Below are 144,179 nucleotides of genomic sequence, written 5' to 3' on the forward strand. Positions count from 1 at the left end.
GGAATCACTATTTCAGGTGACATAAAGGATAAATATAGTATTAATGGCGCTATACTGGAAACTACTGAGAAGGAAAGGGATCTAGGAGTCACTATCTCAGGTGACATAAAGGATAAATATAGTATTAATGGCGATATACTGGAAACTACTGAGGAGGAAAGGGATCTAGGAATCACTATTTCAGGTGACAAAGGATAAATATAGTATTAATGGCACTATACTGGAAACTACTGAGGAGGAAAGGGATCTAGGAGTCACTATTTCAGGTGACATAAAGGATAAATATATTATTAATGGCACTATACTGGAAACTACTGAGGAGGAAAGGGATCTAGGAGTCACTATTTCAGGTGACATAAAGGATAAATATAGTATTAATGGCGCTATACTGGAAACTACTGAGGAGGAAAGGGATCTAGGAGTCATTATTTCAGGTGACATAAAGGATAAATATAGTATTAATGGCACTATACTGGAAACTACTGAGGAGGAAAGGGATCTAGGAGTCACTATCAGGTGACATAAAGGATAAATATAGTATTAATGGCACAATACTGGGAACTACTGTGGAGGAAAGGGATATAGGAGTCACTATTTCAGGTGACATAAAGGATAAATATAGTATTAATGGCGCTATAATGGAAACTACTGAGGAGGAAAGGGATCTAGGAGTCACTATCTCAGGTGACATAAAGGATAAATATAGTATTAATGGCACAATACTGGAAACTACTGAGGAGGAAAGGGATCTAGGAGTCACTATTTCAGGTGACATAAAGGATAAATATAGTATTAATGGCACAATACTGGAAACTACTGAGGAGGAAAGGGATCTAGGAGTCACTATCAGGTGACAAAGGATAAATATAGTATTAATGGCGCTATAATGGAAACTACTGAGGAGGAAAGGGATCTAGGAGTCACTATTTCAGGTGACAAAGGATAAATATAGTATTAATGGCAGTAGACTGAAAACTACTGAGGAGGAAAGGGATCTAGGAGTCACTATTTCAGATGACATAAAGGATAAATATAGTATTAATGGCGCTATACTGGAAACTACTGAGGAGGAAAGGGATCTAGGAGTCACTATCAGGTGACATAAAGGATAAATATAGTATTAATGGCACTATATTGGAAACTACTGAGGAGGAAAGGGATCTAGGAGTCACTATTTCAGGTGACATAAAGGCAGGTAAGCAATGTAACACAGCAATGAGGAAGGCTAGTCAGATGCTTGGTGCATAGGGAGAGGAATCAGTAGCAGAAAGAAGTAATAATGCTACTGTATAGTACCGTCATCGAAGAAAAAGAGAGACTGACGCGTTTCGTTTTAGCTTCCACTTTATACCCAGAGTGATTTAAGCAATCACATTATGAAACAATGTATTGTATAACTGTAACATCCGGAACAATAACTGTAAGCCCTTCACACAACCACTGTTCATCGGTCATCCTGGAATTCCCTGCGAAATGGAAAGCTTATGGCTTCGGATATGGCATCCAGATATCTAAAAACACAATGAGTCCTGTATTCCTCAATACACGGACCAGACAGAATCCTGCTTTTATATATACAATATTATACACACTTTAATACCTAGTGTCCTACTTTCCCAATCAAAGTATGAATCAACTTATGGAAGGAGAAAGGCCCTCCCAGGATTTAGCTCCGAGCCTCCCTGGCTACAGCAGACGTACCCCCCCATGTTCCAAGCAGCAGGCGATTGCTGACCCCAAACGCTAACCACAGCCATTCTATACATGTGAGTAATGCCTTCTCACAGGCTGAGCAGAAGTCACGTACTATGGTGTCACCATACACAGCGCTGCCTCCGCTTCTCCTGGTACACCTCGCTTACCCAGAGGATTTCCCAGCAATCCACACGTGCTGGATGTGTATACTGGCTGAAGGACAACGCTGGGCCTGTGGCTTTACTCTGGCTCGGTAACAGTAATATATATATGTATGAATCCACCATTTGTGGTATACACTGGATTCAGACTCCACAGCAGTGACCTGCACGCACCATAGGGTACTCACATTCCCAGCTCTGTACAGTCACAGGCCACCTCAACCACCACCGTTACTCTACAGAAGACCTAGAGGGCTCTATAACTGCAATCAGGGGATGGTTTTTCTCTGCTCAAAGGCTTACAAGTCGCGTCCCTTTAATCTGCAGGTAAATGGACAGAGAAAGGCATTCTGGGGAATTCATATAGGAAGGTTATTCCATATTGTGCAGTCACTTGAATGGACAGACTGGGGCTCCACACACAGGAACCTCCAGGGTTTAGTCTATGCAGAAAACTAATGAAGATGTAAAACCACTTCTGAAATGAGAGGCACACAACGACTCCGCTTAGTCCTCTTCTTTCTGCTGCCGTACTTTATGTTTCTTCTTCTTCTAGCTCACCTCTTCTTCCTGAAGAAAGAATGAGAACATGAGCTTCAGAGAGCCACCTAGCATTAGCATTTCAGGATACAAACAAAGTCCATCCATTACACAATGGAGCCCTAGGGAGCCTTATGGCCAGCGAGTGGCGCCCTAGTCATCGTTTGACTCGCCTCATCTCCGCTTCTGTCCAGTGATGGCTCATTGTCCTCCAGATCATCGTCCTCCTCCGTTACCATCGCCTCTAGTCTCTTCTTTCGTTTCTTCTTCTTCTGTTCTTTCTTCTCCAGTTTCCGATTTATCTCCACCGTCCCCTCTGAGGCCTGATGGACAAATAATAGGATACTAAGACATTTCATACAAAAAGATTATTCCGTATTGCGCCGTCACTTAGACAGATAGAAGCTCCTGACCCTGGAGACTCCGCGGTTCAGTCTGTAGAGAAACTTTTAATACAAATAAAAACCCACCAGTTAGGAAATGAACAGAAAGATGCATAACGCAACCTCAACTCCGACCACAAAAGGCGACGATCGGCGAGACTGATTTATCTAGCAGCCAACATGCGGCCGTGCAAGGTCCCAGTAAGCAGAAAGGAGAATGTATGTAGTGCCAAGTCCAGTCCGAGTGTATTCAGCAACTATAGAGTTATAGAATCGACCAGTACATTAAAAATAAAATGCAACACATCATAATACAAAGTACACTCCCGGGAGTGGAAAAGACATCACTCAGCAATATAGAGATCATTTCCTGTCGGGAGGGAATTTAATGCCGACATAGACTGAAGTGGCTATGAATTCATACTCTACATTTCTTATTGTTCCGTTACCGTTGATTCTTTAGGGGCGGATTTCTTCATTTTCCTTTTGGATGTAGTCTGTTCTTCCTCTATCCCGTTCTCCGTGATGTTGCCCTCAGACTTCCGTTTTCTCTTCCTCTTGCTTGGCTTTTCCTCCTATGGAAAGAAGAATAATGTGAGTTCCAGAGCGCCACCTGGCATTCACATTCCACTGTAAAAGATAACAGAAATTTAGTTTTGATACTCACTGTTAAATCTGTTTCTCCAACTCAATTTGGGGAACACTACCAACCATGGGATGTAGGGGGGCGCTGTGAGGAGCTGGTGCTTCAATCTACTTGTTTGTAGCTAATCCCTCCCCTCTATGTCCCACATCAGGCCCTACGGAGCCAATCGGAATCCAGTTTCAGCTTATGAAAGCACATAGGAGAGCCTAAATATATAAATACTCAAATCAGAGCCACCACTCAAACCTTAGTGAGGAACAAAGAGTGCACAGCAAAGGGCAGTGTCCCCCCAAATGGAATAAGAAATGGATTTAACGGGGAGTACCAAAAATCCTCTTTTCTCTGTCCTCCCACCTGGGGACCTCTTTAGTGGGCATCATACAAGATGACGAAGGCTGTCAATTTACCTCAAAAAAGCAAATCTATCTCCACGGACCTTCATAGCACTGTAGGATTGGATCTGTCCTGAAGAGGACTGTCCTGAAGGAACGGCTGGGCTTGTCAGTTTAATGGCAAGCACTGGATGAAGGACTTCTTCACGAGACCAAAGTTCCTGCAGAGGAAGATTCAATATCACCACTACCCAACCCTCTAGCGACAATGGTCCAGGTCCCCATAGACAGGTTCTGGCCCTGGCTGAGGTGGTGTCTATTCCGCCATGATGGAAAACAATGCCAGGTCACTGGAGACAGAAGGAAGCTGGCTTGTTAGACGAGGATCCACTCACAACCTGCAGGCCAGGAGCTGCATCTGAAAGTCCTTGAATATAAGCACACAATGGTACCGCCTCAAAAGCAAGATACCATCCGACCTAGCAAAAGCGTGCACTACAAATATGACACTCCAGTACCGCAGGATGGTTAAATTCTTGTCTTCCCCTAGATAAACCCACAATAATCTGGTGTGGAAGAGAAAATCTCCGCAATGGGATCAAGTGAAATTTGAGGTAAAATATTACTCCGCTGTGTGTGTCTATCAGTTGCAACCGATTTAGCCGATTAGCAGGTCAAAACAAGTACAGAATAACTTCCACCAATTTTGATCGCAAAAGCAAAATTACTACCATCTTTTTCAAAAAGATCCATTGAGCTGTCACAAGACAGAACAGAAGAGCCTGGAACTGGAAAGGAGCACTGCCCACACCAAATCTGAGTAGGTAGTGAGGCATTCCTAAATTGGGACATTCAAGTATGCGTCCTAGATGTCCATGGATGTGAGAAATTCATCTCACTTCATGGCGTTGATCACTGAAAGGGTAAGTGTATGCTCATTCAGGAATTTGAGGTTCAGAATCGAATGGAATGAAAAATTGGAGTAAAGGCAGAAGCCTTTCTGGTCATTTGGGACCAGGCCCATGACTCCTGAGCACGGTAATGATTGAATGGCCCTTATCAATGCCATGTCCCTTACTTCGTCCTTCAGAAAGGTGTGAAAAGCATCAGTGAGGTATAGAATACAGTCTCTCTCTCTCTCTCTCTCTCTCTGATATCTCTCACCCACTGATCTGAGATAGAACCTGCCTACAAATTCCAAAATCGTAGCTGAGGGATCCCCACTAAAGACCGTTCTGGGTGTAAATGAACTCCGCCATGCTAACTGCTTGCTGGCAGGCTTCTGACAGGGGTGCCTGCCCCATGAAGACTTCTTACCACCACAGGAATAACCTTGAAAGGACGTTCCTCTTAAGCATACAGATGAGGTAGGACACATCTGTACTTTCCAGCCGAGGAGAATGCAAAGATTAATTCTAGCCTCACCTCAAAAATGTCAGAGCCAGCAATGGGCAACGCTTCCAAGGCCTTCATAAATTTGGCGTCCACCTCCCAGTATTTAAGTCACAACAGAAATCCATTTCAGGCCAAGGGCTGCATTCATATTGGCATCCCTTGCATAGGGCAGAACATCCATGGTATGGTCCATCAGAGGAAGTAGATCCAATCAAGGACTGGTCTGCTACCCCAAAACACTAAAACTGCTCTGACCATTTCTCAGTGGCCTTGTTAGCTCAAGCAGACGCTAAGATTGTCTGAAGAGAAGCCGCAAATGGACCACCACCTCACATTTCAAGTCCGAGCCATCCTTTAAAGAATGCTGAATCAGGAATAGGAATGGTGATAGCAATGGCAAGCCTGGCAATGGGAGCATCCACCCATGGGAACATTTTCTATTGCCTCAAGTCTTTGGGCACAAAATGGTACACCAAAGCAAAGTGATGTGGCACCTGATCATGCCTATCAGGCTTCAGCCATGCCCCAAATAATTAGTGGAGAAATATATGGCAAGTGGACCATCTGCTTCTTAGTTTCCGTAAGCAAAGACACAGATGGAGCTGCAGGCTGTGACACTGGGACCAGAGAGTGGGTTGGTTGGAAAAAGGGAGGGAGATGGCAGAGATGTTGGGTGGAGGGGGTCTGCTGTGGGCCTGGCAAAGTGGAGGAATAATCTTTGTTGACTCCCTTCAGCTGGTAGCTCAGCCCTGTTTACCAGGTCTCCGATGAAGTGTACCCGTTAGCCAAGACAGGCAGCTACAGCCATCTTGGATAGGGACTATCCCAATCCCAAGAAGTGCAAACTGCCACAGCGGCCACCTGGATACATAAGGCCCAGAGGCAATTTAGCATGGTATCTGGAACATGTGGAGACTCCTCAGCAGCCTTTGGATCTGGAACGTTTTTCAAACATACTGGAAAAAATAAGATTTTAAACCTACCGGTAAATCTTTTTCTCCTAGTCCGTAGAGGATGCTGGGGACTCCGTAAGGACCATGGGGTATAGAGGGGCTCCGCAGGAGACATGGGCACTATAAAGAACTTTAGAATGGGTGTGCACTGGCTCCTCCCTCTATGCCCCTCCTCCAGACCTCAGTTAGAAAACTGTGCCCAGAGGAGATGGACAGTATGAGGAAAGGATTTTGTTAATCTAAGGGCAAGATTCATACCAGCCCATACCATATAACATGGAATATATGAACCAGTTAACAGTATGAACAAAAAACAGTATCAAAGACCGATTCCAACTGCAACATAACCCTTGTGAAAGCAACAACTATTTACAAGTCTTGCAGATTTAGTCCGCACTGGGACGGGCGCCCAGCATCCTCTACGGACTAGGAGAAAAAGATTTACCGGTAGGTTTAAAATCTTATTTTCTCTTACGTCCTAGAGGATGCTGGGGATTCCGTAAGGACCATGGGGTTTATACCAAAGCTCCAAACCGGGCGGGAGAGTGCGGATGACTCTGCAGCACCGACTGAGCAAACGCGAGGTCCTCCTCAGCCAGGGTATCAAACTTGTAGAATTTTGCAAAAGTGTTTGAACACGACCAAGTTGCTGCCCGGCAAAGCTGTAATGCCGAGACGCCTCGGGCAGCCGCCCAAGAAGAGCCCACCTTCCTAGTGGAATGGGCCTTTACTGAATTTGGTAACGGCAATCCAGCCGTAGAATGAGCCTGCTGAATCGTGTTACAGATCCAGCGAGCAATAGTCTGCTTAGAAGCAGGAGCGCCAACCTTGTTGGCTGCATACAGGACAAACAGAGCCTCTGTTTTCCTAACCCTAGCCGTCCTGGCTACATAAATCTTTAAGGCCCTGACTACATCCAGGGACTTGGAGTCCTCCCTGTCCCCCGTAGCCACAGGCACCACAATAGGTTGGTTCATACGAAATGAAGAAACCACCTTAGGCAAAAATTGAGGACTCGTCCTCAACTCAGCTCTATCCACATGGAAAATCAAATAGGGGCTCTTGTGGGACAAGGCCGCCAATTCGGACACCCGCCTTGCAGATGCCAAGGCCAATAACATGACCACCTTCCACGTGAGAAATTTTAATTCAACTGTTTGAAGAGGTTCAAACCAGTGAGACTTCAGGAATTTTAAGACCACGTTAAGGTCCCACGGTGCCACTGGGGGCACAAAGGGTGGCTGGATGTGCAGCACTCCCTTCACAAACATCTGAACTTCTGGGAGAGAAGCCAATTCCCTCTTAAAGAAGATAGATAGGGCCGAAATCTGAACCTTAATGGAGCCTAACTTCAGGCCCATATCCACTTCTGTCTGTAGAAAGTGGAGAAACCGGCGCAGATGGAAATCTTAGGTAGGAGCATTCTTGGCTTCACACCAAGATACATACTTCCTCCAGATACGGTGATAATGCTTTGCCGTCACCTCCTTCCTATCCTTGAGGAGAGTGTAGGGATGACTTCCTCCGGAATACCTTTCTCAGCTAGGATCCGGTGTTCAACCGCCATGCCGTCAAACGTAACCATGGTAAGTCTTGAAACACACATGGCCCCTGCTGTAACAGGTCCTCCCTGAGAGGAAGAGGCCACGGATCTTCTGTGAGCATTTCCTGAAGATCTGAGTACCAGGCTCTTCGAGGCCAATCAGGGACAATGAGTATTGCCTGCACTCACTTTTGTCTTATGAGTCTCAATATTTTTGAGATGAGAGGAAGAAGAGGAAACACATAGACCGACCAAAACACCCATGGTGTCACTAGGGCGTCTACTGCTACTGCCTGAGGGTCCCGTGACCTGGCACAATACCTCCGAAGCTTCTTGTTGAGTCGTGACGCCATCATGTCTATTTGAGGAAGTCCCCAATGACTTGTTATCTCTGCAAAAACTTCTTGATGAAGTCCCCACTCTCCTGGATGGAGATCGTGTCGGCTGAGGAAGTCTGCTTCCCAGTTGTCCACTCCCGGAATGAAGACTGCTGTCAGAGCGCTTACATGATTTTCCGCCCAGCGAAGAATCCTGGTGGCTTCCGCCATCGCCACTCTGCTCCTTGTTCCGCCTTGGCGGTTTACATGAGCCACGGTTGTGACGTTGTCTGATTGAATCAGAACCGGGAGGCCCCGAAGAAGATCCTCCGCTTGTTGTAGGCCGTTGTATATGGCCCTCAATTCCAGTATGTTGATGTGTAGGCAAGCCTCCTGGCTTGACCATATTCCTTGAAAATGTCTTCCTTGTGTGACTGCTCCCCATCCTCGGAGGCTCGCGTCCGTGGTCACCAGAACCCAGTCTTGAATGCCGAACCTGCGACCCTCTAGAAAGTGAGCACTCTGCAGCCACCACAGGAGAGACACCCTGGCCCTGGGGGACAGGGTTATTTTCTGATGTATTTGTAGATGAGACCCGGACCACTTGTCCAGAAGGTCCCACTGAAAAGTCCTCGCATGAAACCTGCTGAAGGGGATGGCCTCGTAGGCTGCCACCATTTTTCCCAGAACTCGAGTGCATTGATGAACAGACACTCTTTTTGGTTTTAGCAGGTCTCTGACCATGTTTTGGAGATCCTGGGCTTTTTCCAATGGGAGAAAGACCCGCTTTTGTTCCGTGTCCAGAATCGTGCCTAGGAACGATAGCCGAGTCGTTGGAACCAATTGTGACTTTGGCAGATTGAGAATCCAACCGTGCTGTTGCAGCACTCTCCAGCAATTTGTCTCTCGATCTCGCCTTTATCAGGAGATCAGCCAAGTATGGGAATGATTGTGACTCCCTGCCTGCGCAGGAGCACCATCATCTCTGCCATTACCTTGGTGAAAATCCTCGGGGCCGTGGAAAGCCCAAACGGCAACGTCTGAAACCGGTAATGACAGTCCTGTACAGCGAATCTCAGGTATTCCTGATGAGGAGGGTATATGGGGACATGAAGGTATGCATTCTTTATGTCTAGTGACACCATAAATTCCCCCCTTTCCATGCTGGATATGACCGCTCGGAGTGATTCCATCTTGAATTTGAACTTTTTCAAGTACAGGTTTAGGGATTTCAGATTTAAAATGGGTCTGACCGAACCTTCCGGCTTCGGAACCACAAATAGGGTTGAATAATACCCTTTTCCCTGTTGAACCAGGGGAACCTTGACCACCACTTGCTGTTGACACAGCTTTTGAATTGCAGCTAACACTACCTCCCTTTCCGGTGGCGAAGCTGGCAAGGCCGACTTGAAAAATCGGCGGGGGGGGGCACCTCTTCGAATTCCAGCTTGTAGCCCTGGGAAACAATTTCGATTGCCCAAGGATCCACTTCTGAAAGAACCCAGATTCGGCTGAAAAGTCGAAGACGTGCCCCCACCGGTGCGGACTCCCTTAGGAGAGCCCCAGCGTCATGCGGTGGATTTTGTAGAAGCCGGGGAGAACTTTTGCTCCTGGGAGCTAGCCAACGCAGGTGTTTTTTTTCCTTTACCCTCACCTCTGGCAAGGAAAGAGGAGCCCCGACCTCTTCTGGCCTTATGCGACCGAAAGGACTGCATCTGATATTGTGGAGTTTTCTTTTGCTTGTAGGGAACAAAAGGTAAAAAGGTAGATTTACCCGCGGTAGCTGTGGCAACCAGGTCCGCAAGCCCCTCCCCAAACAACACTTCACCCTTGTAAGGTAAAACCTCCATATGTTTCTTGGTGTCTGCGTCACCCGTCCACTGGCGGGTCCATAGAGCTCGTCTCGCAGAAATAGCCATGGCATTGGCTCTGGAACCCAGCAGCCCAACGTTTCTTTGAGCGTCCCTCATAAATAAGACTGCGTCTTTAATGTGGGCTAATGTTAATAAAATGGTATACCTATCTAGGGTATCAAGGCCCTCTGACAAGGTATCCGTCCATGCTGCAACTGCGCTACATACCCATGCCGACGCAATTGCCGGTCTGAGCAAAACACCTGTATGCGCATAAATAGACTTTAAAGTAGTTTCCTGTCTGCGATCAGCAGGATCCTTTATGGCTGCCGTATCCGGAGACGGTAGCGCCACCTACTTGGACAGACGCGTCAAAGCCTTGTCCACCCTGGGAGAGGATTCCCAACGCACCCTGTCCTGAGCAGGGAAAGGATACGCCATAAGAATCCTTTTGGGAATCTGCAGTTTTTTGTCTGGAGTTTCCCAAGCTTTCTCACATACCTCGTTCAGCTCATGAGATGGGGGAAATGTTTCCTCAGGTTTCTTCTCCTTATACATGCGCACCCTCGTGTCAGGGACAGAGGGTTCATCTGTGATATGCAAAACATCTTTCACTGCAATAATCATACACTGAATACCTTTAGCCACCCTTGGGTGCAATCTTGCATCATCATAATCGACACTGGAATCAGAATCCGTGTCGGTATCAGTGTCAGCTATTTGGAATAGGGGACGTTTTTGAGACCCAGACGGGCCCTGTGACCTAGACCAATCCGTGGATTGACTCCCAGCTTTTTCCCTGGACTCTGCCAGGTCCAGTCTCTTATGTAATGAGGCCACACTTGCATTTAACATATGCCACATGTCCATCCATTCATGACACACCACTCATTCGCTCCACCTCCTCCTTGGACGAGCCTTCCGCCTCAGACATGCCGACACGCACGTACCGACACCCCCACACACAGGGATATATCTATAAGGGGACAATTCCCCAACAAGGCCCTTTGGAGAGACAGAGAGAGAGTATGCCAGCACACACCCAGCACCTAGTAAATACTGGAAAATCACCCAGATAGCGCTTTTTATTCACAAACAATGTGTAAAACACTCACTGCACCTAGAAAATGCCCCCCCCCCCCTCTTTTTCAGCCCTCTGTCACTGTGTTCAGCAGGAGAGAGTCCGGGGAGCCAGCTTCTCTGCAGCGTTCTGTGGAGAAAATGGCGGTTAGTGCTGAGGGATCAAGCTCCGCCCCCTCCAGTGGCGGGCTTCGGTCCCACTTCAATATGTAAAAAATGGCGGGGGATCTTTACATTTACTGTCTCCGCAGCCTAATGTATCCAGAAAAGCCATGCCCGAGGTTTATTGCTGCCCAGGGCGCCCCCCCTGTGCCCTGCACCCATCAGTGCCTGTTCCGTGTGTGTTTTGTGTGGGAGCAATGGCGCGCAGCGTTACCACTGCGCGCTTACCTCAGTGAAGATCTTCTGCCGCCTTGAAGTCTTCTTTTCTTCTTATACTCACCCGTCTTCTATCTTCTGGCTCTGCGAGGAGGACGGCGGCGCGGCTCTGGGACGAACTGCGGGGTGAGACCAGCGTTCCGACTCCTTCTGGAGCTAATGGTGTCCAGTAGCCTAAGAAGCAGAGCCTATCAGTTAAGTAGCTCTGCTTCTCTCTCCTCAGTCCCACGATGCAGGGAGCCTGTTGCCATCAGTGCTCCCTGAAAATAAAAAACCTAACAAAATTCTTTATTTAGAGAAACTCTGGAGAGCTCCTCTGTAATGCACCCAGTCTCCTCTGGGCACAGGATCTAACTGAGGTCTGGAGGAGGGGCATAGAGGGAGGAGCCAGTGCACACCCATACTAAAAGTTCTTTATAGTGCCCATGTCTCCTGCGGAGCCCGTCTATACCCCATGGTCCTTACGGAGTCCCCAGCATCCTCTAGGACGTAAGAGAAAAAGAAAGAAAGCAAAAAAGAGGCCAAAACAGAAATGCAAAACAGTCAGGACAATGAGAGCGAAACGTCAGATTAACTGCCCTTTACCCTGTGAGATTACACCGGTGACAACTGCAGAGACCGTAACACGGAGAGACACCCACTCAGTCAGACCTAGAAGAGCCGGGTTCCCAGCACAGCTAATGGTATGACAGTGCTCAGCAAATACAGGGGGTTACAAGGAAATGAGTTCAGGTGGGCTGTCCATACCGCTTTTCCCACCAAGAAGGCGAAAAAGAGCGCCAGCCACCCTTCCTCATGGACAATTCCTCCCCATCAGACACAGCAGTGAGAGGAGAAAAGCTTCGCCCAGCACTATGCTTTTGTGGGGTGTCTGACTAAAAGGCGGGTTTTTCACAATGTATGGTGGCCCTTCAACATCCCGGCACCCACAGATCAGACTGCCCAGTGTATCACCGAGACTGGGTACACTGTACTTTCTGCCGTGGCTCCTGGTGCACAATCCCCAGCATTTGCGAGTTGCATCGCGCCCAATATCAGTCACCCTGGTGCACCCAGTTCCCGGAATAGCAGACACCAGGCATCCGTACACCGGGACACGAAGATCGTCCAAGAACTCTCCAAGTAATGTGTATGGCAAAACAGGAATACTACAACAAAGCTGTATGTAAATGTGGACATAAAAGAACCTGGATTCCGACTGGTACCATAGGATGTAGAGTGAGGGCTTAGCCACATGTAAGTGTGATGTGTGAGCTGCCCACATCGCCCCTTACACCCCATGATTGGCAGAGTCCCCCAGATAGGACAGATTGACAAAGTCCATTCATCACACTATGGACCTCTACTGAGCTTCTTCTCACACATTCAACCAGAGAGTGGTGGCCTGGTCAGCGTCTGACTCACCTCATCTCTGTCAGGTGACGGCTCATTGTCTTCCGCCTCAATGTCCTCCTCCGTTACCATCACCTGTAATCTCTTCTCCTCTTCTTTCTCCTCCCAGTCTTTTGTCTCTGGTTCCCTCATTATCTCCACCGTCACCTCGGAGGCCTAATGGACAGAGAATAGGATTCTGGGACATTTCATACAAAAAGGTTATTCCGTATTGCGCAATGGACAGATTGAAGCTACTGACCATGGAGCCTGCGGTTTAGCCTGTACCAAATCTATTTAAGCTCTAAGACACGTATGAAATAAACTGAGAAGCGCACAACGTCGCCACTGTCCTCAGTTGTGATCAGCCTAAGTATGGAGGCTGTCCTCGCTGTCCTGCTATTGTACTTTGCATTTTTTTTTATTTTTCCTGGGTTCTGTTATCGTAGAGTCTTCAGGGGCAGATTTCTTCTTCTTTCTCCTTTTGGGTGGAGTCTGTTCCACCTCTTCCTCTAACCCGATCTCCAAGACGTCGCCCTCAGACTTCCATTTCTTCTTCTTCTTGCTTGGCTCTTCCTCCTGAGAAAAGAGCGCCCCCTGGCATTTGCATTTCATTGTAAAAGATAATGGATGAACAGTCTATTCATCACATCATGGACCCCTGGAAGCCTCTTCACACACATTCGGCCAGTGAGTGGCACCATGGTCCGCATCTTACTCACCTCTTCTCTGCTTCTGTCTGGTGATGGCTCATTGTCCTCCGGCTCATTGTCCTCCTCTGTTACCATCGCTTCCAATCTCTTCTTCTCTCGTTTCTTCTTCTTCTGTTCCTTCTTCTTCAGCTTTTGCTCTATCTCCACCGTCACCTCTGAGCCCTGATGGACAGAGAAAAGGATTGTGGGACAATTTATATAAACGATTATTCCATTTTGCGCCTCCACTTGGATGCACTCGGAGTGTGATGAGCTGAGTACATTTCTGTTACCATTGCCTCCATTCTCTTCTGCTCTTGTTTTTTCTCCATCTGTTCCTTCTTCTTCAGCTTTTGTTTCATCTTCGCCGTCATCCCTGAGACCTGATGGACAGAGAGAAGGATTCCAGGCCGATTCATTTAAAATATTATTCAATTTTGCGCATTCATTTGGATGCACTCAGAGAAGGACGATGAGCTGAGTGAATTTCTGTTACCATCGCCTTCATACTCTTATTCTTTCGGTTTATCCTCCGCGATTCTCTCTTCCTCATTTTCTTCATTATCATTGCCGTCACATCTGATGCCTGAAACAGAAGTAAATATATGTCTTTTCCTGGTAGTTTCCCACATGTCCGGCCCAGCACTCTGCACACTTACTGACCTCCGGCTGCGCATCCTTCATCACATCTTGCTCTTTGCGCAGAGCCTTCCCGGTCTTAAAGAATACTAGTTTCTCCTCCACCTGCTCCCGCATCTTGTCCCCATACACGCTGGTTGGGTTTTCTGAATAAAAGAGAACACATTAGTCAATAATTCCATCCATGAACCTTTCAGGAAGAAGTTATTAGCCAAGATCTGAGCCTGCAAACTAGACTACATACACCAGGAATACCCCACTGAATATGGCCTCAATCATATAGACTTCAGAATCAGAGTCCATTGTTCATCTTGAAGAAGACCTAAGTCCACATCTATCTACTCCTAAGAGAGACAAGGGCATTAGGGATGCAGTTAAAATGCCGCCAGATGGGATCCAGGCGGCCAAAATACAGACAGCTAATCCCAACTGACGGCAGAAGCCCGGTGTCTAAATACAGACAGCCGGAATCCCGGTCGTTGTTTCAGTGGGACACGCTCGTGTCCTGCCGTTGGGTGGGGGGGAGGGGGGTTAGGTTTAGGCACTAGTAGGGGGTTAGGGTTAGGATGAAGGTACGGGAAGGGTAGGGTTAGGTATCGGGGAGGGAGGGTTAGGTTTAGGCACCCACAAGTGAGGGTTAGGATAGGGGGCAGGGGAGGGTTAGGGTACTTTTGGAGGGCCTGTCGGGATTCTGATGATCGGGATGCCGCTGTCGGTATTCTGACCGCTGGCATCCCGTCCAGCGGGAAATCATACTGAACCAGGGCATTCAGCAAATTTCAAGAAGATCAACATAAAGACAGGAAATAGTTTTTCTAAGTGTGGACTTAGGATGGGAGGGGGGTACTAAAATAGGTTCACTTCCAAACTGGACATGCTCAGCAATACGGAGTTGGAGGTGGGATCAGTATGATTTACCGGCAGCCGGGATGCCAGTCGTAAGTATGCCAGCAGCGGGATGAGCGCAGAGTCCCGTCCATCAGAATCCGGACAGCCCCTCCAATAATTGATGCGTCCTGAGACTGAGTGGAAGCTTTTGTCAATACATTGTTTAAACGTGCTGTACTGAGCATCATATTATGTACACAAATCGAACGTGTTCGAACCAGACCAAGTAGCTGCACGGCACAACTGTAAGGCCAAACCGCCCTGGGCAGCCACCCAGAAAGAACCCACCGACCTTGTGGAGTGGGCCTGAATAGAACTCGGCAGCGGCAAAGCTGCCGAAGTATAGGCTTGTTGAATGGTCAACATGAGCCAACGAGCAATGGACTGCTTAGAAGCAAAACATCCAATTTTGGCAGCGCCATAAAGGACAAAAAGCGAGTCGGACTTCCTGTGATGAGCGGTCCTCTTGACGTAAATCTTCAAAGCTCTCACCACGTCCAAGGACTTTGGAGCAACAGACATGTCAGACAGTTACGGAACCACTATTGGTTGATTAATGTGAAAAGCCGATACCACTTTAGGCAAAAACTGCGCCCTATCCCCGTGAAAAATCAAATACTGGCTTTTACAGGATAAGGCCCCCAATTCTCATACACGTCTTGCAGAGGCTAAAGCCAGTAACATGACAGTCTTCCAAGTCAGATACTTCAAATCCACCCTTTGTAAGGGTTCAAACCAGTCCGACTGGAGAAAATTCAAGACCACATTGAGATCCCACGGAGTCGTGCGAGGGACAAAGGGTGGTTGAATACAGAGAACACCTTTCAGGTACGTCTGTACTTCCGGAAGAACCGGCAGCTGTTTCTGGAAGAAGATGGAGAGAGACGAAATGTGAACGTTGATGGAACCTAACCGTAGGCCCATATCGACGCCTGCTTGTAGGAAGAGCAGAAAACGGCCAAGTTGAAACTCCACAGGAGAATATCTTCTACCCTGGCACCAAGAAACATATTTTTTCCAGATACGGTGGTAATGTTTTGACGTGACCACTTTTCAGGCCTGGACCATAGTTGAAATAACCTTGGAGAAAAGACCCTTTCTGGCTAGAATCTCCCTCTCAACCTCCAAGCCATCAAACGTAGCCGTAGTAAGTCTGGATAGACAAACTGCCCTTGTTGAAGAAGGTCCTTGAGCTGCATACCAGGCCCGTCAAGGCCAATCTGGGGCAATTAGAATTGCTTGAACGCTTTCCCTTTTGAGTCTTTTTAGAACTCTTGGAATTAGAGGGATTGGAGGAAACAGGTACACAAACTGGTAAGTCCATGGTGACGTCAGAGCGTCCACAGCTGCCGCCTTAGGATCCCTCATTCTGGAACAATAATGATGGAGCTTCTTGTTGAGACGAGAAGCCATCAAGTCTATTTGCGGACAGCGGTGAACCAGCTGTTGAAACACCTGAGGGTGAAGGCCCCATTCCCCCTGATGGAGGTCGTGCCTGCTGAGGAAGTCTGCTTCCCAGTTGTCCACTCCAGGAATGAATATGGCTGAGATAGCCCTTGTGTTGGCTTCCGCCCAGAGGAGTTTCCTTGATACCTCTCGCATCGCGGCCCTGCTTCTTGTTCCTCTCTGTCAGTTTTTGTATACCACCGCCATGGTGTTGTCTGACTTCACTTTTATGACCTGATTTTCGGAGAAGATAGGAGGCCTGCAGAAGATCATTGTAAATTGCCCTGAGTTCCAGGACGTTGATTGGAAGGGAAGATTCCAGACTCGACCATCATGCCCGAAACTGAGCTCCCTGGGTCACAGCCCCCCCAACCCCAGAGGCTGGAATCCGTTGTCAGCAGAACCCAAGATTGGGTATCGAAGCTCCGACCCTCCACAAGAGACCTGGAGCCACCGTAACAGGAAGATCAGTGCCTTTGGTGACAGGGTTATACGCTGGTGCATCTGCAGATGAGACCCTGACCACTTGTCCAGGAAATCCAGCTGGAATGGGCGGGCATGGAATCTGATGTACTGGATAGCCTCATGAGGCCACCATCTTGCCCAGTAGATGGATGCAAAGATGAGTCAAGACCTCGCGAGGTCTGAGCACCGAGCAGACCATAGCCTGGATTGTCAAGGTCTAGTCCATGGGTACGAATACCTTCTGAGCCACCGTGTCCAGTATAATCCCCAGGAACTGAATACTCTGAAGGTTCCAGGTGAGACTTTTGGAAATTTAGGATCCACCCATGTTCTGTAAGAAAGGGAGTATCCAAGTCGATGCTGTGTAGCAGACTCTCCCTGGACACCGCTTTTATCAGGAGATCCTCCAAGTAGGGGACTATGTTGATTCCTATCATGCGCAATTGCAGCATCATCTCCGCCATGACCTTTGTGAACACCCTTGGAGCTGTGGAGAGACCAAAGGGTAAGGCCTGAAACTGGTAGTGATGGTCCAGTATGGCAAACCGGAGGTAAGCCTGATGAGGCCATATATTGGGACATGTAGATATGCATTCCTGATATCTAGGGATACCAGAAATTCCCCCTCCTCCAGACCGGAGATCACAGTCCCTAGGGATTCCATCTTGAATTTGAACACACAAAGATACGGGTTCAGAGACCTGAGGTTCAAGATTGGCCGTACCGCGCTGTACGGCTTTGGAACTACAAAGAGACTTGGTAAAATCCCTTGTTGTGCAGTGGAAGGGGTACTGGAACAATAACTCCTGTTAAAAGCAGTTTTTGAATGGCTTCTTGCAAGGTAACTCTTGCTACAGGTGAAGCTGGTAAGCCTGACTTGAAATATCTGAGAGGATGTAGTTCTTGAAATTCCAGCCGGTATCCTTGGGATATGAGATCCCTCACCCAAGGATCCCGGCAGGAACTTGCCCACACATGGGCGAAGTGTTGAAGGTGAGCACCTACCTGAAAGTCACCTCTCTGAGGGGCCAACCGTCACGCGGAGGGCTTTAGTAGATGTGCATCCGGAGGCCTGGTCCAGAGATCCAGCAGCCTTTACGGGACTTACAGTACCTCGATTCCCTCTAGCAGCATTTGGGGGACCTCTGGCTCTGCCTCTGAATCTGGCCACACAAAAGCACTGCAGAGAGGGCCCAGGATAGGGACGTCTAGCAGGAGGTGCAGCAGATGGCAGATATGTAGATTTACCCGCCGTTGCCCGAGAAATCCACTTGTTCAGTTCTTCCCCGAACAAGGCTTCTCCTGTAAAAGGAAGATTCTCCACACCTTTCTTGGAATCAGCATCCGCTGACTACTGTCACAGTCACAGAGTCCTGCGAGCCGAGACCACCATGGCCGTGGTACGGCCATTGATGAGATATAATTCTTTAATGGCCTCACTCATAAAATTTGCAGCATCCTGGATATGATGCAGTAGTGTAATTATCTCCTCCTGAGGTAGGGAGTCAAACCCTCCTATTATATTATCAGACCATTTTACCGTGGCCCTAGAAATCCAGACGCAAGCTATAGTGGGCCTATGAGCTACGCCCACCGCTGTATAAACTGATTTGAGTGTAGATTCAATTTTTGCGGTCAGCTGGGTGTTTGAGAGAGATAGCCCCAGGTACGGCCAGCACAATTTTGCGTGACAGCCTGGACATTGAAGTATCCACTGGCGGGGGATTTTCCCACACTTTCCTATCCTCAGGTGGAAATGGAAAGGAATTTAGTAACCGTTTAGGAGTTTTACATTTCTTGTCAGGATTGAGCCACGCCTCTTTAGAGAGGGAGTTTAATTATTTTGATATAGGAAGGGTGGCAGAGGATTTGGATTCACATCAAAATACAATTCCTCTTCTGTTCTGTCTCCTTATCCTGCTTTCACTGGCCCAGTCTTCCATATCTAGCATGACATTTTCATAGTAGATCGGGGTACATGTGGGAGTGTGCTTTTATGTGAGACCAGCAGGGGGGGCTGAGAAGCCAGTCTGTGGCCAGCCTCATTTTTAAAGAAAGAAATCATCCACAGATCATTTGAATCTGTCTTTTTTGTCTGACAGTAGCCAATCAGAATTATATTGGTTAGAAGTCCCTTAAAAGAGTCCAACCATTGTGACTCCTGAGTACCACTTCCTATGTGAGGGAAGGGAGCACTGAATACACAGCAAAGGTCCCCCCGGTGAAGGGGAAACTTTGTGTTGCATGTGGGACACAGCCATTTTGTCAGACATTCTGATACAGCAGAACCCACACACACACAGTATAAGTGAAAGAACACAGTTCAGTGAAAGAACACACTATATAAGTGATAAAACCGCTTTTAGAGTTAGTGCCAGTCTGGGATCCCCAGCGGGCACCGCAGCTGGCAGCCAGGTAACCGCCGCGCGCTTATGCCGCCACTCAGTAATAGGATATGCGGCATGCCTATATTCTGTGTGTGACTGTGGCTGTATCTGCATATGGAATGCTACGTTACAGTGTCGCTAAAAGGATATGCGGCCTGCCTATATTCTCTGCGACTGGGGCTGTATCTGCATACAGAATGCTGTGTTACAGTGTCGGTAATCGGATATGTGACATGCCTATATTCTGTGTGTGACTGTGGCTGTATCTGCATACAGAATGCTACGTTACAGTGTCAGTAATAGGATATGCAGCATGCCTATATTCTGTGTGTGACTGCAGCTGTATCTGTATACAGAATGCTACGTTACAGTGTCAGTAATAGGATATGTGACATGTCTATATTCTGTGTGTGACTGTGGCTGTATCTGCATACAGAATGCTACGTTACAGTGTCAGTAATAGGATATGTGGCATGTCTATATTCTGTGTGTGACTGCGGCTGTATCTGCATACAGAATGCTACGTTACAGTGTCAGTAATAGGATATGCAGCATGCCTATATTCTGTATGTGACTGCGGCTGTATCTGCATACAGAATGCTATGTTACAGTGTCAGTAATAGGATATGCGGCATGCCTATATTCTGTATGTGACTGCGGCTGTATCTGCATATGGAATGCTATGTTACAGTGTCAGTAATAGGATATGTGGCATGCCTGTATTCTGTGTGTGACTGCGGCTGTATCTGCATACAGAATGCTATGTTACAGTGTCAGTAATAGGATATGCAGCATGTCTATATTCTGTGTGTGACTGTGGTTGTATCTGCATACAGAATGCTACGTTACAGTGTCAGTAATAGGATATGCGGCATGTCTATATTCTGTGTGTGACTGTGGCTGTATCTGCATATGGAATGTTATGTTACAGTGTCAGTAATAGGATATGCAGCATGTCTATATTCTGTGTGTGACTGCGGCTGTATCTGCATATGGAATGTTATGTTACAGTGTCAGTAATAGGATATGCTGCATGCCTATATTCTGTGTGTGACTGCGGCTGTATCTGCATACAGAATGCTATGTTACAGTGTCAGTAATAGGATATGCTGCATGCCTATATTCTGTGTGTGACTGCGGCTGTATCTGCATACAGAATGCTACGTTACAGTGTCAGTAATAGGATATGCAGCATGTCTATATTCTGTGTGTGACTGTGGCTGTATCTGCATATGGAATGTTATGTTACAGTGTCAGTAATAGGATATGCGGCATGTCTATATTCTGTGTGTGACTGCGGCTGTATCTGCATATGGAATGTAACGTTACAGTGTCAGTAATAGGATATGTGGCATGCCTATATTCTGTGTGTGACTGCAGCTGTATCTGTATACAGAATGCTACGTTACAGTGTCAGTAATAGGATATGTGACATGCCTATATTCTGTGTGTGACTGCGGCTGTATCTGCATACAGAATGCTATGTTACAGTGTCAGTAATAGGATATGCAGCATGTCTATATTCTGTGTGTGACTGTGGCTGTATCTGCATACAGAATGCTATGTTACAGTGTCGGTAATAGGATATGCGGCATGCCTATATTCTGTGTGTGTGACTGCGGCTGTGTCTGCATATGGAATGCTACGTTACAGTGTCAGTAATAGGATATGTGACATGCCTATATTCTGTGTGTGACTGCAGCTGTATGTGCATATGGAATGCTACGTTACAGTGTCAGTAATAGGATATGTGGCATGTTTATATTCTGTGTGTGACTGCGGCTGTGTCTGCATATGGAATGCTATGTTACAGTGTCAGTAATAGGATATGCAGCATGTCTATATTCTGTGTGTGACTGTGGCTGTATCTGCATACAGAATGCTATGTTACAGTGTCGGTAATAGGATATGCGGCATGCCTATATTCTGTGTGTGTGACTGCGGCTGTGTCTGCATATGGAATGCTACGTTACAGTGTCAGTAATAGGATATGTGACATGCCTATATTCTGTGTGTGACTGTGGCTGTATCTGCATACAGAATGCTATGTTACAGTGTCAGTAATAGGATATGTGACATGTCTATATTCTGTGTGTGACTGCGGCTGTATCTGCATACAGAATGCTATGTTACAGTGTCAGTAATAGGATATGTGGCATGCCTATATTCTGTGTGTGACTGTGGCTGTATCTGCATACAGAATGCTACGTTACAGTGTCAGTAATAGGATATGTGTCATGTCTATATTCTGTGTGTGACTGCGGCTGTATCTGCATATGGAATGCTATGTTACAGTGTCAGTAATAGGATATGTGTCATGCCTATATTTTGTGTGTGACTGTGGCTGTATCTGTATATGGAATGCTATGTTACAGTGTCAGTAATAGGATATGTGGCATGTCTATATTCTGTGTGTGACTGTGGCTGTATCTGCATACAGAATGCTACGTTACAGTGTCAGTAATAGGATATGCGGCATGCCTATATTCTGTGTGTGACTGTGGCTGTATCTGCATACAGAATGCTATGTTACAGTGTCAGTAATAGGATATGTGGCATGCCTATATTCTGTGTGTGACTGTGGCTGTATCTGCATACAGAATGCTATGTTACAGTGTCAGTAATAGGATATGTGACATGCCTATATTCTGTGTGTGACTGTGGCTGTATCTGCATACAGAATGCTACGTTACAGTGTCAGTAATAGGATATGCGGCATGTCTATATTCTGTGTGTGACTGTGGCTGTTTCTGCATATGGAATGCTACGTTACAGTGTCAGTAATAGGATATGCGGCATGCCTATATTCTGTGTGTGACTGTGGCTGTATCTGCATACAGAATGCTATGTTACAGTGTCAGTAATAGGATATGTGGCATGCCTATATTCTGTGTGTGACTGTGGCTGTATCTGCATACAGAATGCTATGTTACAGTGTCAGTAATAGGATATGTGACATGCCTATATTCTGTGTGTGACTGTGGCTGTATCTGCATACAGAATGCTACGTTACAGTGTCAGTAATAGGATATGCGGCATGTCTATATTCTGTGTGTGACTGCGGCTGTATCTGCATACAGAATGCTATGTTACAGTGTCAGTAATAGGATATGCGGCATGCCTATATTCTGTGTGTGACTGCGGCTGTATCTGCATACAGAATGCTACGTTACAGTGTCAGTAATAGGATATGCGGCATGCCTATATTCTGTGTGTGACTGTGGCTGTATCTGCATACAGAATGCTATGTTACAGTGTCAGTAATAGGATATGTGGCATGTCTATATTCTGTGTGTGACTGTATCTGCATATGGAATGCTGTGTTACAGTGTCAGTAATAGGATATGTGGCATGCCTATATTCTGTGTGTGACTGTATCTGCATACGGAATGCTACGTTACAGTGTCAGTAATAGGATATGTGACATGCCTATACTTTGTGTGTGACTGGGGCTGTATCTGCATACAGAATGCTATGTTACAGTGTCAGTAATAGGATATGTGACATGTCTATATTCTGTGTGTGACTGCGGCTGTATCTGCATACAGAATGCTATGTTACAGTGTCAGTAATAGGATATGTGACATGCCTATATTCTGTGTGTGACTGCGGCTGTATCTGCATATGGAATGCTACGTTACAGTGTCGGTAATAGGATATGCGGCATGCCTATACTTTGTGTGTGACTGGGGCTGTATCTGCATACAGAATGCTATGTTACAGTGTCAGTAATAGGATATGTGACATGTCTATATTCTGTGTGTGACTGCGGCTGTATCTGCATACAGAATGCTACGTTACAGTGTCAGTAATAGGATATGTGACATGCCTATACTTTGTGTGTGACTGGGGCTGTATCTGCATATGGAATGCTACGTTACAGTGTCGGTAATCGGATATGTGACATGCCTATATTCTGTGTGTGACTGTGGTTGTATCTGCATACAGAATGCTACGTTACAGTGTCAGTAATAGGATATGAGGCATGCCTATACTTTGTGTGTGACTGGGGCTGTATCTGCATACAGAATGCTACGTTACAGTGTCGGTAATCGGATATGTGACATGCCTATATTCTGTGTGTGACTCGGGCTGTATCTGCATACAGAATGCTGTGTTACAGTGTCGGTAATCGGATATGTGACATGCCTATATTCTGTGTGTGACTGTGGCTGTGTGTGTATTTCTGGCTGTTCAATAAACAAATTATAAAAAAAAAAAAAAAGGTATAGGGAGTCCCTAACCAGCGCTGACTGTGTCCCTTAATAGGTGACACAGTCTGTATACAGCCCCCCCCTTCTACAGCCCCCTTGGTACCGTACAGATAGCTGGAGATTGCTCTGGAGGGACCTGGATCCACTTGGCAGTGAGAGCAGGCAGGAAATGGCGCTGAACGCGGCTGGGTCCGCTCTGAGAAGCTCCGCCCCTTCAATGGCGCCGGCTTCCCGCTCTGTAGAGAGATTATACTGGCCCGGAGGAACAGTGGCTGACCAGGATCCGCAGACCCCATCAGGAGATGACCAGTGTGGGGTCTGGAGCAGGCCCAGGACGCTCCCCCCAGCGCCATACCAAGGTACACTGAGCCGCCCAGGAGCACGGTCAAGGCCGCGCTTCCTCCCTAATAGCCGCCCTCTTCAAAATGTCCCCCCGCTTGCAAGGGATGATAGTGACTAACTCGCCATGTTCAGCATCTGGGGAAGGGGGGGTGGCGGGTGGCTGCTGGGGCGAGCGTTCCCCTGTGGCGGGGCGCGATCGGACCCCCCGGGAGCTAACGTCCAGTCAGCGGGAGCAGTGGCTCAGGACCCCGCGTCCCACGCTGCAGGGAGGCTGTCGCCAACAGCCTCCCTGTAAAACAAAAAATCCTGAAAGAAAGAAATAAAACTCTTTTACCAAGAGACTCTGTAGAGCTCCCCTAGCTGTGACCGGCTCCTCCGGGCACATTTTCTAAACTGAGTCTGATAGGAGGGGCATAGAGGGAGGAGCCAGCCCACACTATTAAACTCTTAAAGTGCCAATGGCTCCTGGTGGACCCATCCATACCCCATGGTACTAATATGGACCCCAGCATCCTCTAGGACGTAAGAGAAAAGACACCTGATGCTACCACAGTTGCACAGGACTTGTCCGCTCACTCACGCTGGCATCTCCCACTGTTCCTCTCTGCAGTGTCGGGCGTCCACAAGAAAACAGGTGAGGGGCTGCAGGCTTATTTTTAGTTTCCCCAGTGGTTGCTAATCTCTGCAGCTGCAGGGTGGGGGTGCCGCCGGACTGCCCAATCAGCAGTGATCAGGAAGCAGGGGATCCGGTAGGTCTCTTTGATAGCGGCAGCTGCTGGAAGATTCTCTTCCTGCAGCTGCAGTGTGGGCATTTCTCACTGGTGGCATCATATGTACCCATCTGATGTGACCGTGCCAGGCACGTGGTTTAGCAGTTTAGTAGACCTGCTTGTGGGTGGGGTGTGTGGTCGCAGTATAAATGGCGGCTTGTACTGTTCAGTAAACAGATCACGTGTTCCGGCCCTGTATCGGTGTAGTGCTTGATTCGCTCACTCACAGATGGGAGAGACTTACAGACTGTTTCCTGCTGAAATGTGTATCGTACGGGATATTTGCCCCCATCACAAAACTCACAGGGCGCCAGACACTCACTGCACTCTCTACCCCAGGGCTCTCACCAGAGAAGAAGTCCATCCGGGCAGCGAGCATGCACTGCGTGGCCAGGAAGCGGGAGAGACGGATCTTGTCCTTTGCAGGCGCCCGCTCAATGACAGGAGAGTGGAAGATGAGTCCATTTTTCCAGCGCTTTCCTCTGACCCTCTTTTCCCTGTAAAGCAATTACTGAGACTTATGACATCAGGCACTGACCTACCGGATAATTCACTACGGGCTACAGAGACGCTGCGGGGCAACAGAGAGGATGCGGGGCAACAGAGAGGATGCGGGGCTACAGAGAGGATGTGGGGCAACAGAGAGGATGTGGGGCTACAGAGAGGATGTGGGGCTACAGAGAGGATGCGGGGCAACAGAGAGGATGTGGGGCTACAGAGATGCTGCGGGGCTACAGAGACGATGCAGGGCTACAGAGAGGATGCAGGGCTACAGAGACGATGCGGGGCTACAGAGACGCTGCGGGGCAACAGACGCTGCAGGGCTACAGAGACGCTGCGGGGCAATAGAGACGCTGCGGGTCTATAGAGAGGATGCAGGGCTACAGAGAGGATGCGGGGCTACAGAGATGATGCGGGGCTACAGAGACGATGCGGGGCTACAGAGACGCTGCGGGGCAATAGAGACGCTGCGGGTCTATAGAGAGGATGCGGGGCTACAGAGAGGATGTGGGGCTACAGAGAGGATGTGGGGCTACAGAGAGAATGCGGGGCTACAGAGAGGATGTGGAGCTACAGAGAGGATGCGGGGCTACAGAGAGGATGTGGGGCTACAGAGAGGATGTGGGGCTACAGAGAGGATGTGGGGCTACAGAGACGATGCAGGGCTACAGAGAGGATGCGGGGCTACAGAGATGCTGCGGGGCTACAGAGACGATGCGGGGCTACAGAGACGATGCGGGGCTACAGAGACAATGCGGGGCTACAGAGACGCTGCGGGGCTACAGAGACGATGCGGGGCTACAGAGACGATGCGGGGCTACAGAGACGCTGCGGGGCACAGAGACGCTGCGGGGCAACAGAGACGCTGCGGGGCAACAGAGACGCTGCGGGGCAACAGAGACGCTGCGGGGCAACAGAGACGCTGCGGGGCAATAGAGACGCTGCGGGTCTATAGAGAGGATGTGGGGCTACAGAGACGCTGCGGGGCTACAGAGACGCTGCGGGGCTACAGAGACGCTGCGGGGCTACAGAGACGCTGCGGGGCTACAGAGAGGATGCGGGGCTACAGAGACGCTGCGGGGCTACAGAGACGCTGCGGGGCTACAGAGACGAGGCGGGGCTACAGAGACGCTGCGGGGCTACAGAGACGCTGCGGGGCTACAGAGACGCTGCGGGGCTACAGAGACGATGCGGGGCTACAGAGACGCTGCGGGGCTACAGAGAGGATGCGGGGCTACAGAGAGGATGCGGGGCTACAGAGAGGATGCGGGGCTACAGAGACGATGCGGGGCTACAGAGACGCTGCGGGGCTACAGAGAGGAGGCGGGGCTACAGAGACGCTGCGGGGCTACAGAGACGCTGCGGGGCTACAGAGACGCTGCGGGGAAACAGAGACGATGCGGATCACCACCCCCATCCCACTCCACTGAGGGCTGCGGTAATTACCCAGAGTAAAACTGACCATACAGCAATAGCCTGAACTGACCCCTCCCCCTCTTTGAACCGGTCCCGCCCCCTGACGTGCCTATTACTGACCTACCCCCCCAACTATCCTATTACTGACCTACCCCCCACAACTATCCTATTACTGACCTACCCCCCCAACTATCCTATTACTGACCTACCCCAACCCCCAACTATCCTATTACTGACCTACCCCCCAATTATCCTATTGCTGACCTACCCCAACCCCCAACTATCCTATTACTGACCTACCCCCCCAACTATCCTATTACTGACCTACCCCCCCAACTATCCTATTACTGACCTACGCCCCCCCAACTATCCTATTACTGACCTACCCCCCAACTATCCTATTACTAACCTACACCCACCCCCCACTTTCCTATTACTGACTTACCCCCCACCACCCCAAATATCCTATTACTGACCTACCCCCCCAATTATCCTATTACTGACCTACCCCAACCCCCAACTATCCTATTACTGACCTACCCCCCCCAATTATCCTATTGCTGACCTACCCCAACCCCCAACTATCCTATTACTGACCTACCCCCCCAATTATCCTATTGCTGACCTACCCCAACCCCCAACTATCCTTTTACTGACCTACCCCAACCCCCAACTATCCTATTACTGACCTACCCCCCCAACTATCCTATTACTGACCTACCCCCCCAATTATCCTATTGCTGACCTACCCCAACCCCCAACTATCCTTTTACTGACCTACCCCAACCCCCAACTATCCTATTACTGACCTACCCCCCCAATTATCCTATTGCTGACCTACCCCCCCAATTATCCTATTGCTGACCTACCCCAACCCCCAACTATCCTTTTACTGACCTACCCCAACCCCCAACTATCCTATTACTGACCTACCCCCCCAATTATCCTATTGCTGACCTACCCCAACCCCCAACTATCCTATTACTGACCTACCCCCCCAACTATCCTTTTACTGACCTACCCCAACCCCCAACTATCCTATTACTGACCTACCCCCCCAATTATCCTATTGCTGACCTACCCCAACCCCCAACTATCCTATTACTGACCTACCCCCCCAATTATCCTATTGCTGACCTACTCCAACACCCAACTATCCTATTGCTGACCTACCCCAACCCCCAACTATCCTATTACTGACCTACCCCCTAACTATCCTATTACTGACCTACTCCCCAACTATCCTATTACTGACCTACCCCCCAACTATCCTATTACTGACCTACCCCAACCCCCAACTATCCTATTACTGACCAACCCCCTAACTATCCTATTACTGACCTACTCCCCAACTATCCTATTACTGACCTACCCCCAATTCTCCTATTGCTGACCTACCCCAACCCCCAACTATCCTATTACTGACCAGCCCCAACCCCCAACTATCCTATTTACTGACCTACCCAACTATCCTATAACTGACCTACCCCCCAACTATCCTATTACCTACCCCTCTACTATCCTATTACTGACCTACTCCCCAACAATACTATTACTGACCCCCCCAACTATCCTATTACTGACCTACCCCCAACTATCCTATTACTGACCTACCCCAACTATACTATTACTGACTTACCCCCAACTATCCTATTACTGACCCACCCCTCTACTATCCTATGACTGACCTACACCCAACAATACTATTACTGACTACCCCAGCTATACTATTACTGACCTACCCCCAACTATCCTATTACTGACCCACCCCCAACTATCCTATTACTGACCTACCTCCCAACTATCCTATTACTGACCTACCCCAACCCCCAACTATCCTATTACTGACCTACCCCCCAATTATCCTATTGCTGACCTACGCCAACCCCCAACTACCCTATTACTGACCTACCCCCACCCCCAACTATCTTATTACTGACCTACCCCTCTACTATCCTATTACTGACCTACCCCCCCCAACAATACTATTACTGACCCCCCCAACTATCCTATTACTGACCTACTCCCACCCCCAACTATCCTATTACTGACCTACCCCAACCCCCAAATATCATATTACTGACCTACATCAACCCCCAACTATTCTATTACTGACCTACCCCAACCCCCAACTATCCTATTACTGACATACCCCCCAACTATCCTATTACTGACCTACCCAACTATCTTAATACTGACCTACCCCATTACTATCCTATTACTGACCTATGCCCCCCCCAACTATCCTAATACTGACCTACCCCCACAACTATCCTATTACTGACCTACCCCCCCAACTATCTAATTATTGACCTACCCCCACAACTATCCTATTACTGACCTACCCCCCACAACTATCCTATTACTGACCTACCCCCCCAACTATCCTATTACTGACCTACCCCCCCAACTATCCTATTACTGACCTACACCCACCCCCGACTATCCTATTACTGACTTACCCCCCCACCCCAACTATCCTATTACTGAACTACCCTTCCAATTATCCTATTGCTGACCTACCCCAACCCCCAACTATCCTATTACTGACTTACCCCAACCCCCAACTATCCTATTACTGACCGACCCCCCAACTATCCTATTACTGACCTACCCAACTATCCTATCACTGACCTACCCCCCAACTATCCTATTACTGACCTACCCCTCTACTATCCTATTACTGACCTACCCCCCAACAATACTATTACTGACCCCCCCAAGTATCCTATTACTGACCTACCCCCACCCCCAACTATCCTATTACTGACCTACCTCCCAACAATCCTATTACTGACCTACCCCAACCCCCAACTATCCTATTACTGACCTACCCCCCCCCCAATTATCCTATTGCTGACCTACTCCAACACCCAACTATCCTATTACTGACCTACCCCAACCCCCAACTATCCTATTGCTGACCAACCCCAACCCCCAACTATCCTATTACTGACCTACCCCAACCCCCAAGTATCCTATTACTGACTTACCCCAACCCCCAACTATCCTATTACTGACCTACCCCCCAACTATCCTATTACTGACCTACCCCTCAACTATGTTATTACTGACCTACACCCCCAACTATCCTATTACTGACCTACCCCAACCCCCAACCATCCTATTACTGACCTACCCCCCAATTATCCTATTACTGACCAACCCCAACCCCCAACTATCCTATTACTGACCTACCCCAACCCCCAACTATCCTATTACTGACCTACCCCAACCCCCAAATATCCTATTACTGACCTACCCCCCAACTATCCTATTACTGACCTACCCCCCAACTATCTTATTACTGACCTACACCCCCAATTGTCCTATTACTGACCTACCCCCCAACAATACTATTACTGACCCCCCCAACTATCCTATTACTGACCTACCCCCACCCCCAACTATCCTATTACTGACCTACCCCCACCCCCAACTATCTTATTACTGACCTACACCTCTACTATCCTATTACTGACCTACCCCCCCAACAATACTATTACTGACCCCCCCAACTATCCTATTACTGACCTACCCCCACCCCCAACTATCCTATTACTGACCTACCCCAACAACCAAATATCCTATTACTGACCTACATCAACCCCCAACTATTCTATTACTGACCTACCCCAACCCCCAACTATCCTATTACTGACATACCCCCCAACTATCCTATTACTGACCTACCCAACTATCTTATTACTGACCTACCCCTTTACTATCCTATTACTGACCTACGCCCCCCCCCCCCAACTATCCTAATACTGACCTACCCACACAACTATCCTATTACTGACCTACCACCCAACTATCTAATTATTGACCTACCCCCACAACTATCCTATTGCTGACCTACCCCCACAACTATCCTATTACTGGCCTACCCCCCCCCCAACTATCCTGATACTGACATGCCCCCCCCCCAACTATCCTATTACTGACCTACACCCACCCCCCACTATCCTATTACTGACTTACCCCCCCACCCCAACTATCCTATTACTGAACTACCCCCCCAAATATCCTATTGCTGACCTACCCCAAACCCCAACTATCCTATTACTGACTTACCCCAACCCCCAACTATCCTATTACTGACCTACCCCCCAACTATCCTATGACTGACCTACCCAACTATCCTATTACTGACCTACCCCTCTACTATCCTATTACTAATCTACCCGCCAACAATACTATTACTGACCCCCCCCCCCCCAAGTATCCTACTACTGACCTACCCCCACCCCCAACTATCCTATTACTGACCTACCTCCCAACTATCCTATTACTGACCTACCCCAACCCACAACTATCCTATTACTGACCCCCCCCCCCCAATTATCCTATTGCTGACCTACCCCAACCCCCAACTATCCTATTACTGACCAACCCCAACCCCCAAGTATCCTATTACTGACCTACCCCCCAACTATCTTATTACTGACCTACACACCCAACTATCCTATTACTGACCTACCCCCAACAATACTATTACTGACCCCCCCAACTATTCTATTACTGACCTACCCCCACCCCCAACTATCCTATTACTGACCTACCCCCACCCCCAACTATCCTATTACTGACCAACCCCTCTACTATCCTATTACTGACCTACCCCCCAACAATACTATTACTGACCCCCCCAACAATCCTATTACTGACCTACCCCCACCCCCACCTATCCTATTACTGACCTACCCCCCAACTATGGTATTACTGACCTACCCCAACCCCCAACTATCCTATTACTGACCTACCTCCCAACTATCCTATTACTGACCTACCCCAACCCACAACTATCCTATTACTGCCCCCCCCCCCCCAATTATCCTATTGCTGACCTACCCCAACCCCCAACTATCCTATTACTGACCAACCCCAACCCCCAAGTATCCTATTACTGACCTACCCCCCAACTATCTTATTACTGACCTACACACCCAACTATCCTATTACTGACCTACCCCCAACAATACTATTACTGACCCCCCCCAACTATTCTATTACTGACCTACCCCCACCCCCAACTATCCTATTACTGACCTACCCCCACCCCCAACTATCCTATTACTGACCAACCCCTCTACTATCCTATTACTGACCTACCCCCCAACAATACTATTACTGACCCCCCCAACAATCCTATTACTGACCTACCCCCACCTATCCTATTACTGACCTACCCCCCATCTATCCTATTACTGACCTACCCCAACCCCCAACTATCCTATTACTGACCTACCCCAACCCCCAACTATTCTATTACTGACCTACCCCAACACTCAAAAATCCTATTACTGACCTACCCCTCTACTATCCTATTACTGACCTACCCCCCAAAAATACTATTACTGACCACCCCAACTATCCTATTACTGACCTACCCCCACTCCCAACTATCCTATTACTAACCTACCCCCCAACTATCCTATTACTGACCTACCCCAACACTCAACTATCCTATTACTGACCTACCCCCAACTATCCTACTACTGACCTACCCCCACCCCCAACTATCCTATTACTGACCTAGCCCCTCACCCCAACTATCCTATTACTGACCTACCCCCACCCCCCACTATCCTATTACTGACCTATCCCCCCCAACTATCCTATTACTGACCTACCCCCCCAACTATACTATTACTGAACCTACACCCACCCCCACTATCCTATTACTGACTTACCCCCACCCACCCCAACTATCCTATAACTGACCTACCCTCCTAATTATCCTATTGCTGACCTACCCCAACCCCCAACTATCCTATTACTGACCTCGCCCCCCCCAATAATCCTATTGCTGACCTACCTAAACCCCCAACTATCCTATTACTGACCTACCCCCCACAACTATCCTATTACTGACCTACCCCCCCAACTATCTTATTACTGACCTACACCCACCCCCACTATCCTATTACTGACTTACCCCCCCCCACCCCAACTATCCTATTACTGACCTCCCCCCCCCAATTATCCTATTGCTGACCTACCCCAACCCCCAACTATCCTATTACTGACTTACCCCAACCCCCAGCTATCCTATTACTGACCTACCCCCCATCTATCCTATTACTGACCTACCCAACTATCCTATTACTGACCTACCCCCCAACTATCCTATTACTGACCTACCCCCCAACAATACTATTACTGACCCCCCCAAGTATCCTATTACTGACCTACCCCCACCCCCAACTATCCTATTACTAACCTACCCCAACCCCCAACTATCCTATTACTGACCTACCCCCCCCCCCCAATAATCCTATTGCTGACCTACCCCAACACCCAACTATCCTATTACTGACCAACCACAACCCCCAACTATCCTATTACTGACCTACCCCAACCCCCATCTATCCTATTACTGACCTACCCCCCAACTATCCTATTACTGACCTAGCCCCCAACTATCTTATTACTGACCTACACCCCCAACTATCCTATTACTGAACTACCCCCAACAATACTATTACTGACCCCCCCAAGTATCCTATTACTGACCTACCCCCACCCCCAACTATCCTATTACTGACCTACCTCCCAACTAACCTATTACTGACCTACCCCAACCCACAACTATCCTATTACTGACCCCCCCCCCCAATTATCCTATTGCTGACCTACCCCAACCCCCAACTATCCTATTACTGACCAACCCCAAACCCCAAGTATCCTATTACTGACCTACCCCCCAACTATCTTATTACTGACCTACACCCCCAACCATCCTATTACTGACCTACCCCCCAACAATACAATTACTGACCCCCCCAACTATTCTATTACTGACCCACCCCCAACTATCCTATTACTGACCTACCCCCACCCCCAACTATCCTATTACTGACCAACCCCTCTACTATCCTATTACTGGCCTACCCCCCAACAATACTATTACTGACCCCCCCAACAATCCTATTACTGACCTACCCCCACCCCCAACTATCCTATTACTGACCTACCCCCCAACTATCCTATTACTGACCTACCCCAACCCCCAACTATCCTATTACTGACCTACCCCAACCCCCAACTATTCTATTACTGACCTACCCCAACACTCAACTATCCTATTACTGACCGACCCCCCAACTATCCTATTACTGACCTACCCAACTATCTTATTACTGACCTACCCCTCTACTATCCTATTACTGACCTACCCCCCAACAATACTATTACTGACTGCCCCAACTATCCTATTACTGACCTACCCCCACTCCCAACTATCCTATTACTGACCTACCCCCAACTATCCTATTACTGACCTACCCCAACACTCAACTATCCTATTACTGACCTACCCCCAACTATCCTACTACTGACCTACCCCCACCCCCAACTATCCTATTACTGACCTAACCCCTCACCCCAACTATCCTATTACTGACCTACCCCCACCCCCCACTATCCTATTACTGACCTACCCCCCCCAACTATCCTATTACTGACCTACCCCCCCAACTATCCTATTACTGAACCTACACCCACCCCCACTATCCTATTACTGACTTACCCCCACCCACCCCAACTATCCTATAACTGACCTACCCTCCCAATTATCCAATTGCTGACCTACCCCAACCCCCAACTATCCTATTACTGACCTCGCCCCCCCCAATAATCCTATTGCTGACCTACCTAAACCCCCAACTATCCTATAACTGACCTACCCCCAACAACTATCCTATTACTGACCTACCCCCCCAACTATCTTATTACTGACCTACACCCACCCCCCACTATCCTATTACTGACTTACCCCCCCCCACCCCAACTATCCTATTACTGACCTACCCCCCCAATTATCCTATTGCTGACCTACCCCAACCCCCAACTATCCTATTACTGACTTACCCCAACCCCCAACTATCCTATTACTGACCTACCCCCCATCTATTTTATTACTGACCTACCCAACTATCCTATTACTGACCTACCCCCCAACTATCCTATTACTGACCTACCCCCCAACAATACTATTACTGACCCCCCCAAGTATCCTATTACTGACCTACCCCCACCCCCAACTATCCTATTACTGACCTACCTCCCAACTATCCTACTACTGACCTACCCCAACCCCCAACTATCCTATTACTGACCTACCCCTCCCCCCCAATTATTCTATTGCTGACCTACCCCAACACCCAACTATCCTATTACTGACCAACCCCAACCCCCAACTATCCTATTACTGACCTACCCCAACCCCCATCTATCCTATTACTGACCTACCCCCCAACTATCCTATTACTGACCTAGCCCCCAACTATCTTATTACTGACCTACACCCCCAACTATCCTATTACTAAACTACCCCCAACAATACTATTACTGACCCCCCCCAACTATCCTATTACTGACCTACCCCCACCCCCAACTGTCCTATTACTGACCTACCCCCAACTATCCTATTACTGACCTACCCCTCTACTATCCTATTACTGACCTACCCCCCCAACAATACTATTACTGACCTGACCCCTCACCCCAACTATCCTATTACTGACCTACCCCAACCCCCAACTATCATATTACTGACCTAGCCCCCTCCCCCCAATTATCCTATTACTGACCTACCCCAACCCCCAACTATCCTATTACTGACCTAGCCCCCTCCCCCCAATTATCTTATTACTGACCTACCCCCACCCCCAACTATCCTATTACTGACCTACCCCCCAACTATCCTATTACTGACCTACCCCAACTATCCTATTACTGACCTACCCCAACCCCCAACTATTCTATTACTGACCTACCCCAACTATCCTATTACTGACCTACCCCTCAGCTATCCTATTACTGACCTACCCAACTATCTTATTACTGACCTACCCCTCTACTATCCTATTACTGACCTACCCCCCCAATACTATTACTGACCCCCCCAACTATCCTATTACTGACCTACCCCCACTCCCAACTATCCTATTACTGACCTACCCCACCCCCAACAATCCTATTACTGACCTACCCCCCCCCAACTATCCTATTACTGACCTACCCCCCAACTATCCTACTACTGACCCACCCCCACCCCCAACTATCCTATTACTGACCTAGCCCCTCACCCCAACTATCCTATTACTTACCTACCCCAACCCCCAACTATCCTATTACTGACCTACACCCCCCCAACTATCCTATTACTGACCTACCCCCCAACTATCCTACTACTGACCTACCTCCACCCCCAACTATCCTATTACTGACCTCGCCCCCCCCCCAATAATCCTATTGCTGACCTACCCAAACCCCCAACTATCCTATTACTGACCTACGCCAACCCCCAACTATCCTATTACTGACCTACCCCCCAATTATCCTATTGCTGACCTACCCCAACCCCCAACTATCCTATTACTGACCTACCCCAACCCTCAACTATCCTATTACTGACCTACCCCCCCCCAACTATCCTATTACTGACCTACCCCCCAACTATCCTACTACTGACCTACCCCCACCCCCAACTATCCTATTACTGACCTAGCCCCTCACCCCAACTATCCTATTACTGACCTACCCCAACCCCCAACTATCCTATTACTGACCTACACCCCCAACTATCCTATTACTGACCTACCCCAACCCCCCACTATCCTATTACTGACCTACCCCCCCACCCCAACTATCCCATTACTGACCTACCCCCCAACTATCCTATTACTGACCTACCCCCACCCCCAACTATCCTATTACTGACCTCGCCCCCCCCCCCCCAATAATCCTATTGCTGACCTACCCAAACCCCCAACTATCCTATTACTGACCTACCCCAACCCCCAACTATCCTATTACTGACCTACCCCCCAATTATCCTATTGCTGACCTACCCCAACCCCCAACTATCCTATTACTGACCTACCCCAAACCCCAACTGTCCTATTACTGACCTACCCCAACCCCCAACTATCCTATTACTAACCTACCCCCAACTATCCTATTACTGACCTACCCCCACCCCCAACTATCCTATTACTGACCTCGCCCCCCCAATTATCCTATTGCTGACCTACACCAGCCCCCAACTATCCTATTACTGACCTACCCCAACCCCCAACTATCCTATTACTGACCTACACCTCCAACTATCCTATTACTAACCTACACCACCAACTATCCTATTACTGGCCTACCCCCACCCCCCACTATCCTATTACTGACATACCCCCCCACCCCAACTATTCTATTACTGACCTACCCCCCCAACTATCCTATTACTGACCTACCACAACCCCCAACTATCCTATTACTGACCTACCCCAACCCCCAACTATCCTATTACTGACCTCCCCCAACTATCCTATTACTGACCTACCCCCAACTATCCTATTACTGACCTACCCCCCAACTATCTTATTACTGATCTACACCCCCAACTATCCTATTACTGACCTACCCCAACCCCCAACTATCCTATTACTGACCTACCCCCCCAACCCCCAACTATCCTATTACTGACCTACTCCAACCCCCAACTATCCTATTACTGACCTACCCCAACCCCCAAATATCCTATTACTGACCTACCCCCCAACTATCCTATTACTGACCTACCCCCCAACTATCTTATTACTGACCTACACCCCCAACTGTCCTATTACTGACTTACCTCCCAACAATACTATTACTGACCCCCCCAACTATCCTATTACTGACCTACCCCCACCCCCAACTATCCTTTCTCTATCGTCCTAAGTGGATGCTGGGGTTCCTGAAAGGACCATGGGGAATAGCGGCTCCGCAGGAGACAGGGCACAAAAAAGTAAAGCTTTACTAGGTCAGGTGGTGTGCACTGGCTCCTCCCCCTATGACCCTCCTCCAGACTCCAGTTAGATTTTGTGCCCGAACGAGAAGGGTGCAATCTAGGTGGCTCTCCTAAAGAGCTGCTTAGAGAAAGTTTAGTTTAGGTTTTTTTCTTTACAGTGAGTCCTGCTGGCAACAGGATCACTGCAACGTGGGACTTAGGGGGAAAGTAGTAAACTCACCTGCATGCAGAGTGGATTTGCTGCTTGGCTACTGGACACCATTAGCTCCAGAGGGATCGAACACAGGCCCAGCCGTGGAGTCCGGTCCCGGAGCCGCGCCGCCGACCCCCTTGCAGATGCTGAAGCGTGAAGAGGTCCGGAAACCGGCGGCTGAAGACTCCTCAGTCTTCATAAGGTAGCGCACAGCACTGCAGCTGTGCGCCATTTTCCTCTCAGCACACTTCACTGGGCAGTCACTGAGGGTGCAGAGCGCTGGGGGGGGGCGCTCTGAGAGGCAAATATAAACCTTATACAAGGCTAAAAATACCTCACATATAGCCCATAGGGGCTATATGGAGATATTTAACCCCTGCCTGACTGGAAAAATAGCGGGAGAAGAACCCGCCGAAAAAGGGGCGGGGCCTATCTCCTCAGCACACGGCGCCATTTTCTGTCACAGCTCCGCTGGTCAGAACGGCTTCCAGGTCTCTCCCCTGCACTGCACTACAGAAACAGGGTAAAACAGAGAGGGGGGGCACATTAATGGCTATATATATATATATTAAAGCAGCTATAAGGGAGCACTTAATATAAGGATATCCCTTGTATATATAGCGCTTTGTGGTGTGTGCTGGCAGACTCTCCCTCTGTCTCCCCAAAAGGGCTAGTGGGTCCTGTCTTCATTAGAGCATTCCCTGTGAGTTTGCGGTGTGTGTCGGTACGTGGTGTCGACATGTATGAGGACGATATTGGTGTGGAGGCGGAGCAATTGCCAAATATGCAGATGTCACCCCCCAGGGGGTCGACACCAGAATGGATGCCTTTATTTGTGGAATTACGTGATGGTTTATCTTCCCTTAAACAGTCAGTTGAGGACATGAGGCGGCCGGACAATCAATTAATGCCTGTCCAGGCGCCTCAAACACCGTCAGGGGCTGTAAAACGCCCTTTGCCTCAGTCGGTCGACACAGACCCAGACACGGGCACTGATTCCAGTGACGACGGTAGAAATTCAAACGTATTTTCCAGTAGGGCCACACGTTATATGATTTTGGCAATGAAGGAGACGTTACATTTAGCTGATACTACAGATACCGTAAAACAGGGTATTATGTATGGTGTGAAAAAACTACAAACAGTTTTTCCTGAATCAGAAGAATTAAATGACGTGTGTGATGAAGCGTGGGTTGCTCCTGATAAAAAGTTGATAATTTCAAAAAAGTTATTGGCATTATACCCTTTCCCGCCAGAGGTTAGGGCGCGCTGGGAAACACCCCCTAAGGTGGACAAGGCGCTCACACGCTTATCCAAACAAGTGGCGTTACCCTCTCCTGAGACGGCCGCACTTAAGGATCCATCAGATAGAAAGATGGAAGTTATTCAAAAGAATATATACACACATGCAGGTGTTATACTACGACCAGCTATAGCAACTGCCTGGATGTGCAGTGCTGGAGTAGTTTGGTCAGAATCCCTGATTGAAAATATTGATACCCTAGATAGGGACAATGTTTTACTGTCGTTAGAACAAATAAAGGATGCATTTATCTATATGCGTGATGCACAGAGGGATATTTGCACACTGGCATCTCGGGTGAGTGCTATGTCCATTTCAGCCAGAAGAGCCTTATGGACACGACAGTGGACAGGCGATGCGGATTCAAAACGTCACATGGAGGTTTTGCCGTATAAAGGGGAGGAGTTATTTGGAGTTGGTCTATCAGACTTGGTGGCCACGGCTACTGCCGGGAAATCCACTTTTTTACCTCAAGTCACTCCCCAACAGAGAAAGGCACCGACCTTTCAACCGCAGCCTTTTCGCTCCTACAAAAATAAGAGAGCAAAGGGCTTGTCGTACCTGCCACGAGGCAGAGGAAGAGGGAAGAGACACCAACAGGCAGCTCCTTCCCAGGAACAGAAGCCCTCCCCGGCTCCTGCAAAAACCTCAGCATGACGCTGGGGCCTCTCAAGCGGACTCGGGGACAGTGGGGGGCCGTCTCAAAAATTACAGCGCGCAGTGGGCTCACTCGCAGGTAGACCCCTGGATCCTGCAGATAATATCTCAGGGGTACAGGTTGGAATTAGAGACGGATCCTCCTCATCGTTTCCTGAAGTCTGCCTTACCAACCGTCTCTTCCGAAAGGGAGAGGGTGTTGGAAGCCATTCACAAGCTGTACGCTCAGCAGGTGATAGTCAAAGTACCCCTATTACAACAAGGAAAGGGGTATTATTCCACTCTATTTGTGGTACCGAAGCCGGATGGCTCGGTAAGGCCTATTCTAAATCTGAAGTCCTTGAACCTCTACATAAAAAAGTTCAAGTTCAAGATGGAGTCACTCAGAGCAGTGATAGCGAACCTGGAAGAAGGGGACTTTATGGTATCCTTGGACATCAAGGATGCGTATCTACACGTTCCGATTTACCCCGCACACCAGGGGTACCTCAGGTTCATTGTTCAAAACTGTCACTATCAGTTTCAGACGCTGCCGTTCGGATTGTCCACGGCGCCTCGGGTCTTTACCAAGGTAATGGCCGAGATGATGATTCTTCTTCGAAGAAAAGGCGTATTAGTTATCCCATACTTGGACGATCTCCTAATAAGGGCAAGGTCCAGAGAACAGCTGGAGACAGCTTTAGCACTATCTCAAGAGGTGCTAAGACAACACGGGTGGATTCTGAATATTCCAAAATCCCATTTAATCCCGACAACTCGTCTGCTGTTCCTAGGAATGATTCTGGACACGGTTCAGAAAAAGGTTTTCCTTCCAGAGGAAAAAGCCAAGGAGTTATCCGATCTGGTCAGGAACCTCCTAAAACCAGGAAAAGTGTCAGTACATCAATGCACAAGAGTCCTGGGAAAAATGGTGGCTTCTTACGAAGCAATTCCATTCGGCAGATTCCATGCAAGAATATTCCAAAGGGATCTGTTGGACAAATGGTCAGGGTCGCATCTGCAGATGCACCTGCGAATAACCCTGTCACCAAAGACAAGGGTGTCACTTCTGTGGTGGTTGCAGAAGGCTCACCTATTAGAAGGCCGCAGATTCGGCATTCAGGATTGGATCCTGGTGACCACGGACGCCAGCCTGAGAGGCTGGGGAGCAGTCACACAAGGAAGAAACTTCCAGGGAGTATGGACGAGTCTGGAAAAGTCTCTTCACATAAACATTCTGGAACTAAGAGCAATCTACAATGCTCTAAGCCAGCCGGAACTTCTCCTGCAAGGAAAGCCGGTGTTGATTCAGTCGGACAACATCACGGCGGTCGCCCATGTAAACAGGCAGGGCGGCACAAGAAGCAGGAGTGCAATGGCAGAAGCTGCCAAGATTCTTCGCTGGGCGGAGAATCACGTGATAGCACTGTCAGCAGTGTTCATCCCGGGCGTGGACAACTGGGAAGCAGACTTCCTCAGCAGACACGATCTTCATCCGGGAGAGTGGGGTCTACATCCAGAAGTCTTCAACATGTTAATAGACCGTTGGGAAAGACCAATTGTAGACATGATGGCGTCTCGCCTCAACAAGAAACTGGACAAATATTGCGCCAGGTCAAGAGATCCACAGGCAATAGCTGTGGACGCACTGGTAACTCCTTGGGTGTACCAGTCAGTGTATGTGTTTCCTCCTCTGCCGCTCATACCAAAGGTATTGAAGATCATACGGCAAAGAAGAGTAAGAACAATACTAGTGGTTCCGGATTGGCCGAGAAGGACTTGGTATCCGGAACTTCAAGAGATGCTCACGGACGAACCGTGGCCTCTACCTCTGAGAAGGGACCTGCTACAGCAGGGTCCCTGTCTTTTTCAAGACTTACCGCGGCTGCGTTTGACGGCATGGCGGTTGAACGCCAGATCCTAAAAGGGAAAGGCATTCCAGAAGAAGTCATTCCTACCTTGATTAAGGCACGGAAGGAAGTCACCGTGAAACATTATCACCGCATTTGGCGAAAATATGTAGCGTGGTGCGAGGATCGGAAGGTTCCGACGGAGGAATTCCAACTGGGTCGTTTCCTACATTTCCTGCAATCAGGATTATCTATGGGTCTCAAATTGGGATCCATTAAGGTTCAAATTTCGGCCCTGTCAATATTCTTCCAAAAAGAATTGGCCTCTGTCCCTGAGGTCCAGACTTTTGTCAAGGGAGTACTGCATATACAGCCTCCTGTGGTGCCTCCGGTGGCACCGTGGGATCTAAATGTAGTTTTAGATTTCCTCAAATCCCATTGGTTTGAACCATTGAAAAAGGTGGATTTGAAATATCTCACATTGAAAGTGACTATGTTACTAGCCCTGGCCTCTGCCAGGAGAGTATCTGAATTGGCGGCTTTATCTTATAAAAGTCCTTATCTAATCTTCCATTCGGATAGGGCAGAACTGCGGACTCGTCCGCATTTTCTCCCTAAAGTGGTATCAGCATTTCATCTGAACCAACCTATTGTGGTGCCTGCGGCCACTAGCGACTTGGAGGACTCCAAGTTGTTGGACGTTGTCAGAGCCTTAAAAATATACATTGCAAGGACGGCTGGAGTCAGAAAATCTGACTCGCTGTTTATATTGTATGCACCCAACAAGTTGGGCGCACCTGCTTCTAAGCAGTCGATTGCTCGTTGGATTTGTAACACAATTCAACTTGCACATTCTGTGGCAGGCCTGCCACAGCCTAAAACTGTAAAAGCCCACTCCACAAGGAAGGTGGGCTCATCTTGGGCGGCTGCCCGAGGGGTCTCGGCATTACAACTCTGCCGAGCAGCTACGTGGTCGGGGGAGAACACGTTTGTAAAATTTTACAAATTTGATACCCTGGCAAAGGAGGACCTGGAGTTCTCTCATTCGGTGCTGCAGAGTCATCCGCACTCTCCCGCCCGTTTGGGAGCTTTGGTATAATCCCCATGGTCCTTTCAGGAACCCCAGCATCCACTTAGGACGATAGAGAAAATAAGAATTTACTTACCGATAATTCTATTTCTCGGAGTCCGTAGTGGATGCTGGGCGCCCATCCCAAGTGCGGATTATCTGCAATACTTGTACATAGTTATTGTTAACTAATTCGGGTTATTGTTAAGGAGCCATCTTTAAGAGGCCCTTTCTGTTGTCATACTGTTAACTGGGTTTAGATCACAAGTTGTACGGTGTGATTGGTGTGGCTGGTATGAGTCTTACCCGGGATTCAAAATGCCTCCCTTATTGTGTATGCTCGTCCGGGCACAGTACCTAACTGGAGTCTGGAGGAGGGTCATAGGGGGAGGAGCCAGTGCACACCACCTGACCTAGTAAAGCTTTACTTTTTTGTGCCCTGTCTCCTGCGGAGCCGCTATTCCCCATGGTCCTTTCAGGAACCCCAGCATCCACTACGGACTCCGAGAAATAGAATTATCGGTAAGTAAATTCTTATTATTACTGACCTACCCCCACCCCCAACTATCTTATTACTGACCTACCCCTCTACTATCCTATTACTGACCTACCTCCCAAACAATACTATTACTGACCCCCCAACTATCCTATTACTGACCTACCCCTCTACTATCCTATTACTGACCCCCCCAACTATCATATTACTGACCTACACCCACCCCCAACTATCCTATTAGTGACCTACCCCCCAACTATCCTATTACTGACCTACCCCCACCCCCAACTATCCTATTACTGACCTCGCCCCCCCAACTATCCTATTACTGACGTACCCAACTATCTTATTACTGACCTACCCCTCTACTATCCTATTACTGACCTACCCCCCAACAATCCTATTACTGACCCCCCCCCAACTATCCTATTACTAACCTACACCCACCCCCAAATATTCTATTAGTGACCTACCCCCCAACTATCCCATTACTGACCTACCCCCACCCCCAACTATCCTATTACTGACCGACCCCCCCCAACTATCCTATTACTGACTTACCCCCCAACTATCCTATTACTGACCTACCCCCACCCCCAACTATCCTATTACTGACCTACCCCCTCACCCCAGCTATCCTATTACTGACCTACCCCCTCACCCCAACTATCCTATTACTGACCTACCCCCCAACTATCCTATTACTGACCTACTCCCACCCCCAACTATCCTATTACTGACCTGACCCCTCACCCCAACTATCCTATTACTGACCTACCCCAACCCCCAACTATCCTATTACTGACCTAGCCCCCTCCCCCCAATTATCCTATTACTGACCTACCCCAACCCCCAACTATCCTATTACTGACCTAGCCCCCTCCCCCCAATTATCCTATTACTGACCTACCCCAACCCCCAACTATCCTATTACTGACCTAGCCCCCTCTCCCCAATTATCCTATTACTGACCTACCCCAACCCCCAACTATCCTATTACTGACCTAGCCCCCTCCCCCCAATTATCCTATTACTGACCTACCCCAACTATCCTATTACTGACCTACCCCCCCAACAATCCTAATATTGACCTGATCCCTTCCTTATTGTATATACCTCTCTTCACCAGTCAATCACTAACTGAGCATTCCCCATAGCACTGACCCCCAATCCCTCACACTACGGCTACAGCAGGACATCCCCCATAGCACTGACCACCAATACCTCACTCACTACGGCTACAGCAGGACATTCCCCATAGCACTGACCCCCAATCCCTCACACTACGGCTACAGCAGGACATCCCCCATAGCACTGACCACCAATACCTCACTCACTACGGCTACAGCAGGACATTCCCCATAGCACTGACCCCCAATCCCTCACACACTACGGCTACAGCAGGACATTCCCCATAGCACTGACCCCCAATCCCTCACACACTACGGCTACAGCAGAACATCCCCCATAGCACTGAGCCCCAAACCCTCACACACTACGGCTATAGCAGGACATCCCCCATAGCACTGACCCCCAATCCCTCACACACTACGGCTACAGCAGGACATTCTCCATAACACTGACCCCCAATCCCTCACACACTACGGCTACAGCAGGATATTCCCAATAGCACTGACCCCCAATCCCTCACACACTACGGCTACAGCAGGACATTCCCCATAGCACTGACCCCCAATCCCTCACACACTACGGCTACAGCAGGACATTCCCCATAGCACTGACCCCCAATCCCGCACACACTACGGCTACAGCAGGACATCCCCCATAGCACTGACCCCCAATCCCTCACACACTACGGCTACAGCAGGACATCCCCCATAGCACTGAGCCCCAAACCCTCACACACTACGGCTACAGCAGGACATCCCCCATAGCACTGACCCCCAATCCCTCACACACTACGGCTACAGCAGGACATTCCCAATAGCACTGACCCCCAATCCCTCACACACTACGGCTACAGCAGGACATTCCCCATAGCACTGACCCCCAATCCCTCACACACTACGGCTACAGCAGGACATCCCCCCATAGTACTGACCCCCAATCCCTCACACACTACGGCTACAGCAGGACATTCCTAATAGCACTGACCCCCAATCCCTCACACACTACGGCTACAGCAGGACATCCCCACATAGTACTGACCCCCAATCCCTCACACACTACGGCTACAGCAGGACATTCCTAATAGCACTGACCCCCAATCCCTCACCCACTATGGCTACAGCAGGACATCCCCCATAGCACTGACCCCCAATCCCTCACACACTACGGCTACAGCAGGACATTCCCCATAGCACTGACCCCCAATCCCTAACACACTACGGCTACAGCAGGACATCCCCCATAGCACTGACCCCCAATCCCTCACACACTATGGCTACAGAAGGACATCCCCCATAGCACTGACCCCCAATCTCTCACACACTACGGCTACAGCAAGACATCCCCCACAGACAGCACTGACCCCCAATCCCTCACACACTACGGCTACAGCAGGACATCCCCCATAGCACTGACCCCCAATCCCTCACTCACTACGGCTACAGCAGGACATTCCCCATAGCACTGACCCCCAATCCCTCACACACTACGGCTACAGCAGGACATCCCCCATAGCACTGACCCCCAATCCCTCACACACTACGGCTACAGCAGGACATCCCCCATAGCACTGACCCCCAATCCCTCACCCACTATGGCTACAGCAGGACATCCCCCATAGCACTGACCCCCAATCCCTCACACACTACGGCTACAGCAGGACATTCCCCATAGCACTGACCCCCAATCCCTAACACACTACGGCTACAGCAGGACATCCCCCATAGCACTGACCCCCAATCCCTCACACACTACGGCTACAGCAGGACATCCCCCATAGCACTGACCCCCAATCTCTCACACACTACGGCTACAGCAAGACATCCCCCACAGACAGCACTGACCCCCAATCCCTCACACACTACGGCTACAGCAGGACATCCACCATAGCACTGACCCCCAATCCCTCACACTACGGCTACAGCAGGACATACCCCAGACAGCACTGACCCCCAATACCTCACACACTACGGCTACAGCAGGACATCCCCCATAGCACTGACCCCCAATTCCTCACACACTACGGCTACAGCAGGACATTCCCCATAGCAATGACCCCCAATCTCTCACACACTACGGCTACAGCAGGACATCCCCCATAGCACTGACCCCCAATCCCTCACACACTATGGCTACAGCAGGACATCCCCCATAGCACTGACCCCCAATCTTCACACACTACGGCTACGGCAGGACATCCCCCACAGACAACACTGACCCCCAATCCCTCACACACTACGGCTACAGCAGGACATCCCCCATAGCAATGACCCCCAATCTCTCACACACTACGGCTACAGCAGGACATCCCCCATAGCACTGACCCCCAATCCCTCACACACTACGGCTACAGCAGGACATTCCCAATAGCACTGACCCCCAATCCCTCACACACTACGGCTACAGCAGGACATTCCCCATAGCACTGACCCCCAATCCCTCACACACTACGGCTACAGCAGGACATCCCCCCATAGTACTGACCCCCAATCCCTCACACACTACGGCTACAGCAGGACATTCCTAATAGCACTGACCCCCAATCCCTCACACACTACGGCTACAGCAGGACATCCCCCCATAGTACTGACCCCCAATCCCTCACACACTACGGCTACAGCAGGACATTCCTAATAGCACTGACCCCCAATCCCTCACCCACTATGGCTACAGCAGGACATCCCCCATAGCACTGACCCCCAATCCCTCACACACTACGGCTACAGCAGGACATTCCCCATAGCACTGACCCCCAATCCCTAACACACTACGGCTACAGCAGGACATCCCCCATAGCACTGACCCCCAATCCCTCACACACTATGGCTACAGAAGGACATCCCCCATAGCACTGACCCCCAATCTCTCACACACTACGGCTACAGCAAGACATCCCCCACAGACAGCACTGACCCCCAATCCCTCACACACTACGGCTACAGCAGGACATCCCCCATAGCACTGACCCCCAATCCCTCACTCACTACGGCTACAGCAGGACATTCCCCATAGCACTGACCCCCAATCCCTCACACACTACGGCTACAGCAGGACATCCCCCATAGCACTGACCCCCAATCCCTCACACACTACGGCTACAGCAGGACATCCCCCATAGCACTGACCCCCAATCCCTCACCCACTATGGCTACAGCAGGACATCCCCCATAGCACTGACCCCCAATCCCTCACACACTACGGCTACAGCAGGACATTCCCCATAGCACTGACCCCCAATCCCTAACACACTACGGCTACAGCAGGACATCCCCCATAGCACTGACCCCCAATCCCTCACACACTACGGCTACAGCAGGACATCCCCCATAGCACTGACCCCCAATCTCTCACACACTACGGCTACAGCAAGACATCCCCCACAGACAGCACTGACCCCCAATCCCTCACACACTACGGCTACAGCAGGACATCCACCATAGCACTGACCCCCAATCCCTCACACTACGGCTACAGCAGGACATACCCCAGACAGCACTGACCCCCAATACCTCACACACTACGGCTACAGCAGGACATCCCCCATAGCACTGACCCCCAATTCCTCACACACTACGGCTACAGCAGGACATTCCCCATAGCAATGACCCCCAATCTCTCACACACTACGGCTACAGCAGGACATCCCCCATAGCACTGACCCCCAATCCCTCACACACTATGGCTACAGCAGGACATCCCCCATAGCACTGACCCCCAATCTTCACACACTACGGCTACGGCAGGACATCCCCCACAGACAGCACTGACCCCCAATCCCTCACACACTACGGCTACAGCAGGACATCCCCCATAGCAATGACCCCCAATCTCTCACACACTACGGCTACAGTAGGACATCCCCCATAGCACTGACCCCCAATTCCTCACACACTACACAATAAAGATAGTAGCGCTTAATGGTCACAAATGCAAAGGTGTGTCACAGTTAAATCACAATTTATTATAGGATAAAATGTAAAAGAGCAATGCACATTGGTGGTTGATACCACTTAAAAACACTTAAATGAAAGAGGCTGTATAACTCCCAAAGGTGTAATGTCCTATTGGAAAAATTTGCAAAAACGGACCTCTTCCTATGAAAGTCCCCTTGGTTAGTAGGATATGTGTCCTATTCGTGGATAGAATAGTTACCACCAACGTATCTCGAGGCAATTAGGCGAAACTGCGTCCGCAAGATGCTGTTCCTCGGCAGGTGGTGAGTGATGTTTTACCACGATGAAATAGGAATGTTCTTATATCCAAATGGAAATATTCAACGGGGGCTTGGTCCAGGTCCAAAGGTTCCAGAAGGTGTGGGAGTATATATCAGTCAAGCAGGTCTCAGTGAGACCTGCTTGACTGATATATACTCCCACACCTGCCGAGGAACAGCATCTTGCGGACGCAGTTTCGCCTAATTGCCTCGAGATACGTTGGTGGTAACTATTCTATCCACGAATAGGACACATATCCTACTAACCAAGGGGACTTTCATAGGAACAGGTCCGTTTTTGCAAATTTTTCCAATAGGACATTACACCTTTGGGAGTTATACAGCCTCTTTCATTTAAGTGTTTTTAAGTGGTATCAACCACCAATGTGCATTGCTCTTTTACATTTTATCCTATAATAAATTGTGATTTAACTGTGACACACCTTTGCATTTGTGACCATTAAGCGCTACTATCTTTATTGTTTATTGTTTATACCACTAGGGGTCTGACCAACCCCTATATATATACAGCTGCTGTGGTGAACCTCGCATCAAGCGCCTAGGAGTATAAATACCTCACGGTATTTCTTTTCTTTTATAATCCTCACACACTACGGCTACAGCAGGACATCCCCCATAGCACTGACCCCCAATCTTCACACACTACGGCTACGGCAGGACATCCCCCACAGACAGCACTGACCCCCAATCCCTCACACACTACGGCTACAGCAGGACATCCCCCATAGCAATGACCCCCAATCTCTCACACACTACGGCTACAGCAGGACATCCCCCATAGCACTGACCCCCAATTCCTCACACACTACGGCTACAGCAGGACATCCCCCATAGCACTGACCCCCAATCCCTCACACACTACGGCTACTGCAGGACATCCCCCATAGCACTGACCCCCAATCCCTCACACACTACAGCTACAGCAGGACATTCCCCATAACACTGACACCCAATCCCTCACACACTACGGCTACAGCAGGACATCCCCCATAACACTGACCCCCAATCCCTCACACACTACAGCTACAGCAGGACACTCCCCATAGCACTGACCCCCAATCCCTCACACACTACGGCTACAGCAGGACACTCCCCATAGCACTGACCCCCAATTCCTCACACACTATGGCTACAGCAGGACATCCCCCATAGTACTGACCCCCAATCCCTCACACACTACAGCTACAGCAGGACATCCCCCATAGCACTGACCCCCAATCCCTCACACACTACGGCTACAGCAAGACATTTCCCATAGCACTGACCCCCAATCCCTCACACACTACGGCTACAGCAGGACATTGTGAAATCTGACCTGAATTGAGTGTAGGTAGTTAGTTAAGGGTTGCTCAGACACTGGGCAATGAGCAATTACTCATGCAATGGCTGACAGACAGCATGTGCCAACATGGCAAGACCAGCACCCGGTCACCTGCCATCCCACAGCTGCCCGGTCCATGTACCTGAAGACGGACTTCTTTGCCCCAAAGATCTGGATGGTAGAAGCCGGTAACTTGGCGAGGTCTCCCAGGCTTCCTGCATGAGAAATCAGACGGGCGCCCACCTGTGGATGCAAGGACAGTGATCACAGGACAGGACACCTGGATGGGCCGCGTAGAGTTAGTGACGGCACAGGTCAGCAGTGGAAGATTCTCAGCAGCAGTCTGAGAGGATTGACATATTTACGGATACATCATGTCTGTGAGGGGCCAAAAGGTGGCTCTCCAGCACTGAAAACGCAGAGAGCCAATCGAAAATGCTGCTGCACATGTAACATACGTACCACTTCTCCAATGAGGGCACACAAGCTGGGGGCCACGCGACTCATCTTTGATCGGAGACATTCCTGCAGGCTCTTCCACTTCTCTGATGAAGAAATTATTTGGCTAGTGAAGCTCTCAATGTTCACAAGCTCGACGGGTGAGATGTCCATGCCTGGACAAGAGGGGGAACAGCCAGTAAGATTCAAATGACCTTATAGGCGGAGACCCCTCCTAGCAGTGTTACTATAAATGTGACTACACACCCTTTGATGATCGAGAGGCGTCCAGGATTGCCTGGGCCTTGGCACGGTCCATGACTATCTCCTCCATCTCTACCAGCTTCTCCTCAGACAGCTCCTTACGGTTTCCGATGAACCTCACCATACGGCAGTACATGGAGCTATTGGGCACAATCTTTAAAAGCTCTGGGAAGTGACGACTGTACCACTCTCTGTAGGAAGGAGAAAACAGGATCCTTTTATCTGATTCCATATGGAGGACACTGAATCATCGGTTGCTCAGGGGGAACATAAGAGCTGGCACTTATTATACTAATATATGAATAAGAGTAGCTCCAATCCATTGCAACCCCTGGTCATTATTACAAATCTGAAAGCAGTCCTAAACCAAAGGTGAACATCGACTATTGATGGCACTACTATCCCCTCTAGCCACCAAGTCTTGGAGTAATCTATGGCTCCTTCGTCTCCTTCACACTTCTCACAAACCTGCCATTTCGATCTCAAAATATTTCTGGGGTCGGACCCATTTTCACCCAGGATGCTACTAAAACCCTCATCCACTCACTGGTCACCTTCTGACTAGACTACTGTAATCTCCTCCTGACTGGCCTCCCTGACAAATACCTTTCTCCACTCCAATCTATCCTTAATGCTGCTGCCCGGATCTTCTTCCTCACCAAACGCACTACGGGAGTAATTCCAAGTTGATCGTAGCAGGAAATTTTTTAGCAGTTGGGCAAAACCATGTGCACTGCAGGGGGGCAGATATAACATTTGCAGAGAGTTAGATTTGGGTGGGTTACTTTGTTTCTGTGCAGGGTAAATACTGGCTGCTTTACTTTTACACTGCAATTTAGATTGCAGAATTAACTCTCCACACCCAAATCTATCTCTCTCTGCACATGTTATATCTGCCTCCCCTGCAGTGCACATGGTTTTGCCCAACTGCTAAAAAATGTCCTGCTATGATCAACTTGGAATTACCCCCTACGTCCACTACTCATTTCTTACAAGTCCTTCACTGGCTTCCCTTCCCTTTCAGAATCCATTTCAAGCTTCTCACACTCACTTACAAAGCCCTCACCCACTCCTCTCCCATCTACATCTCTGATCTTATCTCCCTCTACACTCCCACCCGTCCTCTTCGCTCTGCTCATGCACGCCGACTCTCCTGCCTACGGATTACTTCCTCCTACTCCTACCTCCAAGATTTCTCACGTGCTGCTCCATTTCTCTGGAATTCTCTACCTCTCCCCATCAGACTCTCTACAAAACTTGAAATGGGCTCTAAAGACCCACTTCTTCACCAAACCCAGACAATTCTCATTCTAATCCCCTGTCCCATGCTCACTGTCTACCCCTTCTGTGTCCCTGTCTGTCCAGCCCTTCCCTTGTAAGCTTTCACAAGCAGGGCCCTCTCCCCTCTGATTTTCCTTCTCTTACTTAACCTATCTTCTATTCAATACTCCCTTCAACGGGACCTAATCCCTCGGGTTTTCTCCTGCCCTTGACATTGAAAATCAGAGGATAGCGCAGAAACCTGCACTTTCAGTGTACTCAGATGGAGACCCGCCACCAAACCATCCTGAGAAAAAAAGCTAAGAATTTGGAAAACAGACAAATAAGTGTGAAACCCTTTCCTGTCAAACCACATGATGAAAATAATCCACACCAAGTGGTAGTTCCTAACAGGTTTCCTGTTAGCAACATGGTCTGTACAATGTTGGAAGAAACCCGTTTAGCCTTAAAGATACTGGCTTCAATAGCCATGCTATTAAGGCCAGCCAAAGAAGGTCCTAGTGAAAAAAACCCATCTTTGCTGCAACAGATCTGTATGCAACGGAAGACGCCAACCTGGACGCATGGCCAGTTTGAGAACACCGGCATACCAGGACCTCCGGGGCTAATTCAGAGCCACCAAATCACCAGTATTCCCCAAGACCAGATTTGTTTGGCAACACGAGGCAACATTGGTGATGGGCGAAGTCATGGCATCTACTGCTAAAGCGCTCAGATCCCTGGACCTGGCACAAAACTGAGGAACCTTGCAGCTGTGGCAAGAAGCCATGAGGTCCACCTGTGGCAGACTCTACCACTGTACCAATTGGGTAGAAACCTCTGGTTGAAGAAACCACTCCCCCGGCAGAATCGCTTCCCAGTTTTTCACCCCTTATATTAACACAGCTGATAGTGCTGGCATGAATGCCTCTGCCCAAGACAATAGTCAAGCCACTCCCATCATCGCCCTAGTGCTGTGGGTGTCCCCTTGATGTATGACATAAGCCACTGCTGCAGACTGGGCACCCCACGAGAATTGACCGAGAGCCGGTTACCGCAAAATAGATGGCTCAGAGCTCCTAAACGTTGCTATTGCATCACTGACACGATCCATACTGAATAAAGTCCCTTATCCAAAGCACGAGCCAGCACCACCTCCGCCATGACAGGAAATTATGTTACGTCAATGCTGATTGGTTGCCATGGGTAACTTCTCCACTTTTATCACTACTTAGTACATCTCCCCCTTAAACTGGGTACACACTAGAATGATGTGTGTCCCGGCGATGGGGTGACACGATGTGGCGATACATTGTACCTCGGTACATACTGCGCGATCTGGTGTACGATGGCGTGGTGTATTGTTACAGTATACATGTAACTGCATGGCATCATTCGTTACATCACCCCGTATCACATGGGAAGTTGCAATGAATCAAATTTACAAAACATACTGAGGTACCGAGCCTTCCAGAGAGAGAGGCCAAGAGAGTACAGAGGAGAGAAGCGAGGGTCCGCAGCAGTGTCCCCAAACCCTGGCGTCTCCTTCCTCTGGAGACAGGACCCTCTGCCTAGAGGGAGGGTGACCCTCATCCAGCTCCTTCTCTGTGAAATCTTTACCTGCCTCCAGACTTCACCTTAACAGGAAACAAATAGTGCAACTCATTCCCGGGCAGCCTGAGAGTGTGCACACCTCCTACTGGAAATAGGGGAGCCACAGAGAAGCCCATACAAGATGGCGGCCCCCATGCTAAGCCAGTGCAGCAGCTGCTATCCACTAGAACACAATTCCCATCCCCAACGGCCTGGTGACAGCGGCCGGATCTCTTGATTTGCGCTGTGGGTACAACACACATAACATCCCAGCTATAACAGGACATAAACTAAATTAATAGCAAGCCAGCTCCCACGTGTTCCTGAAGCACACTGGCGACCAGGGGTTGCAGAGGGAAAGGAGCTACTCTCCTACATGTATATTAGTCTAATAGTCTAATTAGTCTAATAAGGAAAAGCCTCCATCAATAGATGGTCCAGTGACCCCCATTCTGGAAGAAAGAGAAAAGAGTGTCAGTAATACAGCCGCCTCATAAAAGGTTTACCCTGGTGAGGGTCTGTACCCACAATAACAATGCCATGGAGCTGTGTACTATTCTACCTCCTATACAGACAGCGGGAAGGACAACACTATCTGTGGTAAGCATTGAGAGGATGAGAACCTGGCCGGCCAGTGGTCTGAGAATGAGATCGGGTCTCAGGGACTGTGATGTCCAGCCTCACTACAATTACCTATGGAAAGGTCCTCACCTCACCTTCATGGAGAAGGTGTTTATGTCCTTGTCCAGCTGGTCCAGTAAGCCGATGGACTGAATAATCATGTTGTCCTCCTGGTCCTCATTGACTTTGGATCTCGTGTAACTGTGGCCTGGACCAAGCTTTGCTTTCGAGGCCGACTGAGCAGCGTACCCATTCAACAGAGTGCTAAAGTATAACCAGACCCCTGCACAGAAAGAAACCACGTCAGTTGCCGTCATGTGGGGGGGGAGTTCAGAGTTATACAAGCGCTCATCTGGTTGGACTTAACCATCAGTATCAGGACCTCTCCTGACCCAGTAGCTTCAGACCTTCTCAACCACATCTAGAAACCATAAGACCAAGAGCACGTCTGGCAGTTTCCCAGCCGTGACCGGTAACCCACCTTTCATGAGCATGGCCACCACTCCGCCCATCTGGCATGTGATATTCAGCTTCTCCTCGATGGCATCTCCGATCTTACTGTGACTCACCCCAAGCAGAACCTTCTGCCTCTCAGCCGGCATGTTTGTTTCCAGGAAAAGCTTCAGGTCCTCATGGAGGACACCTGTGGAAGACACAAATATATATATATATATATATATATATATATATATATATATATATGTGCATATATACATATATATATATATATATATATATATATAAAAGACAATAGTGCAAATAGCGCTGCTACCTTGGTATAGTGATTGCCTTTAACTAAATGGTGCACCCAGTGTCACAATTTGAAGACCATGTGATGTGCCCACCGCCTAGGGTAGTATAAACATAAGTACCCTCAAGACTTGCAGTACTTGCATGTAGAGGTATCTTTAGAAAATTCTTCTCCTGAGATTAATGCTGGGGACCTTGGTGTCTGGTTGAATTGCAAACTGTGCATGCAAGGAGAACAGTTAAGTTAGACATACGTGATTGATAAGCTACAGCAATCAATCACGTATGTCTAACTTAACTGTTCTCCTTGCATGCACAGGTTGCAATTCAAGTAAATGGTGGCAAACTGCTCTAATCAAGTTGGTAACAATCCTCAGGTGCTGCGGGAGGGGGTTACTCTAGACAAGAAAAACAAAAGGGATTTTTCACACGCACTCTGCTGGCTGTTAGTAAGAAGAACTATACACTATGTAATAATAGAAAATGTGGAGCTCTTCGTTACATATATTTTGCAAAAGATATGATAAGCCTCCAGGCCACTTCACGGCTGCTCTATTACTGGAGGTCCCTAACTAAGCATTGGGGAGTGGTACCCCTCAGGTCTGGTGTGACCGGGCTACCTTGGGGTAGCACGCCATATTATTTATTTAGCACTTATGTTACACTCCTATTTTTTCACTAATATTACTCTTTTGAGTATTTTATTAACACCCTTATTTCTGTAGCACTTTCTAACCCATAGCTTCTGCTTCTTTCTTAACACATATTAACACTATAGTATTTCAATGGTGTGCTGCCCTAGGGTGGTTGGGCCTGATCCGACTTTGTGGGGTCCAAGCCCTGGACTTATGCTTAGTTAGGGACTTCCAGCAATAGAGCAGCCGTGAAGTGGCCTGGAGGCTTATCATATCTTTTGCAAAACATATGTAACGAAGAGCTCTAAATTTCCTATTATTACATAGTGTATAGTTCTTCTTACTAACAGCCAGCAGAGTGCGTGGGAAAAATCCCTTCAGTTTGCAATTCAACCAGACACCAAGGTCCCCAGCATGAATCTCAGGAGAAGAATTCTCTAAAGATACCTCTACATGCAAGTACTGCAAGTCTTGAGGGTACTTATGTTTATACTACCCTAGGCGGTGGGCACATCACATGGTCTTCAAATTGTGACACTGGGTGCACCATTTAGTTAAAGGCAATCACTATTCACATCGGAAATTTTGATATATGCACACCTTTATATATGTTGGCAATACTACACTATATATTTCATTTAATTTCCTTAGGGTCCACCTACGGAGTCAGTAGGAAAGCTAGAAGACTGGCATCCGGAGAAATACGGTTAACACTACATGCCTGAAATACATACGGGATGCGGTACACATAATATTATATCATTCTCACTTGGAGTGTGTTTAACACAGAAGGCGCTGGGTTCTACCACTTTGTACATATATATATATATATATATATACACACACACACACACACACACACACGGAAGTCAGAGTACATCCAAAGAAGTGAAGACAACTGCAAGTCCATGAATCTAGTAATTCCACATTCCATACGTACTGCTATAGAGTACACACATAATACTGCATGCAGGGGGTCATTCCGAGTTGTTCGCTCGCTAGCAGATTTTAGCAGCATTGCACACACTAGGCCGCCGCCCTCTGGGAGTGTATCTTCGCTTAGCAGAATTGTGAACGAAAGATTAGCAGAATTGCGAATAGAAATTTCTTAGCAGTTTCTGAGTAGCTTGAGAATTACTGCTACACTGCGATCAGCTCAGCCCATTTCATTCCTGGTTTGACGTCACAAACACGCCCTGCGTTCGGCCAGCCACTCCCCCGTTTCTCCAGACACTCCCGCGTTTTATCTCCTGGCACGCCTGCGTTTTTCCGCACACTCCCTGAAAACGGTAAGTTTCCGCTCAGAAACACCCACTTCCTGTCAATCACACTCCGATCACTTCAACGATGAAAATTCTTTGTTCGGACGTGAGTAAATCTACTAAGTTTTGTGCTAAAATACTAAGCGCATGCGCACTGCGTACCATGCGCATGCGCATTTTTGCCTTAATCGCTCCGTTGCGAAAATCGGCAACGAGCGAACAACTCGGAATGTCCCCCATTATTTTAGAGGTCACAGTACAGAAAGTCCAGCCGTTATCACACCCTGGATTCAGAGGACCTTGGAATTAACTACTGTATACTCCTACCTTTATTTATGGCGTTCACATTCTCCAGGGCGCTCTGGGAGGACATAAATGGAGAGTACGCCACCAGCTTCACAATGCTGTTAAAAATATCTATATTCAGCAGAGATTTCTCCACCTGCAGGCAGGACATGGAATTACAGTGTCAGGCTTCACTACATATTATCCTTCTACCATTGGGTAGATGCACTTTTAGACATTAACACATAAATGAACTTTATAATATTATCTTTAATATACACCCGTGAGCCAGAACATTAAAACCACTTGCATAATATCGCGCATGTCTTCTGATGCCAAAACAGCTCTGACCCATGGAGGCATGGACTCCACAAAGCCTCTGAAGGTGCCCTGTGGTATCTGGAACTAAGACATAGGCAGCAGACAGTGTAAGTCCAGTAAATTACGAGCTGGGGCCTCCATGGCTCGGAGTTGTTTTTCCAGCACATCCCACAGATGCTCCATCGGATTGACATCTGGAGAGTTTGGAGGCCAAGTCAACACCTGAAACTCTTTGTCATGTTCCTCACACCGTCACTGAGCAATGTTTGCATTGTGGCAGGGCTCATTATCCTGCTGAGATGCCACTGCCATGCAGGGGTGTACTTTGTCTGTAACAATGTAGCATCCACACGAATGCCAGGACTCAAGGTTTCCAAGAAGAACATTTCCCAGAGCATCTTGCTGCCTCCGCCGGCTTACCTTCTTCCCATAGTGCACCCTGGTGCCATCTCTTCCCCAGGTAAATGACGCACACGCACCTGGCCGTCCACATGATGTAATGTGATCCATCAGACCAGGCCACCTCCGTCCATTGCTGCATGGTCCAGATCTGACACTCACATTTCCATTGTAGACACTTTCAGAGTTGGACAGGGGTCACCGTTGGCACTCTGACCGATCTGCGGCTACGTAGCCCCATATACAGCGAGCTGCGATACTCTGTGTGTTCTGACATCTATCCATCATAGCCAACATTTTGTGCTACACTACATCTTCTGTGGGATAGGACCAGACAGGCTAGCCTTCACTCCCCACATGCATCAATGAGCCTTCGGCGCCCATGACCCTGTTGCCGATCCACCAGTTGGACCACTTTTGGTAAGTGCTAACCCCTACATACTGAGGACACCCAAGAAGGACATCCTATAGGTTTCACACATTTGAGATGATCATCGGAATGGGACGGTTGGCAGCCATCGATGTTCCCAATCGGATGGTGATGCTTACTGCATTACATGTCGAGACTGTGATGTCCGATGGTGGGGGGGGGGGGGGTGGGAAGCATCCCCCTCTCTGTTTACTGTGACACCCCCCCCCCTTTCATGCACCTGATAAGTGCTGCCAAACTGACTGAGCAGCTTCCTCTGTGTGTGCATGTGTGAGAGTCATTGTATGGGATCAGCATTTGGAAGGCATGCTGGTTCCTGTAGTGCTACTGTTAGATCCCAGGGGTGGCTCATAGGTAAGCTCGCCCTCAGTTTGGATGTATTTCTGTATGAGCCTTTATCATGGTATCCGTTCACATGGTCGACCATGTTATGGTCGACAGTCATTAGGTCGACCACTATTGGTCGACATTGACATGGTCGACATGGACACATGGTCGACACATGAAAATGGTCGACACATGAAAGGTCGACACATGAAAAGGTCGACATGAGTTTTTTAACTTTTTTTCTTTTGGGGAACTTTTCCATACTTTACGATCCACATGGACTATGATTGGAACGGTAAAGTGTGACGAGCGAAGCGGCAGCGGAGCGAAGGCACCATGCCCGAAGCATGGCGAGCGAAGCGAGCCATGCGAGGGGACGCGGTGCACTAATTGGGGTTCCCAGTCACTTTACGCAAAAAACGACACCAAAAAAAGTTAAAAAACTCATGTCGACCTTTTCATATGTCGACCTTGCATGTGTCGACTATTTTCATGTGTCGACCATGTGTCCATGTCGACCATGTCAATGTCGACCAATAGTGGTCGACCTAATGACTGTCGACCATAACATGGTCGACCATTCATACCAGAACCCTTTATCATGAGGCCTAACAATAGACAATGACATGGCCCTGTGTGGGCACTGGTATCACGCAGTGTAGGGACCGCCGATAACCAGAGAAGCCGTGAAGTGGCTCGGCAGCTTACCATGTATTTGCAAATATATGCAACAAATATCTCTGAATTTCTATTACTATACAGTTCCATGTATTGTTGCAAGTACCATGTAGTGTACAGGGGATACCAGGGTGGAAAAAGCACTCCTTTCTTTCATGCACCTGATATAGTGCTGCCAGACTGATTGAGCAGCTGCCACTGTGTGCCCGATGGTGGCTCAGTGTGTCTGTGCAGAGCTCCTCACGGTGCAGGAGAACTAGAACACTGCCACTACTAGATGCCCCTTCCTGCGGCCTGCCCATTACACACACACCACATGGAGAGAATGGATAACAAAGCATGGGGAGATCAGCTGACACAATGGTACATACATATACAGACTCAGGGTAATGTACCTTGGGTAGCAGCAGGTCGATCTCCTCCTCCTCCTGCACTGCGAATAGGGCATAGCCCTCAGAATGCTCAAAGAGCACATGCAGCAGCACCTGGGGAAGGACAACTGAGTCAGTGGGGGTGTGATGACTCATTAGTGGGTAGGTTGGGGGTGTAGCGGGGTCAGTGGGGGTGTGTGACAGCTCATTAGTGGGTTAGGGGTGTAGTGGGGTCAGTGGGGGGTTTGATGGCTCATTAGTGGGTTGGGGGTGTAGTGGGGTCAGAGGGGGTGTGTGATGGCTCATTAGTGGGTTGGGGGTGTAGTGGGGTCAGTGGGGGTGTGTGATGGCTCATTAGTGGGTTAGGGGTGTAGTGGGATCAGAGGGGGGGTGATGGCTCATTAGTAGGTTGGGGGTGTAGCGGGGTCAGTGGGGGTGTGTGACAGCTCATTAGTGGGTTAGGGGTGTAGTGGGGTCAGTGGGGGGTTTGATGGCTCATTAGTGGGTTAGGGGTGTAGTGGGGTCAGTGGGGGGTTTGATGGCTCATTAGTGGGTTGGGGGTGTAGTGGGGTCAGTGGGGGTGTGTGACAGCTCAATAGTGGGTATGGGGTGTAGTGGGGTCAGTGGGGGGTTTGATGGCTCATTAGTAGGTTGGGGGTGTAGTGGGGTTAGAGGGGGGGTGTGATGGCTCATTAGTGAATTGGGGGTGTAGTGGGGTCAGTGGGGGGTTTGATGGCTCATTAGTGGGTTGGGGGTGTAGTGGGGTCAGAGGGGGGGGTGATGGCTTATTAGTGGGTTGGGGGTGTAGCGGGGTCAGTGGGGGGTGTGACAGCTCATTAGTGTGTTAGGGGTGTAGTGGGGTCAGTGGGGGTGTGTGACAGCTCATTAGTGGGTTGGGGGTGTAGTGGGGTCAGAGGGGGGGGTGTGATGGCTCATTAGTGGGTTGGGGTGTAGTGGGGTCAGTGGGGGGTTTGATGGCTCATTAGTGGGTTAGGGGTGTAGTGGGGTCAGTGGGGGGGGGTGACAGCTCATTAGTGGGTTAGGGGTGTAGTGGGGTCAGTGGGGGGATTGATGGCTCATTAGTGGGTTAGGGGTGTAGTGGGGTCAGTGGGGGGTTTGATGGCTCATTAGTGGGTTAGGGGTGTAGCGGGGTCAGTGGGGGTGTGTGACAGCTCATTAGTGGGTTAGGGGTGTAGTGGGGTCATTGGGGGGGTGTGACAGCTCATTAGTGGGTTAGGGGTGTAGTGGGGTCAGTGGGGGGTTTGATGGCTCATTAGTGGGTTGGGGGTGTAGTGGGGTCACTGGGGGTGTGTGACAGCTCATTAGTGGGTTAGGGGTGTAGTGGGGTCAGTGGGGGGTTTGATGGCTCATTAGTAGGTTGGGGGTGTAGTGGGGTTAGAGGGGGGGTGTGATGGCTCATTAGTGGGTTGGGGGTGTAGTGGGGTCAGTGGGGGTGTGTGACAGCTCATTAGTGGGTTAGGGGTGTAGTGGGGTCAGAGGGGGGGTGTGATGGCTCATTAGTGGGTTGGGGGTGTAGCGGGGTCAGTGGGGGGGTGTGACAGCTCATTAGTGTGTTAGGGGTGTAGTGGGGTCAGTGGGGGGTTTGATGGCTCATTAGTGGGTTGGGGGTGTAGTGGGGTCAGTGGGGGTGTGTGATGGCTCATTAGTGGGTTAGGGGTGTAGTGGGGTCAGTGGGGGGTTTGATGGCTCATTAGTGGGTTAGGGGTGTAGCGGGGTCAGTGGGGGTGTGTGACAGCTCATTAGTGGGTTAGGGGTGTAGTGGGGTCATTGGGGGTGTGTGACAGCTCATTAGTGGGTTAGGGGTGTAGTGGGGTCAGTGGGGGGTTTGATGGCTCATTAGTGGGTTGGGGGTGTAGTGGGGTCAGTGGGGGTGTGTGACAGCTCAATAGTGGGTATGGGGTGTAGTGGGGTCAGTGGGGGGTTTGATGGCTCATTAGTAGGTTGGGGGTGTAGTGGGGTTAGAGGGGGGGTGTGATGGCTCATTAGTGAATTGGGGGTGTAGTGGGGTCAGTGGGGGGTTTGATGGCTCATTAGTGGGTTGGGGGTGTAGTGGGGTCAGAGGGGGGGGTGATGGCTTATTAGTGGGTTGGGGGTGTAGCGGGGTCAGTGGGGGGTGTGACAGCTCATTAGTGTGTTAGGGGTGTAGTGGGGTCAGTGGGGGTGTGTGACAGCTCATTAGTGGGTTGGGGGTGTAGTGGGGTCAGAGGGGGGGGTGTGATGGCTCATTAGTGGGTTGGGGGTGTAGTGGGGTCAGTGGGGGGTTTGATGGCTCATTAGTGGGTTAGGGGTGTAGTGGGGTCAGTGGGGGGGTGTGACAGCTCATTAGTGGGTTAGGGGTGTAGTGGGGTCAGTGGGGGGATTGATGGCTCATTAGTGGGTTGGGGGTGTAGTGGGGTCAGAGGGGGTGTGTGATGGCTCATTAGTGGGTTGGGGGTGTAGTGGGGTCAGTGGGGGGTTTGATGGCTCATTAGTGGGTTGGGGGTGTAGTGGGGTCAGAGGGGGGGGTGATGGCTTATTAGTGGGTTGGGGGTGTAGCGGGGTCAGTGGGGGTGTGTGACAGCTCATTAGTGGGTTAGGGGTGTAGTGGGGTCAGTGGGGGGTTTGATGGCTCATTAGTGGGTTGGGGGTGTAGTGGGGTCAGAGGGGGGTGTGATGGTTCATTAGTGGGTTGGGGGTGTAGTGGGGTCAGTGGGGGGTTTGATGGCTCATTAGTGGGTTGGGGGTGTAGTGGGGTCAGAGGGGGGGTGATGGCTCATTAGTGGGTTGGGGGTGTAGTGGCGTCAGTGGGGGGGGGGGGTGACAGCTCATTAGTGGGTTAGGGGTGTAGTGGAGTCAGTGGGGGTGTGATGACTCATTAGTGGGTCAGTTTATTTATTATTTATTTATTAACAGTTTCTTATATAGTGCCGCAAACTCCATTGCGCTTTACAATTGGACACAATGATAAACAAAACTGGGTAATAACAAACAGTCATAGAGGTAGGAGGACCCTGCTCACAAGCTTACACTCTATAGGGAAATAGGCGTTGATACACAGGGATAGGTGCTATCTATTGCATATAGTTGTCCACCGGATTGCAGAGGTTCTTGGTGGGCTGCATGACATCACAGCAATGATGATCCATGGTCAGAAGGAAGGGAAAGTGAAGATTAGACATGTGAGGATATGTGTGGACTGTATAGTGGGGATGTAATTGGATAGGAAGGTTTATGAAGGTGAGCGGCTCCGGAATGTGATAAGCTGCCTGCAGAGGTGAGTTTTCAGGGAACGCTTGAAGGTTTGGAGACTAGAGGAGAGTCTTATTGTGTGTGGGAGCAGCACAAAGAAAGTCCTGTAATCATACATGGGAGCGAGTAATACATGTGGATGAGAGATGCAGATCTTGTGCAGAGCGGAGAGGTCGGGTTGGGAGATATTATGAGATGAGAGAAGTGATGTATGATGGTGCAGTTTGGTGAATGGCCTTGTGTGTCAGTAAAAATAAGAATTTACTTACCGATAATTCTATTTCTCGTAGTCCGTAGTGGATGCTGGGAACTCCGTAAGGACCATGGGGAATAGCGGCTCCGCAGGAGACTGGGCACAAAAGTAAAGCTTTAGGACTACCTGGTGTGCACTGGCTCCTCCCCCTATGACCCTCCTCCAAGCCTCAGTTAGGATACTGTGCCCGGACGAGCGTACACAATAAGGAAGGATTTTGAATCCCGGGTAAGACTCATACCAGCCACACCAATCACACTGTACAACTCGTGATCTGAACCCAGTTAACAGCATGATAACAGAGGAGCCTCTGAAAAGATGGCTCACAACAATAATAACCCGATTTTTGTAACAATAACTATGTACAAGTATTGCAGACAATCCGCACTTGGGATGGGCGCCCAGCATCCACTACGGACTACGAGAAATAGAATTATCGGTAAGTAAATTCTTATTTTCTCTGACGTCCTAGTGGATGCTGGGAACTCCGTAAGGACCATGGGGATTATACCAAAGCTCCCAAACGGGCGGGAGAGTGCGGATGACTCTGCAGCACCGAATGAGAGAACTCCAGGTCCTCCTCAGCCAGGGTATCAAATTTGTAGAATTTAGCAAACGTGTTTGCCCCTGACCAAGTAGCTGCTCGGCAAAGTTGTAAAGCCGAGACCCCTCGGGCAGCCGCCCAAGATGAGCCCACCTTCCTTGTGGAATGGGCTTTTACAGATTTTGGCTGTGGCAGGCCTGCCACAGAATGTGCAAGCTGAATTGTACTACAAATCCAACGAGCAATAGTCTGCTTAGAAGCAGGAGCACCCAGCTTGTTGGGTGCATACAGGATAAACAGCGAGTCAGATTTTCTGACTCCAGCCGTCCTGGAAACATATATTTTCAGGGCCCTGACTACGTCCAGCAACTTGGAGTCCTCCAAGTCCCTAGTAGCCGCAGGTACCACAATAGGCTGGTTCAAGTGAAACGCTGAAACCACCTTAGGGAGAAATTGAGGACGAGTCCTCAATTCTGCCCTGTCCGCATGAAAAATTAGGTAAGGGCTTTTATAGGATAAAGCCGATAATTCTGAGACACGCCTGGCTGAAGCCAGGGCCAACAGCATTACCACTTTCCATGTGAGATATTTTAAGTCCACAGTGGTGAGTGGTTCAAACCAATGTGATTTTAGGAACCCCAAAACTACATTGAGATCCCAAGGTGCCACTGGAGGCACAAAAGGAGGCTGTATATGCAGTACCCCCTTGACAAACGTCTGAACTTCAGGAACTGAAGCCAGTTCTTTCTGGAAGAAAATCGACAGGGCCGAAATTTGAACCTTAATGGACCCTAATTTTAGGCCCATAGACAGTCCTGTTTGCAGGAAATGCAGGAAACGACCCAGCTGAAATTCCTCTGTAGGGGCCTTCCCGGCCTCGCACCACGCAACATATTTACGCCAAATACGGTGATAATGCTGTACGGTTACATCCTTCCTGGCTTTGATCAGGGTAGGGATGACTTCATCCGGAATGCCTTTTTCCTTCAGGATCCGGCGTTCAACCGCCATGCCGTCAAACGCAGCCGCGGTAAGTCTTGGAACAGACAGGGTCCCTGCTGGAGCAGGTCCTTTCTTAGAGGTAGAGGCCACGGGTCCTCTGTGAGCATCTCTTGAAGTTCCGGGTACCAAGTCCTTCTTGGCCAATCCGGAGCCACGAGTATAGTCCTTACTCCTCTCCTTCTTATGATTCTCAGTACCTTGGGTATGAGAGGCAGAGGAGGGAACACATACACTGACTGGTACACCCACGGTGTTACCAGAGCGTCCACAGCTATTGCCTGAGGGTCCCTTGACCTGGCGCAATACCTGTCTAGTTTTTTGTTGAGGCGGGACGCCATCATGTCCACCTTTGGTTTTTCCCAACGGTTCACAATCATGTGGAAGACTTCTGGGTGAAGTCCCCACTCTCCCGGGTGGAGGTCGTGTCTGCTGAGGAAGTCTGCTTCCCAGTTGTCCACTCCCGGAATGAACACTGCTGACAGTGCTATCACATGATTTTCCGCCCAGCGAAGAATCCTTGCAACTTCTGCCATTGCCCTCCTGCTTCTTGTGCCGCCCTGTCTGTTTACGTGGGCGACTGCCGTGATGTTGTCTGACTGGATCAGCACCGGCTGACCTTGAAGCAGAGGTCTTGCTAGGCTTAGAGCATTGTAGATGGCCCTTAGCTCCAGGATATTTATGTGAAGTGATGTCTCCAGGCTTGACCCCTGGAAATTTCTTCCCTGTGTGACTGCTCCCCAGCCTCTCAGGCTGGCATCCGTGGTCACCAGGACCCAGTCCTGAATGCCGAATCTGCGGCCCTCTAGAAGATGAGCACTCTGCAACCACCACAGGAGAGACACCCTTGTCCTTGGTGACAAGATTATCCGCTGATGCATCTGAAGATGCGACCCGGACCATTTGTCTAGCAGATCCCACTGGAAGGTTCTTGCGTGGAATCTGCCGAATGGGATTGCTTCGTAAGAAGCCACCATCTTTCCCAGGACCCTTGTGCATTGATGCACTGAGACTTGGCCTGGTTTTAGGAGATTTCTGACTAGTTCAGATAACTCCCTGGCTTTCTCCTCCGGGAGAAACACCTTTTTCTGGACTGTGTCCAGGATCATCCCTAGGAATAGAAGTCGTGTGACAGTTCTGTACCATAAACCTGAGGTACCCTTGGTGAGAAGGGTAAATTGGGACATGTAGGTAAGCATCTTTGATGTCCAGAGACACCATATAGTCCCCTTCTTCCAGGTTTGCAATCACTGCTCTGAGTGACTCCATCTTGAATTTGAACCTTTGTATGTAAGTGTTCAAGGATTTTAGGTTTAAAATTGGTCTCACCGAGCCGTCCGGCTTCGGTACCACAAATAGTGTGGAATAGTACCCCTTTCCCTGTTGTAGGAGGGGTACCTTGATTATCACCTGCTGGGAATATAGCTTGTGAATGGCTTCCAATACTGCCTCCCTGTCTGAGGGAGACGTCGGTAAAGCAGACTTTAGAAAACGGCGAGGGGGAGACGTCTCGAATTCCAATTTGTACCCCTGAGATACCACCTGAAGGATCCAGGGGTCCACTTGCGAGTGGGCCCACTGCGCACTGAACTTCTTGAGACAGGCCCCCACCGTGCCTGAGTCCGCTTGTAAAGCCCCAGCGTCATGCTGAGGACTTTGCGGAGGCGGGAGAGGGCTTTTGTTCCTGGGAACTGGCTGTTTGTTGCAGCCTTTTTCCTCTCCCTCTGCCACGGGGCAGAAATGAGGCGCCTTTTGCCCGCTTGCCCTTATGGGGCCGAAAGGACTGCGCCTGATAATACGGCGTCTTCTTAGGTTGAGAAGCTACCTGGGGTAAAAATGTGGATTTTCCAGCAGTTGCCGTGGCTACCAGGTCTGATAGACCTACCCCAAATAACTCCTCCCCCTTATAAGGCAATACTTCCATGTGCCTTTTAGAATCCGCATCACCTGACCACTGCCGCGTCCATAAACCTCTTCTTGCAGAAATGGACAGCGCGCTAACTCTTGATGCCAGTCGGCAAATATCCCTCTGTGCATCACGCATATATAGAAATGCATCCTTCAAATGCTCTATAGTCAGTAATATACTGTCCCTATCTAGGGTATCAATATTTTCAGTCAGGGAATCCGACCACGCCAGGCCCGCACTGCACATCCAGGCTGAGGCGATTGCTGGTCGCAGTATAACACCCGTGTGAGTGTATATACATTTTAGGCTATTCTCCAGCTTTCTATCGGCAGGTTCCTTTAGGGCGGCCGTATCAGGAGAGGGTAGTGCTACCTGTTTAGACAAGCGTGTGAGCGCTTTATCCACCCTAGGGGGTGTTTCCCAACGTGCCCTATCCTCTGGCGGGAAAGGGTACGATGCCAATAACCTTTTAGGAATTATCAGTTTTTTATCGGGGAAAACCCACGCCTCATCACACACTTCATTTAATTCCTCGGATACAGGAAAAACTACAGGCAGTTTTTTCTCACCAAACATAATACCCTTTTTAGTGGTACTTGTATTATCAGAGATATGCAATACATTTTTCATTGCTTCAATCATGTAACGTGTGGCCCTAGTGGAAGTCACGTTTGTCTCCTCATCATCGACACTGGAGTCAGTATCCGTGTCTGTGTCTGCCATTTGAGGTAACGGGCATTTTAAAGCCCCTGATGGCGTTTGAGACCCCTGGACAGGCACAAGCTGAGTAGCCGGCTGTCTCATGTCGTCAACTGTCTATCGTAAAGAGCTGACACTGTCACGCAATTCCTTCCATAAGCTCATCCACTCAGGTGTCGACTCCCTAGGGGGTGACAACTCTATAATAGGCAATTGCTCCGCCTCCATCTCATTTTCCTCCTCAAACATGTCGACACAATCGTACCGACACACCGCACACACACAGGGAATGCTCTGATAGAGGACAGGACCCCACTAGCCCTTTGGGGAGACAGAGGGAGAGTATGCCAGCACACACCAGAGCGCTATATATAGACAGGAATACCACTATAAAATGTGCTTTTCCCTTTATAGCTGCTGTTAGTATTAAAACTGTGCCAAATTAGTGCCCCCCTCTCTTTTTTACCCTTTTCTGTAGTGCAGGACTGCAGGGGAGAGTCAGGGAGACGTCCTTCCAGCGGAGCTGTGATGGAAAATGGCGCCCGTGTGCTGAGGAGATAGGCTCCGCCCCCTTCTCGGCGGCCTTTTCTCCCGCTTTTTGGTGAGTTCTGGCAGGGGTTAAAATACATCCATATAGCCCTGGGGGTTATATGTGGTGTATTTATGCCAGCCAAGGTGTTTACATTGCTGCTCAGGGCGCCCCCCCCTAGCGCCCTGCACCCTCAGTGACCGAAGTGTGCCTGAGTAACAATGGCGCACAGCTGCAGTGCTGTGCGCTACCTTGTTGAAGACTGATGTCTTCTGCCGCCGATTTTTCCGGACCTCTTCTTGCTTCTGGCTCTGTAAGGGGGTCGGCGGCGCGGCTCTGGGACCGAGCTCCGAGGCTGGGCCTGTGTTCGGTCCCTCTGGAGCTAATGGTGTCCAGTAGCCTAAGAAGCCCAAGCTACCACCACTTAGGTAGGTTCGCTTCTTCTCCCCTTAGTCCCTCGATGCAGTGAGCCTGTTGCCAGCAGGTCTCACTGAAAATAAAAAACCTAAAACTAAACTTTCACTAAGAAGCTCAGGAGAGCCCCTAGTGTGCACCCTTCTCGGCCGGGCACAAAAATCTAACTGAGGCTTGGAGGAGGGTCATAGGGGGAGGAGCCAGTGCACACCAGGTAGTCCTAAAGCTTTACTTTTGTGCCCAGTCTCCTGCGGAGCCGCTATTCCCCATGGTCCTTACGGAGTTCCCAGCATCCACTAGGACGTCAGAGAAAGTATTTTATATTGAATACGGTAGAATGCCGGTAACCAATGGAGGGACTGACAGAGCGGATCTACAGACGATGAATATATAGGGTTAGGAAGATAAGCCTCGCAGCTGCATTCAGAATGGATTGTAGTGGTGAGAGTCTCTTCTTGGGAAGACCAGTCAGGAGACTATTACAATAATCAATATGGGAGATGATGAGAGCGTGGATTAGAGTGTTTGCTGTGTCTTGTGTAAGATATGGTCGTATATTGGATATGTTTCTTAGATGCATGTAACATGATTTTGAGACAGATTGAATGTGGGGAACAAAGGACAGTTAAGTATGACAGCGACAGTATCAAGTAGGACACCTAGGCAGCGAGCTTGTGGTTTAGGATTGATTGTTCTCAACAGTGAGAGATCAGGTTGGTAACTACTATTGGCCGGTGGAAATATAATTAATTCTGTTTTGGAAATATTAAGTTTGAGGTGGCGAGATGTCATCCAAGAGGAAACAGCAGAGGCATTCAGTGACACGGCCCAATACAGATGGTGACAGATCAGGGGAGGATAGGTAGATCTGAGTATTATCTGCGTACAGATGATACTGAAATCCAAAAGAGCTGATTAGTTTCCCAAGAGATGTGGTATAGAGAAAAGCTGAGGACCCAAGACTGAGCCTTGCGGTACTCCAACTGAAAGAGGTAGAGAATAGGAGGTACACTGAAGGAGCGATTAGATAGGTAGAATAGGAACCAAAAGAGGACTGTGTCCTGAAGACCTAGGGATTGCAGTGTTTGTATGAGAAGAGAGTGGTCAACAGTGTCAATAGCAGAAGAGAGATCTAGAAGAATAAGATGTGAGTAATGGCTTTGGACTTCGCAGTGACCAGATCATTCACTACTTTAGTCAGTGCTGTCTCTGTGGAGTGTTGTGAACGAAAGCCTAATTGATGTGGGTCCAATAAGTTGTGTGAGTTAAGAAAGTATGTGGGGCGAGTGTAGGCGAGTCTCTCAAGTAGCTTGGTAAATGAGCCATCTGAGTAATCGGAGAGAGTGTTAAGGTGTGTACACACGGTGAGATTTCGACTTTTTCGATTCTCACTGTGCGATATCGACTATGGTCAGTATCGCAAGCCTAGATAGCCAATATCGGAAGCACAGTCTATGTGCGATTTTTTGACTTTACTTTTATACTGGATAGTCAAAATTAACTTGTCTGCACAATCTATCTAAGCTTGCGATACCGACCCCATGGGAACGCGCATCGGGATCGAATCGGAATCGCAAGGTGGTTTTCACCTTGCAATATGCACTAACAATATGCACTAACTTTCCTTGAGATTTTGACTATATAGTCAAAATCGCAAGTCAAAATCTCACAGTGTGTACAGACCTTTAGGGTCAGAATTGTGTTTTCTCAGAATGGGAATAATCAGTGGATGCTTCAACATTGAAGGTGGGCGACAGATAGCTGCAACACGCAGAGAGAAAGGAGTGGAAAACCTGATGGAATGTACTTCAAATGATGTGAATGTGAGTGATGGTACTTGTGGTAGAACTGTGTATGTGAAAGATTGGGAAAGTAATAATCCAACCCCACCTCCTTTACCGTTACCAGGCCTGGAGGTGTGTGTGAAGTGGAGACCACCATGTGACAGTGCTGCAGTGGAGGTCGTGTCTGGTTGTGTGAGCCATGTTTCTGTTATAGCCAGCAGATTGAAGTTGTTAGATATGAAGGGGTCATGGGCCTCATTCAGACCCGATCGCATGCTAGCTTTTTTTGCAGCGGTGCAATCGGGTCTGAACTGTGCATACATATGTACCGCAATGCGCAGGCGCGTCGGCCGCCGGCAACAGATTTTATGGAGAAAACGACTGCACCGGTGATCGCAAGAAGATTGACAGGAAGAGGCTGTTTGTGGGTGGCAACTGACCGTTTTTAAGGAGCGTCCGGGAGAACGCAGGCATGCCCAGCCGTTCAGAAGAAGGGTTTCTGACGTCAGCATCGGTCCGGATCGTCGCAGCGGCTGAGTAAGTCCTGGGCTGTGCAGAGACTGTAAAAACTTTTGTTTGTGCAGCTCTCTGCACATCCGTTCACACCCCTGCACACTGATTACCCCTTCCCCTTTAGGCGGCGATTACCTGGTCGCAGCAGTGCAAAAATCGCCCGCTTGCAAACAGGTCTGAATGAGGGTCCATGTATGGATGTTAATTTGTTACAAACAGAGCGTGTATTTCCAAAGGCACATTTTAGTGATTTGGAGGGTGCAGGGAGACATGTGATGTTTATGAGGTTGGCTGGATTTCTATATCGCTGCGAATCAGGTGGGTGTGAGTGGAGCAAGTGATTGGGTCCTGGATTTGGTGAAATGTCACAAGCTAAAAGAAGCAGGAGAGAGAAATAAATACTGTTGGAGGTCTGTGAATGCTTTTTATGGTGACCGGTTGTGGATATTATTGGCACAGTAGAGAGATAAGTAAAAATCTCATGAGTGTTAATAGGAGGAGAGTGAATAATTGAGAAAGCAATGTGTACACAGGGGTGAGTTGCAGGGAGAATGAACGATGTTATTGTAGTAGAGAAAAAACTATGGAGTGCAATGAAGAAAATGAATTTGTGGTACATGGTTCTTTGAGAAAAAAGTACAGTTCTTTAGGCTCGGAGTGTAAAAAAATTGGAATATTTGTATGTAAACATTCAATTACCTGTTTCCTGGCGTTGTTCAGCTGTTCATTTACAAACACTTAGTATTATGAACAATTTACGTATGTGAGGGCAAATTGGTCAGCACAGCTGACCCTAGATTGCATCTAAAGGAATACTTGGCAAATTAATAAAGGCTGCCAGTGAGCCAAAAGTTTCGTTCATTATAGGTGAAAGTGACACTGTATATGAGTATGCAAACACCAGGCCAGAATGCTTTCATTGACTATGCATAACTAAGCAAAATTGCAAACCCAGGTATTTACAGGAATCAGGATATCAACTGATTTTCTTACATAAAAATTGGTTGCATTCTGTTCTTAGACTGCATGAGGATGTGAGAGAGAATGATAAGTACAAACGTTTAAATGGACAGATGAGTTTGCATGAGGTTGAAAGGCCTGTTTAAGTCCTGGATAAGTCTTTTCATAATATTTCATAACCCTTTTAAACAACCCTTTGTATTACAACCCTGATCAGCCCGGGTGATCAGCCTAGCACCTCTCCATAACAATGGATTCTATCCATGTGTATTCAATAATTCCAATCAAGCCCTAACACCCCACAGGTATGGATCGTTGGGTCGACACAACTTAGGTTGACAGTCATTAGGTCGACCACTACAAGTCAACTCTGCCACCTACTGACCTTACTATACCTATTACTGACCCTAAATCCCCTACTGACCCACCACACCCGATACACCACCTACTGACCTGCCATGCCCCCTATTGATCCATTACTCTTCCTAATGACCCCTTTCTGACACACCACATAAATATCCCAAACCAACCCCACCACATCCCCTAATGACCATTTCCTGAACCACTGCACCCACTACTGAGCCCTCCCAACACTAAGAATGGACATTTAGCAGCCGGCATTGAATGTTTTTTATTCTTCTTACATCAAATACAGCCATGCATATATGAACACTAGCCAATGGATTGCAACCATCCGGCAGTTAAATCACGTGTAGTTTTTCTATACATTTACAGCAAAGCTTTGAGCATTGCACATGTGCACATTGGCTGAGCTGCAGCCACCACTTCCGAGCATCTGCCGCTGCATAGAAGTAGCTAACCATTGGATGGGCATCAGAATGCGGACTCTGATGGCTAACAACCATTGAATTCCGCAGTTTGGTGGTAAAAGTACTTCACTTGAAACAGGAATATTGATGGTTTCTAACCATTGGTTTCCGACGTCCATCCCTTCCCTTCACCCCTACTGACCAATAATGAGCCAGCGCACCCGCCATTGACCCCACTACACCCCTTACTGACCCACTAATCAGCTATCACACACCCAATGACCCCACTACACCCCCAACCCACTAATGAATCATCACACACCCCCAACCCACTGAGTCACTACACCCCCAATTCATGTTGCAGTGTAAAAATATTATACTGAGTAACTACACCGATAATATTTACATCAGCAGTTATTATTGTATACTAGATGACACTTTATTTCAACTTTCTAAATTGTTGGTAATCTGCTATCAGTGTTTATGCTAGTGGAGATGTATTGCCTCCTCTGTAACGGGGGTGGGGTGGGGATACGGTCATTAGGTCAACACCACTTAGGTCGACAGTCATTAGGTCGACCACTATAGGTTAACATGCATTAGGTCGACAGGGTCACTAGGCCGACATGGTCATAAAGTCGACATGTACCTTACTGCCGGATAGTTGCAATCCATTGGCTAGTATTCATATACACATGGCTGTATTTGATGTAAGAAGAATGAGAAACATTCAATGCCGGCTGCCAAATGTCCATCCTTAGTGTTGGGGGCTCAGTAGTGGGTGCAGTGGTTCAGGAGATGGTCATTAGCGGGTGTGGTGGGTCATAAAGGGGTCATTAGGAAGAGTAGTGGGTCAATAGGGGGCATGGCAGGATAGTAGGTGGTGTATCGGGTGTGGTGGGTCAGTAGGGGATTTAGGGTCAGTAATAAGGTCAGTAGGTGGCAGAGTGAGATCAGTAGTGGGTCGTGGTGTAATGAATTAGTAGAGGATGGGTCAGTGTGTAGTTGGGTCGGTAGGATGTATAGTGAGTCAGTGAGTAGTGGGGTCAGTGTGTAGTTGGGTCGGTAGGATGTATAGTGAGTCAGTGAGTAGTGGGGTCAGTGTGTAGTTGGGTCGGTAGGATGTATAGTGGGTCAGTGAGTAGTGGGGTTAGTGTGTAGTTGGGTCGGTATCATGTATAGTGGGTCAGTGAGTAGTGGGGTCAGTGTGTAGTTGGGTCGGTAGGATGTATAGTGGGTCAGTGAGTAGTGGGGTCAGTGTGTAGTTGGGTCGGTAGGATGTATAGTGAGTCAGTGAGTAGTGGGGTCAGTGTGTAGTTGGGTCGGTAGGATGTATAGTGAGTCAGTGAGTAGTGGGGTCAGTGTGTAGTTGGGTCGGTAGGATGTATAGTGGGTCAGTGAGTAGTGGGGTTAGTGTGTAGTTGGGTCGGTATGATGTATAGTGGGTCAGTGAGTAGTGGGGTCAGTGTGTAGTTGGGTCGGTAGGATGTATAGTGGGTCAGTGAGTAGTGGGGTCAGTGTGTAGTTGGGTCGGTAGGATGTATAGTGGGTCAGTGAGTAGTGGGGTCAGTGTGTAGTTGGGTCGGTAGGATGTATAGTGGGTCAGTGAGTAGTGGGGTCAGTGTGTAGTTGAGTCGGTAGGATGTATAGTGGGTCAGTGAGTAGTGGGGTCAGTGTGTAGTTGGGTCGGTAGGATGTATAGTGGGTCAGGGAGTAGTGGGGTCAGTGTGTAGTTGGGTCGGTAGGATGTATAGTGGGTCAGTGAGTAGTGGGGTCAGTGTGTAGTTGGGTCGGTAGGATGTATAGTGGGTCAGTGAGTAGTGGGGTCAGTGTGTAGTTGGGTCGGTAGGATGTATAGTGGGTCAGTGAGTAGTGGGGTCAGTGTGTAGTTGGGTCGGTAGGATGTATAGTGGGTCAGTGAGTAGTGGGGTCAGTGTGTAGTTGGGTCGGTAGGATGTATAGTGGTTCAGTGAGTAGTGGGGTCATTGTGTAGTTGGGTCTGTAGGATGTATAGTGGGTCAGTGAGTAGTAGGGTCAGTAGGGGTATAAGAGATATTTGGGGTCATAGGGTGGTGTAGTGAGGCCAATAGTTGTACAGGGGGCATTTGGGGTCAGTAGGGAGGTGTAGCAAGGATAGTAGGGGTACAGGGTGTATAGGAGGTCAGTAGGGGGGTGTAGTGAGGCCAGAAGGGGGACAGGGGTATAGGAGGTCAGTAGGGGGGTGTAGTTAGATAAGTAGGGGTATAGCAGGTCAGTAGGGGGGTGTAGTGAGGCCAGAAGGGGTACAGGAGGTATTTGGAGGTCAGTAGGGGGGTGTAGATAGTAAGGAGTACTGGGGGTATTTGGTGTCAGTAGGGGTACAGGGGGTATTTGGGGTCGGTATGAGGATGTAGAGAGGTCCGTTAGGGGTACAGAAGGTATTTGGTGTCAGTAAAGTGTACAGGGGGTATTTGGTGTCAGTAAGGTGTACAGGGGGTATTTGGGGTCAGTAGGGGTACAGGGGGTATTTGGGGTCCGTATAAGGATGTAGTGAGGTTCGTTAGGGGTACAGAAGGTATTTGGTGTCAGTAAGGTTTACAGGGGGTATTTTCGGGTCAGTAGGGGTACAGGGGGTATTTTGGGTCAGTAGGGGTACAGGGGGTATTTGAGGTCAGTTAGGTGTACAAGGGGTATTTGCTGTCAGTAAGGGTACAGGGGGTATTTGGGGTCAGTAGGGGTACAGGGGGTATTTGAGGTCAGTTAGGTGTACAAGGGGTATTTGCTGTCAGTAAGGGTACAGGGGGTATTTGGGGTCAGTAGGGGTACAGGGGGTATTTGAGGTCAGTTAGGGGTACAGGGGGTATTTGGTGTCAGTAAGGTGTACAGGGGGTATTTGGGGTCAGTAGGGGTACAGGGGGTATTTGGGGTCAGTATGAGGATGTAGTGAGGTTCGTTAGGTGTACAGAAGGTATTTCGTGTCAGTAAGGGGTACAGGGGGCATTTGGGGTCAGTAGGGGTACAGGGGGTATTTGGGGTCAGTTAGGGATACAGAAGGTATTTGGTGTCAGTAAGGGGTATAGGGGGTATTTGGGGTCAGTTAGGGGTACAGGAGGTATTTGGGGTCAGTATGGGGGTGTAGTGACGTCAGCTGGGGGTATTTGGGGTCAGTAGGTGGTATTTGGGGTCAGTTATGGATACAGCAGGTATTTGGGGTCAGTAGGGGGGTGTAGTGAGGTCAGCAGGGGGTATTTGGGGTCAGTAGGAGGTATTTGGGGTCAGTAGGTGGTATTTTGGGTCAGTTAGGGATACAGCAGGTATTTGGGGTCAGTAGGGGGGTGTAGTGAGGTCAGTAGGAGGTATTTGGGGTCAGTTAGGGGTACAGGGGGGTACAGGCATGATTGCAGCTAGTAGTACTGGGTGTATTACATCCCACTGGGTGACAGGGGAAGTGAGGAGACCCGGAGCCGTGTGTTGTGACCCCGCTGCTGCTTTGGGAACACACCGCTATATCCCCGCTCCCAGCCGGTGCCCGGTGCTCACACTCCCCGCCTGCCCGTACTCACCATGGCGCTCCCCGCCTCCCTCCTCCTCACTGCGCAGCCAATCACAGGGGCAGCACTAACCTGAGCGACAGTCCCCTCAGCCAATAACACGGCAGCACTCTCCTAACAATAACAGAGAGGGGCACAGACCGGCCGTGTTGGTGCGCCCTCTTAGTCTACTCTATGGTACCCCGGACTGGAGGACCGTGCTCATACACCTCATTCTCTTCCACCTCCTGTGTAATATATAATGTGTGATATACTGTGTAATATATAATGTGTGATATACTGTATAATATATAATGAGTGATATACTGTGTAATATATAATGTGTGATATACTGTGTAATATATAATGTGTGATATACTGTGTAATATATAATGTGTGATATATAATGAGTGATATACTGTGTAATATATAATACTGTGTAATATATAATGTGTGATATACTGTATAATATATGAGTGATATACTGTATAATATATAATGTGTGATATACTGTGTAATATATAATGTGTGATATACTGTGTAATATATAATGTGTGATATACTGTATAATATATAATGTGTGATATACTGTGTAATATATAATGTGTGATATACTGTGTAATATATAATGTGTGATATACTGTGTAATATATAATGTGTGATATACTGTATAATATATAATGAGTGATATACTGTATAATATATAATGTGTGATATACTGTGTAATATATAATGTGTGATATACTGTGTAATATATAATGTGTGATATACTGTGTAATATATAATGTGTGATATACTGTATAATATATAATGAGTGATATACTGTGTAATATATAATGTGTGATATACTGTGTAATATATAATGTGTGATATACTGTGTAATATATAATGTGTGATATACTGTATAATATATAATGAGTGATATACTGTATAATATATAATGTGTGATATACTGTGTAATATATAATGTGTGATATACTGTGTAATATATAATGTGTGATATACTGTGTAATATATAATGTGTGATATACTGTATAATATATAATGAGTGATATACTGTATAATACTATAATGTGTGATATACTGTGTAATATATAATGTGTGATATACTGTATAATATATAATGTGTGATATACTGTGTAATATATAATGTGTGATATACTGTGTAATATATAATGTGTGATATACTGTGTAATATATAATGAGTGATATACTGTGTAATATATAATGAGTGATATACTGTGTAATATATAATGTATGATATACTGTGTAATATATAATTTGTGATATACTGTGTAATATATAATGTGTGATATACTGTGTAATATATATAATGTGTGATATATAATGAGTGATATACTGTGTAATATATAATGAGTGATATACTGTGTAATATATATAATGTGTGATATATAATGAGTGATATACTGTGTAATATGTAATGTGTGATATACTGTGTAATATATAATGTGTGATATATAATGAGTGATATACTGTGTAATATATAATGTGTGATATACTGTGTAATATATAATGTTTGATATACTGTGTAATATATAATGTGTGATATACTGTGTAATATATAATGTGTGATATACTGTGTAATATATAATGAGTGATATACTGTGTAATATATAATGAGTGATATACTGTGTAATATATAATGAGTGATATACTGTGTAATATATAATGTGTGATATACTGTGTAATATATAATGTGTGATATACTGTGTAATATATAATTAGTGATATACTGTGTAATATATAATGTGTGATATACTGTGTAATATATAATGTGTGATATACTGTGCAATATATAATGTGTGATATACTGTGTAATATATAATGTGTGATATACTGTGTAATATATAATGAGTGATATACTGTGTAATATATAATGTGTGATATACTGTGTAATATATAATGTGTGATATACTGTGTAATATATATAATGTGTGATATATAATGAGTGATATACTGTGTAATATATAATGTGTGATATACTGTGTAATATATAATGTGTGATATACTGTGTAATATATATAATGTGTGATATATAATGAGTGATATACTGTGTAATATATAATGTGTGATATACTGTGTAATATATAATGTGTGATATACTGTGTAATATATATACTGTGTAATATATAATGTGTGATATACTGTGTAATATATAATGTGTGATATACTGTGTAATATATAATGTGTGATATACTGTGCAATATATAATGTGTGATATACTGTGTAATATATAATGTGTGATATACTGTGTAATATATAATGTGTGATATACTGTGTAATATATAATGTTTGATATAATATAATGAGTGATATACTGTGTAATATATAATGTGTGATATACTGTGTAATATATAATGTGTGATATACTGTGTAATATATATAATGTGTGATATATAATGAGTGATATACTGTGTAATATATAATGTGTGATATACTGTGTAATATATAATGTGTGATATACTGTGTAATATATATAATGTGTGATATATAATGAGTGATATACTGTGTAATATATAATGTGTGATATACTGTGTAATATATAATGAGTGATATACTGTGTAATATATAATGTGTGATATACTGTGTAATATATAATGTGTGATATACTGTGTAATATATATAATGTGTGATATATAATGAGTGATATACTGTGTAATATATAATGTGTGATATACTGTGTAATATATAATGTGTGATATACTGTGTAATATATATAATGTGTGATATATAATGAGTGATATACTGTGTAATATATAATGTGTGATATACTGTGTAATATATAATGTGTGATATACTGTGTAATATATATACTGTGTAATATATAATGTGTGATATACTGTGTAATATATAATGTGTGATATACTGTGTAATATATAATGTGTGATATACTGTGCAATATATAATGTGTGATATACTGTGTAATATATAATGTGTGATATACTGTGTAATATATAATGTGTGATATACTGTGTAATATATAATGTTTGATATAATATAATGAGTGATATACTGTGTAATATATAATGAGTGATATACTGTGTAATATATAATGAGTGATATACTGTGTAATATATAATGTGTGATATACTGTGTAATATATAATGAGTGATATACTGTGTAATATATAATGTGTGATATACTGTGTAATATATAATGTGTGATATACTGTGTAATATATAATGTTTGATATAATATAATGAGTGATATACTGTGTAATATATAATGAGTGATATACTGTGTAATATATAATGTGTGATATACTGTGTAATATATAATTTGTGATATACTGTGTAATAATAAGATTTTACTTACCGATAAATCTATTTCTCGTAGTCCGTAGTGGATGCTGGGGACTCCGTCAGGACCATGGGGATTAGCGGCTCCGCAGGAGACAGGGCACAAAAATAAAGCTTTAGGATCAGGTGGTGTGCACTGGCTCCTCCCCCTATGACCCTCCTCCAAGCCTCAGTTAGGATACTGTGCCCGGACGAGCGTACACAATAAGGAAGGATTTTGAATCCCGGGTAAGACTCATACCAGCCACACCAATCACACCGTACAACTTGTGATCTGAACCCAGTTAACAGTATGACAAACGTAGGAGCCTCTGAACAGACGGCTCACAACAATAACAACCCGATTTTTTTGTAACAATAACTATGTACAAGTATTGCAGACAATCCGCACTTGGGATGGGCGCCCAGCATCCACTACGGACTACGAGAAATAGATTTATCGGTAAGTAAAATCTTATTTTCTCTGACGTCCTAGTGGATGCTGGGGACTCCGTCAGGACCATGGGGATTATACCAAAGCTCCCAAACGGGCGGGAGAGTGCGGATGACTCTGCAGCACCGAATGAGAGAACTCCAGGTGCTCTTTAGCCAGGGTATCAAATTTGTAGAATTTTACAAACGTGTTCTCCCCCGACCACGTAGCTGCTCGGCAGAGTTGTACTGCCGAGACCCCTCGGGCAGCCGCCCAGGATGAGCCCACCTTCCTTGTGGAATGGGCCTTGACAGATTTAGGCTGTGGCAGGCCTGCCACAGAATGTGCAAGTTGAATTGTGCTACAAATCCAACGAGCAATCGTCTGCTTAGAAACAGGAGCACCCAGCTTGTTGGGTGCATACAGTATAAACAGCGAGTCAGATTTTCTGACTCCAGCCGTCCTTGAAATATATATTTTCAATGCCCTGACAACGTCCAGCAACTTGGAATCCTTCAAATCGCTAGTAGCCGCAGGCACCACAATAGGCTGGTTCAGGTGAAACGCTGACACCACCTTAGGCAGAAACTGAGGACGCGTCCGCAGTTCTGCCCTGTCCGAATGGAAAATCAGATATGGGCTCTTATATGATAAAGCCGCCAATTCTGACACTCTCCTGGCTGAAGCCAGGGCCAGTAGCATGGTTACTTTCCATGTAAGATATTTCAAATCCACCGATTTTAGTGGCTCAAACCAATGGGATTTGAGAAAATCCAAAACTACATTAAGGTCCCACGGAGCCACTGGGGGCACAACCGGGGGCTGTATATGTAGTACTCCTTTTACAAAAGTCTGGACTTCAGGAACTGAAGCCAATTCTTTCTGGAAGAAAATCGACAGGGCCGAAATTTGAACCTTAATGGACCCCAATTTGAGGCCCATAGACAATCCTGTTTGCAGGAAATGTAGGAATCGATCCAATTGAAATTCCTCCGTGGGGGCCTTCCTGGCCTCACACCACGCAACATATTTTCTCCAAATGCGGTGATAATGTTGTGCAGTCACCTCCTTCCTGGCTTTTACCAGTGTAGGAATGACCTCTTCCGGAATGCCTTTTTCCCTTAGAATTCGGCGTTCAACCGCCATGCCGTCAAACGCAGCCGCGGTAAGTCTTGGAATAGACACGGTCCCTGCTGAAGCAGGTCCCGTCTTAGAGGTAGAGGCCACGGATCTTCCGTGAGCATCTCCTGAAGTTCCGGGTACCAAGTTCTTCTTGGCCAATCCGGAGCCACGAGTATCGTTCTTACTCCCCTTTGCCGTATAATTCTCAGTACTTTTGGTATGAGAGGCAGAGGAGGAAACACATACACTGACTGGAACACCCACGGTGTTACCAGAGCGTCCACAGCTATTGCCTGAGGGTCTCTTGACCTGGCGCAATACCTGTCCAGTTTTTTGTTGAGGCGAGACGCCATCATATCCACCTTTGGTTTTTCCCAACGGTTCACAATCATGTGGAAGACTTCTGGATGAAGTCCCCACTCTCCCGGGTGGAGGTCGTGCCTGCTGAGGAAGTCTGCTTCCCAGTTGTCCACTCCCGGAATGAACACTGCTGACAGTGCTATCACATGATTTTTCGCCCAGCGAAGAATCCTTGCAGTTTCTGCCATTGCCCTCCTGCTTCTTGTGCCGCCCTGTCTGTTTACGTGGGCGACTGCCGTGATGTTGTCCCACTGGATCAATACCGGCTGACCTTGAAGCAGAGGTCTTGCTAAGCTTAGAACATTGTAAATTGCCCTTAGCTCCAGTATATTTATGTGGAGAGAAGTCTCCAGACTTGATCACACTCCCTGGAAAAAATTTTCCTGTGTGACTGCTCCCCAGCCTCTCAGGCTGGCATCCGTGGTCACCAGGACCCAGTCCTGAATGCCGAATCTGCGGCCCTTTAGTAGATGAGCACTCTGCAGCCACCGCAGAAGAAACACCCTTGTCCTTGGAGACAGGGTTATCCGCTGATGCATCTGAAGATGCGATCCGGACCATTTTTCCAGCAGATCCCACTGAAAAGTTCTTGCGTGAAATCTGCCGAATGGAATCGCTTCGTAAGAAGCCACCATTTTTCCCAGGACCCTTGTGCAATGATGCACTGACACTTTTCCTGGTTTTAGGAGGTTCCTGACTAGCTCGGATAACTCCCTGGCTTTCTTCTCCGGGAGAAACACTTTTTTCTGGACTGTGTCCAGAATCATCCCTAGGAACAGCAGACGTGTCGTCGGAAACAGCTGCGGTTTTGGAATATTTAGAATCCACCCGTGCTGTCGTAGAACTACTTGAGATAGTGCTACTCCGACCTCCAACTGTTCTCTGGACCTTGCCCTTATCAGGAGATCGTCCATTTTCTTTGAAGAAGAATCATCATTTCGGCCATTACCTTGGTAAGGACCCGGGGTGCCGTGGACAATCCAACCGGCAGCGTCTGAAACTGATAGTGACAGTTCTGTACCACGAACCTGAGGTACCCTTGGTGAGAAGGGCAAATTTGGACATGGAGGTAAGCATCCCTGATGTCCCGGGACACCATATAGTCCCCTTCTTCCTGGTTCGCTATCACTGCTCTGAGTGACTCCATCTTGATTTGAACCTTTGTATGTAAGTGTTCAAATATTTCAGATTTAGAATAGGTCTCACCGAGCCGTCTGGCTTCAGTACCACAATATAGTGTGGAATAATACCCCTTTCCTTGTTGTAGGAGGGGTACTTTGATTATCACCTGCTGGGAATACAGCTTGTGAATTGTTTCCACTACTGCCTCCCTGTCGGAGGGAGACGTTGGTAAAGCAGACTTCAGGAACCTGCGAGGGGGAGACATCTCGAATCTCCAATCTGTACCCCTGGGATACTACTTGTAGGATCCAGGGGTCCACTTGCGAGTGAGCCCACTGCGTGCTGAAACTCTTGAGACGACCCCCCACCGCACCTGAGTCCACTTGTACGGCCCCAGCGTCATGCTGAGGACTTGGCAGAAGCGGTGGAGGGCTTCTGTTCCTGGGAATGGGCTGCCTGCTGCAGTCTTCTTCCCTTTCCTCTATCCCATGGCAGATATGACTGGCCTTTTGCCCGCTTGCCCTTATGGGGATGAAAGGACTGAGGCTGAAAAGACGTTGTCTTTTTCTCCTTTATACGGCAATACTTCCATGTGCCGTTTGGAATCTGCATCACCTGACCACTGTCGTGTCCATAAACAACTTCTGGCAGATATGGACATCGCACTTACTCTTGATGCCAGAGTGCAAATATCCCTCTGTGCATCTCGCATATATAGAAATGCATCCTTTAAATGCTCTATAGTCAATAAAATACTGTCCCTGTCAAGGGTATCAATATTTTCAGTCAGGGAATCCGACCAAGCCACCCCAGCGCTGCACATCCAGGCTGAGGCGATCGCTGGTCGCAGTATAACACCAGTATGTGTGTATATACTTTTTAGGATATTTTCCAGCCTCCTATCAGCTGGCTCCTTGAGGGCGGCCCTATCTGGAGACGGTACCGCCACTTGTTTTGATAAGCATGTGAGCGCCTTATCCACCCTAAGGGGTGTTTCCCAACGCGCCCTAATTTCTGGCGGGAAAGGGTATACCGCCAATAATTTTCTATCGGGGGAAACCCACGCATCATCACACACTTCATTTAATTTATCTGATTCAGGAAAAACTACAGGTAGTTTTTTCACACTCCACATAATACCCTTTTTTGTGGTACTTGTAGTATCAGAAATATGTAACACCTCCTTCATTGCCCTTAACAAGTAACGTGTGGCCCTAAAGGAAAATACGTTTGTTTCTTCACCGTCGACACTGGAGTCAGTGTCCGTGTCTGTGTCTGTGTCGACCGACTGAGGTAAAAGGACGTTTTAACGCCCCTGACGGTGTTTGAGACGCCTGGACAGGTACTAATTGGTTTGCCGGCCGTCTCATGTCGTCAACCGACCTTGCAGCGTGTTGACATTATCACGTAATTCCTTAAATAAGCCATCCATTCCGGTGTCGACTCCCTAGAGAGTGACATCACCATTACAGGCAATTGCTCCGCCTCCTCACCAACATCGTCCTCATACATGTCGACACACACGTACCGACACACAGCACACACACAGGGAATGCTCTGATAGAGGACAGGACCCCACTAGCCCTTTGGAGAGACAGAGGGAGAGTTTGCCAGCACACACCAAAACGCTATAATTATACAGGGACAACCTTTATATAAGTGTTTTTCCCTTATAGCATCTTAATATATATATAATCATATCGCCAAATAAGTGCCCCCCCTCTCTGTTTTAACCCTGTTTCTGTAGTGCAGTGCAGGGGAGAGCCTGGGAGCCTTCCCACCAGCATTTCTGTGAGGGAAAATGGCGCTGTGTGCTGAGGAGAATAGGCCCCGCCCCCTTTTCGGCGGGCTTCTTCTCCCGTTTTTCTGAGACCTGGCAGGGGTTAAATACATCCATATAGCCCCAGGGGCTATATGTGATGTATCTTTTAGCCAGTATAGGTATTTCATTGCTGCCCAGGGCGCCCCCCGCAGCGCCCTGCACCCTCCGTGACCGCTGGTGTGAAGTGTGTGACAACAATGGCGCACAGCTGCAGTGCTGTGCGCTACCTCATGAAGACTGAAAAGTCTTCTGCCGCCGGTTTCTGGACCTCTTCACTTTTCGGCATCTGCAAGGGGGTCGGCGGCGCGGCTCCGGGACCGGACTCCATGGCTGGGCCTGTGTTCGATCCCTCTGGAGCTAATGGTGTCCAGTAGCCTAAGAAGCCAATCCATCCTGCACGCAGGTGAGTTCACTTCTTCTCCCCTAAGTCCCTCGTTGCAGTGAGCCTGTTGCCAGCAGGACTCACTGTAAAATAAAAAACCTAAAAACTTTTTCTAAGCAGCTCTTTAGGAGAGCCACCTAGATTGCACCCTGCTCGGATGGGCACAAAAACCTAACTGAGGCTTGGAGGAGGGTCATAGGGGGAGGAGCCAGTGCACACCACCTGATCCTAAAGCTTTATTTTTGTGCCCTGTCTCCTGCGGAGCCGCTAATCCCCATGGTCCTGACGGAGTCCCCAGCATCCACTAGGACGTCAGAGAAATATAATGTGTGATATATAATGTGTGATATTCTGTGTAATATATAATGAGTGATATACTGTGTAATATATAATGTGTGATATACTGTGTAATATATAATGAGTGATATACTGTGTAATATATAATGTGTGATATACTGTGTAATATATAATGAGTGATATACTGTGTAATATATAATGTGTGATATACTGTGTAATATATAATGTGTGATATACTGTGTAATATATAATGTTTGATATAATATAATGAGTGATATACTGTGTAATATATAATGAGTGATATACTGTGTAATATATAATGAGTGATATACTGTGTAATATATATAATGTGTGATATACTGTGTAATATATAATGAGTGATATACTGTGTAATATATATAATGTGTGATATATAATGAGTGATATACTGTGTAAAATATAATGTGTGATATACTGTGTAATATATATATTGTGTGATCTATAATGTGTGATATACTGTGTAATATATAACGAGTGATATACTGTGTAAAATATAATGAGTGATATACTGTGTAATATATAATGAGTGATATACTGTGTAAAATATAATGAGTGATATACTGTGTAATATATAATGAGTGATATACTGTGTAATATATAATGAGTGATATACTGTGTAAAATATAATGAGTGATATACTGTGTAATATATAATGAGTGATATACTGTGTAAAATATAATGAGTGATATACTGTTTAATATATAATGAGTGATATACTGTGTAAAATATAATGAGTGATATACTGTGTAATATATAATGTGTGATATACTGTGTAATATATAATGTGTAATATATATAATGTGTGATATATAATGAGTGATATACTGTGTAATATATAATGAGTGATATACTGTGTAATATATATAATATGTGATATATAATGAGTGATATACTGTGTAATATATAATGTGTGATATACTGTGTAATATATAATGTGTGATATACTGTGTAATATATAATGAGTGATATACTGTGTAATATATAATGAGTGATATACTGTGTAATATATAATGTGTGATATAATATGTAATATATAATGTGTGATATAATATAGTGTGTGATATAATATGAGTGATATACTGTGTAATATATAATGAGTGATATACTGTGTAAAATATAATGAGTGATATACTGTGTAATATATAATGTGTAATATATATAATGTGTGATATATAATGAGTGATATACTGTGTAATATATAATGAGTGATATACTGTGTAAAATATAATGAGTGATATACTGTGTAATATATAATGTGTGATATACTGTGTAATATATAATGTGTGATATACTGTGTAATATATAATGTGTAATATATAATGTGTGATATACTGTGTAAAATATATAATGTGTGATATAATATAATGAGTGATATACTGTGTAATATATAATGTGTGATATACTGTGTAATATATAATGTGTGATATACTGTGTAATATATAATGAGTGATATACTGTGTAATATATAATGAGTGATATACTGTGTAATATATAATGTGTGATATACTGTGTAATATATAATGTGTGATATAATGTGTAATATATAATGTGTGATATAATATAGTGTGTGATATAATATAATGAGTGATATACTGTGTAATATATAATGAGTGATATACTGTGTAATATATAATGTGTGATATACTGTGTAATATATAATGAGTGATATAATGTGTGATATAATATAATGAGTGATATACTCAGTGGCGGAACTAGCGAGCGGTGGGCCCAGGTGCGACAAAATGCTTCGCCATTTTTGTAAAAATTGAAGCGGGACCGAAGCCCGCCGCTGGAGGGGGCGGAGCTTGATCCCTCAGCGCTAACCAGCGCCATTTTCTCCACAGAAGCTGCAGAGAACGCTGGCTCCCCGGACTCTCCCCTGCTGAACGCATCAGAGGGCTGAAAAAGAGGAGGGGGGCACATTAAAGCGCAGTGAGTGGGAATATTGGCAATATATATATATATAAAAGCGCGGTCTGGATTTTCGAGTGTCAGTTTGGCGCTGGGTGTGTGCTGGCATACTCTCTCTCTGTCTCTCCAAAGGGCCTGGTTGGGGAATTGTCCCCTTATAGTTATATCCCTGTGTGTGTCAGTACGTGCGTGTCGGCATGTCTGAAGCAGAAGGCTTATCCAAGGAGGAGGTGGAGCAGATAAGTGGTGTGTCCCCGTCGGCAGTGCCGACTCAGGAATGGTTGGACATCTGGCATATGTTGAATGCAAGTGTGGCATCTTTACATAAGAGGCTAGATAAAGCTGAATTCAAGGAGGCATCAGGGGGTCAATCCTCGGATTGAACCGACTCACAGGGCCCGTCGGGGTCTCAAAAGCGTCCCTTGTCACAAATTGTGGACACAGATACTGACACGGACCCTGATTCCAGTGTCGACTATGATGAAGCTAGATTGTACCCTAGGGTGACAAAAAGTATTCAGTGCATGATTATTGCAATAAGAGATGTGTTGCATATCACTGATGAACCCTCTGTTCCCGACACGAGGGTACACATGTTTAAAGGAAAGAAACAGATAATAAACTTTCCCCCATCTTATGAACTTAACGAGTTATGTGAAAAAGCTTGGGAGACTCCAGATAAGAGACTGCAGAATCCCAAAATAATTAATATGGCATACCCTTTCCCTACGCAGGACAGGGCACGTTGGGAATCCTCTCCCACTGTGGACAAGGCTTTAACATGCCTGTCCAAGAAGGTGGCGCTGCCGTCTCCAGACACAGCGGCCCTCAAGGATCCTGCGGATCGCAGGCAGGAGACTACATTAAAGTCTATTTATACACATACTGGTGCTTTGCTCAGACCGGCAATTGCGTCGGCATGGGTATGTAGCGCAGTTGCAGCTTGGACAGATACCCTGTCGGCTGAACTTGATACCCTAGATAGGGATACTATTTTGTTAACTCTAGCCCATATTAAAGACGCAGTCTTGTATATGAGAGACGCTCAAAGGGACATTGGGTTGCTGGGTTCCAGAGCCAACGCCATGGCTATTTCAGCGAGATGATCCTTATGGACCCGCCAATGGACGGGTGATGCGGATTCGAAAAAGCATATGGAGGTTTTACCCTATAAGGGTGACGTGTTGTTTGGGGATGGGCTCGCGGAACTGGCAACCACAGCTACCGCAGGTAAATCTACCTTTTTACCTTTTGTTCCCCAGCAGCAAAAGAAAACTCCACAATATTAGATGCAGTCCTTTCGGTCGCAAAAGTCCAGAAGAGGTCGGGGATCCTCCTTCCTTGCCAGAGGTAAGGGTAGAGGAAAGAGAACACCTGCTTCGGCGGGTTCCCAGGAACAGAAGACCTCCCCGGCTTCTACAAAATCCACCGCATGACGCTGGGGCTCCCCTGCGGGAGTCCGCACCAGTGGGGGCACGCCTTCGACTCTTCAGCCAGGTCTGGGTTCGGTCAGACGTGGATCCTTGGGCATTGGAAATAGTTTCCCAAGGCTACAAGCTGGAATTCGAAGAGGTGCCCCCACGCCGATTTTTCAAGTCGGCCTTACCAGCTGCTACCCCAGAGCGGGAAGTAGTGTTAGCTGCAATTCAAACGCTGTGTCAACAGCAAGTGATTATCAGGGTTCCCCTGAGCCAACAGGGAAAAGGGTACTATTCGACCCTCTTTGTGGTCCCGAAGCCGGATGGTTCGGTCAGGCCCATTTTAAATCTAAAATCCCTAAACCTGTACTTGAAAAGATTCAAATTCAAGATGGAATCGCTCCGAGCGGTAATAGCCAGCCTGGAGGGGGGGGATTTTATGGTGTCACTGGACATAAAGGATGCTTACCTTCATGTCCCCATATATCCCTCTCATCAGGAGTACCTGAGATACGCGGTACAGGATTGTCATTACCAGTTTCAGACGTTGCCGTTTGGGCTTTCCACGGCTCCGAGGATTTTCACCAAGATAATGGTGGAAATGATGGTGATCCTGCGCAAGCAAGGAGTCACAATTATCCCATAATTGGACGATCTCCTGATAAAGGCGGGATCAAAAGATCAATTACTGAAGAACGTGTCACTCTCTCTGAGAGTGCTCCAGCAACACGGTTGGATTCTCAATCTACCAAAGTCACAGTTGGTTCCGACAACTCGACTAGCGTTCCTAGGTATGATACTGGACACGGAACGAAAGAAGGTTTTTCTCCCGTTGGAAAAAGCCCAAGACCTTCAGAACATGGTCAGAGACCTGCTAAAGCCAAAAAGAGTGTCTGTTCATCAATGCACTCGAGTTCTGGGAAAAATGGTGGCAGCCTATGAGTCCATTCCCTTCGGCAGGTTCCATGCGAGGACGTTTCAATGGGACCTCCTGGACAAATGGTCCGGGTCCCATCTACAAATACATCAAAAAATAACACTGTCCCCCAGGGCCAGGGTGTCTCTTCTATGGTGGCTGCAACGTGCTCACCTTCTAGAGGGTCGCAGATTCGGCATTCAGGACTGGGTTCTGGTAACCACGGACGCGAGCCTCCGAGGATGGGGAGCAGTCACCCAAGGAAGACATTTTCAAGGACTATGGTCAAGCCAGGAGTCCTGCCTGCACATCAACGTGTTGGAATTAAGGGCCATATACAACGGCCTTCGACAAGCGGAGAGTCTTCTTCGAAACCTACCGGTGCTGATTCAATCAGACAATGTCACAGCAGTGGCTCATGTGAACCGCCAAGGCGGGACAAGGAGCAGAGTCGCGATGGCGGAAGCCACCAGGATTCTTCGCTGGGCGGAAAATCACGTAAGCGCTCTGTCAGCTGTCTTCATTCCGGGAGTGGACAACTGGGATGCAGACTTCCTCAGCAGGCACGATCTCCATCCAGGAGAGTGGGGACTTCATCAAGAAGTCTTTGCAGAGATAACGGGTCTTTGGGGAGTTCCTCAAATAGACATGATGGCGTCACGCCTCAACAAGAAGCTTCGGAGGTATTGTGCCAGGACCCGGGACCCTCAGGCAATAGCAGTAGACGCTCTGGTAACGCCATGGGTGTTCCAGACGGTCTATGTGTTTCCTCCTCTTCCTCTCATCACAAAAGTGTTGCGGATCATAAGACGAAAAAGAGTACAGACAATACTCATTGTTCCAGACTGGCCTCGAAGGGCCTGGTACTCAGATCTTCAGGAGATGCTCACAGAAGATCCTTGGCCTCTTCCTCTAAGGGAGGACCTGTTACAGCAGGGGCCCTGCATGTTCCAAGACTTACCGCGGTTACGTTTGACGGCATGGCGATTGAACGCCGGATTCTAGCTGAGAAGGGCATTCCGGAGGAGGTCATACCTACTCTAATAAAGGCTAGGAAGGAGTTGACGGCGAAACATTATCACCGTATCTGGCGGAAATATGTCTCTTGGTGTGAAACCAAGAATGCTCCTACGGAAGATTTCCATCTGGGTCGTTTTCTCCACTTCCTACAGACAGGAGTGGATATGGGCCTGAAGTTAGGCTCTGTTAAAGTACAGATTTCGGCCCTGTCGATATTCTTTCAGAAGGAATTGGCTTCTCTTCCAGAAGTCCAGACTTTTGTAAAGGGAGTGCTGCACATCCAGCCTCCTTTTGTGCCCCCAGTGGCACCATGGGACCTGAACGTGGTGTTGCAGTTCCTAAAATCACACTGGTTTGAACCCCTAAAAACGGTTGAGTTGAAATTTCTCACCTGGAAGGTGGGCATGTTATTGGCCTTGGCATCTGCAAGGCGTGTGTCAGAATTGGCGGCCTTGTCTCACAAGAGCCCCTACTTGATTTTTCATGTTGATAGAGCGGAATTGAGGACACGCCCTCAATTTTTGCCTAAGGTGGTGTCTTCATTTCATATGAACCAACCTATAGTGGTGCCTGTGGCTACGAGTGACTTGGAGGATTCCATGTCCCTGGATGTAGTCAGGGCCTTAAAGATTTATGTAGCCAGGACGGCTAGAATTAGGAAAACAGAGGCTCTGTTTGTCCTGTATGCAGCCAACAAGATTGGCGCTCCTGCTTCAAAGCAGACTATTGCTCGCTGGAGCTGTAACACGATTCAGCAGGCTAATGTTACGGCTGGATTGCCGTTACCACATTCGGTAAAGGCCCATTCCACTAGGAAGGTGGGCTCTTCTTGGGCGGCTGCCCGAGGCGTCTCAGCATTACAACTTTGCCGAGCGGCGACTTGGTCGGGGTCAAACACTTTTGCTAAATTCTACAAGTTTGATACCCTGGCTGATGAGGACCTTGCGTTTGCTCAGTCGGTGCTGCAGAGTCATCCGCACTCTCCCGCCCGGTTTGGAGCTTTGGTATAAACCCCATGGTCCTTACGGAGTCCCCAGCATCCTCTAGGACGTAAGAGAAAATAAGATTTTAAACCTACCGGTAAATCTTTTTCTCCTAGTCCGTAGAGGATGCTGGGCGCCCGTCCCAGTGCGGAAAATCTGCAAGACTTGTATATAGTTATTGCTTACATAAGGGTTATGTTACAGTTAGAATCGGTCTTGGACCGAGGCTGTTATTTGTTCATACTGTTAACTGGTTATGTGTATTCCAGGTTATATGATATGATTGGTGTGAATCTTGCCTTAGATTTACAAAATCCTTTCCTCGTATTGTCCATCTCCTCTGGGCACAGTTCTCTAACTGAGGTCTGGAGGAGGGGCATAGAGGGAGGAGCCAGTGCACACCCATACTAAAAGTTCTTTATAGGTGCCCATGTCTCCCGTGGAGCCCGTCTATACCCCATGGTCCTTACGGAGTCCCCATCATCCTCTACGGACTAGGAGAAAAAGATTTACCGGTAGGTTTAAAATCTTATTTTTACACATTACGGCAGACAGCGTCGCCCTTGTTACACATAACGGTAGACAGCGTCGCCCTTTTTACACATAGCGGCAGACAGCGTGCACTTTTTACACATAACAGCAGACAGCGTCCCCTTTTTACACATAACGGCAGACAGCGTGCCCTTTTTACACATTACGGCAGACAGCGTGCCCTTGTTACACATTACGGCAGACAGTCCCCCTTTTTGCACATGAAGAAAGAAAGAATTATACTTACCCTCTCCGCTGGCTCAGGCTCCTCGGTGCAGCTTCTGGTCACGATTCCCGGGCAGGAGAGAAGGAGGAGGAGGGAGCCGCAGCAGCGCTGTGTTATTGGTGGAGGCTCTGCTGCTGCTGTCCCAGTCCTTCGCCATAGGCTGTTCTCCGCCGCTGTGAATGCTGGGATGCACTTCACAGCGGCGGAAGACAGCCTATAGTGAAGCAGAGGGACAGCAGCAGCAGCATCGCCTTAATAAAACAGCGCTACTGCAGCTCCCTCCTCCACCTCCTTCCCACAGTGTCCGCTGTGCTCCTCTCCACTCCGGGCGGCTGTGTGCTGCGGGCAGCGGTTGCCCGCAGCACACAGCGGCATGTAATGAGTCAGTTTGACTCATTACATGCTTTGGGCCCCTGGACAGTGGCGGGCCCCAGTGCAACGCACTGGTTGCACTGGCGGTGTCACGATCCGGGTATCTGGACGCCATTTCTTACCCATCACATGCCTCCTAAGGCTGGCTCAGCGCTCCAGGACCGGATCCCATCTGTTATCCTAATGTTTACATTCCTGTATCCTCTCCTGTCACTCTGAGACGCTGTCACAGTAAACACCATATTACACCTGGCATGGCGTCTCCCGCGGCCTCCGCCGCCGTCCCTGAGCTTCTGCATGCAGAGTGTCAGAGTGGCGATTACGTCAGCCGCGGCCTCCGCTGTGTCCGCGTGGTTGGATGTGCACTTGTCAGCCTGGCGTCTCCTGTCTCCAGTGGCCGGCGCCGCCATTACTGTTTTCATTACCACATGGATTACAAACCAAACTTCCCTCCAAGTGTCTGCATGGGCGCAGCCATCTTGGATTCTGTCAGCTGATCATTTCCTCCAATCTGTTGTCAGTATTGTTAATCTGCATAATTGCCTAGCCAATCCCTTCCTTGCTGCAGGTATAAATACACTGTGCCTGAGCAAGGAAGGCGTCAGTGCTTTGGTTGTCAAACCTAGTTCCAGTTTGTCTCTCTTCTGTGAATGTCTTCCAGGTTCCAGCTCCTGTCTCCAGACTTCTGCTATAGAGACCCGCACCAGCATTCCATCTGCGGTGTAGCCTGACTCTTCGATCCATTCTGGACTCACCTGTTTCCAGCTTCAACAATCACCTGCTTCCAGCCCAGCTTCCAGCAGTGTACAGCTTCTCTTAAAGGGCCGGTGTCCTTTCTGCAGTTTACCTCTCTCCACCGGTATTATTATTTCTCCGTTCTCAAATTCTACATTTCATCCATATTGCATCGCTCTCAAGCCTCATTTATTATTTAACTGGTTCCAGCCAGTATCCACTCTGTGCCAACACCTGTCTGGTTCTAACCAGTACCCACAGCAGCATTTTATCTTCAGCAGTCCAGCTTTCCCTGGAACACCAGCTGGTACGACCCTGGGCTTTCTGCATTGCTACAGTTGAGCCTGGTAAGGACTTTCCAACTTGTAGATAATAAGAACTGTCTCATACCACCAGAGCTCTGTGGCCCCTGCCACCCTGTAGTACCCAGGAACTGTATTATTATTTCTCTGCTGATTTTTATGTTTCTTTACTGCTACTGTGATGCATGGAGTTTGTCATAAATAAACATCATTGACTTTTATTCCTGGTTGTCGTGGTCACGCCTTCGGGCAATTTTTCTATATGTCTAGGGGTCTGATACAACCTGCCAGGTTCCATTACACCTCAGCCCCTACAACTGAGGCTGCCTCCCGTCAGCTCAGGCCCTCAGTTGTGACAGGCGGTAGTTCCGCCTCTGGATATAGTGTGTAATATACTGTGTAATATATAATGAGTGATATAATGTGTGATATAATATAATGAGTGATATACTGTGTAATATATAATGGGTAATATAATGTGTGATATAATCAGGACCGGCTCTAGGCAGGTCTACTACGGTATGCCAGCATCGGGGCGAGTGCAAAAGAGCCCGTGCGGGCACGGTGGCGTGCTACCCACGCTATTCATTCTCCTACCAGGGGTGTGGTGGACACCCCAAGAGGGAAAATAGTTGTCGGTATGCCGGGTGTCGGGAATCCAGCGCCAGGATCCCGACAGCCGCGTGGTGACTCCCTCAAAGGGGCGCGCCGATTTTACACCTCCATATCGTCTCCCAGTTGCATTGCTGCAGCTGCTCGTGGTGGTCACCGGTGGATGCAATGTGGGTCCGACACCACTACAGGGGGTTGGCTGCCGCCGATAGGTGGGATGATCTTGTTGTGTGCTCCGCGCTGTCCGGTGCCTGCTCCACCGGCTGTGTGGGTTCAGAGTGCCTGGACTGCCACTGCTGTGAATGTTCTCCTGTCCAGTGAGGCTGCAGGCAGCGCACAGAGTATCCTGTATCATTGCGCACTTCCTGGTTCCTACTACTAGTGTACACGCCGGCCAGCACGCTTCTGGGACGCCGGAGGAGGAGGACTACGAGTGGCGCCGGCAGTGGACTGATCTGGATGACGAGGCTGAACCTGACATGGGAAGCTGACCAGTTTACCCCCACCTTCTCTGTCTCCCCCCCCCCCCCCCCCCTTCATCCCCAGCCAAGCCCGCACAGGAGGACCGGAGGAGCTACTTGGACAGACTGGAGCCGTAACCAGAGAAAGAGAATCCCGACAGCATCTTCACCAGGTGCGTGTTGCCCTAGGCACCTTTCCCGCCAGCCTGCCCATTGCACTGGGAGCATATGTGTATCTGGCACTTTGGGGACATATAATGTGTATCTGGCACTGTGGGGGCATACACTGTGTATCTGGCACTGTGGGGGCATATGTGTATCTGGCAATGTGGGGGCATATAATGTGTATCTGGCACTGTGGAGGCATGTGTATCTGGCACTGCTGTGGGCATATGTGTATCTGGCACTGTGGGTGCATATAATGTGTATCTGGCACTGCACTGCTGGGGGCATATAATGTGTATCTGGCACTGCACTGCTGGGGGCATATAATGTGTATATGGCACTATTGGAGGCATATGTGTATTTGGCACTATTGGGGGCTAGCACTATACTGGAGACATTATCTGTAAGGAACACTACTGTGGGCGTTATGTGTTAGGCTGCTAATTGTGCTTGTAGAGGGGGTGGGAAAATATATTTATAGTTTAATAATATAAAGTTGTGAGGCCACGCCCACTTTTCCAGGAGCGCATGGGGGGTTTCAAAATTGTCTCGCTCAGGGTGCTAGTAGGACTGGTGCCTGCCCTGGATATAATATAATGTGTCTACTGTCAGTTCCAGCCCGGTATCCTGCTCCATCAGTTCCAGCCCGATATCCCATACTGTCAGTTCCAGCCCAATATCCTGTATCATCGGTTGCAGCCCGGTATCCAGCTCCATCAGTTCCAGCCCAATATCCTGTACTGTCAGTTCCAGTCCGGTATCCTGCTCCATCAGTTCCAGCCCGATATCCCATACTGTCAGTTCCAGCCCAATATCCTGTATCATCGGTTGCAGCCCGGTATCCAGCTCCATCAGTTCCAGCCCAATATCCTGTACTGTCAGTTCCAGTCCGGTATCCTGCTCCATCAGTTCCAGCCCAATATCCTGTACTGTCAGTTCCAGACCGATATCCTGTATTATTGGTTCCAGCCCGGTATCCTGCTCCATCAGTTCCAGCCCAATATCTTGTACTGTCAGTTCCAGCCTGATATCCTGTACTGTCAGTTCCAGCACGATATCCTGTATCATCGGTTCCTGCCCGGTATCCTGCTCTATCAGTTCCAGCCCAATATCTTGTCCTGTCAGTTCTATCCTGATATCCCGTACTGTCAGTTCCAGCCTGATATCCTGTACTGTCAGTTCCAGCCTGATATCCTGTACTGTCAGTTCCAGCCTGATATCCTGTACTGTCAGTTCAAGCCTGATATCCTGTATCATCAGTTCTAGCCCGGTATCCTGCTCCATCAGTTCCAGACCAATATCCCGTACTGTCAGTTCCAGCCTGATATCCTGTACTGTCAGTTCCAGCCCGAGATCCTGTACTGTCAGTTCCAGCCCGATATCCTGTACTGTCAGTTCCAGCCCGGTATCCTGCTCCATCAGTTCCAGCTCATCAGATGGAAGCGGCTTTGTGATGGTGTGTGACCATAGGTGTTACACTGGTCGCTGAGCGTTTTTCCTCCCTGGTGCACTCAGCAGCCATCAGACGTACTCATGCAGTGATAAAACCATCCACGCCCCAGCATCGGATGCAAGAAGCCTCTACTAGGGATGACCTCGGACCGAGGTACCACTGCTGTTCTCCATCACTTGCGCCATCTGTGTCTTACATCAATGGCAGTAAACCATCATTGGGCATCCGTGCTGAAGGTCATGGGAAAGTGATGGACCAATCAGGGAGAGGGGTAATGACTAAGTGACATACCGGGGAGGTAAGTGCAGTGGGCCAAGGGAAAAACATATCAGCGCATCTTTGCCGTCAGTGGTGGGGAACCATGAAACCTCACTAATGGCAACAACATCGACCATCGGTGGCAAACCATGAATGTCCGGTGCCCATCTACTTCGTATCGGCGGCATCAGTGGTTGCCAAACAGATGAGCAGAAGTTCTTTAACAGGAAAGATCATTTAGTAAATAGTGATCCAGTAGCTTTATTACAACAGCAGGTCATGTCCGTGCTGCAACTTCCACGAGTCTGGGTGTGACCAGCCCCTCATGGCAAGGCACTGGTAGCACCATACAACAGCCACCATTACTCCAGTGGAAGAGTTCATCAGCTGCAATAACAATTTTATGCTATAGACTACGGGCCTTATTCATGTGTACGCAATGGCCGATGTCCAGACTGCACATATGCTGCAAACCATCTCACAGTGAGGATTTCATGGAGAAGTGATTGACGGGAAGTGACTGGAGATGATAACAAGGAGCAGCGGTAAAAACGCGGGTGTATCATGGAATGAGTTTGTAATGGCTCCAGCGGGCCTCTCTTTTCATTCCTGGGCGGCAGCTTCACTTGCTGACATTAGCTGCTCCGTAGCCTAGAGAATCGCAACTGCAGTTGTATACAAACATGAACTAGGCCCTATGTACGAGGGTTGTTCCTCTCACGTGTGTAATGTTCTCTACGTCAGTCTCATTCCCCACCAGGCCAGAGCAGGTAGACCGCTGCTTCCCCTGATGGCCATCAGACTGCCCCTCATTTGAGAGTCACACTGTCCCAGCATCCGGTGTAAGATGGCGGGGCGGTCAGACACATGGTCACACAGTGAGATGCGTAGTGCGATCAGATATCTGCGTCTGTAGCCACATCAGCAGCGGAGATTCATCACCAACTTGTGGTGGTGTACGGTGATAGCGTCTTGTCACGGGAACAGGTTTGGGTTTGGTTCATTGCCAGTGATGGACGTGCTTGGCCGGCCGGAACTCTGCTCACCTTGATTTTTCATATCACCCTATGGGTGCTGGTAGATACAGTGCATCTGGAAAAAATTCACAGCGCTTCACTTTTTCCACATTTTGTTATGTTACAGCCTTATTCCAAACTGGAATAAATTAATTTTTTCCCTCAAAATTCTACACACAATACCCCATAATGACAACGTGAAAAAAGTTTTTTAGTGATGTTTGCAAATTTATTAAAAATAAAAAACTAAGAAATCACATGTACATAAGGATTCACAGCCTTTGCTCAATACTTTGTTGATGCACCTTTGGCAGCAATTACAGCCTCAGATCTTTTTGAATATGATGCCACAAGCTTGACACACCTATCTTTGGGCAGTTTCGCCCATTCCTCTTTGCAGCACCTCTCAATCTCCATCAGGTTGGATGGGAAGCGTCGGTGCACAGCCATTTTCACATCTCTCCAGAGATGTTCAATCGGATTCAAGTCTGGGCTCTGGCTGGGCCACTCAAGGACATTCACAGAGTTGTCCTGAAGCCACTCCTTTGATATCTTGGCTCTGTGCCTAGGGTTATTGTCCTGCTGAAAGATGAACCGCCGCCCCAGTCTGAGGTTAAAAGAGCGCTCTGGAACAGGTTTTCATCCAGGATGTCTCTGTACATTGCTGCATTCATCTTTCCCTCTATCCTGACTAGTCTCCCAGTTCCTGCCGCTGAATAACATCCCTACAGCATGATGTTGCCACCACCATGCTTTACTGTAGGGATGGTATTGACCTGGTGATGAGCGGTGCCTGGTCTCCTCCAAATATGACGCCTAGCATTCATGCCAAAGAGTTCAATCTTTGTCTCATCAGACCGGAGAATTTTGTTTCTCATGGTCTGAGAGTCCTTCTGGTGCATTTTGGCAAACTCCAGGTGGGCTGCCATGTGCTTTTACTAAGGAGTGACTTTCGTCTGGCCACTCTTACCATACAGGCCTGATTGGTGAATTGCTGCAGAGATGGTTGTCCCTCTGGAAGGTTTTCCTCTCTCCACAGAGGAATGCTTTAGCTCTGACAGAGTGACCATCGGGTTCTTGGTCACCTCCCTTCTCCCCGCTCAGTGTAGATGGCTCTAGGAAGAGTCCTGGTGGTTCCGAACTTCTTCCATTTACAGATGATAAGAGGCCACTGTGCTCATTGGGACCTTAAAAGCAGCAGATATTTTTCTGTACCCTTCCCCAGATTTGTACCTCGAGACAATCCTGTCTCGGAGGTCTACAGACAATTCCTTTGACTTCATGCTTGGTTTGTGCTCAGACATGCACTGTCAAGTGTGGGACCTTATATAGACAGGTGTGTGCCTTTCCAAATCATGTCCAATCAACTGAATTTACCACAGGTGGACTCCAATTAAGCCGTAGGAACATCTCAAGGATGATCAGTGGAAACAGGATGCACCTGAGCTCAATTTTGAGCTTCATGGCAAAGGCTGTGAATACTTATGTACATGTGATTTCTTAGTTTTTTATTTTTAATAAGTTTGCAAAAATCACAAAAAAACTTTTTCACGTTGTCATTATGGGGTATTGTGTGTAAAATTTTGAGGGGGTAAATTAATTTATTCCAGTTTGTAATAAGGCTGTAACATAACAAAATGTGGAAAAAGTGAAGCGCTGTGAATACTTTCCGGAAGCACTGCATATACTCATGTGACAGAAAAACTGACATTCGCCTTATGTGCCACCACACCCCCACATTACAGGTAACTTCCGCATCCGAAGTACTATATATAGGCAGATGTCTCTGCAATCCACTGTCATGCAACTCACAGTGCAGATGGTATTGTATCACAATTTATTAAGTGTTGAACAATGCTTGATAGTTGGTTCCAGAGAGTGGGTCACTTCATCTCTGGAATCAGCATGAAATTTGGATATTTTGGCGGGCATTATAACATCAGACCGCTGTGCTATTTTGCCGGAGACAACAGCACCATTTAAAGCCGAGTCCACAAGTGGCATCAACGTTCAAACAGTGCAACATTCCCTTCTGAGGGGTATAGGAGCAGACGGCCCACTTGTGTCCCATTACTGACCCAACGGCACCATGGGCTGATGATCACCATCACTGGATGAAAGATGACGGGAAACGTGTAGCCTGGTCCGTTGATTTGAGGTTCCAGCTGTGCAGGTGTATGAACACCCCACAAGGCAATGGATTGCGTGTGCCAACAAGGGGCAGCTCGATGCGGCGGTGGCTCTGGTATGGTGCTGGCGTTATGACCTCTGATACATCTGCAGATATCAGTGACGGGCAGACTCCATGTAACAGCGTCATTTGCACCCATTCATGTCATGCATTCACTGAGACAGGCTCCTTCAGCAGGGCAATGTGCCACCGCTTAGGTCCACAGACGCCAGATTATGGCTGCAGGGGCATTCCTCCGAGTCAGCTCCCTAGAGACGCCAGATTATGGCTGCAGGGGCATTCCTCCGAGTCAGCTCCCTAGAGACGCCAGATTATGGCTGCAGGGGCATTCCTCCGAGTCAGCTACCTAGTGCGCCAGATCTGAACCCAACAGGACACGGACGCAGTTCATTGTGCCATGAAATGTGGATCATGTTTCAGGAGGCATGGCGTACAGTATCTGCACAGAGCTCGTGGAGACCATGTCCCATCGTATTGCGGCTGTAATCTGATCGAAAGGAGGTTTTAGACATTACTGGACTTTTGTATCTCTATCTAGCACGAGTGTGTGTGTGTGTGTGTGTGTGTGTGTGTGTGTGTGTGTGTGTGCGAATCTCAGAGTGCTCTATTTATAACACATATATGTACATATTCATTTACACATGTGAACACAAAATGCCCTTATTAAGAATCTGGCACCAACAGGATTTACAGCTCCGTTTTGTCCACATGTTGCATTGGGTTCAGTATGTAATGCCGACGGATGAGCTGCCGATGGTCAGAATACCGATATCGGCATCCCGTTGTCAAAGTCAAAAAAAATATTACATAGAGAGAACATACAAACCACACACATTTAAGTCGCTATACTTGCAAATATGCGCAGCGAGCACAGCAATATATGGAAACACACGCATTTGCTCGGACATGGCACGGAGATGGATTCGGCGCTTGTTTCATACAGTACATGGTTATAATAATGTCAAGCACCAGACATCATGGAGATTTAGAATTGGCTGATGAATTGATGTCATGAATATGTATTATCTGAACAGAACCAGATGCGCCCATCATGTTTGGTATTGAAGCAAGCAGAATGATGTGTGGGTTAGTTTGATGCTGGTTGTGAAGTTGTGGGACATTGCAGCGGATAGATATGATTATATGTATAAAAGCTAAGATCACTTTGTTAGATGAACAATGGATGATCAAGCCAACCTTTTACTAAGATTTTCAGGGCTGAACCTGATTAACATATACAAAGCTAGAGAGACCCCTCCCCCAGGTACTGGTCAAACAGGAAGGTAGTCTTTCAGTGTTGCTGGTTGCATCAGAGAGCAGATGTGATGTGGCTGCACTCAGAACAGAGCTCTCAGAAGCATGGCTGGATCATCGCCAGGCACCAAAGGCTAAGTATCATAATCTCAATATCTCATGGCTGATTGGCATAGAGTAGTTTTAAATGTGTGTTTTGTGGTGGGGTAGTTGTGGAATGATGGGTAAGCATAGAGTGGTTGGTTTGGAGATACAAATGGCTTGGGGATGGTGAGGCTTGCGCAGCTGTGTGATTGTTGGGTGTTTGTGTTGGTGCCCTGTGGAGTCTGTGATGAAGTGGTACATTAGACAACCTGTAGCATAGCATTTGTGGTATTTGTTTGCCTATGGTGATTTAAAATAGATTGTGCTGGTTTGTTATAATATATCTTGTTAATCATAAATACCACCATGCAGTTGCGTTTGGGCATGTGCTTGTAGCAATGGCAGGCTGAGATGTGTGGTTACATTGTGATCTGGTCTTGTGATGAATTTGCTCTGGTTATTGAGATACTGAAGTTGTTTGGAATGTGAAAGTGAATAAGATGGTTCTAGGAAGTTGGATTGAAATTGTGAAAGGTGATTTAGATGGTTTGGAATTGTAAAATCAGAACATATGCATTGTTCTGAGGCTTGGACATTTTGGAATAAAATGGAGTCTTGTGTCTTCTGCTATGTGATTGTGGTGTAGTAGAGAGTGCCATGTGTTTGGACCTGCAAATCTAAAATGGCTGCTGCCGGGTGTTTTCCCCTCCCCCTTTCAACCATGTGTTGCAGTCTTCATGGGAGTTTTCTCAAAATGGAGTCTAGCTTCTGTCCCATGCGGTATTGTAGGGTTGTGTATATAGGGACAGCCAGTATGGGTAAGGTCAAGTATTTTCTCCACAAAGATTCTCAGCATTGAATAACTGCGCAGCGATTGTTCCTCACATGTGTTGTTCCTCACATGTGTAAGCTTCTCTGCAATCATATTGTCTGTATTGTTATGGTGAGCCATTTCTCTCTCTCTCTCTCTCTCTTCTCCTCTTTCTCCCTTATTTTCCCTTAAATAGTATTGTATTGTATTTCCTGTGTAGTTATCTGGTTAGGTAGTCTATGTTATATTGTAGTGTATGATTTGTATTTGTATTAATTCTTTTGCAAGTATATCATTCATAATATATATATTAGGCGTTGGACCCTGAGCACGGTATCTGTGTATTTCTTATAGTGTTAAGTATTCTCAGAGCGTCGGTGACGCTCGAACAGCTTTAAAGGTAATAAGGTTATTCTGTGTTGCATTTACACTCTACCACTACACAGAGGTTTACAGTATAAGTACATTCCTTAAGGTATAGTTAAGGGAGTACCCTTGCGGTACTTTTTGCGCCAATTGCGTACTGTGTTCTTTAACCTTTAACGTGTTTTTAATAAGATAAATATTTAGCTTTGTTAGATGGGGGCTCTGGTCCGCGATATCACGATCTTAATGATGCACTGTACATTACAAACGCGGCTGTAATTGACCGGCTAATGATGGACATCTCGCAAAATGCTGAAAAAAAAAAAAAACCATCCACGTTAATGTATTGTGGTATCAGTAAGACGCTGATAGGAAATTTTAAGGGACAAGGCGTTTCTCATAATATTTAAGATGCTAAAATGTATTTTTATTGTCGCAAAACCAGGTTCAAATGGATCATATCGTGTTTGAGTAAGATTAGATTGTTTATCTGTTTAAGTAGGTTTAAAAGTACATTTAAAAGTTACTTTGGGAGCTAGCATGGTGATTTTCTTTATGGCAGGAGAGGCCGCATGGTCTGTCCACCATTTTGTGTGACCCTCATGGAGGTGGAAGGGGGAGGAGCGGCCATTTTGGGAAGGTCAATATTTTTTTTTTTTTTATTAACGGCTGATTTTCAGTTGACTCAGGAAATAATCAGCCATCCATTGTCAAAAAAGAAATCATCATTTAATGAGTTTTTTTAATGCATTTATTTAATCTATATCATAGTCAATCATAAGTAATAGTGATTGGTACTTATATGTAAAATCTATATGCGTGTGCTTACATCAATGTATGTTATTAGATTAAATTTAGAATTGCATTTTCATCTGTGTACTTTCACATATCTCACCTTCCTGTTTGCCATTTGAATTGATAAACGTGCTAAGAGAGATTTGTCGCTATTTAAATAGTTAAAGTGTAAAAGTAATACATTAAGGGGTAAATTGTAAGACACACGCACAGCTTTACCTGAGATACAAGGAAAGACCTGTGTGGTGCTTGGTAGATGATTACAGTTAAAGATCATCTACATTGATAAACGTGCTAATTGTATTTTTGTGGCCAGCGTACACGTGTCTCTAACAAAAGGGTTGAGACTCGCGTACGCAACTCAAAGGCCGACGCACGCAGCGTATATTACGCAACGGAGCGTCTGGGTACGCCCACGTAACTCAAATCACACGGTAGTGTTATTTGTAACAGGCGAAAAGGTTGCAACGTGGTAAGTAGCGCAAGTCTATTTTAGTGTCCGAAATTTAGATTAACAGATCCTTCTCCAAATTCACAACACATCTGGTCTAAAGAAAAATTTCTGCGCAGAAATAGAAATAGAAACAAAAGTGTACATGTGGTGAGTGAGTGTGTTATATACAATTTTGAGGTTGAACCACAAGAAAAGTATCGAGTTCTCGTGAAGGTACATACATGTAAGTGACGTGCATGGTGGCTAGGGAGGCATCCCTGGTTAAACATAAAATTTGAGCATTAGAGTGTAGCAGACCAGGAGGTCATACTGTAACAGACCAGGAGGTCGCATAACAGACCAGGAGGTCCAGGTACAGCAGACAAGGAAGTCCGCTATAGAGACAAGTAGCACAACACCAAGAAGGGTTGGTGCGGAACCCATATAGGCCATTTAAGCTCTGGCTGAAGGAATTCGCAGCCGAAATTTTCGATTCCACTGGTCGCTCAGTACATAAGATTAGTTGCTTATGTGCTAAACGATTGTACCGCACGTAATTGTGTGCACTAGTTAGTCTGACCGGTACCATTTGTGTACGAAACCGGTCATAAAACTATTTGTACATTCTAACGTGATTTGTGAAATTTTTTTTATTTTAAGGGAGGTTCGCTGGTCACTCAGGAACTATCCAACAACCGATACTTGCTGGGGAACACGCCCCAGTAAATAAAGGTTCACAGGGGCCCTGGGTTGGGTACAACAGCTCTGGATACAGTGATTGCAGTACTGGCCAACGTGGGCGAGAAGTGAGTGGAGTACTCGGTAAACTTCACCGCCTGCCCCGGACATCTTGGTTTTTTGTAAGGGTTCGCTGAAGAAAAGCAACACCTACGAGTTATGGGGGCCAGTTGTTCAGGCAGGGGGCGATCAACCTCGGTTCGGGTTGATTTAGTAAACCGACCAGTCGGGTCGGCAAGGTACGTGATGTGTGAAAAATACGGTTCACACACAGAGGTTTTATGTGATGAATGGGAGAGAATGACGGTACATGACGGGGAGAAATTCCCAAGAGTAGGTAGCTTCAGCCCAGAAGTGTTGCAAAATTTAAGGAGGAGGATATGTCTCATTAAATCAGTAAAGAGACGGACCAAACATTATGATTGTTTAAAATTATGGCAACAGGAAAGTGAATTGCAAAGAGAGTTAACTGACATATCTGACTCTCATCTTGGGAGGAGAGACATGGCAATGGAGAGGATTACGGTTGCAGAGAAATGGCACAATGTTGTACGATAAAAATGCACTTAGTAACTGTATTAAGAATGAAAGTGTTAAATGTAATAATGTTTATGAAAATGAAAGTGTAAAAATTACAAATGTTAACCTGTGCAAGTCGCACCCCATGTTAAACTTCCCTCAGGATTACCAACAAGAAAGTGAGCCCAGAACGATGTCGGCACCTCTTCCAGAAGCCATCCTACAAGACATCCAGGTGGACGCGACCAAATTGGTAAAGGCAATAATCAAACCCCCTAACGGAGGGTCAGGTGAGGTCGTGTCCACAGGTACGTACAATGTTTTATATCACGCACAAACAAATGTACCCCATATTGTAAGACCAAAACAAGGTGATGTAATTGAGTTTAGTCCTGTCAGGGTGATCACAGTCCCCAATGGGAAGACTGACGATCAGGGAACCATTCCCGTCAAGGACAGTGCAATGCGCCATCCCTGGTCCCGGACAGAATTGAGATCAATCATGTCTGATTACCCAGATCCTAGGAAAGATCTAACTGTATGATCAAAGATTCACAGAAGGTATATCAACTCCCTAGACAACGACATAATCATGGTATCCAAGGAATCAGGTAGGTACAGGGAAAGCGGTTGATGGTGATGAGCATCCAAGCGTTTGAGGAGGCATCAAATCAACCAAAACCCCAGGCCATTGGCACATGGAGGAACTCAAGGATTTGTGATCTTTGCAAAAGAGAAGGGCATTATGCCAGTAACTGCAACAGCCCACATAAAGTCAGACCCCCTAGACATGAAAATGAGCAAAAGTTAGGACACACCAAATTATAATCAGGGATCATATAGGAAGAATTTTGGGCCACACCCATAATATATATTCAGGAAAGGGGATCACTAGGACGGATGGTAAGCCTGAGGTTACAGTTAATGAAATGGGAGGTCAGTTCCTTGCAGACACAGGAATGACCGGGTGAAAAGTTGTAAATGTATCTGTGAAATGTTTCTTTTTCTCTCCCCATCTCTGACGATTATTGGTAGGACTCAAACATTGCATATCTGCTTGGTCTTTGCAGAAGTCTACCAAACCCCAGCATGACCCACCCACATCAATGTATCCTGGACAGATACAGAGGGTATGGAGGTGCTGGTGGGAGGGACTGCGCAAGGAAACCATCAGACATGTAGATATGACAGCCTGACGATCTGACAATGTTTTAAAATGTTTGAAAAATGTTTTTTTTTTCTCTTTTCCTATTGATGGCTATTGTTGATTTAAGTAATATACACATGCATATAAATTGTTCTCTCTCTTTTGTTTTTTTTTGCTGTTGTTGTTTTCTCTCTCTTCTCACTCATGCTTTCATGTTTTAAAGATGGTATGTCACCCATCAGTTAGACAAATGGTAATGCAAGATTTTTGCTCCTTACAGAAAGATCGCTGGTTTGGAGGGAATATTGCATCACCAGAATGTTCGTTTGGAAGACTGAGAGACAGCACCTTTGAGAAGACAGCAGAACAAGAAGAACAACAAGACGAGAGAACTAATTATCGTAACAAGTTTCTCTCCCCCTCAAACTGTTTTCCTGTACCCCCATTACAAATTTCTTCTTTTCTCCTCCTGTAAGATGGACTTGCCCCAAGAGACTGTGATATGGATTTTCCTGTTGACCATGATGTTGACCCGAGCAGTCTGTTCCGGTGAGAGTACCATGGAGGTCGAGAAAGGATCCAGAAAGGTTCCAATGACTAAGACGGAGGTGTAAATTTCCAATAGCAACACAAGCACCGAACAAAGGCGAGTACCGGAAACAATCTAACAGCCATGTTATTTGTAAACATTGTGAAGGATTGTTAGCTGAAGAAAACTGTATCTGTAGGCTCTGTGACAATGTAGTTGAGGATGGGTGCATTAAGAAATGCCAATCCAGTTTTAATATCCACATGGACCGGCATCCATTGAGTGACTATCACTCCTTAGTGGGTAGTGTGTTAAATAAGACAGATTGTTGGGTATGCTCTCAAGTACCTCAAGGTCATAGCAAATCAGGGCTAGTACCATTTCCTTTAACGTTAGGGGAGGTACTTGAGTTAAGTGGTGGGAGACCGGTGGACAGGAGGTTTAATATCTCCAGCCCTCCTAGTTTGAAGCTCCACCAATATCATGTGGATAGGTCCCTATTATGTTTTAACATCTCTAATCCCCGAAAGCCGGGAAATTGGGAAGTGTCATGGAGTAACCAAACCATGACCTTTTCGCATAGAGCAGATAGAATGCCTACAGATACAGAGCTCATACGCCACATAGCCGATAGTGGAAAATATTTCCGATATAGGTATACCCTAGGAAGTAGGATTACGAGAGTTGGAGAGGTATCACTAGGATACAGTGCACAGATCGTACAACCTGATACGTGTAAACAGATGGGAGAATTAGGGTTAGGAGAGTTCACATGGAAGATGTGTAATATGGTAATGTCCTACTCCGTCCCATATGTTCTCCCCGATGATGCATATTTCATATGCGGGAGGAAGGCGTATGAGCGGCTTGCCCCAAACTCAGAAGGATTGTGCTATATTGGAAAAGTACTACCTGAGGTAATGAGTCTAAGGAGTGGGGAAATTGTAATTCCAATGGATTTGATTTATGACCCAACGGTAGAAACAATGATGTGATGAAAATGCGATTATACGGTCCGTTTCTTTCACCTGTTTTTCCGTTTTTCTCCAAGGTAAAAAGACCCACTTGGACGAGGAATTTGATGAGCCGATATACAGACAACAGATGGATTAAAGAAGAAGTTTTGACAACCTTATACACAGATTTTTGATGAACTATGCCATGGATCCCCAGTTTCCCTAGAAATTTTAAAATTACGCTAGCCCAACACTTTTGTAAATCTATGGACATTGACAGCTTTTGCTCGCACCTTATGGGCAAAAGCACAAAGAAGACTGCAACCAACAGACACCGAACAAGACTTCAACCGACAACTGTACATTAACCTGGCATAGAATACCACTGCATTTACCGTAATTATGTCTTATCTTCATCTCTACAACCTTCAGGTAATGACACACATAGTCGATAGGGAATCCAGGCACAGATATCAGCAACCACATACCTCCCCCATTCATGTATCATCAACTAAAATGTGCTCCCCCATTTTGTTGCAACCAAAAGCCGAAACGAGCTCGGTAAAGTTTGACAGCCCATCCACAGACCCGTACCACGGGATAAGAAGGAATTCAAATGTATACTTCGCAATACCTCGAAGCTTGATTTAAAACACGTACGGCACGATGATACATGACCCCCCAAACATGGATTCATACATACATACTTCTGCTATCTCACTAGGTCATACCTTTTTCCCCCCTTCTTCTCTCCTCCCTTACCCAATCATAGAAATGTATTTACATATGACATATATTTTTCTCTTTTTGAAATGTTTTAGGAAGTGGCAGTTATTGGTGACTGCCAAAGGGTGGACTGTCAAAGTAAAAAAAAATATTACATAGAGAGAACATACAAACCACACACACATTTAAGTCGCTATACTTGCAAATATGCGCAGCGAGCACAGCAATATATGGAAACACACGCATTTGCTCGGACATGGCACGGAGATGGATTCGGCGCTTGTTTCATACAGTACATGGTTATAATAATGTCAAGCACCAGACATCATGGAGATTTAGAATTGGCTGATGAATTGATGTCATGAATATGTATTATCTGAACAGAACCAGATGCGCCCATCATGTTTGGTATTGAAGCAAGCAGAATGATGTGTGGGTTAGTTTGATGCTGGTTGTGAAGTTGTGGGACATTGCAGCGGATAGATATGATTATATGTATAAAAGCTAAGATCACTTTGTTAGATGAACAATGGATGATCAAGCCAACCTTTTACTAAGATTTTCAGGGCTGAACCTGATTAACATATACAAAGCTAGAGAGACCCCTCCCCCAGGTACTGGTCAAACAGGAAGGTAGTCTTTCAGTGTTGCTGGTTGCATCAGAGAGCAGATGTGATGTGGCTGCACTCAGAACAGAGCTCTCAGAAGCATGGCTGGATCATCGCCAGGCACCAAAGGCTAAGTATCATAATCTCAATATCTCATGGCTGATTGGCATAGAGTAGTTTTAAATGTGTGTTTTGTGGTGGGGTAGTTGTGGAATGATGGGTAAGCATAGAGTGGTTGGTTTGGAGATACAAATGGCTTGGGGATGGTGAGGCTTGCGCAGCTGTGTGATTGTTGGGTGTTTGTGTTGGTGCCCTGTGGAGTCTGTGATGAAGTGGAACATTAGACAACCTGTAGCATAGCATTTGTGGTATTTGTTTGCCTATGGTGATTTAAAATAGATTGTGCTGGTTTGTTATAATATATCTTGTTAATCATAAATACCACCATGCAGTTGCGTTTGGGCATGTGCTTGTAGCAATGGCAGGCTGAGATGTGTGGTTACATTGTGATCTGGTCTTGTGATGAATTTGCTCTGGTTATTGAGATACTGAAGTTGTTTGGAATGTGAAAGTGAATAAGATGGTTCTAGGAAGTTGGATTGAAATGGTGAAAGGTGATTTAGATGGTTTGGAATTGTAAAATCAGAACATATGCATTGTTCTGAGGCTTGGACATTTTGGAATAAAATGGAGTCTTGTGTCTTCTGCTATGTGATTGTGGTGTAGTAGAGAGTGCCATGTGTTTGGACCTGCAAATCTAAAATGGCTGCTGCCGGGTGTTTTCCCCTCCCCCTTTCAACCATGTGTTGCAGTCTTCATGGGAGTTTTCTCAAAATGGAGTCTAGCTTCTGTCCCATGCGGTATTGTAGGGTTGTGTATATAGGGACAGCCAGTATGGGTAAGGTCAAGTATTTTCTCCACAAAGATTCTCAGCATTGAATAACTGCGCAGCGATTGTTCCTCACATGTGTAAGCTTCTCTGCAATCATATTGTCTGTATTGTTATGGTGAGCCATTTCTCTCTCTCTCTCTTCTCCTCTTTCTCCCTTATTTTCCCTTAAATAGTATTGTATTGTATTTCCTGTGTAGTTATCTGGTTAGGTAGTCTATGTTATATTGTAGTGTATGATTTGTATTTGTATTAATTCTTTTGCAAGTATATCATTCATAATATATATATTAGGCGTTGGACCCTGAGCACGGTATCTGTGTATTTCTTATAGTGTTAAGTATTCTCAGAGCGTCGGTGACGCTCGAACAGCTTTAAAGGTAATAAGGTTATTCTGTGTTGCATTTACACTCTACCACTACACAGAGGTTTACCGTATAAGTACATTCCTTAAGGTATAGTTAAGGGAGTACCCTTGCGGTACTTTTTGCGCCAATTGCGTACTGTGTTCTTTAACCTTTAACGTGTTTTTAATAAGATAAATATTTAGCTTTGTTACCGTCCATTAAAATCCCAAAAGCCCCGCAGTTAGCACCCTAAACTACCCTGGTCTCCTACCCTAACCCTCCCTTGTGGGTGCCTAACCCTCCCTTCCCTGCTGCCTAAACCAAACCCTTCCCGCTTGGTGCCTAACCCTAATCCTTCCACCCCGATACCTAACCCTCCCTTGTGAGTGCCTAACCCTCCCTTCACCACTGCCTAAACCAAACCCTCCCCGTTTGGTGCCTAACCCCCCTCCCCGATACCTAACCCTAACCTTCCCATCCCTACACCCTAACCCTCCCTTCCCCGCTGCCTAAACCAAACCCTCCCCGCTTGGTGCCTAACCCCCCTCCCCGATACCTAACCCTAACCTTCCCGTCCCTACACCCTAACCCTCCCTTCCCCGCTGCCTAAACCAAACCCTCCCCGCTTGGTGCCTAACCCCCCTCCCCGATACCTAACCCTAACCTTCCTGTCCCTACACCCTAACCCTCCCTTCCCCGCTGCCTAAACCAAACCCTCCCCGCTTGGTGCCTAACCCCCCTCCCCGATACCTAACCCTAACCTTCCCGTCCCTACACCCTAACCCTCCCTTCTCCTGCCTAAACCTAACCCCCCCCCCCTTTCCACCGCTTAGGAGACTTTCGGGAATCTCGGTGTTGACACCTGGAATCCCAGCGGTGTCTGCATTTTCTAGTCGGGATTATGGCCACTGGGCGGTATTATGGTCGCCGTTGGTATTTTGTCTGCCGGGATCCCGTCCGGCAGCATTTTAACTGCATCCCGTTGTATTTCTCTATCGGCACGTGTCTTTCCGCATTGGGCATCTTTATCCAGTTGTACGCTGGGCCTGTGCCCGGGTATGACTAAGGGGACTGGACAGTGGCTGGCGTGTAGGCCCCTCCAAAGTACAGTAAAGGCATGGTGAGGGCGTGTGGCTGTGAATTACATGTAAAATGCCCATAGACGTATCACCAACGTTTCTGGCTGGAGGAAGTCGGACTTGCAGATACAGTAGCCCTGGAATCATTTGTACACTGATGATGATGATCATGACTGCGTCTGATTGGTTGCAACATGTTGGAAACACAATAAAACAGTTTAACTGCTGCAGAGCGCACTCGTGTTACACCAATCCAGTACGCTTCATACTCCGCAGAGCGCACTCGTGTTACACCAATCCAGTATGCTTCAAACTCCGCAGAGTGCACTCGTGTTACACCAATCCAGTACGCTTCATACTCCGCAGAGCGCACTCGTGTTACACCAATCCAGTACGCTTCATACTCCGCAGAGCGCACTCGTGTTACACCAATCCAGTACGCTTCATACTCTGCAGAGCGCACTCGTGTTACACCAATCCAGTACGCTTCATACTCTGCAGAGCGCACTCGTGTTACACCAATCCAGTACGCTTCATACTCCGCAGAGCGCACTCGTGTTACACCAATCCAGTATGCTTCAAACTCCGCAGAGTGCACTCGTGTTACACCAATCCAGTACGCTTCATACTCCGCAGAGCGCACTCGTGTTACACCAATCCAGTACGCTTCATACTCCGCAGAGCGCACTCGTGTTACACCAATCCAGTACGCTTCATACTCTGCAGAGCGCACTCGTGTTACACCAATCCAGTACGCTTCATACTCTGCAGAGCGCACTCGTGTTACACCAATCCAGTACGCTTCATACTCCGCAGAGCGCACTCGTGTTACACCAATCCAGTATGCTTCAAACTCCGCAGAGCGCACTCGTGTTACACCAATCCAGTATGCTTCAAACTCCGCAGAGCGCACTCGTGTTACACCAATACAGTACGCTTCATACTCCGCAGAGCGCACTCATGTTACACCACTATAGTACGCTTCATACTCCGCAGAGCGCACTCGTGTTACACCAATCCAGTATGCTTCATACTCCGCAGAGTGCACTCGTGTTACACCAATCCAGTACGCTTCATACTCCGCAGAGCGCACTCGTGTTACACCAATCCAGTACGCTTCATACTCCGCAAAGCGCACTCATGTTATACCACTATAGTATGCTTCATACTCCGAAGAGCGCACTCGTGTTACACCAATACAGTATGCTTCATACTCCGCAGAGCGCACTCGTGTTACACCAATCCAGTACGCTTCATACTCCGCAGAGCGCACTCGTGTTACACCAATCCAGTACGCTTCATACTCTGCAGAGCGCACTCATGTTACACCAATCCAGTACGCTTCATACTCCGCAGAGCGCACTCGTGTTACACCAATCCAGTACGCTTCATACTCCGCAGAGCGTACTCGTGTTACACCAATCCAGTACGCTTCATACTCCGCAGAGCGCACTCGTGTTACACCAATCCAGTACGCTTCAAACTCCGCAGAGCGCACTCGTGTTACACCAATACAGTACGCTTCATACTCCGCAGAGCGCACTCATGTTACACCACTATAGTACGCTTCATATTCCACAGAGCGCACTCGTGTTACACCAATCCAGTACGCTTCATACTCCGCAGAGCGCACTCGGGTTACACCAATCCAGTACGCTTCATACTCCGCAGAGCGCACTCATGTTATACCACTATAGTATGCTTCATACTCCGCAGAGCACACTCGTGTTACACCAATACAGTACGCTTCATACTTCGCAGAGCGCACTCGTGTTACACCACTATAGTACGCTTCATACTCCGCAGAGCGCACTCGTGTTACACCAATCCAGTACGCTTCATACTCCGCAGAGCGCACTCGTGTTACACCAATCCAGTACGCTTCATACTCCGCAGAGCGCACTCATGTTACACCAATCCAGTACGCTTCATACTCCGCAGAGCGCACTCGTTTTACACCACTATAGTACGCTTCATACTCCGCAGAGCGCACTCGTGTTACACCAATCCAGTACGCTTCATACTCCGCAGAGCGCACTCGTGTTACACCAATCCAGTATGCTTCATACTCCGCAGAGCGCACTCGTGTTACACCAATCCAGTACGCTTCATACTACGCAGAGCGCACTCGTGTTACACCAATCCAGTACGCTTCATACTCCGCAAAGCGCACTCATGTTATACCACTATAGTATGCTTCATACTCCGCAGAGCGCACTCGTGTTACACCAATACAGTATGCTTCATACTCCACAGAGCGCACTCGTGTTACACCACTACGCTTCATACTCCGCAGAGCGCACTCGTGTTACACCAATCCAGTACGCTTCATACTCCGCAGATCGCACTCGTGTTACACCAATCCAGTACGCTTCATACTCCGCAGAGCGCACTCATGTTACACCAATCCAGTACGCTTCATACTCCGCAGAGCGCACTCGTGTTACACCAATACAGTACGCTTCATACTCCGCAGAGCGCACTCATGTTACACCACTATAGTACGCTTCATACTCCATAGAGCGCACTCGTGTTACACCAATCCAGTACGCTTCATACTCCGCAGAGCGCACTCGTGTTACACCAATCCAGTACGCTTCATACTCCGCAGAGCGCACTCGTGTTACACCAATACAGTACGCTTCATACTCCGCAGAGTGCACTCGTGTTACACCAATCCAGTACACTTCATACTCCGCAGAGCGCACTCGTGTACGCTTCATACTCCGCAGAGCGCACTCGTGTTACACCAATCCAGTACGCTTCATACTCCGCAGAGCGCACTCATGTTATACCACTATAGTATGCTTCATACTCCGCGCAGCGCGCTCGTGTTACACCAATACAGTACGCTTCATACTATGCAGAGCGCACTCGTGTTACACCACTATAGTACGCTTCATACTCCGCAGAGTGCACTCGTGTTACACCAATCCAGTACGCTTCATACTCCGCAGAGCGCACTCGTGTTACACCAATCCAGTACACTTCATACTCCGCAGAGCGCACTCGTGTTACACCAATCCAGTACGCTTCATACTCCGCAGAGCGCACTCATGTTACACCAATCCAGTACGCTTCATACTCCGCAGAGCGCACTCGTGTTACACCAATCCAGTACGCTTTATACTCCGCAGAGGGCACTCGTGTTACACCAATCCAGTACGCTTCATACTCCGCAGAGGGCACTCGTGTTACACCAATCCAGTACGCTTCATACTCCGCAGAGCGCACTCGTGTTACACCAATCCAGTACGCTTCATACTCCGCAGAGCGCACTCGTGTTACACCACTATAGTACGCTTCATACTCAGCAGAGCGCACTCGTGTTACACCAATCCAGTACGCTTCATACTCCGCAGAGCGCACTCGTGTTACACCAATCCAGTACGCTTCATACTCCGCAGAGCGCACTCATGTTACACCAATCCAGTACGCTTCATACTCCGCAGAGCGCACTCGTGTTACACCACTATAGTACGCTTCATACTCAGCAGAGCGCACTCGTGTTACACCACTATAGTATGCTTCATACTCAGCAGAGCGCACTCGTGTTACACCACTATAGTACGCTTCATACTCCGCAGAGCGCACTCATGTTACACCACTATAGTACGCTTCATACTCCGCAGAGTGCACTCATGTTACACCACTATAGTATGCTTCATACTCAGCAGAGCGCACTCGTGTTACACCACTATAGTACGCTTCATACTCCGCAGAGCGCACTCATGTTACACCACTATAGTATGCTTCATACTCAGCAGAGCGCACTAGTGTTACACCACTATAGTACGCTTCATACTCCGCAGAGCGCACTCATGTTACACCACTATAGTACGCTTCATACTCCGCAGAGCGCACTCGTGTTACACCACTATAGTACGCTTCATACTCCGCAGAGCGCACTCATATTATACCACTATAGTACGATTCATACTCAGCAGAGCGCACTCATGTTACACCACTATAGTATGCTTCATACTCCGCAGAGCGCACTCATGTTACACCACTATAGTACGCTTCATACTCCGCAGAGCGCACTCGTGTTACACCACTATAGTACGCTTCATACTCAGCAGAGCGCACTCATGTTACACCACTATAGTATGCTTCATACTCCGCAGAGCGCACTCATGTTACACCACTATAGTACGCTTCATACTCCGCAGAGCGCACTCATGTTACACCACTATAGTACGCTTCATACTCCGCAGAGCGCACTCATGTTACACCACTATAGTACGCTTCATACTCCGCAGAGCGCACTCATGTTACACCACTATAGTACGCTTCATACTCCGTTTGGGAGGGGGAAAGCCAGATTAACCGTGATGTGTTTTTTCATTAAGACTGATTGCACTATGAGAAACCTATAACAATAAATAAACTGCTATAGACAGTGATAGATTACATCATCACTGCCCGCTCAGTCGGAGAGAATTGCGCCAGCTAGGACTTTAGGTATCGTGGAGATAAACCCGGTGAGATCACATCAGTATCGCCACCACTGCAGCGTCTTCTTAGCTAATCTGTGACCTTCCACAAGGAAAATTCCCTTATTAGAGCATAAAGATGACACAGTGGAAACAACCGCTGACCCCCATGGGTAAACCATGATACCAAGTAGGATAGGCTGACATTTTTTATTTTCTTATATACTGCTTACTGGGGACATCGAGAGGCATTTATATCATACACAATGACAGGAAAGGGCTCAGAAGCCCGGCATTTTTCAGTTGGTGGAGAAGTATCCAGGCCATGTGTCACCATGCACGTTGTATGTTCTGGATCAGTTTCTGTCAGTATTGGCTCAGCACTGCTTTCGCAGAGGAGTGGAGTCTTATCGGGGCATAGATCTTAGTCAGGGACCCTCACAAGGAGGTTTGGCATTTGTAAATGTTGCCACATAGGCCGCAGACCCCTGGGAAGGCACTAGACGTAACTAGCGGGCATTAAAAGGAGGTGGGATGACTTGAAATTTGAGGCACCAGTAGGTCTGGAGATGTATAAGTAACACAAACTGAACCCGTAGACATAGACGTTCCAGAAGATAAAATATAAGATGACTGATACTAAAGTGCAGTGAGGCAACAGTAGATATATATGTTTAACCCAATGTAGTCAATGGAGGCATGAGGCACCGGGAGGTATACAAGCACCATTCAGCATGGTTAGACAGCGCAGAATGTGAGTGCTAGAAACTAGAGAAAAGGGATCCCGCTGCAACCAGGAACTATGACCAGCAGGGAGTGAGAGACAGGCAACACATAGACAAGAGCCAATGAGAGTCACAGCACAGCCAGCCTCCCTTAATTACCAACTCTCTGGAGCTGTGCTGCTGCACGTCCATCAGCCTCCTGACTTTCACAAGAGACAACAGGCTGGAATCAGGTAATAAAGCATTCCCAAACAGGTGTGCTGCTACACAAAGTAGCCAGCTTCCAGGTTGCTAGGAGACAGCCAGAAACACAAATAGAAATTAGCCACAGCAGCGACTCATAAGAGCCTTACGATTCTTGAAACATGGCTAGAAGGTGAAAGTGGGAGAATAATGACCAAATAAGCTTGGTGTGGATTCAGGCACTAGAGTGTCTGAGGATACAATCTTTATAGACCACAAAAACCTCTGTAACTGGCAACCTTCCTCCATTCCTGGCCAAAAGTTCTGTCACCAGTAGTGCAAGACTTCTCATACGGTAGACACTTTATAGAAAGGAATCTACATGGAAACAACGTTCCTTCTTGAGAACTTTGGGAAAGTTTTCCTCCAAATCTCAAAAAATAAACACTGACTTCAAGGTAACAGGGTTGTCTCAGAACAGGGGCTGTGGTGAAAGCATGAGTAATTGCCTAGAAGTCCTTGTCAGAGTCCATGCTTTGGGATTAGCATGTTTCTTGGCAAGAGAGGGGATATGAGCTAGCAGTGAGGAGTAACCGCAGATAAATTGCCTAAAGAGCATTACACTTCACTTTGATGACTTTGATTTGATGGCCTGTACCAGAGACAGTATACAGTTGGCAAGAAACCTAATTTCTTCCTGGTCAAAGGGGCACGAGACAAGACCTCTGTTGCATGGGTCCGATGGAAGTGAAGGTCCAGAGAGATTAGAATACACCAAGGTAAACTACCAGAGATATAAAGCGTGTCCCAGAACACATTACAGCTGGGGCATTACATAGCTCAAAAGGATTTAACTACAGGGCCGGATGCTCATTCATTCTGTACAAAGAATAAGACGGTAAGTGACCAAGATGAGGAAGGGTGAATGAATGCACATTGGAGGTTTTCTTTAATGTAACAGCACCTGGGTCTCATTGAGAGGGAATATACCTGTCCTCGAGGCATATTCTGAGCTGTGCAGATTAAAAACAGCCCCGTGCTCTTCTGGATACCACACTACACTGTCCACCACTACCTCCGAGAGAGCTATATACAGCCCCATCCTGTGCTAGACACCTCACCCCACTCTCCAACGCTACCTCTGAGAGAGCTATATACAGCCCCATCCTGTGCTACAGACACATCACCCCACTCTCCACCACTACCTCCGAGAGAGCTATATACAGCCCCATCCTGTGCTAGACACCTCACCCCACTCTCCAACACTACCTCCGAGAGAGCTATATACAGCCCCATCCTGTGCTAGACACCTCACACCACTCTCCAACGCTACCTCTGAGAGAGCTATATACAGCCCCATCCTGTGCTACAGACACATCACCCCACTCTCCACCGCTACCTCCGAGAGAGCTATACACAGCCCCATCCTGTGCTAGACACCTCACCCCACTCTCCAACACTACCTCTGAGAGAGCTATATACAGCCCCATCCTGTGCTAGACACCTCACCCCACTCTCCAACGCTACCTCTGAGAGAGCTATATACAGCCCCATCCTGTGCTACAGACACATCACCCCACTCTCCACCGCTACCTCCGAGAGAGCTATATACAGCTCCATCCTGTGCGAGACACCTCACCCCACTCTCCAACACGACCTCTGAGAGAGCTATATACAGCCCCATCCTGTGCTAGACACCTCACCCCACTCTCCAGTGCTACCTGAGAGCTATAAACAGCCCCATCCTGTGCTAGACACCTCACCCCACTCTCCAGCGCTACCTCTGAGAGAGCTATATACAGCCCCATCCTGTGCTAGACACCTCACCCCACTCTCCAGCGCTACCTGAGAGAGCTATATACAGCCCCATCCTGTGCTACAGCCATCACCCCACTCCAGCGCTACCTCTGAGAGCTATATACAGCCTCATCCTGTGCTACAGACACCTCACCCCACTCTCCAGCGCTACCTCTGAGCTATATACAGCCCCAACCTGTGCTACAGACCTCACCCCACTCTCCAGCGCTACCTCTGAGAGCTATATACAGCCGCATCCTGTGCTACAGACACCTCACCCCACTCTCCACCGCTACCTCTGAGAGAGCTATATACAGCCTCATCCTGTGCTACAGCCATCACCCCACTCTCCAGCGCTACCTCTGAGCTATATACAGCCCCATCCTGTGCTAGACACCTCACCCCACTCTCCAGCGCTACCTCTGAGCTATATACAGCCCCATCTTGTGCTAGACACATCATCCCACTCTCCAGCGCTACCTCTGAGCTATATACAGCCCCATCCTGTGCTAGATACCTCACCCCTTTCCAGCACTACCTGAGAGCTATATACAGCCCCATCCTGTGCTACAGACACCTCACCCCACTCTCTAGCGCTACCTCTGAGAGATATATACAGCCCCATCCTGCACTACAGCCATCACCCCCACTCTCCAGCGCTACCTCTAAGAGAGCTATATACAGCCCCATCCTGTGCTACAGCCATCACCCCACTATCCAGCGCTACCTCTGAGCTATATACAGCCCCATCCTGTGCTAGACACCTCACCCCACTCTCTAGTGCTACCTCTGAGCTATATACAGCCCCATCCTGTGCTGGACACCTCATCCCACTCTCCAGCGCTACCTGAGCTATATACAGCCCCATCCTGTGCTAGACACCACCATACTCTCCAATGCTACCTCTGAGCTATATACAGCCCCATCCTGTGCTAGACACCTCACCCCACTCTCCAGCGCTACCTCTGAGAGAGCTATATATAGGCCCATCCTGTGCTAGACACCTCACCCCACTCTCCAGCGCTACCTCTGAGAGAGCTATATACAGGCCCATGCTGTGCTAGATACCTCACCCCACTCTCCAGCGCTACCTCTGAGAGCTATATACAGCCCCATCCTGTGCTACAGACACCTCACCTCACTCTCCAGCGCTACCTGAGAGAGCTATATACAGCCCCATCCTGTGCTACAGCCATCACCCCACTCTCCAGCACTACCTCTGAGCTCTATACAGCCCCATCCTGTGCTAGACACCTCACCCCACTCTCCAGCGCTACCTCTGAGAGCTATATACAGCCCCATCCTGTGCTAGACACCTCATCCCACTCTCCAGCGCTACCTCTGAGAGCTATATACAGCCGCATCCTGTGCTACAGACATCACCCCACTCTCCAGCGCTACCTCTGAGCTATATACAGCCCCATCCTGTGCTAGACACCTCACCCCACTCTCCAGCGCTACCTCTGAGCTATATACAGCCCCATCCTGTGCTAGACACCTCATCCCACTCTCCAGCGCTACCTCTGAGCTATATACAGCCCCATCCTGTGCTAGATACCTCACCCCTTTCCAGCACTACCTGAGAGCTATATACAGCCCCATCCTGTGCTACAGACACCTCACCCCAGTCTCTAGCGCTACCTCTGAGAGATATATACAGCCCCATCCTGCACTACAGCCATCACCCCCACTCTCCAGCGCTGCCTCTGAGAGAGCTATATACAGCCCCATTCTGTGCTACAGTCATCACCCCACTATCCAGCGCTACCTCTGAGCTATATACAGCCCCATCGTGTGCTAGACACCTCACCCCACTCTCTAGTGCTACCTCTGAGCTATATACAGCCCCATCCTGTGCTGGACACCTCATCCCACTCTCCAGCGCTACCTGAACTATATACAGCCCCATCACCCCACTATCCAGCGCTACCTCTGAGCTATATACAGCCCCATCCTGTGCTAGACACCTCACCCCACTCTCTAGTGCTACCTCTGAGCTATATACAGCCCCATCCTGTGCTAGACACCTCATCCCACTCTCCAGCGCTACCTGAGCTATATACAGCCCCATCCTGTGCTAGACACCTCACCCTACTCTCCAATGCTACCTCTGAGCTATATACAGCCCCATCCTGTGCTAGACACCTCATCCCACTCTCCAGCGCTACCTCTGAGAGAGCTATATACAGCCCCATCCTGTGCTACAGACACCTCACCCCACTTTCCAGCGCTACCTCTGAGAGAGCTATATACAGGCCCATGCTGTGTTAGACACCTCACCCCACTCTCCAGCGCAACCTCTGAGAGCTATATACAGCCTCATCCTGTGCTAGATACCTCACCCCACTCTCCAGTGATAACTCAGAGCTATATACAGCCCCATCCTGTGCTACAGACACCTCATCCCACTCTCCAGCGCTACCTGAGAGAGCTATATACAGCCCCATCCTGTGCTACAGCCATCACCCCACTCTCCAGCACTACCTCTGAGCTATATACAGCCCCATCCTGTGCTAGACACCTCACCCCACTCTCCAGCGCTACCTCTGAGAGCTATATACAGCCCCATCCTGTGCTAGACACCTCACCCCACTCTCCAGCGCTACCTCTGAGAGCTATATATAGCCCCATCCTGTGCTAGACACCTCATCCCACTCTCCAGCGCTACCTCTGAGAGAGCTATATACAGCCCCATCCTGTGCTACAGACACCTCACCCCACTCTCCAGCGCTACCTCTGAGAGATATATACAGCCCCATCCTGCGCTACAGCCATCACCCCCACTCTCCAGCGCTACCTCTGATAGAGCTATATACAGCCCCATCCTGTGCTACAGCCATCACCCCACTCTCCAGCGCTAGCTGAGCTATATACAGCCCCATCCTGTGCTAGACACCTCACCCCACTCTCTAGTGCTACCTCTGAGCTATATACAGCCCCATCCTGTGCTAGACACCTCACCCCACTCTCCAGCGCTACCTCAGAGCTATAAACAGCCCCATCCTGTGCTAGACACCTCACCCCACTCTCCAGCGCTACCTCTGAGAGAGCTATATACAGCCCCATCCTGTGCTAGACACCTCACCCCACTCTCCAGCGCTACCTGAGAGAGCTATATACAGCCCCATCCTGTGCTACAGCCATCGCCCCACTCCAGCGCTACCTCTGAGAGCTATATACAGCCTCATCCTGTGCTACAGACACCTCACCCCACTCTCCAGCGCTACCTCTGAGCTATATACAGCCCCATCCTGTGCTACAGACCTCACCCCACTCTCCAGCGCTACCTCTGAGAGCTATATACAGCCGCATCCTGTGCTACAGACACCTCACCGCACTCTCCAGCGCTACCTCTGAGAGAGCTATATACAGCCTCATCCTGTGCTACAGCCATCACCCCACTCTCCAGCGCTACCTCTGAGCTATATACAGCCCCATCCTGTGCTAGACACCTCACCCCACTCTCCAGCACTACCTCTGAGCTATATACAGCCCCATCCTGTGCTAGACACCTCATCCCACTCTCCAGCGCTACCTCTGAGCTATATACAGCCCCATCCTGTTGATAATGTCTATATTATCTTAAAACACAAAGCTATACCTCTTGATACACTTTTACAGTTGAGCCGCTATGGCCGCTAGACTGGATACACGTGCTACGCACTTTGTACGCTATTTGCGTACAGAGTCCTGCACGTGGTACGCACTTGGCGTACACACGCCGCGCTGAGTATACAGAGTACACACAGCGAGCGCACACACAATTGATAACCTTTAAATCTTGTTAATGATACAATGTAATGATATGCTTACACTTTAAACCCTTAACAGCAAAGTACTGTAATGATGTTATACCTTAAACCTTAAGTAGCGCTGACGGTATAAAGTACCTGCAGTGCGTACACCTTACCAATACCAATACACCTTATACAGATAAATACACTTTAAAGCCCTTGCAGGAAAGTGAAGACACCACACTGATTTGTAGTTGAAACCACAGGGTTCTAAGGCCACCGTGGATTTGTTCCAAAAGATAAAACAATACAAATCATACACTACAGGCTAACAAGTAAATCTAAACAGAATAATGGCTACAGAGAATGTACATACGTGAGAATGTTCGCAAGCGCAACCCGGTCCGGTACTCCGCCATCTGATAGATAGCGTTGTGAGCCTTCTGTCTGACTAAGCCTGCTGTAGGCTCTCTTTATTCACTTCATCCAAAACATAACACAATGGATACTGTAATCTCTTTGTCCATTGGACACAGGGATGGTCATTTACATTACAGGAGAGGTCATAGGTGGATTTGAATAGGCGGGCGATGTCTTTCCCCAACTGCTCTTGTGGGTGGTCTCCTCTGGATTCCCCCCGCATACATAATATACAGTAAACACAGTTAATGTTCATATTCTACTTTTGCACATAACTATACGCAGGAATAAGCAATCTTTCTCAAACCAACACCAGAATGTTTCCCTTAAAATACCCTACAGCTGGATACCAAACACCACCTTGTAACCTTGTTCTGTCCCCTCCTATCCTGTAAAGGTGAATCCCTTTGTTCTGTTATCATTTTAAACAGCTATTTCTTTCTGATGTGGTGCAGGGAGGCTATGTGTACATTGTGCACTATTTGGATTAAATATGTAATGTTTTGATAGCCCTCCATGCGCACACAAACCCTACCGTAAATACGCATACCACGCGCTAAGGCGCATGACCGCGGGGAGCGACCTTACGCAAATTGCGGATATGTGCACACACAGCAGAACGAGTGCACGCGCAGGGGCCATGTGTGTGTGGTTTGTACTTGGTGTGTGTGCTTCAATATTTTTCGACTTTGACAGTCCACCCTTTGGCAGTCAATAATAACTGCCACTATCTAAACATTAAACAGAAAGATATACCACACAATATCTACAGATGATTGGATGGTAGGAGGAGAGGTGTAGGCGAGAAATGGATGACCTAGTGGGATAGTAAAAGCATGTATAAATGAAATCCGTCTGGGGGGGCATGTATCATCGTGCCGTACATGTTCTAGATAAGCTTCGAGGTATTGCGAAGTATACATTAAATCCTTCTTATCCCGTATTAAGGGTCTGTAAGTGGGCCAACAAACACTACCGAGCTCTTTTCGGCTTCTTGTTCCAACAAATGGGGTGCACATTTAGTTGATGATACATGGAGGGGGGGAACATATGTGAATGCTAATATATGGGTATTACCTATCGACTATGTGTGACACTACCTGAAGGTTGTAGAGATGAAGATAAGACACGTATCACAAATACATTCACATAACATTTGTGCAATCATTCTTGGGTGTTGGTTGAAGTCTTGACCGGATGGGTGTATCTTTGCTGAAAGTGTCAATCAAAGTCTTTTCCGAATGGATGTATTGTTCATCAAAGTCTTTTCCGAATGGATGTATTGTTCATCAAAGTCTTTTCCGAATGGATGTATTTTTGCTTGAGGGAAAACAAAGGAGAAACGGGTGAAAGAAACGGACCGTGGAATCACGTCTTATCACAACATTGTCTCTATTGATGGGTCATAAATTAAATCAGTTGTTGTAACAATGCCCCCGCTCTTTAAACTCATCACTTTGGTACCATGCTTGCGCCGCGTTAAAACTCGAACACACCTAAATATCAAGCCAATCATTATGACAACTCCCAGGATACAAAGGAGAAACTTTCCTACACTCACGATAACATTTTGAGCCCATTCTCCTAAACCTGAGAACCAATTGTGTGGGTTCAACCATGAGACCCAGCCGGTCAGTTCATTACTCACAGCAATAAGGGTAAGGTTGTGTCTCCTTCGGAACTCCCACTTCAACTGTAAGATATTGTCCATCTTTTGATCTATGACCTCGGTCGGGTCATCAGTGCTGTTTGTAATATACGTGCAGCACTTCACACCATACTGAGTTGCTAAGGTGACACAGTACCCTCCCGTCACCGCTGTGATATAATTGAGAACCATCCTGTGCTGGATCAGTTCCGTTTTGTAAGCTTGCAACTCCCTCCCTGTATACCTGAAGGTGTTATCATACATCTCGGTGATATTATCTATCAGGTTCGCTAGCGCATGAATATACCTATAATTTATAATTCCTCTGGCGGTACGGGTGATGTCTAACGCGAGAAGGAATTGAATCCCGGTGGATTCATGGATCAAATCAGAGGCTGCGTGCTCTGTCCTATCTATAAGGTGTCTCTTAACGATGTGTTCATAGTGAGTGTGAGTGTAAGGAGCTTGAGCATTGCGGTGAACGTCTTTCATCTTATTATGGGTTATGGTCATAACTTCTGGCAACACTCTTCCAATGTAACACAATCCCTCTGAGTTTGGGGCAAGCCACTTATACGCCTTCCTCCCTCATATGAAATATGTATCATCGGGGAGAACATATGGGACAGAATATGACATTACCATATTGCAAACCTTCCAAGTGAAAAATCCTATCCCTAACTCTCTCATTTGTTCAGTACACGTATCAGGCTGTATGTTATGCGCACAGTACCCTGGTGATACTTCTACAACCCGCATGGTCTTACTTCCTAGAGTATACCTGTACCGAAAATACCTCCCACCGTCGGCTATTTGGCGTATAAGTTCAGGGTCTACGGGCATTCTGTCAGCTCTGTGTGAAAATGCCATGGTTTGGTTATTCCATGTTACTTCCCAATTTCCCAGGTTTCGGGGATTGGAAATGTTGAAACATACTAAGGATCTATCCACATGATATTGGTGGAGCTTCAAACTAGGGGGCTTAGAAATATTAAATTTCTTGTCCACCGGTCTCCCACCCCGTAATTCAAGTACCTCATCTATTGCCAAAGGATACGGTACTAGTCCTGACTTGCTCTGACCTTGAGGTACCTGTGAGCACACCCAGCATTCTGTTTGGTTTAAAACCTTACCCACTAATGAGTGATAGTCACTCAATGGATGACGGTCCATGTTGATATTAAGGCTGGACTGACATCTCTGGATGCACCCGTCCTCAACTATGTTTTCACAATTTTTACAGATACAATTTTCCTCAGCCAATAACCCTTCACAGTGTCTCCTAGTTTCTTGACTACCAGATCGTTTTCTAATACTCGCCTTTGCTCGGTGGATGTGTTGCTCTTGGAATTCTACAAATCCGTCCTTGTCATGAGAACCCATTCCAGATCCTTTCTCGACCTCTCTGGTACTCTCACCGAAACAGACTGCTCTGGTCAACAACAGGGTCAACAGGAAAACCCGGAATGCAGTCTCTTGGGGTAAGTCCATCTTGTTAAGGGGAGAGAAAGGGAACAAGAAGGAAGAGGAAAGGAGGGTAATGGGAGATGGAGAAAATAATAAAAAGGAAAAAGAAAACTGGTACGACAACCGCCTCTAGTCTTGTTGTTCTCCGTGCTCAGATACCGTCTCAACAGTGCTGCCTCTCAGTCTTCCCGGAACAGACGCTCCAGTGATACAATATTCTTTCCAAGTCAGCGACCTTTCTGTATGGAACATAAATCCTGCATTACAATGTGTTTAACTGTTGTGTGAAATTAACCATCCGTGGAAAATGAAAAAAAGAGAGAGAGAGAATAATAAAAAAAGAAAATTTGTCAGATTTGCGTTCACCATCAGGCTGTCACACCAACATGTCTATCGGTATCTCTGCACAGTCTCCCTCCACCAGTATTTCCACTCTCCACCCTCTGTGCATGGCCAGGCACAATGATGCTGGTGAGATATACTGGGGTTGGGCAGACCTCTGAAAAGACCGAGTAGATATGTGACGTTTGAGCTGTAAATCTGTCGGTGAACGTCAGAGATGAAGAGGAAACTTTTAAAGATAAATCAAAGAGTTTACCTGGCCGCCCCTGTATCTACAAGGAATGATCTACCAGCTACATCAACTGTGACCTCAGGTTTACTACCAAGGCTAACAATCAACTTCACTGGCTGCAGACTACAGGTGTGGCCCAAAATTTTTCCTATGTGATCCCTGATTACGTGTATCATAACTTTGCTCGTGTTCTTGTCTAGGGGGTCTATATACGTTGCTTTTATAATTACAGTTCCGTGCGTAATGTCCTTCCCTTTGACAGTTATAACATTTTACTACATACGACTTACCATCAGGGGTCTGTGGTTTTGGCTGATGTGGCTTCGTTGTCAGGGCTTTGATACTTACGGTCATCAGCTTATCCCCCTGTGACTCCCTGTGCTTAATGATGTTCTGATCGTGCTCGATAGCGGACTCTCTTAATGCAGCCACCGAAATACCTCTCCAGTTAGGATGAGTGGTTTGTACCCTTGTTCTCAACGTTTCTTTCAAGCCGTCCATTAATACGGACACAGCTACCTCTCTATGATGTACATTTTCCTTAATGTCCTCGACCCCAGTGTATCTAGCCATTTCCTGCAGTGCTCGATGGAAATATTCAGAAGCAGCTTCACCTTCTTTTTGTCTAATGGAGAAGATTTTATTCCACTTGACAACAGTAGGGAAATATACTCCTAACTGCAGATTGATCTGTCGTACATTCTCCTGAGTGTATTCATCAGTGAGAGGTACGTCTGCGTCTAATTTACAATCAGTAATGAATTTCGCAGGGTCAATATTGGAGGGCAAACATGCCCGTAGCACTGTTCGCGAATCCTTGTTTGTGGGCTCGGTGGCATTACCCAATTCTTTAATAAACCTCTGGCATGCGACTAGATCTTTCCTGGGATCCGGAAATTCAGACATAATTGTCCTCAATTCTGCCCGGGACCAAGGACAATGCATAGCAATGTTCCTGACGGGAGTGATTCCCTGAGCATCAGACTTCCCATTGGGGACTGCGATCACCCTGACAGGATTTAGTTCAATTACACCATTTTGTGTTGACTCTACAATGTGAGGTGCTATTATCTCTGCATAATGTACAGTACCGTACTTACCTGTGGACACGACCTCACTTATCCCTCCGCTAGGGGTTTTTACTACTGCTCTTACCGGTTGGGCCGTGCCCACCTGGGTGTCCTGTATGGTGGCTGGAGAAAGTGCCGATATCGTGCTGGGTTCATCTTCTTGCTTGTAGTCCTGAGGGAAGTTTAAAATGGGATGCAACTTGCACGGGTTAGAATTAATACATTTATCAGTTTTACTCTTATCATCATTAATACATTTATCAATTTTACTCTTAGCATATATCAGTATGTCACAGTCTGTAGCCACTTTCTTCCCTGTAATATATGGTGGTGGTGGTGGTGCGGTTGCCATCAGTTTCCTGCTAGGGTTGGAACCGGCTGTGTAAGCTAATCCCCTTTGCATATCACCCTCCTGTTGCCATAAATGTAAACAATCTGTATGTCTAATCCTTTGTTTTCTGGATTTTATTAGACATATCCTTCTCCTTAAATTTTGCAACACCTCTGGACTAAAATTGCCTACCTTAGGGAATGGTTCCCTATCTTCCGCAGTCATACATTCCCATTCATTGCATAAAACCTCTGCGTGTGATCCATATTTCTCACACATTATGTACCTCGCCCACCCCTTGGGCCGCGGAATATCAACCTGAACCCTGGTTGATCGTCCCTTACTTGAGCAACTGGCCCCCATCTTTTGCAGGTATTGCCTTCTCAGCTAATTCCTACAAAAAAACAAAATACTCAGTGGTAAGGCAACGGTGAAAGTTCTCTGAGCGCTCTCACCCACTCACGCCCACGTTGGCCAATACACCTAAACACTGTCGTAAGCGCCGGTCGTACCCAACCTCGGGCCCCTGTGTAACCTCTATTTACTGAGAGTGTGTGGGAGTGACTTACTCTTCCCAGTAAATATTGGTCGTTGGAGATTTCCTGGGTGACCAGCGAAACTCCCTTAAAATAAAAAAACTGTTACACAAATCACGTTGCGTGTACAATTAGCGTCTATGATCCCGCGATTTTACGCAAATGGCGTAATGGGTATCAAGTTGAACTAACTAATGCACACACTAACGCGCGGTACAATCGCACAGCGTATAGGTAACTGTTACTTATCCGCTATACGACCAATGGAATCGTTTTTCAGGCTGCGAAACCTCAGCCGGAGCACATCTGAACGGGCCTATATGGGTGCTACGCCAACACCCGGGGCTGCGCTCTCACCGCTGACCTTTTAGGCCACAGTATTCAGCGCTTCGCTTGACTTTGTCAGCGGTTTTCTGACTTCGCTGACCTCTTGGTCTGCTGTTATACTAATTGCTCCTTTGTACTCTAATCAATGTTAACGTGAGAAAGCCACTCTCACGCCACCAAGTGTCCACTCACCTGATGTGGTCTCCTACGGGATCCCGAATACCCTGGATCCACAAAACCTTTATTGTTTGCACACTCACGCTCGTTCACTCATATACACTTTGGTTTTTCTGTACAGAAAATTAACTTTCATTCAGATAAAACAGCCTAGTCCCAGAGGTGACACAATAAGAGAAGGTTCTTTTAAACTAAATATTGGAAACTGAACAAATTTGTGCTATTATCGCGTGGCTACCGTATCGCCTAAACTGAAACAATGCTATTGTGCGATTTGTATTCAGTGGGCGTACCTGTACGCACGTTGCGTAAACACGCCACGTGTGTATGCCTTTACGTTGCGTACGCAGTCCCGAACGTTGTCCGAGACACATGTACAAAGGCCGTACGTCCGCAGTACTACAAATCCCACACTTCTATAAATGTAAGCGATATTTAACTATAATCGCTCACTTAACACTACACACAGTTTCCACTGTATCAACCTTTAGAACTAGGCCAGGCTGTGTGTGCGTCTTACACTTACTCCCTTAAATATTAACTCTATATTTTAACTAAATAGCAACAAATTTTTCAGTACAGGTCAAAATAAATCTAGTAATCGCTAATTCAAATGGTATGATTCAGATTGGATAGCCATCTTGCAGAACATACATTGATATAAACACACACATAATTATAATATTATATATATGTACCATTCACTGGTCACCTGAGACTCATTTACCCATTAAGTGCTTGTAATTTGCATATGAATGCTATGTGCTATTGGTTGCCTGTAAAGGTGTTTGTTTGTTTTTTTCACTGTTAGGAAAAAGCAGTTACACAGGTTAATTTGCATTTCAATGGCTATCTTACAGCAAGCAGAGTTAACTGAATCCTAGAGGTAAAAGAAAAAAAAAACTTTGTTTATATCTGTGTGTCGTTCTTACATCAAGTATTCATCTTACTATTAACTTTCATTAAGGCCCATCTGAAACTATTTGTAATTGACTATGGCATGGGTTAAATAAATGCATTGGTAACTCATAAATGGTGATTTCTTTTTGACCAAGGACGGCTGATTATTCTTGAGCAGACTGAAAATCAGCCATTTAGAAAAAATGACCTTCCCAAAATGGCCGCTGCTCCTCCCCCTCCCACATTCATGAAGGTTACACAAAATGGTGGACAGGCCATGTGGTTAGTCCAAAATGGAGGACAAACCATGCGGCTTCCTTTGTCACAAAGAAATCACACACCATGCAAGCCCCTGAAGTTATTTTAGGCCTGAGTTAAAAAAAACACTATATCAAGGCTTTTGCAGCAACTTTTAAATGTACTTTTACCCTACTTAACAGATAAGCAATCCAATCTGAATCAAACACAATATGACCCATTTGAACCTTGTTTTGCAACAATAAAAATACATTTTAGCATCTTAAAATAAGATTTTACTCACCGGTAAATCTATTTATCGTAGTCCGTAGTGGATGCTGGGGACTCCGTAAGGACCATGGGGAATAGACGGGCTCCGCAGAAGACAGGGCACTCTAAGAAAGAATTAGGACTACTGGTGTGCACTGGCTCCTCCCTCTATGCCCCTCCTCCAGACCTCAGTTAAGGAAACTGTGCCCGGAAGAGCTGACATTACAAGGAAAGGATTTTGGAATCCAGGGTAAGACTCATACCAGCCACACCAATTACACCGTATAACTTGTGATAACATACCCAGTCAACAGTATGAACAACAACAGAGCATCAGACAAACCTGATGCAACCATAACATAACCCTTATTTAAGCAATAACTATATACAAGTATTGCAGAAGAAGTCCGCACTTGGGACGGGCGCCCAGCATCCACTACGGACTACGAGAAATAGATTTACCGGTGAGTAAAATCTTATTTTCTCTAACGTCCTAGTGGATGCTGGGGACTCCGTAAGGACCATGGGGATTATACCAAAGCTCCCAAACGGGCGGGAGAGTGCAGATGACTCTGCAGCACCGAATGAGCAAACACAAGGTCCTCCTCAGCCAGGGTATCAAACTTGTAGAACTTTGCAAAGGTGTTTGAACCCGACCAAGTAGCTGCTCGGCAAAGCTGTAATGCAGAGACCCCTTGGGCAGCCGCCCAAGAAGAGCCCGCCTTCCTTGTGGAATGGGCTTTTACTGATTTTGGAGGTGACAATCCAGCCGCAGAATGAGCCTGCTGAATCGTGTTACAGATCCAGCGAGCAATAGTTTGCTTAGAAGCAGGAGCACCCAGCATGTTGGGTGCATACAGGATAACCAGCGAGTCAGTTTTCCTGACTCCAGCCGTTCTGGCTACATAAATCTTCAAAGCCCTGACTACATCTAGTAACTTGGAATCCTCCAAGTCACGAGTAGCCGCAGGCACCACAATAGGTTGGTTCAAATGAAAAGATGACACCACCTTTGGCAGAAATTGCGGACGAGTCCGTAATTCTGCCCTGTCCATATGGAAAACCAGATAGGGGCTTTTACACGACAAAGCCGCCAATTCTGACACACGCCTAGCCGAAGCTAAGGCCAATAGCATGACCACTTTCCACGTGAGATATTTTAACTCCACGGTCTTAAGTGGCTCAAACCAGTGAGATTTCAGGAAACTCAACACCACGTTAAGATCCCAAGGTGCCACTGGTGGCACAAAAGGGGGCTGAATTTGCAGCACTCCCTTTACAAACGTCTGAACTTCAGGTAGAGAAGCTAGTTTTTTTATGAAAGAAAATGGATAGGGCCGAAATCTGGACCTTAATGGACCCCAATTTTAGGCCCAAAGTCACTCCCGACTGTAGGAAGTGAAGGAAACGGCCCAGCTGGAATTCCTCTGTAGAGGCATTCCTGGCCTCACACCAAGCAACATATTTTCGCCGTATACGGTGATAACGTTTAGCCGTCACGTCCTTCCTAGCCTTTATCAGCGTAGGAATAACCTCATCCGGAATCCCTTTTTTCTACTAGGTTCCGGCGTTCAACCGCCATGCCGTCAAACGCAGCTGCGGTAAGTCTTGGAACAGACAAGGTCCCTGCTGCAACAGATCCTGCCCTAGAGGCAGAGGCCCTGGGTCCTCTGTGAGCATTTCTTGCAGCTCTGGATACCAAGTCCTTCTTGGCCAATCCGGAACAATGAGTATTGTTCTCACTCCTTTTTTCCTTATGATTCTCAGCACCTTGGGTAAGATCCTCTCTAGGAGGAAACACATAAACCGACTGGAACATCCACGGTGTCACCAGTGCGTCTACAGCTATCGCCTGAGAGTCTCTTGACCTGGCGCAATACCTCTGTAGCTTTTTGTTGAGGCGGGATGCCATCATGTCCACCTGTGGCAGTTCCCACCAACCTACAATCTGCGCGAAGACTTCTTGATGAAGTCCCCCCTCTCCCGGGTGGAGGTCGTGCCTACTGAGGAAGTCTGCTTCCCAGTTGTCCACTCCCGGAATGAACACTGCTGACAGTGCTCGTACGTGATTCTCCGCCCATCGAAGAATTCTGGTGGCTTTCGCCATCGCCACCCTGCTCCTTGTGCCGCCTTGGCGATTTACATGAGCCACTGCGGTGATGTTGTTTGATTGAATCAGCACCGATTGGTTGCGAAGCAGGGTCTCCGCTTGACTTAGGGCGTTGTATATGGCCCTTAGTTCCAGGATATTGATGTGAAGGCAAGTCTCCTGACTTGACCACAGCCCTTGTAAACTTCTTCTCTGAGTGACTGCCCCCCACCCTCGGAGGCTTGCATTCGTGGTCACCAGGACCCAGTCCTGAATGCCGAACCTGCGGCCCTCGAGAAGGTGAGTACTCTGCAGCCACCACAGGAGAGACACCCTGGCCCCGGGGGATAGGGTGATTAACCGATGCATCTAAAGATGTGATCCAGACCACTTTGTCCAGTAAGTCCCATTAGAAGGTCCTCTCATGGAGCCTGCCGAAAGGAATGGCCTCGTATGATGCCACCATCCTTCCCAGGACTCGAGTGCAGTGATGCACTGACACCTGTTTTGGTTTTAATAGATTCCTGACCAGTGTCACGAGCTCCTGAGCTCTCTCTATCGAGAGATAAACCCTTTTCTGGTCTGTGTCTAGGATCATGCCTAGGAGAGGCAGATGAGCTGTAGGAACCAACTGCGACTTTGGAATATATAGAATCCATCCGTGTTGCCGTTACACTTCTAGAGAAAGTGATACGCTGTTCAGCCACTGCTCTCTTGATCTCGCTTTTATGAGGAGATCGTCCAAGTACGTGATAATAGTGACACCTTGCTTCCGCAGGAGCACCAACATTTCCGCCATTACCTTGGTGAATATTCTCGGGGCCGTGGAGAGACCAAACAGCAACGTCTGAAATTGGTAATGACAATCCCGTACTCTGAGGTACGCCTGATGAGGTGGATAAATGGGGACATGAAGGTATGCCTCCTTTATGTCCCGAGTCATGATAAAATCTCCCCCTTTCAGGCTTGTAACGACCGCTCTTAGCGATTCCATCTTGAACTTGAACCTTTTCAGGTATATGTTCAGGGATTTTAAATTCAATATGGGTCTGACCGAACCGTCTGGTTTCGGGACTACCACATGGTCGAATAATAACCCCCTCCTTGTCGAAGGAGGGGAACCTTGACCACCAGCCGTTGAAGATACAATTTGTGAATTGCAGTTAACCCTGTTTCCCTCTCGTGGGGGGAAGCCGGCAGGGCCGTCAGTGAGGAGGCATCTTCTCAAAATCCAGCTTGTATCCCTGAGACACAATATCTATTGCCCAGGGATCTAACAGGGAGTGAACCCACTTGTTGCAGAACTTACGAAAGCGTGCCCCCACCGGGCCTAGCTCCGTCTGTGGAGCCCTAGCGACATGCGGTGGATTTTCATAGAGGCCGGGGAGGACTTCTGTTCCTGGGAACTAGCTGTGTTGTGCAGCTTCTTTCCTCTGGCCCCGCCTCTGGCAAGAAAGGACGCACCTCGGACTTTCTTGTTTCTTTGTTCGAAAAGCTGCATTTGATAATGATGTGCTTTCCTAAGCTGTGCAGGAATATAAGGCAAAATATCAGAATTACCAGCTATAGCCGTGGAGACCAGGTCCGAGAACCCTTCTCCACACAATCCTCAGCCTTCCATATGCCACTTAAGTTGGCATCATCTGTCCATTGCATATTCTACAGGACACGTCAAGCAGAAATCAACATAGCTTTGACTCTAGGACCCAGTATACTCATGTCTCTTTGGGCATGTTTGATTATATATATCTCTTAAGACAGCATCTTTAATATATATACATATCTCTCTATATACATATATATATATATATATATATATATACATACTAGGGTCTCAATTTCTGCTGATAAGGTACCTGTCCACACCGCCCCAGCGCTATGAACCCATGCCGACACAATCGCCGGTCTGAGTAGTGTACCAGAAAGTGCACGCTATCTGCAGAATCCCTGAGAATAGCTAGGTCTACCTTCTGGGCAAACGTGACACCCTAGGGGAAGATTCCCATCACATCCTGGCCCTAGTGGGGAAAGGATACTGCCTGAGAATTCTTTGTGGGAAGCTGCAGTCTCTTGTCTGGAGATTCCCGCTCTTTTTCCTCATGAGAGGAGGGAAATTTACCTCAGCTTTCTTCCCCTTAAACATGTGTACCCTTGTGTCAGGGACAGATGAGTCATCAGTGATATGCAAATCATCTTTTATTACAATAATCATATATTGAATACTTTTCTGCCATTTTGGCTGTAACTTTGCATTATCGTAGTCGACACTGGAGTCAAACTCCGTGTCGATATCAGTGTTTATTATCTTGGATAGTGAGCATTGTGAGACTCTGAAGGTCTCTGCGACATAGGGACAGACATGGGTAGATTTCCTGTCTGTTCTCTAATCTTTTGTGCAATAAATTCACCTTAGCACTTACACATATCCAAACAGGTGTCGGCGTTGTCGACGGAGACACCCTCTCACACACATATTAGCTCTATCTCCTTCTTAGGGGAGCCTTTTCTCAGACATGTCGACACACACGTACCGACACACCACACACATAGGGAATGCTCTATTTGAAGACAGTTCCCCCACAAGGCCCTTTGGAGAGACAGAGAGAGAGTATGCCAGCACACACCCCAGCGCTATATGACCCAGGAATCACACAGTAACGTAGTGTTAACCCAGTAGCTGCTGTATATATTGTTTTTACGCCAAATTTATGTGCCCCCCCTCTCTTTTTCACCCTCTTTATCGTGCTTCTGCAGGGGAGAGCCTGGGGAGCTTCCTCTCAGCGGAGCTGTGGAGAGAAAATGGCGCTGGTGAGTGCTGAGGAAGAAGCCCCGCCCCCTCAGCGGCGGGCCTCTGTCCCGCGATTGTGTAAAAATAATGGCGGGGGCTCATGCATATTACAGTGCCCAGCTGTATATATGCTGCTTTTTGCCAGGAGGTACTCAATTGCTGCCCAGGGCGCCCCCCCCCCCCCCCGCGCCCTGCACCCTACAGTGACCGGAGTGTGTGGGTTAGTGAGGGAGCAATGGCGCACAGCCTCATATGAAGACAGGAGTCTTCTGCCGCCGATTTTGACGTCTTCTTGCTTCAAGCCGCCGGCTTCTGTCTTCTGGCTCTGCGAGGGGGACGGCGGCGCGGCTCCGGGAACGGACGACCAAGGTTAAGTTCCTGTGTTCGATCCCTCTGGAGCTAATGGTGTCCAGTAGCCTAAGAAGCGCAACCTAGCCGCAGTTAGTAGGTTTGCTTCTCTCCCCTCAGTCCCACGTAGCAGAGAGTCTGTTGCCAGCAGAACCTCTCTGAAAATAAAAAACCTAACTAAAATACTTTCTTATTAGCAAGCTCAGGAGAGCTCACTAAAATGCACCCAGCTCTGTCCGGGCACAGATTCTAACTGAGGTCTGGAGGAGGGGCATAGAGGGAGGAGCCAGTGCACACCAGTAGTCCTAATTCTTTCTTAGAGTGTCCTGTCTCCTGCGGAGCCCGTCTATTCCCCATGGTCCTTACGGAGTCCCCAGCATCCACTAGGACGTTAGAGAAATATTATGAGAAACGCCTTGTCCCTTAAAATTTCATGTTTTTTCGTCAGCATTTTGCGATGCGTCCATCATTAGCCGGTCAATTACAGCCGCGTTTGTAATGTACAGTGCATCATTAAGAACGTGATATCCCGTGAGAGCCCCCAATTGATAATGTCTATATTATCTTAAAACACAAAGCTATACCTCTTGATACACTTTTACCGTTGAGCCGCTATGGCCGCTAGACTGGATACACGTGCTACGCACTTTGTACGCTATTTGCGTACAGAGTCCTGCACGTGGTACGCACTTGGCGTACACACGCCGCGCTGAGTATACAGAGTACACACAGCGTGCACACACACAATTGATAACCTTTAAATCTTGTTAATGATACAATGTAATGATATGCTTACACTTTAAACCCTTAACAGCAAAGTACTGTAATGATGTTATACCTTAAACCTTAAGTAGCGCTGACGGTATAAAGTACCCGCAGTGCGTACACCTTACCAATACCAATACACCTTATACAGATAAATACACTTTAAAGCCCTTGCAGGAAAGTGAAGACACCACACTGATTTGTAGTTGAAACCACAGGGTTCTAAGGCCACCGTGGCTTTGTTCCAAAAGATAAAACAATACAAATCATACACTACAGGCTAACAAGTAAATCTAAACAGAATAATGGCTACAGAGAATGTACATACGTGAGAATGTTCGCAAGCGCAACCCGGTCCGGTCCTCCGCCATCTGATAGATAGCGTTGTGAGCCTTCTGTCTGACTAAGCCTGCTGTAGGCTCTCTTTATTCACTTCATCCAAAACATAACACAATGGATACTGTAATCTCTTTGTCCATTGGACACAGGGATAGTCATTTACATTACAGGAGAGGTCATAGGTGGATTTGAATAGGTGGGCGATTTCTTTCCCCAACTGCTCTTGTGGGTGGTCTCCTCTGGATTCCCCCCCGCATACATAATATACAGTAAACACAGTTAATGTTCATATTCTACTTTTGCACATAACTATACGCAGGAATAAGCAATCTTTCTTAAACCAACACCAGAATGTTTCCCTTAAAATACCCTACAGCTGGATACCAAACACCACCTTGTAACCTTGTTCTGTCCCCTCCTATACTGTAAAGGTGAATCCCTTTGTTCTGTTATTATTTTAAACAGCTATTTCTTTCTGATGTGGTGCAGGGAGGCTATGTGTACATTGTGCACTATTTGGATTAAATATGTAATGTGTTTTGATAGCCCTCCATGCTAAGGCGCATGACCGCGGGGAGCGACCTTACGCAAATTGCGGATATGTGCACACACAGCAGAGCGCGCGCAGGGGCCATGTGTGTGTGGTTTGTACTTGGTGTGTGTGCTTCAATATTTTTCGACTTTGACACTGTGCTACAGATACCTCACCCCACTCTCCAGCGCTACCTCTGAGCTATATACAGCCCCATCCTGTGCTAGACACCTCACCCCACTCTCCAGCGCTACCTCTGAGCTATATACAGCCCCATCCTGTGCTAGACACCTCACCCCACTCTCCAGCGCTACCTCTGAGAGCTATATACAGCCCATCCTGTGCTACAGCCATCACCCCACTATCCAGCGCTACCTCTGAGAGCTATATACAGCCCCATCCTGTGCTACAGCCATCACCTCACTCTCCAGCGCTACCTCTGAGAGAGCTATATACAGCCCCATCCTGTGCTACAGCCATCACCCCCACTCTCCAGCGCTACCTCTGAGAGAGCTATATACAGCCCCATCCTGTGCTACAGACACGTCACCTCACTCTCCAGCGCTACCTCGGAGCTATATACAGCCCCATCCTGTGCTAGACACCTCACCCCACTCTCTAGTGCTACCTCTGAGCTATATACAGCCCCATCCTGTGCTGGACACCTCATCCCACTCTCCAGCGCTACCTGAGAACTATGGCCCTCATTCCGAGTTGTTCGCTCGGTATTTTTCATCGCATCGCAATGAAAATCCGCTTAGTACGCATGCGCAATGTTCGCACTGCGACTGCGCCAAGTAACTTTGCTATGTAGAAAGTAATTTTACTCACGGCTTTTTCATCGCTCCGGCGATCGTAATGTGATTGACAGGAAATGGGTGTTACTGGGCGGAAACACGGCGTTTCAGGGGCGTGTGGCTGAAAACGCTACCGTTTCCGGAAAAAACGCAGGAGTGGCCGGAGAAACGGTGGGAGTGCCTGGGCGAACGCTGGGTGTGTTTGTGACGTCAACCAGGAACGACAAGCACTGAACTGATCGCAGATGCCGAGTAAGTCTGAAGCTACTCTGAAACTGCTAAGTAGTTAGTAATCGCAATATTGCGAATACATCGGTCGCAATTTTAAGAAGCTAAGATTCACTCCCAGTAGGCGGCGGCTTAGCGTGTGTAACTCTGCTAAATTCGCCTTGCGACCGATCAACTCGGAATGAGGGCCTATATACAGCCCCATCCTGTGCTACAAATACCTCACCCCACTCTCCAGCGCTACCTCTGAGAGAACTATATACAGCCACATCCTGTGCTACAGCCATCACCACTACTCTCCAGCGCTACCTGAGAGCAATATACAGCCCATCCTATGCTAGACACCTCACCCCACTCTCCAGCACTACCTGAGAGCTATATACAGCCCCATCCTGTGCTAGACACCTCACCCCACTCTCCAGCGCTACCTCTGAGCTATATACAGCCCCATCCTGTGCTAGACACCTCACCCCACTCTCCAGCGCTACCTCTGATAGAGCTATATACAGGCCCATGCTGTGCTAGACACCTCACCCCACTCTCCAGCGCTACCTCTGAGAGCTATATACAGCCCCATCCTGTGCTAGACACCTCACCCCACTCTCCAGCGCTACCTGAGCTATATACAGCCCCACATTGTGCTAGACACCTCACCCTACTCTCCAATGCTACCTCTGAGCTATATACAGCCCCATCCTGTGCTAGACACCTCAACCTAATTCTCCAGCGCTACCTCTGAGAGAGCTATATACAGACCCATGCTGTGCTAGACACCTCACCCCACTCTCCAGCGCTACCTCTGAGAGCTATATACAGCCCCATCCTGTGCTAGACACCTCACCCCACTCTCCACCGCTACCTGAGAGAGCTATATAAAGCCCCATCCTGTGCTACAGCCATCACCCCACTCCAGCGCAACCTCTGAGAGCTATATACAGCCTCATCCTGTGCTAGATACCTCACCCCACTCTCCAGCGCTACCTCTGAGAGCTATATACAGCCCCATCCTGTGCTACAGACACCTCACCCCACTCTCCAGTGCTACCTGAGAGCTATATACAGCCCCATCCTGTGCTACAGCCATCACCCCACTCTCCAGCACTACCTCCGAGAGCTATATACAGCCCCATCCTGTGCTAGACACCTCATCCCACTCTCCAGCGCTACCTCTGAGAGCTATATACAGCCCCATCCTGTGCTAGACACCTCACCCCACTCTCCAGCGCTACCTCTGAGAGCTATATACAGCCCCATCCTGTGCTACAGACACCTCACCCGACTCTCTAGCGCTACCTGAGAGCTATATACAGCCTCATCCTGTGCTACAGCCACCTCACCCCACACTCCAGCGCTACCTCTGAGCTATATATAGCCCCATCCTGTGCTACAGCCACCTCACCCCACACTCCAGCGCTACCTCTGAGCTATATACAGCCCCATCCTGTGCTACAGATACCTCACCCCACTCTCCAGCACTACCTGAGAGAGCTATATACAGCCCCATCCTGTGCTACAGATACCTCACCCCACTCTCCAGCGCTACCTGAGAGCAATATACAGCCCATCCTATGCTAGACACCTCACCCCACTCTCCAGCACTACCTGAGAGCTATATAGAGCCCCATCCTGTGCTAGACACCTCACCCCACTCTCCAGCGCTACCTCTGAGCTATATACAGCCCCATCCTGTGCTAGACACCTCACCCCACTCTCCAGCGCTACCTCTGATAGAGCTATATACAGGCCCATGCTGTGCTAGACACCTCACCCCACTCTCCAGCGCTACCTCTGAGAGCTATATACAGCCCCATCCTGTGCTAGACACCTCACCCCACTCTCCAGCGCTACCTGAGCTATATACAGCCCCACATTGTGCTAGACACCTCACCCTACTCTCCAATGCTACCTCTGAGCTATATACAGCCCCATCCTGTGCTAGACACCTCAACCTAATTCTCCAGCGCTACCTCTGAGAGAGCTATATACAGACCCATGCTGTGCTAGACACCTCACCCCACTCTCCAGCGCTACCTCTGAGAGCTATATACAGCCCCATCCTGTGCTAGACACCTCACCCCACTCTCCACCGCTACCTGAGAGAGCTATATAAAGCCCCATCCTGTGCTACAGCCATCACCCCACTCCAGCGCAACCTCTGAGAGCTATATACAGCCTCATCCTGTGCTAGATACCTCACCCCACTCTCCAGCGCTACCTCTGAGAGCTATATACAGCCCCATCCTGTGCTACAGACACCTCACCCCACTCTCCAGTGCTACCTGAGAGCTATATACAGCCCCATCCTGTGCTACAGCCATCACCCCACTCTCCAGCACTACCTCCGAGAGCTATATACAGCCCCATCCTGTGCTAGACACCTCATCCCACTCTCCAGCGCTACCTCTGAGAGCTATATACAGCCCCATCCTGTGCTAGACACCTCACCCCACTCTCCAGCGCTACCTCTGAGAGCTATATACAGCCCCATCCTGTGCTACAGACACCTCACCCGACTCTCTAGCGCTACCTGAGAGCTATATACAGCCTCATCCTGTGCTACAGCCACCTCACCCCACACTCCAGCGCTACCTCTGAGCTATATATAGCCCCATCCTGTGCTACAGCCACCTCACCCCACACTCCAGCGCTACCTCTGAGCTATATACAGCCCCATCCTGTGCTACAGATACCTCACCCCACTCTCCAGCACTACCTGAGAGAGCTATATACAGCCCCATCCTGTGCTACAGACACCTCACCCCACTCTCCAGCGCTACCTCTGAGAGATATATACAGCCCCAATCCTGTGCTACAGCCATCACCCCACTCTCCAGCGCTACCTGAGAGAGCTATATACAGCCTCATCCTGTGCTACAGCCATCACCCCACTCTCCAGCGCTCTGAGCTATATACAGCCCCATCCTGTGCTAGACACCTCACCCCACTCTCCAGCGCTACCTCTGAGAGAGCTATATACAGCCCCATCCTGTGCTAGACACCTCACCCCACTCTCCAGCGCTACCTCTGAGAGCTATATACAGCCCCATCCTGTGCTAGACACCTCACCCCACTCTCCAGCACTACCTCTGAGCTATATACAGCCCCATCCTGTGCTAGACACCTCACCCCACTCTCCAGCGCTACCTCTGAGCTATATACAGCCCCATCCTGTGCTAGACACCTCATCCCACTCTCCAGCGCTACCTCTGAGAGCTATATACATCCCCATCCTGTGCTACAGACACCTCACCCGACTCTCCAGCATTACCTGAGAACTATATACATCCCCATCCTGTGCTACAGATACCTCACCCCACTCTCCAGCACTACCTCCGAGAGCTATATACAGCCCCATCCTACAGCCATCACCCCACTCTCCAGCACTACCTGAGAGCTATATACAGCCCCATCCTGTGCTACAGACACCTCACCCCACTCTCCAGCGCTACCTCTGAGAGATATATACAGCCCCATCCTGTGCTACAGACACCTCACCCCACTCTCCAGCATTACCTGAGAACTATATACAGCCCCATCCTGTGCTAGATACCTCACCCCACTCTCCAGCGCTACCTCCGAGAGCTATATACAGCCCCATCCTGTGCTACAGCCATCACCCCACTCTCCAGCACTACCTGAGAGCTATATACAGCCCCATCCTTTGCTACAGCCACCTCACCCCACTCTCCAGCGCTACTTCTGAGCTATATACAGCCCCATCCTGTGCTACAGCCATCACCCCACTCTCCAGCACTACCTGAGAGCTATATACAGCCCCATCCTGTGCTACAGACACCTCACCCCTCTCCAGCGCTACCTGAGAGAGCTATATACAGCCCCATCCTGTGCTAGACACCTCACCCCACTCTCCAGCGCTACCTCTGAGAGCTATATACAGCCCCATCCTGTGCTAGACACCTCACCCCACTCTCCAACGCTACCTCTGAGCTATATACAGCCCCATCCTGTGCTAGACACCTCACCCCACTCTCCAGCGCTACCTCTGAGCTATATACAGCCCCATCCTGTGCTAGACACCTCACTCCACTCTCCAGCGCTACCACTGAGCTATATACAGCCCCATCCTGTGCTAGACACCTCACCCCACTCTCCAGCGCTACCTCTGAGAGCTATATACAGGCCCATGCTGTGCCAGACACCTCACCCCACTCTCCAGCGCTACCTCTGAGTGAGCTATATACAGGCCCATCCTGTGCTAGACACCTCGCCCCACTCTCCAGCGCTACCTCTGAGAGCTATATTCAGCCCCATCATGTGCTAGACACCTCACCCCACTCCCCAGCGCTACCTCTGAGAGCTATATACAGCCCCATCCTGTGCTAGACACCTCACCCCACTCTTCAGCGCTACCTCTGAGAGCTATATACAGCCCCATCCTGTGCTACAGACACATCACCCCACACTCCAGCGCTACCTCTGAGCTATATACAGGCCCATCCTGTGCTAGACACCTCACCCCACTCTCTAGTGCTACCTCTGAGCTATATACAGCCCCATCCTGTACTACAGCCATCACCCCACTGGATGCGTTCTGAGAGAGCTGCAGTTCTTGTGCTGCATGGCAATCTCAGTAATAATCTGCATTTAGAGTATTGCTGATGGCTGTGCATGAAGTCCACGTATGTCAAATGAAATGTTATGCCACACAGGGGCAATATTATTATGTTATGGGAAGGATAAAATAGGATTTTGGTACTTACCAGACAAATCCACTAGGGGTGTCCACTTTGAATCCACTAAGGTTCACTGGAGTACTCTTGGGACGTACCAAAGTTTCCCCCTTGGGCGGGAGAGCTGTTTGGCACCTGTAACACTAGACGGCCAAAGAAAGATGCTGATGCCGCAAACGTATCAAGCTTGTAAAAGCGCACAAACGTGTGCACTGATGACCATGTAGTCGCACGGCAAGGTTGTGTCATAAAAGCTCCACGACCCACTGCCCATGACGTTCCCAGAGAATGTGAGGAATGTGCTGAAATAGATGCAGGCGGTTGTACACTAGCATGAAGGTAAGCCTGACGTATGGTCAGCTTAATCCATCTGGCCAAGGTCTGTTTAAAAGCTGGCCAACCCATCTTTACAGCATCATAGAGAACAAACAATATATCTGTTTTATGTACTGGTGATGTTTTGGCTACATAAACGCGAAGTGCGCGTACCTCATCCAAAGTTCCTGAATCTTCTGATAACACAGGAACTATTGGTTGATTGATGTGAAAAGATGATACTACCTTTGGTAGGAAAGCGGGATTCGTCCGAAGTTCCGCTCTGTCATCATGAAACACCAAATATGGCGGTGCCTTCCATAACAACGCACCTAATTCAGACACACGCCTTGCTGAAGCTAAGGCTAGGAGAAAACGGTTTTCCAAGTTAGAAACAACATCCACTTGTTGTAGGTGTTAAAAAATTGAAGACTGCAAAAAATCTAAAACTAGATTCAAGTCCCATGGCGCTGTAGGCAGTGCTCGAAGTGGGGCGGTCTACAACGGTATGGCATACCACCACTTTGAGCACTGAGCAGGGTCAGCGGCAAGGAGCTGAGCTCCCGGTCCCCTGTGTGGAGACCTCTGCCCCCGCAAACAAGCTCCGGCACCTTAGCACTGCTCAGGGAGCCGCCCAGTCCCCGTGTGCAGCACACTCTGGCCGCCACGGGTCCTTCCTCCCCCGCTGCCGGTCATCCTCACCCCGCCGCCGCTGAAGCTCCCACTCCCAGATAAAGAGGCTGGTAAAGGTCTTCTCCAGTTCCAGATCCTCAGAGCAGCCACGGGGGGGTCGGAGGCAGCCATAGACGTCCTGTCTCAGGAGTCAGCACACGTTGGTAACAGGAGTCATCCTTGCTAAGGTATGAGAGCCCAGTGCAAAAAGAAAACGTTATTGTCACCTGCATAAGACACAGTTGGCATAGAACCCACAGTTGGTCCAATCTGTAAATGGGGTCAGTGCAGCAAGTGGTTGGGCATGTTAGCATCTCAGGAATGCCTTTGTAGCATCTGTTGAGGTGTTTTAGTACCTTGTGTGGCTAACACTTGTAGTGGCGCCTTGTGTTGCTTGGCCACACTCAGCACTGAGCGCTGCGGTCTGAACAGGTCTCCCGACTGTAGCGCTCCTTTACATCCCCGCTTCTCGGTGAAGCACACCAGGGGTTAACCCATCACTGCCACAGCTGCCAGAGAGTGCGTTAGCAGGGATAGGCACTTTTAAATATTTAAATGTGTAACCCTCCTATCCCTCCATACCCCCCCAGAGACCTCAGTGTTTTTTACTGAGCCGAATAGGAGCGACAGAGAGGTGAACAATGGAGACTTACACATAACATTATAATATAACGGACAACAATAAAGTTGACACATAACGGACAACTAGAAAGTTGACCCGACAATAGATAACAATCACCTTAACATCAGAATTAGTTGGCAATAACGTGTTACCATAAGTTTTACTGAACTTACTACAAGCTAGTGAAAAACTGCTCTGGGTGGGCGTCCAGTGCCCCCTATGGATTCAAAGAAAAGGATTTATCTGGTAAGTACCAAAATCCTATTTTCGTCTTCATCCACTAGGGGTCACTGGAGTACTCTTGGGATGTACCAAAGTTTTCCCATTGGGCGGGAGAGCTGTTTGGCACCTGTAACACTAGGCGGCCAAAGCTAGATGCTGATGCCGTAAACTTATTAAACTTGTAAAAGCGCACCAACGTGTGCACTGATGACCATGTAGCTGCACGGCAAAGCTGCGTCGTAGAAGCCCCACGACCTGCTGCCCATGACGTTCCCACAGAACGTGTGGAATGAGCTGTAACTGATGTAGGCGGCTGTAGCCTAGCATGAAGGTAAGCCTGACGTATGGCCAGCTTAATCCAACTGGATAAGGTCTGCTCGGAAGCTGGCCAACCCAACTTGACTACCTCCTAGAGAACAAACAATGTATCCGTTTTACGAACTGTTGACGTTCGGCTACATAAACGCATAGTGCGCGTACCACATCCACAGTAGAGTTCCTGCAATTTCTGATAATACCGGAACTACGATTGGTTGATCGATGTGAAAAGATGACACAACCTTTGGTAGAAAAATGGAATTCGTCCGAAAGTCCGCTCTAAGATCATGAAACATTAAAAACGGTGGCTTGCAAATCAAGGCACCCAATTGTGAAACGCCTTGCCGAAGCTAAGGCTATAATAAACACTGTTTTCCAAGTTAGAAACTAAACCTCCACGTATTATAAGGGTTCAAAATTTGAAGACTGTACGAAATCTAAAACCAGATTGAAGTTTCATGGCGCTGTAGGCGGTATAAATGGAGGGAGGACACCTTGCAGGAAGAGTAAACTGTTGGCCAAAAGCCAAATGCCATTGAAAGTAAATTGACAGGGCAGAGACCTGCCCCTTAGTGTATATAAACGTAGTCCTCCATCTAACCTAGTCTGTAACAAAAGACGAGAAAACCTGAAAGAAGTCAGCAACTTCTGAACTTCACCCCATCCTATATAAGCTCAGCAATTACTGATAATGAG

General features: G+C 47.7%; 1 protein-coding gene across 4 annotated transcripts; it reads right to left on the reverse strand.

Moving 5' to 3' along the window:
- Positions 1-1,326: 1,326 nt before the first annotated feature.
- Positions 1,327-75,301, reverse strand: LOC134931777 (nucleolar protein 56-like). Of its 4 annotated transcripts, none has more exons than XM_063925465.1 (18): positions 75,232-75,301; positions 59,091-59,180; positions 56,583-56,697; positions 54,090-54,251; positions 53,699-53,891; positions 50,138-50,325; positions 49,895-50,046; positions 49,575-49,675; positions 24,839-24,987; positions 14,003-14,124; positions 13,836-13,925; positions 13,633-13,722; positions 13,370-13,522; positions 13,092-13,226; positions 12,681-12,824; positions 3,229-3,354; positions 2,570-2,719; positions 1,327-2,426 (listed from the first exon to the last, which is right to left on the reverse strand). In XM_063925465.1, exons 1-18 carry the CDS (start codon positions 75,232-75,234, stop codon positions 2,409-2,411), a joined length of 2,181 nt encoding a protein of 726 aa, XP_063781535.1. In that variant the 5' UTR covers positions 75,235-75,301; the 3' UTR covers positions 1,327-2,408. The 4 variants fall into 4 exon arrangements, with proteins under 4 accessions (XP_063781535.1, XP_063781542.1, XP_063781552.1 ...); XM_063925472.1 differs by lacking the exon at positions 75,232-75,301 and adding an exon at positions 62,094-62,149 and having other exon boundaries at positions 56,583-56,659; XM_063925482.1 differs by lacking the exon at positions 13,092-13,226.
- Positions 75,302-144,179: the final 68,878 nt, after the last annotated feature.

The sequence above is a fragment of the Pseudophryne corroboree genome, chromosome 1 (assembly GCF_028390025.1).
Source record: "Pseudophryne corroboree isolate aPseCor3 chromosome 1, aPseCor3.hap2, whole genome shotgun sequence".
Taxonomy (NCBI): domain Eukaryota; kingdom Metazoa; phylum Chordata; class Amphibia; order Anura; family Myobatrachidae; genus Pseudophryne; species Pseudophryne corroboree.

What these genes read in the sequence shown, in the direction of transcription:
- LOC134931777 (XM_063925465.1), bottom strand. An exon ending in GCAAAGAAGTCCGTCTTCAG is followed by an intron (nt 24,988 to 49,574) that starts GTACATGGACCG and finishes ATTGCTTTACAG; the next exon opens with GGAAAAGAGGGTCAGAGGAA. An exon ending in CGTCACCTGACAGAGATGAG is followed by an intron (nt 3,355 to 12,680) that starts GTGAGTCAGACG and finishes TTCTTTCCATAG; the next exon opens with GAGGAAAAGCCAAGCAAGAG.